The 144,179-nt window shown below is 48.4% G+C and overlaps 1 protein-coding gene and 1 non-coding gene across 2 annotated transcripts; both read right to left on the bottom strand.

Moving 5' to 3' along the window:
* Window positions 1-25,895: 25,895 nt before the first annotated feature.
* Window positions 25,896-136,254, bottom strand: ZBTB7C (zinc finger and BTB domain containing 7C). The gene is made up of 3 exons (XM_004389974.1): window positions 135,906-136,254; window positions 38,476-39,681; window positions 25,896-26,547 (listed from the first exon to the last, which is right to left on the bottom strand). The coding sequence occupies exons 2-3, from the start codon at window positions 39,663-39,665 to the stop codon at window positions 25,896-25,898; spliced, it is 1,842 nt and encodes a 613-aa protein (XP_004390031.1). The 5' UTR covers window positions 39,666-39,681; window positions 135,906-136,254.
* Window positions 98,679-98,749, bottom strand: TRNASTOP-UCA (transfer RNA opal suppressor (anticodon UCA)). The gene has a single exon. It is a non-coding gene; the product is annotated as a tRNA-Sec (tRNA).
* Window positions 136,255-144,179: the final 7,925 nt, after the last annotated feature.

The raw sequence follows: 144,179 nt of genomic DNA, 5'->3' as shown, positions 1-144,179 counted from the left end.
GGGTACCTCTGGAGCAGCTGTTCCACTAACTTACTCACTCGTCTCCCCAGCTTTGAGCTCTCTCCATCTCCCAGCTCCAGTACTAGGGCTTGCAGCCTCCTGGGTGTGGTCCTCAGCTCACCTGCTGGCTTCCCCTCCTCTTCTGGGCTGCTTCACTTCCTCCGGCCCTGCCTGGTGTCCCGGCCTGTGGCCTGGCTTGGACAAGGGCTTGTGAATGGCAGTGGCATTCCAGCAGGGGTGAGATCACTGCCCATCACCCTCGAGAACAGGCTGCACAGGGCACTTGGTCTGCGTCACTTGAGGCCATGTTGGCAGCTCATAAAAGCTGGAAATGCCCGATGAGGTCATTGCACCCAGGCCCTGGGAGCTGGACCTCGTGGGCCCCCTCAGAGGCTGACACATCCTGCCACCTCCCTGTGGAGAGGCAGAATAAGCAGGCCAGGGTGGGAAGGCTGCTCTTCTTGACCTAACCTTTTCCTTTGCTTCACTATGGGGCCCACCCTAGTTCCCTGAGAGGAGAGGATAGAAACTATCTTCTGGCTGGGAAGTCCCAGCTCCCCAAGGCTCTTCCCCAAGACCCTGCCCTGTTGGGCCTTACCTCTAGGAGGGTCCCAGCAGCTGTTCCATGGGGTGGGGAAGAGCAGGGAGGGGGAAGCAATAAATAATATAATTAATGTTGATGGAAGAAGCTGCCTGCTGTGGTGGAAAGGGCTGGGTCAGGAGAGGCCCAGAGTCAAGAACTGGTGCTACTCCCCAGAAGGGCTCCTCTCCCTTCTCTGGGTCTCGGTCTGCTTGTCTGTAAAACGAGTGTGTTGGCCTAGAACAGAGGATCTGAATCTGCTGGAGGAGCACGAGCCGTCTGAAGTTAGAGGCAGAACTGAGAACATGAGTCCAGAGTAGAAGGTTGACGCCTTTCCTCAGATGCATCCTGAGTGGGTCCCCAGAGAGGTTGGGTCTTTAAAGGCTGGAGCCACCTAACAACCTCTGTGTGTTTGAAGGTCACCAGGAAATGACACAGAGGCCCCCGGCATACTGCCAAAATGCCCACATGGCCTAAACCCTACAGCTCGGAGGTCCCAGCCCCAGGGAAAGGGTGGGGACCAGCGTGCTCCTGAGAAGAGCTGGTGCTGAGGGAGCCCCTTGAAGTGCCTGACACGGTCCTAGGCAAGAGGAGGTCCAGTGTCTGCTCTCTGTTTGCAGCCTCATAGTGCAGTAAGATGGAGGAGCACAGATGCTCAAGTCAGGTAAGAGATGGTCCAGGGCCTGAGGTTGTCCACATCACAAGGCATCTTGCTCTGCTCACTATTACTGTGGCTCTGGAAAGAATGTCTGTCCTGCAGCTGCAGCCAGCCCAAGTGGAGCTAAAAGGGTGAATATGGAAGTAATAGAGCAATTAAAGAGCCTCAAAACATCGTCAGCTAGCTGACCAATGTTTAAAGAATTCAAGAAACGGGCAATAATATGCTGAGGCCTGGGCTTCTGTGGGAACTTACCAGGCCAAGCATAGGCCTCCATGTCAGTCACAAAAAAGGTCAAGTGGACGCATTGCCCTCCCCCTTCCCCAGACTGTTTAGCCCGAAGGTGGTCCTCAGACTCCCAGTGGGTAATTTAGGTGTGTTCACTTTAGAGTTTACAAAAGTGCTCTGGAGGGTTTAACTCCCATGGCTAATTTCAGCCTACATGAGAGGCCTCTAAGAGTGAGTGTCTAGAAGGATATCCCTCATCCACTACACCCATCATCACCCCTATTTTTAGGTGAGGAAACTGAGACCCAAGGGTCGCCCAGTTGTGAACCACAGACCTGGCCCAGATATAGGCCAAGTTGAGGTCTTTCTCATCCACCTTACTTGCTTGCCTAAGCCATGATGCCAAAATATTTTATAAAATATTGTAAACTATAAAAATTTAAAAATATTTTATAACATAAAATATATTATAGGTCTAAAACAGCGGCCAGCAGTCTACAGCCTGAGATCAAGTCCAATTTGCTGCTTATTTTTGTAAATAAAGTTTTATTGGAACATAGCCATTCATACACATATTTTGATGGCTGCTTTCACTACAGTGACAGAGTTGAGTGCTTGCAACAGATACCATATGGCCCGAGTCTTAGTCAGGTTTCTCTAGAGAAGTAGAAACAATGATATATATCTATATTTATATATGTAATTTGGGATAAATAGCCAACAACCCCCACAGAGGAAGACTTATTTTAAGGAGTTACCTCATGTGATTGTGAGGGCTGGCAAGTTCAAAATCTGTAGGTCAGGTGACAGGCTGGAGATTCCTGCAGGCTTGTGCCCCAAAATCCATCGGTCACTCTACGGGAAGAGTAAAAAATAAGAGAATTCTGTCAAAATAGCTATTTACAGCGTGGAGGCAGAGTATACCCTAGGGAAACTCCCCTTTTGCTCTTAAGGCCTTCATCTGATTGATTGAGGCCAACCCACAATATGGAAAGCAATCTGCTTTACTTGAGACCAACTGATTTAATGACATGTAACTATTCATAACAACAACTAGACTAGTGTTTGGCCAAACAATCGGACACCATAGCCTAGCCAAGCTGACATACATAATTAACCATCACAGCCTGTTAAGGCTAAAATACTTACTCTCTGGCCCTTTACAGAAGAAGTTTTCCCTGGTCTAGGATATATTCGTCAAGATGGATTTCCCCAAGAAGCAGGTCATCAGAGAGATTACTTCTTAACCAGAGGCCTGATGTCCAAGAAGAGTACACAGAAATGATGACTATGGTCCCAAGCACCTGCATTTAATCAACTGTTAAGGACACCCTGTATGTAGCTCAGCAAAAGCTTTCCAGTTACCCACAGCCCTCAGGAAGGCCTATCCTGAGGTGTCTGTGGTAATTTTCAGGAAACAATCCCCAGAGGAAGAGAGTTGTGTTTGAGGCTAGAAGCTGGAGAGTAGGGGTGGGGTCTGAGGGGGAACTGCCCCAGGCTCAGAGTGAGAACAGAGACCTTCTTTCCAGCACATGAGGGAAACCAACAGGCTGATGGTGGCAAGTCCTCTGCAGCATCTTGCACACAGTAGGTGCTCCATCAACATCCTAAATGGAAACATGGGTCACAGAGTGCCCTGTAAATAATATCATGGGCAGAGCAGGCAGGGCTGGTGAAGAGGGGATCACCATGGCCAAGGGGTGGGTGGAAGGAATGACATCAAGTCCCTTCTGACAGCACTGGGACCTGGCCATGCGTGTGTGTGTGTGTGTGTGTGTATGTGTGCACATGCATGTGTGTCTCTGTGTGTGAATGTATCTGTGTATACGTACCTGTGTGTATGAGTACAGTATGTATGTTTGAGTGTCTGCATATGTGTCTCTGTGTGTGTGTGTGTGCGTCTCTGTGTGTGAGTGTGTGTGTGCGTCTCTGTGTGTGTCTCTGTGTATGTGTGTGTGTGTGTATCTGTGCATGTGTCTGTGTGTGTGTCTCTGTGTGTGTCTGTGTCCTGGGCTGAAGTGACTGTCCTGCTGGGGTCTACAAGCCCACCCTGCAGGGATATCAGTTTCTAGGAAAAAGGTGGGTGCTCCCAAGAGGCTCCCTGTCTCCCCTGTGGATTGGATTTAAGAGTTGGACGGAGTTCACTGTGGCCCCCACAGGGAAGTGAGCCAAGGAGCAAAGATGAACCAGTCAAGGAGTCGACTGGAAAGGCTGTGTCTCTGAACGCCGAGGGTCTAGATTAAGAAAGGTCTGCATCTGTTTCCCTTCCATCATCCTTGACCCAAGGAAGGCCTCAGTGCTCCAGCCTGGTCTCAGCCAAGCATGAGGGTTGAGGAGGGGTCCTTTGCCCAGGGCACTGAAGGAAGCACGGCAGCTCCCTCTGGCCTGTCCTCACTAGGGACTTCTTACCTTGCCAACTTTGGCAGCTCTGGGTTTTATTTTATTGAGCAAAGTGGCATTTCCTCCTTCTGCCCATTAAGGAGGTAACGCTGAACAAGGGTAGCCTTGAAGGGCAGGAGATGGCAAGGAGCAAGGGACACAGACCAGTGTGAGGGGGTGGTGAAGGGTCCTGGACAGGGGAGACCTCCCTTGCTCTGGAGATGGTGATGGTGGGAAGGGGTCCCCTGGCTGATTGGATGCATGTGAGCCTCGGGTGATGGGCCCCCTCCCATATGCTTCCCTCCATCTCTGCTAACTTCAGTCAACATCTGAGGCCAAGAATGGGGTGTTTGGGGCATCACCTTCTCCATTCTACCCAAGTGGGGCTCTGCTGGACCTTGCCACCTCCTGGGCCTTACTCTTCCCATCCATCTCTCCTTCTAACTTGCCCAGCAGTAACAAGCCAGGGCACGGAGCTGAAGCTGGCTTTTGTATTTATTGAATGAATTGATGAACTTCATCTTTCCTGGGTTTTAATGCTTACTCCCATGGGGAAAAGTGCACACATTCTCAATCAGGTTGCTCTAAGAGCGAAGTGGTTTTTTTTTGTACTTTAGATGAACGTTTACAGAACAAACTAGTTTCTCATTAAACAATTAATACAGATACTGTTCTGTGACATTGGTTGCCAACCCCATGACATGTCAACACTCTCCCCTTCTCAACCTTGGGTTCCCCATTACCAGCTTTCCAGTCCCCTCCTGCCTTCTAGTCCTTGCCCCTGGGCTGGTGTGCCCCTTTAGTCTCGTTTAGTTTTATGGGCCTGTCTAATCTTTGGCTGAAGGGTGAACCTCAGGAGCGACTTCATTATGGAGCTAAAAGGGTATCCTGTCTCGCAGCCATACTCTCGGGGTTTCTCCAGTCTGTCAGACCAGTAAGTCTGGTCTTTTTTTTTTTTGGAGTTAGAATTTTGTTCTACGTTTTTCTCCTGCACTGTCCAGGACCCTCTATTGTGATCCCTGTCAGAGCAGTAGGTGGGAGTAGCCGGGCACCATCTAGTTGTGCTGGACTCAGTCTGGTGGAGGCTGTGGTAGTTGTGGTCCATTAGTCCTTTGGACTAATTTATCCCATGTGTCTTTGGTTTTCTTCATTCTCCCTTGTAAGAGCAAAGTCTTTGAATGCTTGCTTTTCTGTGGGGCAGTGGAGTGGTCTGAAATGTCCTTCCTTTAAAATAAACCCATATGTTATGTCCAAGTATATTGTGAATGGCACTCCTACGGCTACAAATCCAAACTGATGCCTCGAATAACCTCAGCATCTTTCAATTTGTCCAGCAAATATCTGACAGCCTGCAGCACACCAGTCCTGGGAGGGCTTCCTGCAGGGGGAAGGTTTAGAGGAATTTTGCAGACTAAAAATATTAACAATCATGATAGCAGGCTAACATTTATGGAGCTACTACCCCCACAGGCAGCAGAGGAACAGGGGAGAAAGGCTGCACTGAGGGGCTGGGGTGGGGAGGGTGGCCCACAGTCAGTAACAATGAGCAGGTCCTGGGCTGGGGTGCTGACTGCGGGGGAGGAAGGGAGAGCTGGGGGAAGACCGGTGCTGAGAGCCAGGAGCCCTGAGAGGGCAGAGGCTTCCCAGCACCATCACCAGTCCCCACTCTCAGTGCCTGTGAAAATGGACAGGGCAGAGGTCTCTGGGTTCAAATCCCTCCCTGCCACGCGGAGCTGCCTGAGTCTAGGCAAGTTACCGAACCTCCCGGCGCCTCAGCTTCCCATCTGTAATATGGGATAGAGTCCATTAGCTGCAGAACTGCCCTCAACGTAGTCTAAGTGTTCTGAAACTCCTGTTATATAGCAGTGTGCCCTTACTTCTCTCCCCCCTCAAATTCCGTCCAGGGTGTATCTCTGCCAGCTCAGCGCTCGATCAGGGTTTCTGGTGTAAGGTAGAGGCCTAACTGGGGGCCAGGGTGGGCAGGTAGGGTGCCACGCCCTGGGTGTGCCTGTGTGCTCTCTGCTCCACTTGAGGTAGGGCTCCAATAAGCAGTTTCTGTTGGCCACCACAGTTTCCATCGCCCACTGTGAGAGATCATTTAGCAATTTATCAGTAATTACTCTAGGCGCTAGGAGCCCTGGTGGCACAATGGTTAAAGGTTGGCGGTTCAAGTCCACCAGAAAGATGTGGCAGTCTGCGTCCATAAAGATTTACAGCCTTGGAAATCCTATGGGGCAGGTCTACTCTATCTTATAGGGTATGAGTCAGAATCTACTGGGTGGCAGCGGGTTTTGTTTTGGCCCTAGGCGCTATTTTCCCCAGTTAGGCCTCTAGCGTGAGGAGATGTCCTTTCTCAGTGGGTGGGGTGTCACAGAACAACCCCCACCCCGCCCTTGCCCCCGCAGACATGTCTAGAATCGCAGTTCCCTTCATGTGGGGCGTCGGTTCTCTGGGTGGTCTCTCGCCCACCCACAGGGGCCCCAGAGCCCTAGCCCTAGCGAGGTGCGCAGTCCCCCCGCCCTGGCTCTCGCAGGACCCCAGCCGCCGAGCCCGCCCCGCCCCCGCCGCCGGCTTTGTTTCCCGCGCGGCGCAGCTGCACGCGGCGGCCACGCGGGGGCGCGGCGAGGCTGGCAGCGGCCGACCGGGAGCTAGGGATGGGCTCCTACCTTTCCTTTGCCTTCTTCTACTCCCGCTCAGGCCTCCGCCCATCCCATCTGAGCTATGAACGCGCCGGGGCTGCCCCGGGAGGAGGCCCGGGAGACTAGTGGCTTTATTTCCTCTTCGGAGCCTCCGACGTTTGACGGAGGAGCCTCATCCCCAGGACCACGCCTGCAACGTCAGCCTGCCCGCTGGGCTCCCTGGCTCCTACCTTCGCTCCGCGGACCCCCTCCTCGTCGCTGGCGCCGCGTCTTCACCCGCGCGCGGCCCCGCAGCGCCGCTGTCTGTCCTAGTCCCGTGGCCCTCCTGACCTCTCAGTCGCTGTGACAAACGCTGTTGTTTTTCTTCTCCTGGGAGAGATTTCTCGCCGCTTTCTGGGCTTCCAAGTCCCATTCTACGCATGAGAAGAAATAGTTACCTTACTCATACTGGTTATTTTTAATCGAAATGTTGGCAGTTCACACTCACCCAGCGGCTCTGCGAGAGAAAAGACCTGGCGATCTACTGTAAAGATTACAGCCTAGGAAACCCTATGGGGCAGTTCTGTTCTGTCGCATGGGGTCGCTATCAGTGGCATCACTAGGGGGGTAGGGATTATGGACCGCACACCCCCCGGCACTGTCAGAAGGGGTGACACCAAAATGACCCCAGGGTCCCCGGTGGCTGTGGCTGTGGTGGGTAGGAAGAGGGGCCGCCAAGGCAGTGGCGTCACTAGGGTTGGTGTCACCTGTCACCCAGTGTGGTAACTCATCACCTCTCCCGTCACTCTCCAGTCAGGGTGTGGGGTAGCTGGGCCTGGCGCCCACCATTGGGTGAAGAGGAGGGTCTCTTCCTTGGCCAGTGGGAGGGGAGGAGCTGCAGGGAGCCGCTCAGCTCACCAAGGGGGCAGTTTTCCGTAGGGATCGGGAGGGGTGACACCAAGAATTACTGTACTGGGTGACACCACCCCTAGTGATGCCACTGGTTGCTATGAGTTGAAAAGCAACTGGAGGGCCCCTAACAACAACAACATGTATATTTACAGAGATATGATAGGTGCTGGATAAATAAAATATCTGTTGAATGACTAAGTGAAATATGTTAGGCACCTGTACATCCATTATCATACCTAATTTTCACAACCAGTCAAGAGGTGGAAACTCTTCCTGTTTTACTCTTGAAGAAACAGAGGCTCAGGGAGGTTATGTATGCCTAGGCCAGGTCTGCAGACAGTCAGTCTATGTCACTGCCTCCTGACCCTCAATCGCTAAATTCCGATCAGTCACCCAGACTCTGTGTGCCTCTCTGGTCTGGGATACACTCCTGAACAACAATGCCGTGACATTGTTGTGACAGAAGAGCTGAGAAAGCCCATGAGCCCTAGTGCTGCTTCACCCTGGCCAGCAAACAGGGCAGAACGGGTGCCCAGTACCTTCCCAGAGGACCCCACCCAGGGGACTCCACCATCCTACCTGGATGCTTTTGCAGGTGGGAAGTGGAGAAGGTGTGACAGGTGCTGACAGCAATGATCTGCTTCTGGAAGGAGATGCATGTGCTACAGGCAGGCCTGCCCCTAACATTAGTGGTCCTCAGCAGGAGTACAAATGGAGGCCCCTGGCCTGTGGCCTCTCCTTCTATTCCCCAATTGGTCTCCTACCTCCCAGTGAGGAATTTCTAGAGCATGTATGGACACACGCAGTCCAAGCTCCATCCACACCCCAGAGCCAGTTGCTCCATGCTCTCATGGACACTTGTGTTTTGTTTTTAATTTTAATTTTAGCAATTCTGGTGGATGTGTAGTGGTATTTCATTGTGGTTTTAATTTGTGTTATTCTGATGACTAATCAAGTTGAGCACCTTTTCACATATTTATTGGCCATTTTGATATCCTCTTTTGTGAGGTGCTTGATCAAGTCTCTTGTCTATTTTTTCTAATGAGTAGTCTGTCCTTTATTCTGGATATGAACCATTTGTCTCTTACATGTGTAGCAAATACGTTCTGCTTTGTGGCTTCTCTTTTCACTCTTTTAATGTTGTCTTTTGATGATTAGGAGTTCCTTATTTTATTGTAGTCTCAATTTTAATGTAGTCTCAATTCAATGTTGTCTTTTCCTTTACGGTTAATGCATTTTGTGGAATGTTACAAAAAATTTTTTCTCCATTCCAAAGTCATGAAGATACTCTCCTATGTTCGTCTTCTAGAAGCTTTATTGTTTTGCCTTTCACATTTAGATCTACAAGTCACCTGGAATTCATTTTTATGTATGGTGTGAGGTAGGGTCAAGTTTCTTTCTTTCTTTTTTTTTTTCGTGTGGATGTGCAGTTCACCCAACTCCATATATTGAAAAAATCGTGCTTTCTCCACTCCCCTGAAGTGCACCTTTGTTATAAATCAAGTATGTATATATGTCTGTTTCTGAAATTTCTATTCTTTTCCATTGGTCTATTTGTCTATGTTGGCACCAATAACACACTGACTTAATTGCTGAAACTTTGTAAGCCTTGATATCTGCTAGCGAAAATCCTCCTAAATTTGCCCATAGTATACTATCACAGAAACCCTAGTAGTGTAGTGGTTAAGAGCTATGGCTGCTAACCAAAAGGTTGGTAGTTCAAATCCACCAGCTACTCCTTAGAAACCCTATGGGACAGTTCTAGTCTGTGCTATAGAGTCACTATGACTCAATGGCAACGGGTTTATACTTATTGCATTGTAATGCAATTCCCTGTGTACTGGTGTGGCAGAGGGCAGTCAACATTTACAGGCCAAGACTCCAGTGTGCAAAAATCTTAACTTTAAACATTTTCTATTACTGGCCTTATTTTGCTTTAAGGCCCCCCATTCCTAATGAAAGTCTGTTTCTGTCTTTTAGATTAGTTGTTTTTTATGATTTCATTTCCTCTTCTAGTAACTTGTTATTTATACACTATTTGATTATTTTTGTTGGTTTCTTAGGAGATAAAAACAAGCATCCAAAAGTCTAGTATAAATTGGTGTTTTTAACCATCCTTGGGCAAAGGAATGGTATTAGAACACTTTAATTCCATTTACTCCCTTCTTGCCTTTTACATTCTTTTTGTAATAGTTTTATTTTAATTCCCACTAAAATTATTATTACTGTTGTTTTATATAGCCAATATTTATTTAGATTTCCTTACATATTTAACCTTTCTAGTCCTCTTTATTTTTCTTGCATTTCTGTGATTTCATCTGGAACCGTTTTCTTCTCTCTGGCTAACTCCATTTAGTATTTCCTTTAGTATGGTTTTGCTAGTGACAAATTCTCTCTGATTTTTTTGGTGTCTGAAAATGAATTTATCTCAGCTTCATTTTTGAAGGATATTTTCACTGAATACAGAATTCTAAATTCGTTGTTATGTTCTTTCAGCATTATAAAGATACCATTCCTTTGACATCTACCTTCTTTATTTCCATTGAGAAGTTAATTTCGTATATTATTGTTTCTTTTAAGATAATGTCTTTTTTTCTCTGTGTGTTTTTAAGATTTTATGCTGATGTACCTAGGTGTGTGTATGTGTGTTTATCCTTGTTGGGAATATACAGACCTTCTTGATTCTGTGGCTTGGTGTCTATAATCAATTTTGGACATTTATCAGTGATTATCTTTTCAAATTTGCTTCTGAACCATTCTCTTTCTACATTCCTACAAGGATATCAATTACACAGATGTTAGATTTGTTCATCATATTCCATTTGTCTCCTCTGCTCTTTTCTGTATTTTCCATCATTTTGATTTTACCCTTCAGTTGGACATTTTCTTCTGATCTGTCTTCTAGTTCACTAATCTTCTTTTCAGCTGCATCTAAACTGCTGTTAAACCCATCCATTAATGTCTTAATTTCATTTATTGTAGTTTTTATACATTTAACATTTAGTTCTCTTTAAAAATAGTTTTCAGTTTCTGTCAAAATTCTCTATCTCTGTATTTAATGAACATATGACTCATAGTTATTTCAAAGTCCTTTTCTAATAATTCCCAAATGTGGATAGTCTTTAAGTGTATTTTTATTGTCTGTTATTTCTCTTGTTTTTTTTTAATCCAACCTTGTCTTCTTGAAAGCTTTTTTGTTTTTGCTGCTGCTATATGAAAAATAGTAGAAACAATTTCAGGTTCTTGACAATGTTGTCTTCCTTCTGAAAGGATTTACTTTTACTTTTTTTAGGTGGTTAGGCTAAGAGCAATTCACCTTAATCTCTTCAGGGATTGAGTATTACTTTAGTCATTATGAGTACTGGTTTATTTCCTGTTCACTTATACTCCTAGGGGGTAGTCCTTTGAGATTTCAACCAAAATCCTGGAGATTTTACCAAACCACTTCCTCATAAGTGGTCTCTGAATCCCAATTTTATTCCCCCAGCCCCTTGAGACTGTGGGAAGTTCTGCTCAGCTTCTCAGTCTCTTGGCAAATTGCTAACAGGGGGAAAAGTGGTTCCAAATTCCTGGTTCACCTTTCTTGAATTACTTCCTTTTCTGGCTCTTGCCCTGTGAATTCTCACTGCCTTGATTTCTTTTTGATGACTTCAAACAATTTTAGTTTTAAAAAATATTTTGCCACATTTTCTAAATGCTCTCAACACAAGAGTTGGTCCAAGATGCACTAGCCAGCCATTGGTGGAAGTGGAATCTTCATCCCTGTTACATTTTAGTGACTCCAAACAGGTCAAAGGCAAAATTTCTATGGAATTCTACATAAATAACTTTTAGGCATGACGGTTACTAAAAAACTGACTCCATCATGAATCCTGCTTTCTTAGTTGTTGAAGTATACATACACACTCAGTAAGTTGACTGGTTGCTTTTGTTTCCCTTAACTTGGGAGTGACTGGATTAGTTTGCCATTCTTTATCTCTGTTCCTTGCTTCTGTCACCACAACCACACTTTTTACTTGATCATTCCCTTCTGCTCCCAACTCTCTGGTGCTCTGGAGGGGCAAAAGCCTGTAGCTGGAGATGCAGTATCTTCCACCCTCCAGCTGCTATAAGGATTGGACTGAGAGCATGATGAAGAGTCTCATAGAACTGTGGCCTGAGATTGATTTAAAAATACTTGTAATAGAGGCTTTCTGGTTACTAATGTGTTAAAGGTCTTTGTATTTTATATAGAGTAATATGTGACCACCATTTTGAGCACGCTGTTTGGTCACTAAGAATTCTGTTTAGAAAACTGACGGGAGAGTGGTCCTGAGAAGAGATACTGGGGTCACCACTAAATTTCAGGCATCCCAGAATCCATTGCCCTCTCATGGCCCCTGCTGCGCTTCTCTGCAGGACTGTCTCCACTGTGTTCTTCGGTTTCTTGGGGGTTGGTTTCCCTTCATAAATCAAGATACAACGTTGGCTCTGGTCATGGAAATGAATTTATTTTCATACTAAACTTGGAACCAGATGCATATATCTACTTAAGCCCCCTCAAGTGTTCACGTCAAAGACACTTTTCAACAGAATCTACTTCCATCCCCATTCCCCTTCTTTTCCACCACTCCAGAGCAGGAAGTTGGGGCTGGAGAGAGAGGGATGATCACCCCAGAGAAAACCTATCATCTGGTATCTGGACATTCCTGGTCATATCCTATTTAGTATAGAAACATCAATTCGGCATGCCTACGGAGAGCTAACCTACCCACCATAGAGAACAAAGTGAAAAGTGAATTGTAAACAGAGAGAAAACCCAAGAACTTGTTCTGGGTCTGCAATTAAGGCAAAACCCATGACAAGAAAAGCTTTTTTACAGAGATAACCACATATACAACTCTAAGCCATGGTAATGACAAGGATGTGTGTGTGTGTAAGCATATTCGTACATTTGTATGAAAAAAGAATATTTAGCAAGCTCCCCATGCAGGAAAGACAAAAGTGGAAACAAATCTGTATGTTGTTTGGTAATTGGCTTCAATGGCATCATGGCATTTCCAGTCGGCAATTTTGTTTCTGGAGTGAAGTCATCCTCAATGTTTACTTCGGACAACTTTGGATTATGCACATCCTGCCCATCAGGCAACCTCAATCCTGGAAAGAGATGAGGGTAGCCTTTGATTGGGAAGTTTAGGTCTCTTTCAAGTGTTCCTTGGAATAGAAGCATGAAATTTTGCAGTGTGAGGGCAGAAAGGAATCTTGTCCACCTCCTCATTTTCCAGATGATAAAGCACAGGCTTAGAGAGTTGAGATAACTTTCTCAAGGTTGCACAGAGGAAGGCCTGGAAGCCAGACTGTTAATTCCTGGTAACCCTATCAGGCTATCTTTAGCAGTGGTGAAAATGGAATGAAAATAATAAATGAGTAAGGAAACGTTCAAAATCCCCGATCATAAATAAATGGCTTTAAAATACATTACACTACTCTAAACCAATGGTTGGACAGGGTTATCGGCATCAGACCCCTTATAATGATGTTTCTCATATGAACAGAGGAGAGTAACGGAATGTGACCATTGTTCTCAGGGAAAGCACACTGACTACAGTCGACCTCTGTCATTTTTGGTTATCCTGCATTCAGTCACTGTTCTACTTGGGGAGATACCTCCATTAAGTATTAGTGTGAGATGAAGCTAAACAGGCCAAACCAAAACCAAGCCCATTGCTGTCAAGTCGACTCCAACTCATAGTGACTGTTACGGATTGAATTGTGTCCCCCCAAAACGTGTGTCAACTTGGCTAGGCCATGATTCCCAGTATTGTGTGATTGTCCACCATTTTGTCATCTGATGTGCTTTTCCTGTGTGTTGTAAATCCTGCCTCTATGATGTTAATGAGGCAGGATTAGCGGCAGTTATATTAATGAGGCAGGATTCAACCTACAAGATTAGGTTGTGTCTTGAGCCAATTTCTTTTGAGATATGAAAAAGAGGAGCGAGTAGAGAGACATGGGAACCTCATACCACCAAGAAGCAATAGCTAGGAGAGTAGTGCATCCTTTGGACCCGGGGTCCCTGCACTGAGAAGCTCCTCTACCGGGGAAGATTGATGACAAGGACCTTTCCCCAGAGCAGACAGAGAAAGAAAGCCTTCCCCTGGAGCTGACACCCTGATTTTGGACTTCTAGCCTCCTAGACTATGAGGAAATAAATTTCTCTTTGTTAAAGCCATCCGCTTGTGGTATTTCTGTTACAGTAGCACTAGATAACTAAGACAGCAACCCTACAGGACAGAGTAGAACTGCCCCATAGAGTTTCCAAGGAGCAGCTGGTGGATTCTAACTGCCGATCTTTTGGTTAGCAGCTGTAGCTCTTAACCCCTGCACCACCAGGGCTCCCAAGGAGGCCAGGAAATTCCTTTTGCAGTCTTTTGGCAGCTAGAGTTGAGGGGCCTGTGATGTAGCCTTGGCCATTTTGGTGCTCCTTCATGTGAATGATGCACAGGTGAACCATTACTCATGGAGTGGAAGCTTCTAGTAGTGCTGGTGGTGGTCCCAGGGGCAGCCCCCTAGTGAGAGCCTTCCTAGGGCATGGACTTGGCCAGTTTTGCTGATGCACAACCTCTTTCAGTCCCTGCGTGTTTCTAAGGCTAGTTGTCCAGCTTTCTGTCTGTCCTCCAAGCTACAATATCCTTTAAATAAATCACTTTTCTGATTAAGGGTTGGTCCACCATCACTTGTATATAAGAACCTTGACTGATTGTATCTGAAGGAGAATGAATAGTCTATACAAGTCTCTGGATGTAATGCTTTTGTTGGGCTTTCTTTGTTATGGTTGTCTCGCTGTAAAGATTAGAGAGGCCTTGTCTTTGATATCCAAATAAAATAAAGTTGGAGACGATAATTAAATTTAACCAAGGCCTACAGCCTTGCCTCTGGGAAAAGAATTTTAAAGGTCAGAACATCTCAAAGTCCAGCTGGTCACCCAGTGGAGGCTGCAGAAACTTGTCTGTAAGACACTGGTACCCTTCTATCATCTGCCCCCATTCATGGAATGACCAACACTGGGGCCCAGGACTACTCTGACAGTGGAAGAGACACACCTTCAGGCAATGGGCAGAAAACTGTGTGGGAAAGATGTTGTACAGCTCCAAGTGGCGTAAGGGGGGTGGGAGGGCTTAAGCCATCCGCCCCTCTGTAATTACCATCAGAACTCAGGCTGGTTTGTGGAGGTGCCATAGGGGCAGACAGCGCAGGGTGGAAGGTTCCAATGGGTAGAGAACAAGAGAGCAATTGGATATTTGCCACTCAGAGAGCACTGCCTACCTGCACTCAGAGGTCTGCCCTGGGCTGTCTCCTGCATCCCTGCTCTCTGCAGGCCCCAGAGGAGCCAGAAACAGTGCTACTGGGTGTACGAGAACGTGGTTGTTGTTATTAGTTGCCCTCAAGTCGATTCTGACTCCTGGCTACCGCATATGTGCAGAGCAGAACTGTTCCATAGGGTTTTCAAACCTGTGACCTATCAGAAGCAGATTGCCAGGCCTATCTTCTAAGGTGCCTTTGGGTGAGTTTGAACAGCCAACACTTAGACCCTGCTCCTTTCCTGCCACAGGCTCCTGAGCTGCTTCCAGCCTGAGCTGGGGGAAGGGGCAGGGAGGAGAGAACACTGGGATGGATGAGTCTGAAGCTTGGATACAGTGAAAACTGTGAGAGCCGGAACTCGACGGGACTGCCTCGTTTTTTCAGGTCTCTCAAGGTTTCTGCCTTTGACAAGGTGCAGTCTTACCACTTTTGTATTTCTTGTTTTAGTGGAAAATATTTGCATTTTCTTTCTCTGATAGGCATCCGCCTTACACAGATTCCTGCTTTTGCAGGTTTTACTGTAGTAGATTTGGGCTGGGCTTTTAAAAATAACTAACCTGAGACTTCTGTAATACCTGAAAGTGACCAGAAAAGGCATGGGATCTTCTCGAAATGTGGAGGTGGAGAAGGGAGACCCAGCAGAGCAGGGAGAAGGGAAGTGGTAGGGAAAATAAATGAAGCACTTCTTGCTTGCACCCTGCCAAGGCTACTCCTTCAAGAAAGTTCCAGCAACTTGTTGTGAAGTCAAAATGCAAATGCAGCTTCAGGCCCAGCCCACTGCCAGTCAGACTTCTACATCCTGGGACCTTCCTTTACGGAACTTAAGACCAGCTATGGCTTAGGTGCCAGTCTCAGTTCCTTCTCTATGGTTTGCAGGGCCTGGGCAAGAAAACAAAGAGAGGTCCACAAGCCAGAGGCCTAAATACCAAAATGTATAAATCAAGGTGACACACTTAGATAAAATGTGTTCTATCCTCCTACCTCGGTAACAACCGGAAAACCAAGTCCCAGCTAAACGCCTCAGAATTCTATGCAGGAGTGAGATGCGGTGGGGACAGCAAGTTGATGGCCCTTGCTTGCAGTCACCCCCTTCTTTTCCCACCCCATGTCCATCCCACACAGCGAGAGGCCTTGTGTGTGACACCCCAGCCCACAAGTCCAAGCTCTGTCCATCCTCAGCTTAGGGGCGAGTGCCCTAGCAGCAGCCTGTCCTGGGGAGGAAGGGCCTGGGGAAGAGGCCCACACAGGTGCTGCAGCGGGCTTGAGGCCATGTGGGCAGGGAGTTGAGGGATCCCAGGTGTCCAAGCCAGCTCGATCTAAGGGGCCCAGGCTCCTGGAGAGCACATCCATTTGGCTCCTTGGAACCCTGCCCCTGGGGGCGTGATGCGGTTGGCAGGTCAGGAGCCCCTGAAAAAGCATGAGGCCCAGGGCAGGGCCATGATGGTCAGGTCAAAAGGCAATGTTGACAAGTCTTCAGGAGCTGAGCGTGGCTGGGGCCACCAAGCAGCATTCACGGAGAGGGCGCCTGCTGAGTCCATCACAGTCCTGCAGTTGACTGGGGGCTCCCAGGTGTCTTTTTTTTTCATTATTGTACTTTAGACGAAGGTTTACAGAACAAACTTGTTTCTCATTAAACAATTAGTACACATACTGTTTTGTGATATTGGTTACCAATCCCATGACAAGTCCACACTCTCCCTTTTCGACCTTGGGTTCCCTATTACTAGCTTTCCTGTCCCCTCCTGCCTTCTAGTCCTTGCCCCTGGGCTGTGTGCCTGTTTAGTTCCTTTCATTTTATGGGCCTGTCTAATCTTTGGCTGAAGGGTGAACCTCAGGAGTGACTGAGGGTGTCCGAGGGCTATACTCTCAGGTTTCTCCAGTCTCTGTCAGACCAGTAAGTCTCGTCTTTTTTTGTGAGTTAGAATTTTGTTCTACATTTTTCTCCAGCTCTGTCCGGGACCCTCTATTGTGATTGCTCCTGGGTGTCTTCAAGGAGCCTTACGTGCCAGGCAAACCCCAAGAAATGACCAACTCCCCATTCTGATTGGAAAAGAGAATGTCCTCACTCCCTTCTCCCAGCTTTCCCCCTGGAATTGGCTGCTGATTGGCCATCACCATCAGATTATCCAAAACAGCAGCTCAGATAATCCTGGGAAGTCACGTGTCCAGATCCCCTCCTTCCATCCCTTCTTCCGTCTCTCTCACCATCCCCTTCTCTCTCTCCTTCCTTCTTTTTCCATTGTAAGAATAAAAGAAAAGGAAAAATAAGCAAATAAATAAAGGTAAGGAAACTCAAGCAAGCACAATTATTTTAAATGCTATCGATGGATCACAGAAGAAGCAAGAAAATCAGCATCGATGCAACATCTACTAAGTAGCAGGCCCTGGGCTGGGCTTCCACGTGCCTTCTCCAGACCCCCCAGAGCCCTCCAGGTGGGTGCTGTCACCTCCTTCTCATGAAGACAAACATGAGGCTGAGCCAGGATGCTGGTAACGCAGGGCCTTGTGCTTACAGGGCACTGGGTCCGTCTGCCAGCACCTCCCGGGTGGATGCTGGGCCTGAATGCAGTCTGGGAGGGGGCCTCCTGAACACTTTCCAGCCACCAGAGGCTCATGGGGTCAGAGGAGGAAGCTGAGTAGCGACCCTGTGCCTCCCTTGGGTGTCCATCTTGGCCACATCTTGCTTGGTTCTGTTGTGCTATGCTGTCCCTTCTCCCCCCAACATCACTCACTATACCCTCCCTGTCATATATAGGTTCACCTACCTGGACATCTCAGCTATTACCTCTTCCCACTGAGTTGATTCTGACTCTTAGAGACCCTGTATGACAGAGTAGAACTGCCCCGTAGGGTTTCCAAGGCTGTAATCTTCACGGAAGCAGACTGCCGCATCCTTCTGCGGAGAGGCTGGTGGGTTAGAACTGCCGACCTTTTGGTTAGCAGCCAAGTGCTTAACCACTGTGCCACCAGGGCTCCTTTCTCAGCCACTAGGAAATGAAAATGCACTTTTGCATTTCAGAGATTCCGGCTCCTATAGGAGTGATGTTGAAATGGTAAAATAAAAGACCATTTTAATTAAAGTGCACGTTCAGACTCCGCTGAGTCGATTAGGAAAACCCATTTGGATGGGGGAGGTTTGTCTTGGAGCTGACTTCTCAGCAAGTGGTAAGAAGTGTCGGTTAAAGGAATTCTGGGTCATTGGATGTGACAAGAAAGCCGTGGTGGCCACATCTGCCACTGAAGGAGAGAGAGAGACATGCAGATGATTCCGGCTGACAGAAGCTGATTGTCTTGGAAGGCAGATTTTAATGTTTCATAGCATTGGGGTAGGGGAAGCTATGAATGAACATTTGCCGAGAGCTGTAGAAGTCTGAAACGTGGGGAAGAGAAGTGCCATTATGAGCTTTGTCTAGAGGCTGTATTCATCAAAGGGAAACACTGATAGTAAACTTCTGCTCCCAGTAGTCCTTGTCACATTCTGGCCCTCCATTCCCAAGCAGTCAGTGTGGGGCAGTGGCTCACCGTGTGGCCTTGCCCTCACCGTTTTTTGCCACTTTGAGCTTCAGGTACCTCAAGCTGCAAAATACTGCCTGGATGGGTGACATGTCTTGAGGCCACCCAGCATTATTGGAACTCTTCTTATGTTTGGAGAATTTACAACATCACAAAGCCTCCCTTCTCAAGGTAGAAGTAGAAGCTTGCTTTCTCAGCCTGCCTGGCAATTAGGCTGAGACCTGGAACTTGCGCTTTCCAACCAGATGCACCAGCACTAGACTTCACTTTGCAGAGAGCAACGTGACGAAGGACGGAATGCGTGGCGTTCGTGATCTGGGGAGAATGATGGCAGAGAGTGGATGACAGGAGCAGAGGCCCAGTGTTCAGGACTCGGTGTTAGTGGTGTGAGTTGGGATCTGTGCCTCGCAGTAACCAAACCTTCATAGAGCAATCTGACCCAGTGTGGTTTGGAGGTTGTTCCTGGCTTCCAGGCCACGGGCTGCCCCTAGTCCATATGATGACTTTGTGCAAATTAGAGAAGAGCATCCCATCAAGACACTGCCATCTGCTGGGAAATTGTTATAATATACAAATCTACTGTATATTAGGAATCCCTGGTGGTGTAGTGGTTAGGTACTATGGCTGCTAACCAAAAGGTTGGCAGTTTGAATCCACCAGGCGCTCCTTGGAAACTCTATGGGGCAGTTCTCCTCTGTCCTATAGTGTCGCTATGAGTTGGAATCGACTCGATGGCAATGGGTAATGGGGTAACTGTATATTAGGTAGGTCCCTGGGTGGCACAAATGGTTTGCTCTCGGCTGCTAACCGAAGGTTGATGTTTTGAGCCCACCCAGTGGCACCATGGAAGAAAGGCTTGGCGATCTGCTTCTGTAAAGATTACAGCCAAGAAAACCCTATGGAGCTCAGTTCTACTCAGTAGCATGTGGAGTCTCCATGAGTCAGAAGTGACTCAATGGCAGCAGGTTTTTGGTTTTTTTTGGTACTGTACATGTATAAATCTGTCTAGGATATGAATGGCGCCCCCTTAAGTGTGGTGCTATTGTGCAGTATGCAACCTGCACAACTGTTCTTGGTGGCCCTGAAAGTGTGACTCTCTAGCTCTTGTAGAAATTCTGTGAGAGACTTAGTTTTCTTTATTAAATGCTTTTTCTACTTAAGCAACCTAGAGTGGATTCTAGTGTTTGATGAAGAAACCCACTGATATATGTAGGATTATGATACGCGTCTTATAGGGTTAAGAAGCAGATGATGCAATGGATGTACAAGTCTTCTGAGAAGGCATTAAAGCATCCATGTTACTCAGAGAGCTTGGGTTTAGTTTATTAATTTTTAGAGGAACCAAAGAAAGGGGTCTGACTCACTCTATTATTCCTTATTCCACTTCCTTCCTTATTCCAGAAACCTATTTGTTTTTTCTTTTGCTTATATTGTCAGGGTCAAAGTTTATGGTTAAAGGGAGGAACACACAATGAAAATGAGGGTATGTGTTATAGAGATTCCAGTAGGGAGACTTGGGAGAATGACTGTGCTGGGTCTTGTCCAAACACTGCTTGCTGTGCCTTCTATTGTTACAGAAGAAATGACATCAGTCGGCGCATCGTTTGTCTGATGTCCATTTGTGTGTGTGTGTGTCTGTGTGTCTGTGTGTGCGTGACTGTGTGTGTGTGTGTCTGTGTGTGTGTGTCTCTGTGTGTGTGTGTCTCTGTGTGTGTGTGTGTCTCTGTGTGTGTGTCTCTGTGTGTGTGTCTGTGTGTGTCTGTGTGTGTGTCTGTGTGTGTGTCTGTGTGTGTCTGTGTGTGTGTCTGTGTGTCTGTGTGTGTGTGTGTGTGTGTGTGTGTGCGCGCGCGCGCACGCGCACACGTGCACACGCACACTTCTGGCTGTAAATAGAGATCAGTTCCCAGGTTTTCTAGGACAGTCTTTTGCTTCCCGCATTCCCATGCCCTCCTGTGCCCCGAAGCAGGATGGAGGCTGGGAGGCCTGGGTGAGCTGATCACAGCCCACTGGTATGATTTCAAGGCCCCTCTGTGCAAACCAGCCTCCTTGTTTGCTGCCTGAGGCCTGACGTAGCTCTGCCAGGGGGTGCCTTTCTTTCTGTCTTGACCGAGGACTGGGGGCTGTGGAGGCCAGGAGAGGGCGCCCGTGGGTCACGCTCCCACTTAGTGCCTGACTCCTGTCAGGCAGGGCCTTTACTGAGAGTAGGTTTGGATAGAGATGGGGGGACGGGGGGGGGGCAGAGTAGGGCACCCACATCCTGCAGGGCGGTTGGGGTAGGAGGGCACAGGAGAAAGGAAAAGGGGGTTGTTGGGGGCATTGGGAGACACTGAAGACAATCCTCCTTGATTCCAGAATTTGTCCCGGAATGTCCCAGGTCCCTGGGGGCCCCTGACCTCTGCTGTTATCTCCCTCCCCAGGCTCTCCTAACTCGCTGATCCTGGCTGAGTGGTCAGCTTTTCAGATGAAGGGGCCTGTGGCTAATGATGGCGTCCTTGCCCCACTCTTGCATCCCCTTATAGAGCCCTAACCCCACATGGAAGGCCAAGGTTGCCCCTCAGCTTTCCAAAGGGAACGTCCATGCAGAACCTGGCTGCCATTTTCTGGAGATGCCCCCTTGTGTGCCCGGCTGCCACTCTGCAGTGAGTTCAGAGGACCCTCAGGGAGGGAGAGCTGGCAGGGTCCCAGACAGGACGCATGGGGGGTGTGAGGAGGCGTGTGACACTCTGTGGCCCTGACAGGGGAGGCCTCTGCTCTCTTCTGTAAGGGGGTAACAAAGTTCTCAGTTGAGAGACAGTCTTATTCCTGTTGGTTTGCTACTGTTCCTGTTACACATCCGGGGTCTCAGAATAAGAGTCAGGACCTTTTCTACCCAGAGTCCTGCTTCTCTAGCCTCAGGTTGCTGTAGGCCAAGTTGGGGCAGGGGGAGGACGTGGGGAGGACAAGCCTTAGTCATCATGTTGTTCTGTGAACTTGTCCTATTCTTCTTTTTCACTTGTCACCTACTCTGCCTGGCATACTCCTCCCACGGTCATATGGGGCTATATAGTCACCCTTTCTCAAATCAAATGGAAGGGACCCAAGGGACAGCATGGTAAGTCCTCTCTTTCACACAGTAATCTCCTCTACAGCATTCTTGAAAGGTGGTTGTTGAGCTTTCCAATGACCGAGATCTCACTTCCTTACATGAGACCTCATTCCTCTTTAGGACGACTCTAGATATTAGGAAGTTATCTTTTCCTTACTTGGGGTGCCCAGCTGCCTCCTGGAATCTCTCTCCCATTGGTTTGAGTTCATCAAGCTTTTCGTAAAATCCTTCCTCTGCCCAACAGACCTCTACCAGCCCCAAGGCCTGTTATAATATCCCTTAAGCCTTCTTCTCTAGGTTAAGATGCACATGTTTCTTTGGTTTGTCCTCAAGGACCTCATTCTCATATTTTCACTCTCCTTCCCTCCACTGTTCCTTTGTTGTCAGTATCCCAGCTCTCTTAGCCTCTTGGGCTGAAGGGAACAAGCCATGCCTGGTAGGGCTCCATGGAATACCAGCCGGTGAGGACTAGAAGATTTTACTCATATGAGGGGTTGTTCTGAAGCACTCAGGAGGCAGGGCCCATTCGGGCCAGTTCCCTATGGCCATCTCCACCTATGGCCCTCAGTGGACACTGGCCCCCAGAATGAGGAAGAATGATCCTAGAAGTCCTGAACTGAATTAAATCTTAATGAGTTTCTGGCCTTGTGTTTCTTGCAATGGGATATGCTTGCCCCTAAGCCTTTAGCCGTGAGCTGGGCCCCCAAAGCTGTAGGATAGCCAAAGAACACTCTGACTTCACTAGAAGATTCTGGGGAAAAGGCAAAGTAATTTAACTGGCAAGTAGTTCAAGGCAATATTTTTATATTAAGACAAATTATATATATTATGTATGTAGAAGCATGAATTTCAAAGCCAAAACGTGACTTCAAAGGAGTTTTACCCTACAGGAAGTTTGCTTCAGGTTATTTCCTAGAGCTTAGCCCCATGACCCCACTGGCTGGTCCCCTCTGCTGAAGGGAGCTTGGGTAAAGAACTTGGAGAAGCTCTAATGTACTCATTTCCCTCTATTATTAGACACGAGGATAGTGAGGATCAGAGTGAAGAAGTGATTAGCCTCAGAACACACAGCTCAGAGGAGTTTGGATTTGAAACTCAGATCTGTTCTCTTCCCTGTACTGAGAAATGCTGCATTAGGTTTCTAAGAGTGCTCACCATGGCAAGAAAGGGGATTGAGAAGAGAAGAGGCTCTGGGTTAAGCCTCAGTTATTCAGAAAACTTGGCTGAAAGAACAATATTACTCAGAGCCTGTGCTCTGGGTTCTGAGTAGAGGTGACTCCATTCAACGACAGAAGTATATTTCCTTACCTCTTTCAGGATCTAGTGTTCTCTGGTTGGGAAAGGGGTCTAGGTGACAAGAAGGAGAAAAAGCCCAACTCTAGCTCTACAGGAGGAGAGGAAGGAGACCAAGATGGTGGCAAGGCCAGAGAAGGCAGCTCCGGGAGCCAGGACAGGGAACTGGTAGGACCGGCTGTATTCAAAGTCAGCAAGCTCGCGGCTTTCCTTGCTCTCACACCACATACTGTACCCGCACATGCTTGTACACACACACACACACACCTTGCACTCAGGCTCACAGATGCCCAAAGGTTTATGATTAAAGAGTGCCTCACAAAACTCAAATTTAAGAGTCTAATCCAGTCCAACTGCCAGCGAGTTGATTCCGCCTCATGGCGACACCGTGTCAGAGTAGAACTGTTTCATAAGGTTTCCAATGGCTGATTTTTCAGAAGTAGCTCTCCAGGCCATCTTCTGAGGTACCTCTGGGTGGACCTGAACCTCCAACCTTTCAGTTAGCGGTGCATTAGCCACCTGTACTACCCAGGGACGAAATGTAAGAGACTATCGAAGAAATGAGTTCTGGCCTCCCCACCACATGACCACCCATTGATAACTGAAATGAGAATTGAAGGGGAAAATCAACCTTAAGTAGGAAATTAAGCAAGCATAGCTTTCTTTTAATTAAAATACTATCCTTCAAATTATTAAATCAAAACCCATTGCTGTAGTCGATTCAGACTCACAGCAACCCTATAAATAAAGGTCAAATGTAAGTTTTTTTTAAAAGGGTGTCTCTGACATTATTGTAAGTTCATGACACCCAGTGGTCAAAACCTTGAGCAAGAAACGTCTACAGATTGGCTTGTTGCTGTCCTGTGACCTTCCAGAAGTCACATCTGACAGAAGTGCGACTCTCAATATAATTCAATCAAGTCAATTAATACTGTTTAATAAATAGGCCAGGAAATTAGCTGAGAGTTTGTCTCGGCAGGATGTGGCGTGCAACCAAAGTTGTGGAAGATTGTCCCTTGAATCACTAAGGCAAACTTTGTTGAGCGTCATTTTACATAGAGCAATCACATAAAAAAAAGTTATAAATAGAAAAAATTCCAAAGTTCTCCCACAGACAGGGAAATCGAAACATCAAAAAATTTTTTTAAACACAACAACCCTTCCCCCCACAACCCATTCGCTTCAAGTTATTGATCATACAGTACTTAGCATCTTTGGATATTTTACAATGTACAACTCCAAATTGTAGCCAAGGAAAAAAAAAGAACTAACCAGTCATCTGAAAAATTGAGTTTATAATAAGTCATAACCTTTACAAAAGAAAACAAAAGCCCCAACACCACTGGATTCCAATTTTTTTTTTTTTTCCTTTAAAGTTTGGGGGTGGGGGGAGAAATGGGCATGGTGGCTGGTGGGTCCCATAAGCAAGTATCTGAAATGGAATTTGAGAGGCGGCTGCCCAGGCAGACGACTTCTGAAAACAGACGTGTCAAGAAGCAATTTCTTTTGGCTGGAATGGCATCGGGTGGCACACAGAGTCGGGGGTCTGTTCTGGGGAGCTGTGAGAGGAACAGAGTCTCTGGTCTTCTCAGGCCTTTTTGTTTGTTTTTAGGAAAAAGCCAAGGCAACAGGAAGAGCTGAAGTCTCTCGCACCCACAGCTCTGGGATGGGGACACCCATGTGGATGAACTCTCCTGCTTCCATGGAGCACTGTCACGGGGCTACTGGCTACTAAAGGCCTAACTCAGCAAGAGGGGAGAGGGGAGGGAAAAGAGAAGGGCAGCAAGGCACCAGGCCAGCAGAACTCTCTTCTTTCTCAGGACCTACTGCAAACTCAAGAAGCAGTAGAGTATGCACAGTCCTAACTCCCCAAGCTGTTCCCACCACGAATATGAGCCCAAAGCTTCGCCATCCTGCACGGACCCCTTTGCCAAGAATGGAGCTAAATGCCCTGGATGCATCCCAAGGGATGAGGCAAGTGGGTGAGGGTGTTCAAACACAGCAAAGGGGCAACAGCCAGCAATGCCAAGGCCCTGAGAAACCTACAACTTGAAAAGCAAACAGAGAAATCCTGAGTAGCCAGGCATTTGGTCTGTTTTTCAGGAATCAGGGTGGAGGGAAGCAGTGCCAGGTGTTCAGTAAAGTGGTGGTCCTCCTTCCTTTGATGCTGGCCCCAGGAATCCCAAGAGACTCCATCAGGATTGGGCGGGGGGCGGGGAGTGTGGAGATGGGGTAGATGCTAAAAAGTGTTCCCCAGGGTTCTAGACACTAACAGTCGCCTGCTGGAAAAGAGGGTAGTTTGGATTTGCCAAAGCTGCCGGCAGGCTGAGGATGAGCAATGAAGCCCCACCTATGTCTCTCTGTTATCCCTGTAAAGTTTGGCCACATTTCTTACCTGTGCTAATGCAGAGGTGCATGTGATAAAAATGTAATTCAATAAGATAAACTGTGTTACCAGGGACTTTTGGAGTGCCAAGCTCCTACCCTCCCAAGGACTCTCCTTGGAGGAATAGGGTGTGTGTGTGTGTGTGTGTGACCTAGATTACCCTGTGTATGTACATGATCTAGATTACCCCGTGTGTGTGTGTGTGTATGGGGTGTGTGTGTGTGTGTGTGTGTGTATGTGTGTGTGTGACCTAGATTACCCCTTTCCCAGCAAGATGAAGCCAAGGCACAGAGGGCTGAGTTGGCCAAGGTCGAAACAGGTCACAGGATAGGGCAAGGGAGAAACAGGCCGGGACTCCAAGAGCCTTGCTCCTGACTCCAAGAGGCCTCCCTGCCAAGAGGGCATTTCTTTCCATGTGGCAGATGGGCATTTCCCAAAAGGATCCAGGAACCACTGACTGGAGACTGTAAGACGACCAGAGCAGTGAGGTGACTCCCCACAGGGCCATGGGGCTCCACCAGGATGGCCCCAGGCCCCTGCCCTCATCCCTGTGTGCTCTGCTGCCTCCCAGCCAAGCACCGCCCCTCCATCAAAACCCGGATATCTCCAAAGTGCTCCTGGGCACCCAGTGTGTGGCCTCTCCTCTGCAGAACGGGCTCTTAGGAGTTTCTGCACGAGAACCAGAGGCACAGCCAGAGAGTGGTGAGACCTGGGTTCCAGACCCCTTGGGAGGAGGTGCCGTGCCTCAGACACCAGCAAGAAGGGGGTCGCTGACTTAGGAGGCCTAGAAAATACCACTGCTGCTAATATCTTCTCCATTTTGTTTTTAAAATAGGAAGTTCAGACCCAGCCGGTGGGGCAGGGTGGGCCTGGTGGGGGAGTAGGGGTGGACAAGGACCAGCCTAGTTGTTAGCTTCAGACATGGAGGCCACGTGGTTGAGGCCGGCGAGCCCGGGGAGGCCAGCCAGGCCCGCGGCCCACGGGTCGGGCAGCGGGAAGTAGGGCCGCGCCGCAGCCACGTTCTCCGCCAGCGCGAAGGCCAAGAGGCCCCCCGCGTTCCTCTCGGCCTCCAGCTGGGCGCGTCCGAACAGCTTCATTTGTGTCTCCTCGAACTGCCGCTCGAGCTCGTGCAGGCTCAGGGCGCCCTTGGGCGCCGCCAGGAAGTGCTTGGCAGGGCTGGGGCCCGGCAGGCACACGGCGGCGCCACCCAGGTGGCCGCCCACCTCCCCTAGCGCAGGCGGCATCATGAAGGCAGCCTTGTCGGGGGCCGGGCCGCTGGGCGCGAAGAGCAGGCTGGCGGCCCTCCAGCCTGCGGGCTTGCGGCCGCGCCGGGGCCGCGCCATGCGGCAGCTCTGGCGCTTGATGTGGCGGTGCAGGTGGTCGGAGCGCGTGAAGCTCTTATAGCAGAACTCGCACTGGTAGGGCCGCACGCCCGTGTGGATGCGCATGTGGTTCTTGAGGTCGTAATTGTGCACGAACTTGGCGTTGCAGTGGATGCACAGGTAGGGCCGCTCCCCGGTGTGCTTCCGCATGTGGATCTTCAGCTTGTCCTGCCTGCAATGCAGAGTCCGGAGTTAGTCCTGCATGGAACACTTGGAGCCACTCCTACTCCTCTGCTCCCCCTCCCTCTAGAACCTGCTGGGGCTCCATGCTACCATGGGGTCAAACCCCAGGAATGAGGCCCATGTTAGGATCTACCTTCCACTGCTGCCCTGGCCCAAACAGGTGTGGCCACTCACCTGGGTAAAGGGATGGAGATGGAGGGAAGTCAAGAAGGAGCAGTGTCCTGAAAGGCCTCCTCCACCCCAGAACTCCTTTTACATACAGCTGAGCATAATCAAACGGCTCCTTTTTATCAGGGGCCCTCTCACATACTTGAAAACAGACTGGCTGGGGGCACACCCCCAAGTCAGCGGTCTCCCCTTTGTCCTCTGACAGCACAGAGCTCTCCTGATACTGGACTGCAGGTTAACCTCCCGCCCACACTCTCCTGAGCTACCCTGTGCTTCTGCCCAAAGCAGAAGCATCCTATCCCAGTCCCTGGGGTGCTGAGCCCTGTCTGTCCTCAGCACTAATCTGGGTGACTAGAGAGGCCCGGCTGCACCTTGCTCGAGTCTCCCGCAGTGTGGTTTCTTATCCTAAGTCCTGGGCTCTCCTCTTTGTCTGCAGACAATCTGAGGGTTTACAAAAGATCCAGGTGCAGCAAGAATGCAGCCTAATCTAGGGTAAAGCTTTTCAGAGTGTAAGCAGCATTATTCAGAGGCAAGGTATGGTGTAGGGGTGGGGCCCCAGTGGGGTCTGGGAGCCCCTGCTCCAGCTGCAGACCCACCACTAACTTGCTGGGTGTCCTTAGGCAAGTTACTTAACCTGTCTGTGCAGAGCTGAACCTAGGGCCAGACATCAATTTTCATTGTCCAGGACTGATGGAGAGAATCCAGGTTTGTGTGAATCAGATTCCACACACCTCCCGGGGGGCTTGAAAGGAAAACTGGCGTGATAGGGTTTTCTAGACTGAGAAGTGGGTAGACCAGCTTAAGGAGCCTTTGAGCCCAGCTGACACGAAGGTGAGCTGGCAGCAAGAATTCCAGGCTGTTCTCTAACAGTCATTCTGCAGCTTTCCCCAACCCACCTCACAGGCCGAGCAGCTCTTTTGTCCAGGCCACATCTCCTCCCTGAAGGTGGGGCTTGGGGGGGAGCGTCCAGCCTGTAATTTTAGGTTCAGATTTGAGGTCGGAGCAGGCGTGGTGTCCGGGCGTCCTCCCTAAAATGTCTGGCCAGATTTACAATTTGTTCAACATAAAGCCCAGGACGGCAGGGTCTCAGGCGCCTGGTGTCCCCTGGCCACTAGACGTCTCACTGGCTCTCATTTTCGGGAATGGTTCCTTAAGGGCGGGGCAGGGGAGAAAAGGATGTTATGTGGACGCTGGCAGGGGCCGGGGAGAGGACCAGAGAGGACAGATTAGCCCCTTAACCCCTCCTGCCTGTACTCACAGGCAGGCTTGGGGGGCCCCCTGGGTGGGGGGTGGGATGGGCAAGGAGGATCGGGGGTGGGGCGTGCTGCACCCTGAAGCCGGGTGGTGTTTTCCACATACCAGATGCTCCTCTCTTCTACACCCCCTGTCCCTGCCCTTCCCACCACCCGCCCCCAGGCTGCAGCATAGAACCCTGCTGTGACATTCCCCCTCAGCCCCACCCCGGCTTGTATCTGTAACCCAGCTTCCATCCAGATGATTGAGCTTTTCAGCAGGAAGGGCCTTAGACAGCATTAGGCCAGTGTTTCTCCCTGGAGCATGCATCAGAACCATTCTCAGGACTTGACAGGACACAGATTGCTGGGCCCCACTCCCAGAGGTTCTGCCTCAGAAGGTCTGGGGTGGGGCCTGATAATTTGCATGTCTAATATGTTGCCAGATGCTGCTGGTCTGTGGATCACGCATTGAGAACCACTGTTGTTCTGGTGGCCAGCAAGTCCGTTCCGACTCATAGTGACCCCGTGTGTGCAGAGGAGAACTGCTCTATAGGGTTTTCAAGGCTGTGACCTTTCGGAAGCAGATCGCCAGACCTGTCTTTGGTGGTTCCTCTGGGTAGGTTCAAACTGGCAACCGTTTGGCTAGTCACTGAGTGTGCAGCCATTTGTGCCACACTGGCCTAGCCTAATCCCTCACTCTGCAGGTGGCAAACTGAGGCTCAGTGAGGGGAACTTGCCAAGATCACACAGAGGACAGAGGCAGAGCTGGGACTTGAACTCAGGCCTGCTGGCTCCCAGCCCAGGCCTTTTTCCTCACCATTGCACTGCCCCCTGTGTAAAAATGTCAGGGGTGGCGTGCATGGGGCCATTTGTACCCCAATAACAATGCTGCTTCACAGTCCTGAGGGACATGTCTTGGGACAATTCACCCAGGCTCTGATGGAAACACTGATGCTCGTGGCCTTCTAGCCGTATTCACTGGCTGCGTGACTTGTTCCCTCACCAAAGCCTGGCAGAGTCCTCAGTGGAACTTTGAATATATCATTTCATCTAACCCTCCCCACAACCTTATGAGGTAGGTAGATTTTTAAAAATCACTATTACACATAATTAGCATTATTGACTTTCAGGGTCACTCTCAAATAATGGACAATGCAAATATTAAATCTTCATTGTCAAAAAAAAAACCCCAAACCAGCTGACACTGAGTCAATTCCAACCCATGGTGACCCCAAGTGTTTCAGAGTAGAACTGTGCTCTATAGGGTCTTCAATGGCTGTAATGTTATGCTCGTTGATCACCAGGTCTTTCTTCCTTGGTGCCACTGGGTGGATTTGAACTGCCAACCTTTCTGTTAGTAGTTGAGTGCAAACCATGCCACCCAGGGACTTTCTTCAATGCCAAGGGCCTACTATAAATATCCACAACTTTCTTCTCATTTTTCATTCCAGAATCTAAACTAAATTACATTCAAGTGGTGATCAGCTCAGGTGTAGAAATAAGTGCAAGAAAATGACAGTAACTTCCTTTTCCTGAACGCCTACTGTGGGCTAGTGAATACACTGTTTCAACCACCCTGAAAGGTCTTCTCTTTGACAGTTAGAGAGATGGAGACTCAAAGAAGTGAGACAGCTTTCTCAAAGGATCCAGCCAGTGAGGGGCAAAGGGACTTGAGGGTTATCTGGGGCATGGTTTGTTTGCTGTTCAGGGCAGCCGATAGGGTGGATTTGTACACTGGGGACTCCCAGCTTGTGGCCTATAAGGGCTACCTCAGAAAGTACAGACCAGAACAGTCACAACAGGGCTTCCATAACCAGCATTCCATCTCTGGGGCTGGAGGCTGGGGCCTGCCTGTGGAGGAGCTCAGCCCTGTTGGTGGGAGCTGGGGCAGCAGCCCAGTGATTAAAGCTCATGATATGTTAGTCTTGAAAGAACTTTAGAGATCATCTAGCTTTCCAGGAGCACATTAGCACATTTCTGATTCATCTTTTGAGTCACTGGGGCCCAGGAATCTGCATCATCAGCAGAAAGCATCCCAGGGCCTTGAAACTACTGATCTAATCCAGTTCCTTCACTTTAAAGAAAAGGAAACCAAGGAGCAGGGAGGGAGTGGCTTTCTCAGGTCACACAGTCTCCTCGTTTATGGGATGACCTTTTCATGTGTATTTAATGCCCATGTGCATTGGCTGAGCTGGGCACAGTGCCAGGCACACTCCAAGAACTGGATCTAATCCCTTAACTGGCCTGGGCCTTAGTTTCCTAACCTGTGAAGCGGGGGCTGGGCTGAACAATTTTGACCTCAGAAGTTCTGTGAGAGTTTGCATATGGGTCATGAGTTTATACTGAATCAGCCCACTCTGGCTGGTGGTTATTGTTGTAAGTTGCCATTGAGTTGGCTCTGACTCTGGCCAAGAGGAGAGAGGACAGATGCCTTCTTGTCTTCCCTAGGCCATATGTGCTCTGCTCAAGGCTGGTCCTCTGAAGAACCCTCCAGTCTTTACCTCTGGTCCCTGGCTCCCTGACTCTCTGGGAATAGAAGGCCAGGGACCCTGATGAAGAAGGCCTGGGGTAATCTTGGTTCCAGTTCCCCCCGCACTATGTCCAAGAGCTGTCTCTCTCTCAGGGAGAGTCGATGGGGCCAGTTTGGGCAGGAGCTGCTTTCTGTAGCCAGCACAGGCCCCACCCTTTCTCAGGAAGAAACTGTGACTGTGGACCAGGCTGGGAGAGCACAACAGAACGAAACGTTGCCCGGTCCTGTGCCGTGCTCACAACGGTTGGTATGTTTCAGCCCCTTGTTGCAGCTATTGTGCCACTCCATCTCATTGAGGGTTTCCTTTTTTTCCCGCGGACCCTCTCCTTTACCAAATATGATGTCCTTTTCCAGTGACTGGTCTTTTGGCTTCCTATAGTATAGCTTTCCTAATCTTGCTCCTTCACCAATCTGATCTGCTTGTTGTGGAGGCAGAGTGAGTTTGGTTGGAATATTTTCCAGTCTGAATCCCAGGAGCTGAGCTCTAAATTATGTCTCTTGAGGAATGGAGGTCTGGGGATCCTACTTGAAATCTCCCGAGGCTTCCTCTGTCCCACGGCGTATGTGCTCACTTACATCTTAGCTTGGTGTTCAAGGCTCTTTATAAGCTCAGCCCCATCGACTCTGCCAGCCTCACCCGCAGTACTGCGCCCACACACCACATGGATGCTGCTGCTCCCCCACCAGGCCTCTGGCCGACTTTACATCTTTGACCACTGGCCAGCGTGAGCTGGACTGCCAGCCCCCCGAGGGCAGAGCCACCACATTATAAGACAGATGTTGGCAAGCCCTGGCTCCCTCTCCTTTGTGCATGGCTGATGTTCGGGCACCGATTCTCCATCCTTAGGACCATACCAGAAGCCCAACCCTGATGCCAGGTGGGGACTCATCCCTTCCCAGCTGAGAGCCCTCCTCCTCCTGCATGTAACTCTTCAAGGTCAGACTCAAGGGCAGTTCTCCACCAACCCTTCCTTGTCTACCAGGTCTCATCCTCTGCCCTGACCTTGCAGACTACCTGTGACCTGAACACTGTACCTCAAGGCAGGTCTCCCAAGTGTCAAGGACAGAGCCACAGAAGACGAGGTGCCAGCGGATGCACAGCAACTTCTCTTGCCCTCAATGGCCCCATAGGTGTCAGCAGGGACAGATTACCCAATAGGCAACGTATACACGTGTTTACTATCTATAGTGCACAATTTCACCTGTTTTTCAAGGATGTGGTGAAACCCACGTGAAATTATGCACTACAGATTAGTAAGTAAACACAAGTAAACCCATGAGTACCTTGCTTACTGGCCAATCCACCCCTGAGTACTGGCAGTGCCCTCCCAGTGGGCTGTGAACCCTGGGCAGCCACGATTCTATGTCTGCAGTGTTAGTGGCCCCTGCTGGGGTCGCACAGGTGCTCCTCTAAGACAGGAGCACTTGTTTTGAGGCTGCCTGTGAGAGCTGCTTTTATTTTCTGTGTGCAGGTGATTTCCAGGACAGGAACATCAGGTGTGTCACTTCCTTGGTTCGCTGTGGCCCCACAGAGGCACCGCCCGCCCCGGCTCTGCAGCCCTGTCTTGTCAGGTGTGTAGGCGGTGAGATGATGCAAGAGGCAGCAACCTCACAGGGAAGGAGGCAGTGATGACCAGTGGGTGCCAGAAAGGAACCTAGGTTCATGGACATTCTTCTCAAACTGATCTTTCCCATGGATCAGGTGCTTTTGGGGTGCCAGGCAGGCACTCTGCTGAGGCCTTTTACACCTCACCTCACTGAATCCTATGAAGCCGGCATTACTATTATTCTCATGGGGAAACGCAGGCAGAGAGAGGGGCAAGAATGCATTCACAGCTTACCTTATTGTGGGTTACGTAAGAATGGAGTCATAAAGCTGGGAGCAATTATGGACCACCTCCTCCAACCGTGTCATATCACACATGGGGAAACTGAGGCCCAGAGAGGGAAGGAGACTTGGCCAAGACCACACAGCTAGTTAGTGGCAGAACCAGGTGCTGAAATTAGGCCTCCTAATTACCACGTCAGTACTCTTTGCAGAGTGCCACTATCTGCTGAGAGATTTCATCCCTATATCCATTCATTCAGCAACATTTACTGAGTGCCAGGTGCTGCTTCCTCCAGCTGCATGTGGCATGTGGCCTGGCAAGACTGAGAAGCTCTCTAGCATAGAAGCTCCCCGCACTTTTGTATTCTGTCTGGTGCCCCACACTGCACACGGATGCTCATGGCATGTTTGTTGATTGACCCATGATCAATGGGGCAAATTCTCAGGATGTGCTGCCTCCAAACCCACTCCTCCTTTGTGGCCCTGGGCTCCCCGCCTGCCATGTCATTCTGAGACCAGCCAAGTCACAGGCACTCAGGCCTTGTCTGCATTTCCCCTTCCCACACAGAGATCGTATCTTCGGGAAAGCTGTGTGAGACCTCATGAACCTCATTCCTGAGTGACAGAAGAGGGCCCAGGGCCTCGGCCAGAGGTCCAAAAAAGCTCCTCATCAGAATAATGCTTCCCAGACTTCCACCCAGACTTCTTGGTGACCTGATGGTCTGAGACAAACTCTCTTCCTGCTGCTACTGCTAATGACGTTACATTACCATAATAAGGTTCCCAGAGTTGCCAGGAGTGGGAGGCCTTAAAAAAAAAAAGACAAAGGCTGGGCTCCTGGCCTTGCCTGGAGAGCAGACAACTGTCAAGATGGAGGGCGTGATTGGCATTTGGCTGGCACTGGAAGGAGGGCACTGGCCATTTTGGATGTTGGTGGGGGACTAGGCAGAAACTGGTGGAATCATGGCTGATCTGAGAGTGACTCTGTAGGGTGCAGAGGTTGTCCCCTCTTTCCCAGGAGGGCGTGTCCCCTGCTGACTGGGTGGGGGGCAGGCTGGTGTCTTCTCCAGTCTTGTGATTTCCAACCTTCACTACTCGTCCCAACTCTGGGGGCCAGAGCCCCTCGGTGAGTTGGGCTGTGGCTGGGACCCAGGGGCTCTGGACAGGAAGATGCACAGCCATGCTCTCTCGGAGCCTCCGAGGCCTGGGCCCAGGCTGCAGGGATGGCTGGGACTGGGGTGACAAGGAGCGAAGAGTGCCACCTGGGAAGTGAGTGGGCAAGTGGAGAGAGGACGGATGCCTTCTTGTCTTCCCTAGGCCATATGTGCTCTGCTCAAGGCTGGTCCTCTGAAGAACCCTCCAGTCCTTACCTGGGACTGGGAATAGAAGGCCAGGGACCCTGATGAAGAAGGCCTGGGGTAATCTTGGTTCCAATTCCCCCTGCCCTATGTCCAAGAGCTGTGTCTCTCTCTCTCAGGGCACAGTCGATGGGGCCAGTTTGGGCAGGAGCTGCTTTCTGTAGCCAGCACAGGCCCCACCCTTTCTCAGGAAGAAACTGTGACTGTGGACCAGGCTGGGAGAGCATAAGCACAGACTCAGCATGGGTGGAGGACTCTGAGCCCAAGTGATTAGAGGATGACCAGAGCTAGGAGAAGACAGTGTGGGGCCAAAGAAACAGTCTGGTAAAGCCTTTCAGGCCCAGCCTGGGGCTTTTGGGGTGTTTCACATCTGGACAGATCAGTGGTGGGACAACTGGTGGGACCGGTGGAAATCTGAGCAGACTCAGCAGTGAGTTTCTGACACCAAGCGAGTAGACAGCACCATTTTGGGGGAGGCCTCAGTCCCTGCTCTTGGAGACCCATGGAATGAAAGCAGCAGGCAGGGCCTTGGGGTGAAAGGGGCTCTGTTGGAAGAACCCCCGTGACCCTCCCTAGTGGTGTGGCTGCTGAATCTTCAGGAATGATGTTCCCAGGGGTGCAGACATTCTGGGAGTTGGCATCTGAGGCTGAAATCACTCGTCTGTTTGTGGACCTGAGGGCGGAGACCCCATGGGTTCTACATAGTCGAGTCCTAGTAACTCGGGGTCTGGGCCAAAGGGCCACCTTGGAGGGGAAGGGCAGGCCTCCAATGTCCCATGGGAGGGATAGGAGGTGGGGATCAGGCGACCAGAGCTCTTCCCAGCTCCAAGGAGGGAGGAAACGAGGCCTTGCTTGAGAGCAGATACTTAGCTGCGATTAAGGAAGGGCTCAGACTCCAGAAGGAAATTCATGCCAGAAAATAGTGCCCAAGGGGACTGAGGGTACCTCTCCCTGTCTGGGATCCCTCGCAGGCTTCCAGGGGGTGGGGTGGTGGGAGGGACACTGGGGGGCCCAACCTCAGGGAGTGAAGAAGTCTGGGAATTCCAAGTCCAAGAGGCAGCCCCTGCTGCTTTGAGCAGCTGCTGAAAAGCTTCCGGTGGGGAAGATGGGAGAATGGTGTGGATCCTGGTTGGGGGAGTGGGGGTTGGGGAAGTGGGGGTCGGGGGGGGGGCGATATTTAGCCACAAAGAAGGTGTCATAGCAAGGCCGCACAGGGCTTTGTGCAGAGAGAATTATAGGGAAATGTGGGCAGGCCAGGTCTGGGGCTCTTCGAGGACCCGAAAGATCCTTGCAGGCAGCTCCAGGGAGGGGGCAAGGACTCAGTGAACCTGCAGAATGTGATGAGGGTAAGGGGGCGGGGCTAGTGGTAGACTCAACATGGACACCCTGCAGGTCACAGTGAGAAATAAGGCCAAGAAAAGTCTCCCCTGGGAGCGCCTCTGCTACTGGGAAGGGGAGGGCTCAAGAGCTTTCCTGATCTTCTGGAGGGTCATGGCCCAGAGGGAACGGAGGGAAGGGGAGGTGCTGGTGGAGGCTGAGTGCAGCTGCTTCAGCTGGAGACAGGCCGGGCCCAGATGTCTGTCGTTCTGTCAGCAGCAGGAGTGAATTGGAGGGAGGGCAGGACAGATGGCTGGATGGACAAATACCCACAGCTGCCTGGAGGGAGTGGCAAGTGTGCAGACACAGAGGCCGCCCCAAGTGATCATCGGGATTGTACGGGGAGGGAAGATTCTGGAATGTAACTCTCCTATACAGCACAGCTTTGTCATTGTTAGTTACTGTTGAGTCAAACCCCATGTGACAGTATACAACTACCTCATAGGATTTTCTAGGCTGTAATCCTTATGGGAGCAGATCACCAGGTCTTTCTCCCTCAGAGCAGCTGGTAGGTTCAAACCACCAACCTTTTGGTTAGCAGCTGAATGCTTAACTGTTGGGCCACCAGGGTGCTCTCTCTCTCTCTCTCTATGTATCACAGCATTGCTGTCCAAACCAGGAGGCTTCCCCAGAGAATGTACTAGTGTCAGGGGGGCGAGCAGGGTATCTGCAGTGACTGACTAGGTTGAAAACCTTCCCTGAGGAAGGCAGGGCCCACAGACTGCCCAGACCTGTGTGGCCCTCACAGAGGGCACTGTATGGAAAGGGCATTGAGCCCTGCCCAGACAGGAGGGAAGGGAAGGGAGGGAGGGAGGGAGGAAGGGAGGGAGGTGGCTGCTGGGGGCTCACTGTGTGGTCCCCCTGAGGTGTGAATCCCCTTGAAGTAACAGACCTGGGGGTCTGCTACAGGGAGCGGTGTTCCCACTGTGTCACCTGTGGAGATGTAGGCCCAAGCAGGCCTGGGAAATGAGGGCGGAGGGCCCTGGGTGGGCAGGAGAGGGTGCCCTGGGCTGATTTGGCATCCTGCATTCCTGGATCAGGCCTGGGAAGAGCCTCCCGTCTTTGAAGCCATTCCCAGGGGGTGGGGAGTTGCCTGCTGCAGAGAAGCCCCAGGCTGAAGAAGAGTGACCTGAAGGTTAAGTACGGACTGTTTCCTTCCACACTGTGCACCTCCTCCTGGATTTCCATGCCTTTCTCAAGCCTTGTTTAGGAGTCTAGTCCAGCCCTGTGGGGCTAAGTGAATTCAGGAGAAGGCTGGGGGATTGCCTGATGCTGCGTCAGGGTGGCAGCACCATTAATTAGCAAGGGACACTGAGGGGAGGTGACTTGCGGACGTTGGGTCCAGCGGCTCTACGGAAGTAACGGGAGCAGAACATACTATGGTCAGCAGTGCCAGGCAGCAGGGCCACCGCAGGTCACCTCAAAGAGGAAGGGACCACACCTTGGGTAGGTGGGACTTTGCCTCCTCTGCCCCAGGATTCTCCCTCCATTGATACCTCAAAGGATCTGGACAGATTCTCCTGAGGGTTTCCCTAAGAGAAGCAGCTGTGAGGGGAGGCCCCAGGACCCCCTGTGAAAGCATCAGTGTTGCCCTTCAACGGCATCACCAGCAGACTCTTCAGAGCTATTTTAGCAATGCCACCATCACCTGAAGATACTGCAGAAACTCTTCTCTGGCAACTTCAAATAGAGTTTTCAAGTCACCCAAGAGAGCAGGTCTCGTTACTTTACAGAACTCATCTTGTTTTCTCCTGAAAGCATTGCCCCTGGTTTGGCACCTAACCTAATTCCAAAAATTTCTCTCTGTCCTCAAAGGCCAAAGCTTGGGGCCCATGGAGAAGAATCAGAAGAGCATGCCCCCAGCAATTCCCAAAGGGGAGTTTCCAAGAGGATGTGGTGCGCTGTAGCATCATAGAACACGTGGGGTCTCTCCAGGTAGGTCCCTGGATAGGGACAGTGACAGTGTGGGGAAGGCCCTAGTCTAGGAAGTCAGGGTCACGGGGCAGGTATCTGCCAGGCTCTGTCCACATGCACGCACTGAAATGACCGAACCTGATGCCAGACCACTCACCCAGAACTTTCCCCACTAAGGACATGAGTGGGAACGTCGGCCTCACGCTAGTGACCACCAATGCACCAGTGGACCATTATTTCCCATAAATGATGCCTAACAAAAGCTGGGAGTGGCCAAATCTGACCCCACATCATCTCACAAGTCAGTCTTGACTACAAAACTATGTGGAGATAGTACATAACACGTTTGCTGAAAGGGAGCGTTAGCGCTTGGCTGCTAACTGAAAGGTCAGTGGTTTGAATCCACTAGCTGCTCCACGGGAGAAAGATGTGGCAATCTGCTTCCATAAAGACTGCAACCTTGGAAACCTTATGGGGCAGTTCTACTCTGTCCTATAGGGTCGCTGTGAGTTGGAATCACTCAACTGCAGCGGGTTCTATGAAAGATGAAATGTTTGTAATGTATTGATTTCAATGCATTTTATAACAGCATAAAGTTAACTCTCTTCCTAACATGGAGCACCAAAGGGAGAACATAGAAGACGGTCCATTCTTTAGGTCTGACCCCCGAATGATTGAAAGGGCCTTCAGGGGTCTCTATAGTCCCCTGGTCACAGGTTTTGCTATCACACATGGACTGGGGTTCAAGTTCCAGCTCTGCCACTTACCAGCTGTACTTACTAATGGCCAAGTGGTCACTAGGAGACCCAGGTGGCTCATCTGTAAACAAAGATGATAATATGGCCCATCTTTCTAGGGCATGGCTGGGGTGAGAGTATGTGGAACACATTAGAACAGCCCCTGGGGTATACAACCTGCTTAATTAAGGGTATTAAGGAGCCTACTTCAAGTAGCCCTGGTTGCGCAGTGGTTAACGCAATTGGCTGCTAACTGAAAGATCAGTGATTTGAACCTACTAGTCCGGAAAGATGTGGCAGTCTGCTTCTGTAAAGAGCACAGCCTTAGAAATCACTATGGGGGTAGTTCTACTCTGACCTATACGGTTGCTATGAGTTGGAATAGACTTGACAGCAACAGGTTTGCCTTTGGTTGCTGCTACTCTGAATAAAATAAAGGGGCTGCACTCCACTGGGGATCTTCAAACTGGGTTCCACGGACCCCTGGATTTACAGTGGGTAAATGGGGAGAAGGCCCTTCACCTGTGTTTTACCAGAACAGCTTTGCTCTTCTTATGTGTTTTATATCTTGGGGTTCCACCTAATACTGTATTTGAGAAAATATTTTAGCTCCTAAAAAGAATGTGAAAATCACCATACCAGGTAGCACCTAGCAGCCCTCTAGCAATGAACTTGTGTGTCTAGGATCCAGGCAGGCCCCCCTGACTGGTCTCTCTCCCTGTCCCCGGCCTCCTTGCCCCTCTCCCAGTAACCCCCACCCCCATGCGCACCTGGTGAAGCGGACCTCGCAGATGTTGCACATGTATGGCTTCTCCCCGGTGTGGGTCCTCATATGCCGCGGCAGCTTCCCGGCCCCCATGATGACTTTGTGGCAGATGGGACACTGCTGAGAGGCCTTGGGCTTCAGCTTGCGCTCCTCCACCAGTGGCCAGGGGGGGAAGAGGCCTCCCAGGTGGGTGGCACTCAGGAAGTTGAGATAGGCACCATAGTCGTTCTCCGCCTTGATGGGGCCCAGCGGCCCCCCAGGGAGGTCTGGGAACATGTCCTTGAAGAAGTCGTTAGGGAAGGGCGGGGGTGGGGGCGGGGGCAGCTCTTCCTTCTCTTCCTCCTTGATCTTCCTGTTCTTGATGACTAGGTCCAGGGGCCCACTGTCCATAGGCTGCTCAGGCAGCTGGGCAAAGGCACCAAAGTCCCCCGGCCAGAGGTGTGGGAAGAAGTCCGGGGCGAATGGAGATAAGGAGGGCTTCCTGTCGGGGATGTTGGCTTTGGGGTACAGGTTCTCCCTCAGCAGGGATTCGATGGAGAAGTCCCGGATCACCCCCAGGTGGCCAGGGCTGCCGGCCTGGAAGGAATCAGGGAAGTCCCTGGGTGTGTCTGAATAGGCCTTCTCCGTGAGATGGTCTGTCTTGGAAGGGCTTTGGTGGCAGTTGATGTCCTGGGGGTCTGGCAAGTTCTCCTGGTCAGCGAAATCCTCTGTGTCCTCCTCCTCCTCCTCCTCTTCCTCCTCATCCTCCTCCTCGTCGTCTTCGTCCTCGTCGTCCTCCTTGTCGTCCTCTTCGCCCCCGTCCCCGCCAGGCTCCATGATCTCCAGGCACACGTTCACGATGCACTGGATCTCCAGCATCCTGGCAGCGTTGAGGATGTGCTTGACGTTGGACGCGGTGATGGTGAGCGTGGAGGTGTAGGCAAACTCAAGGATGGCAGCCAGCGCCTCGGGCTGCACGAAGTCGATCTCGTAGACATAGGGCTGGCTGGCTAGGGTGCCCGCCGTGAAGAGCTTCTTGAAGTACTTGCTGCAGGCCGCCAGGACAGCGCGGTGGGTGCGGTACTCCTGCTCCTGCACCACCAGGAGCACGTCGCAGAGCAGGCCATCCTGCCGTTGCTCGTTGAGGCTGCACAGGACCTCGCTGCTGTGGTTGGGGAAGGGAATGCCGATGAGCTCATCGATGCCATTGGCCATGATCTCAGCCAGAGCCCTGCCGGGATGAGAGGAAGAACGTAGTTAGAGGTGGACCAGACACACCCAGGGACTTCCCTGCTTCCTTCCAGGATGGCAGCCCTGGCCACCTGGGGTGATCAGGGATTTCTCCATCAAATCTCTCTTGAGGGAGAACCTGTACCCCAAAGCCAACATCCTCTACAGGAGGCCAGCTCTGGGATTCTAGACCACTGCAGCCAGACCACCCCTGCTTCTTCTTACCTCTGGGCCTTTGCTTATGGCTGGTCCCTCCTCTAGAAAGCCGGCCCTCCTCCTTTTCAGCTTTTCCAAATCTCACCCATGATTCAGAACCTGACTCAAAAGCAGGAGCTTTCCCCTTTAACACTGGGCTCTTTACTCTGGACCCCTGAGACCCTTGGAGTAATGCTTCTCTGGGCAGCTGGCAGCTGCTGGTTAGCAAAGGCTACAGACGCTTCTTGCAGGCTTAACGTCACTGAATTCCACTTTGCTACCATGCAGTCACGAAACCCTGGTGGTGTAGTGGTTAAGAGCTACGGCTGCTAACCAAAAGGTCGGCAGTTCAAGTCCACCAGGCACTCCTTGGAAACCCTGTGGGGCAGTTCTGCTCTGTCCTATAGGGTCGTTGAGTCGGAATCAACTGGACAGCAATGGGTTTGGTTTTTTGGGTACCGTGCAATTGCAAATGCCACGATGACCAGCCACGTGAAACTCAACTGCTCTGTATGCCACAGGACTGTGTCCACCATTTATGCGTACAACATCTGCCGACCAAGGGCCAAAGGGAGAACCTTCTCTCAGGGCTTGCTGCTCCTGCTGAGAAAATGGCTTATTTCACAAAGCCTCTGACTCTTCTAACAGACTAATGTTTTGCACTGGCTACTACCAGTTGCCAGCAAGTCGATTCCGACTTATGGCGACCCCATGTGTGCCAGAGTAGAACTGTGCTCCATGGGGTCCATGGCTGATTTTTCAGAAGTAGATCACCAGGCCTTCCTTCAGAGGTGCCTCTGGGTGGAGTTGAACCTCCAGCCTTTTGGTTAGCACAGAGTACATTACTATTTGTACCACCCAGGGACTTCACGTTGGCTTCAAGAAGCCTAAAACCAATATTGTGGCCCAGTTTTAACAAGTGAATGGGGACTTGGTGGTATATGTTTTGCTCCCTAACCTTACTCTTGGCTTTGTCTTTGTTTCCTTTCATTTGCAATTTTTGATTTATTTTTTTAAATCCTGATATCCGACTGTGAATTTCTGTGAGCCGTTTCACCTATAAGTAAAACTTTAAGTTCAATACTAAATGCAAGTGCATTGTTAGTTAATTTATCCTGTCTGTATTCTGTTACCCTCATGAAAATATAAACCTATGGGAAGAAGCTCTTTCTGAGACACCTTCTTATTATCAGAATTATATGTGAACTATGGTCAGTAACAGCCGTCGAGGAGAGGACCGGGCAGAGGACCATCAGGCACCCCTTCCCTTCAGGAAGCAGTAATAATTTACGTAAAATTGTTTCCTTAGGAAGAACTCACAGCCCAAGTTAGCATATTCAACCTGGACAAAAATCCACCTCCATTTTTATGCCAGAACACGTAGACCCCTTCTGCTTATGGCAAAGCTTGACCGTGGCATGGATGAATCCCAGCGAAGGTCTGGCCCTTAGCCTGGTGCAGTTACAGTGGGGGGAAATGAAAAGAAAAACAAAACCCGAAAGCACCACGCCCCAGAGGAAAGGGCGTTCTGGGGAGTCCCACACACCTATCTTTGGGATGTTTCCTTCTCGGGAAGGCAGGTGTGGGGTGGGAATGGGGGGTGGAGTTGAGAAGTGCCAGGTCCACAGTATGCCACCTGAATGGGGCCTGAAGGCACCAGGGTAGGGCTTGCATGCAGGGTTCTGGGGCTCTTCTTCCCCACCCCCACCTTTTCCTCTACCCTAGAGTAGCTGCAAGAATCCCACTGAGCATCCCCACCGGGTCAGGCCCTCAGGCAGTTTCCCACAGCTAAGGTGTTCCTGCTGTCTGGCCTTCTCCTCTTTAAAAGGTCCAGAGTCCCTGAAGGCCATGCATTTGGTCCCCAAATATTCATTGGGTTTCTCCCTCTGCCAGGCACTTAGAGCAAACCAAGAAGATCCCTGCTGTAACAGTGCTTAAACAGGGACATAAAAACTAGGATAAAAATATAGGAAGGTTCACCAAGGAGGATATACAGATGGCAAATAAACCTGTTGCCACTGAGTCGATTCTCACTCATAGTGAATCTATAGGACAGAGCAGAACTGCCCCCATAGGATTTCCAAGAAGTGGCTGGTAGATTTGAACTGCTGACCTTTTGGTTAGTAGCCTGAGCTCTTAACCACTGCACCACCAGGGCCCCACAGATAGTAAATAAGCCATCTTATTTGAAAAGATGTTCAACATCATTAGAGCCATCAGGGAAATGCAAATTAAAACCACAATGAGATATCACTACACACCTACCAGAATGACTAAAATAAAAAATAGTGATAACACCAAGTGCTGGTGAGGATGCAGAGAAACTGGATCACTCATACATTGCTCGTGGAAATGGAAAATGGTACAGCCACTCTGGAAAACAGTTTGGCAGTTTCTTAAAAACCTCAATTTGCAACTAGCACACACTGTTGAGCATTTAAATCAGAGAAATGAAAACTTATGACCACATATAACCTGTATATGAATGTTCACAGAAGCTTTATTCGTAACAGCCAAAAAACTGGAAACAACCAGATGTCCTTCAATAGGTGAATGGTTCAACACACAGTGCTACCGCTATACCATGGAATATCACTCAGCAATAAAGAGAGAGAGAGAAAAACAAACAAACAAACAAAAAAAACTATTGCCACTGGAAGCAACCTGGATGAACCAGAATGAAAAAAGCCAATGCCCATAGGTGACACAGTGTATGATTCCATTTACAGTAGCTTCCCCCATCTGCGATTTCACTTTCTTGGTTTTAGTTACCTGTGGTCAACTGCAGTCAAACATGTTAAATGGAAAATTCCAGAAATAATTCATAAATTTTAAATTGTGAGCCATTCTGAGCAGCATGATGAAATCTCATGCTGTCTTGCCCAGGGTGTGAATCATCTTTTTCCAGTGTATTCACGCTGTATATGATACCCGTCTGTTAGTCACGTAGCAGCCATCTTGGTTATCAGATCAACTGTCATGGGATCGCAGTCTTGTGTTCAAGTAACCCTTATTTTACTTAATAATGGCCCCAAAGCCCAAGAGTAGTGATGCTGGCAATTCAGATATGCCAAAGAGAAGCCGAAAAGTGCCTCCTTGAGGTTGCTAAGATCTACGGTAAGAACGAATCTTCTATCCGTGAAATGGTGAAGAAGGAAAAAGAAATTTGCGCTAGTTTTGCTGTCGCACCTCAAACTGTTACAGCCACAGTGCGTGATACGTGCTTAGTTCAGACGGAAAAGGCATTAAATTTGTGGGTGGGAGACATGAACAGAAAACGTGTTCCAACTGATGGCAATGTGTTACACCAGAAAGCATGGAACCTATATGATATTATCTCACATTATCACAAGAAGAAGGGTGAGTACAGTACCATATTTTGTGAGAGAGAGACCACATTCACTGGACTTTTATTATAGTATATTGTTAAAACTGTTCTATTTTATTATTAGTTGTTGTTAATCTTAGTGTGCCTAATTTACAAATTAAAATTTATCATAGCTATGTGTGTATAGGAAGAAACATTGTATATATAGGGTTTGCTACTATCTGCAGTTTCAGGCATCCACTAGGGCTCTTGGAATGTGTCCTCCGTGGATAAGGGAGGACTAGTGTATATAATATACCTTAGATGATGAAAGTATAGAAATGGAGAACAGTGGTTGCCAGGAGTTAAGGAGGGACAATAGTGAACTGGATGTGGGTGGAAAAGGGCAACACGAGGGATCTTTGTGATGATGGAAATGTTCTGTAGCTTGACTATATCAGTGCCAATACCCTGAATGTGATATTGTACTATAGTTTTGCAAAGTGTTATGGGGAAACCTGGGTAAAATGTTCAAGGGGTATCTATTATTTCTTACAACTGCATGCAAATCTACAGTTAACTCAAAATAAAAAGTTAAAAAAGGAAACAACCTAAATGTAATAGATGCATGTGTGTATCATCTATCAACAGATCAGTCCATCCATCCATCCATCCATCCATCCATCCATCCATCCATCCATCCATCCATCCATCCATCCATCCATCCATCCATCCATCTCCTCATCCTCATCTATTATAGCAGGGTCACTGGGAGACCTCAAGCCTGTGTAACCAATAGGACATTATAGAAATGATGTGCGACTTCTGAGGCTGGGTCAGAAAAGACATCATTGTTCTAGCCTTACTCTCTCTCAAATCCCTCATTCTGGGGGAAGCTAGCTGCCATGTTGTGAGGACACTCAAGAAGCCTCATGAAGGGGTGTGCATGGTAAGGAACTGAGGCCTCCAGCTAACAGCCCTGAGAGTGAGCTACCTTGAGAGTGGACCCTCTAGCCCCAGACAAGCCTTTGGATGATAGCAGTTGCAGCTGACATCTTGGCTGTGACCTCATGAAAGACTCTGAACCAGAACCACTCACTTAAGCTGCTACCAAATTCCTGACCCACAAAAATTGTGAGATAGTAAATGTTTATGGTTGTTTTAAGCTGCTAAATTTTAGAGGCATTTGTTATGCAGAAATAGATTACTAATACAGGGGCACTATTCATTTCATAGACATGACAGATTTGTTATATTTATCATGACATTTTTCTAGCAGATGGCAGTTAAATGCCTCGGTCTAACAAAATCAGTATATTACAACAATTTTTTGATAGGAAGTAAAATATATTGAGGAAGTGACACTTTTTTCTAATGCTCACAAAGCCACCCTATGGGCAGCAAGGGTCCTGATCCTTAGAGGGGTCTTCTTGCTGAGAAGACTATAAATGAAATGACCCTGAGACCATTAAATAAAAAGCCAAAGGCAGTAAAACCCCAGGAAATTAGTTGTCTGAGGAGAGCCAAGTTTTCTTGCTTGCTAAGGGTGTATTCCTTTAAAGACAACTAGACCAGAAAACCCAAACCCATTCCTGTTGATTCTGACTCATGGCGACCCTATGTGTTACAGAGTAGAACTGCTCCATAGGGTTTTTTTTTTTTTAATTGTGCTTTAGGTGGAAGTTTACAGTTCAAGTTAGTTTCTCATTCAAAAATCTATACACATATTGTTTTGTGACATTGGTTGCAATCCCCGCAATGTGACAGCACTCTCCCCCTTTCCACCCCGGGATCCTTGTGTTCATTCATCCAGTTTTCCGGTCCCTTCAGCCAGTTTTCCTGCCTTGTCGTCTTGCTTTTTGCTCCGTAGGGTTTTCTTGGCTATAATCCTTAGGGAAGCAGATTGCCAGGCCTTTCTTCTGCAGTGCCGCTGGATGGATTCAAACTGCGAACCCTTAAGGTTATCAGGCAAGCACAAGCCATTTGCACCATCCAGGGACCTCAAAACTGTTTTAAAATGCTTTTTCAGGCAAAATCCCCACACATTTCTTAAGCTCTTCTCTTTTTTATTAAATAGAGGAGACAGAACCTATCAGACCATGTGTTGGGGTCAGTGTCTCACTGTGCAGCAATCACATTGCAGTGCACTAAGGAAAGAGAGCACTTGGCCCTACGATGAATGATGAACGTCCTGCCTCCTGAGGCTTTGGTGGAATGTCACCTTGGGAGTGGGAATCAGGGAACAACAGCTGTGTGACTCTGGGAGGCCCCTCCACCTCTCTGGGTTTCTGTTTCCTCATTATGAAAGGGGAGGTGATAACGACCATTTCATCAGCCGGTTATGAGACATCTGCTAACTCCCCGTCATGACCTTGAGGATCTGGAAGCACAAGATGGATCTGGCAATGCAAAGGTGGCCACAGGCTGGGTGACTCTGGACTCAAGACTTCTGGCTGCACCTTGGTTTGTAGCTTCTGTTCCATTCCCAGAGGAGCGGATGTAACCGCAGTAGCTCGGTAGCTTAGGGCTCAGGCTTGTTTTTCCAGGCAGGAGACTAACTTCAGGGATGAGTAGTGGTCAGAGGTGGGGGCTGTCACTTACTGTTTCATTGTCTCCTTGGGAAGAAGTGCCCCCACCTTGCACTCTGGGAGCATCCCTGGTGACCCTGAGATTCCCATGCCCTGGGGGCAGTGGACAGCACTGTCTCAAAAGGGATGCCGTGGCTCCTTCATCCCCACCCCTCCCATCGCCCAAGCTAGGGCAGTTCTGTCTCCAAGAATAACATGCTCAGGAAAAAAAAAATTAAACACACACACACAAATGAAAAACAAAACAAACAATTCTCAATGGCTAGTGGAGGTTTGATGCAAAAGATGAAACTCTGGTAGGAAGGGAACAGAAAAAATATATAGATCAAAAAAAGGGGGCAGAAGGGAAAGTGGGGAGAGGAGCTCCTGGCATATTTGGGTTCTCTGTAATTCTGATTTCCTCCAGAGATCACTTGCTCCAGGACAGGGTCTGTCTCTCCTGTCTGTCTCATTCCCAGTATGCTATAAAGCAGGAACATGGTCCCCATTAACCCACTGTCGTCGGGTCACTTCCGACTCATGGCGACCCCATGTGTTACCGAGTAGAACTGAGCTCCACAGGGTTTTCTTGGCTGTAATCTTTATGGAAGCAGATCACCAGGCCCTTTTTCCATGGCACTGCTGGGTAGGTTCGAACTGCCAACGTTTCGATTAGTAGCCATGTGCAAATAGTTCGCATTACCCAGGGATGATAGGAACATAATAGAGGCTCAAAAACATTTGCTGAATGAATGAGACAGGTTCAAGTAAACAATGAGGATAGCCTTGAATTCACCAAAGGCTGGTGGGACGAGCCCAATCCTCTGTGTTGGGGACACCTGACATTTATATGGAGCCTGCTATTCATAAGACACTTACACTGATTCATTTCATCCTTACTGCGGGTATGAACCCCATCTGACGGATGAGAAAACTGAGGATCAGAGAGGCTAAGCAACCTGCCCAAGCTACACAGCTGAAAAACAGCAGGGCAGGGCCTTGATTTCTGCTCCATGCCTCTTCTCTTTCCTGTTCTCTGTGGCTGCCTTGGTGGTGGGACTTTCGGGACAATTCTATCTGTCTAATTCACAGGTCCAGCACCTTCCTGAATCCCTGCTCAGCTCAGCACATCTGGGGCTCAGGGTGATGCTTCATTTGCCAAATCCCCGGGAAGGCTGCCCCAGCTGCAGACTCCCACAGCCTTGGAGCTGGCCCCACCCCCAGTCTCTAACTCCTCCCTGCCTGAGGCCTGTGCTTCAAAGCCACTAGGCGGGAATTTTCGAGGCTGGGGCAAGGGTGGGGGCGAGAGTAAGGGTGAGGGTGGGGCTGCGCCTGGCAGAGAAGGGATGTGGATTTTCTCTGCAGACGTGGGAATGAGGCTGGGCAGCAGCTAAATGCATCTTCTAAGCAGGTTCCTACACCCTGTGGTGGGTATAGGCGCTGAAACTCACAAGGGGTGGTGGGCCCGAGTAGGATGGACGGTTGGGAGGCTGGGCCCAAGCAGCTGGTCACCCCCGGATCTCTGCTGGGCACATCCTGCCCTGCCCTTGGCAGTTCCCCTGAGCAGGGCGGCCCCACCCCTTGGCCCCAGAATGCCCCTGGGGCATTGGGTGCCCCTGAGGCTGGGAGGCTGGGCCACTTCAACTTCCAGCCTGTGCCCTGCCTGGCGTGAGCACCCCAGGCAGAGCTCCAGCTCGGTAAAGCCAGCCTCACCTGCTCTGTCTTCCCACCAGGCTATGCCTGGAGCCCACAGACCCCAGCTCAGAGAGGCCTCACGCAACCCTTCAGGCCCACGGCTTGGAGCTGGCTGGTTTCGTGAAATGTGCCCTGAGCTTCCCTCCTCTGCCAAAGGCCACAGCCATCCAGATGTTCCCTTGAAGCAGAAAGGCAGGCCCTGCCCACCTCACAGCAATCTGGCATCCCCCTCTTCCTCTGCCCACAACTCCTCTGCTTTTCCCAGGACAAGAGTGGGAGGGCAGGGGCAGAGGCCAGGCCCCGTAGTCCGACACTCTTGGGTTCTAATCCCACCACTGAGAGATTTTCTCCATGTCCCTGAGCTTTCTCTCCCGTGGCCAGGGACACAAGTCCCTGCTTTGGTCATTCTCTGTTGTCGTCCCCAGGGCTAGGAATGCCACGTGCTCATTGAGCTTTGCATTAGGAAAAGCTTGTTCAAGTCCATTTTTAGCTAGGATGCCTGTGTGGAGAAAGAAGTGTTTGCTTATACTGGTGAACTGACCTGCCCAGGGTCACAGAACTAGCTAAGTGGCAGAGACCCCAGACCTCTTGTCTTGTAGCCCAGGCTCTGTCCCCTGTATCTCTCAGTCACCGCCCCATCCTTACCACCACCACGGCCACCCTCCCTCCATCTCCTCTCCCACTCCACATTTCCTTGCTTTTATCAGAACAAAGTCTAGGGCCACCCTTAAGGTTTGGAGTAGGGACAAAAACTAGGGTGAGCTTATTTCCCCCTAAATTCTTACCAGGGATGAAATACACATGGAGGGCAGAGTTAAGGGTACCTAAGAGGGCAGCCTGAGGGACAGTGAGGAAGAGCGAGGAGATGTCCCCTTCCTGGGTCCTGGTGAGGGGATGGGAGTGGGGGGTGTCTGAGTGTCTGAGTTGAATAACGCCCACCTAGAGGAGCCCCTTCTTACAGCAGCTGCCTGTCAGCCTCTGGGCAAACCCACACTGTCCCCTCCCCCCACCCAATTCAGGGCTGGGAGCCTTTTATTTTTCAAAGCACTTTCACCAACTTGGTCGCAGGCAAGGCCAGTTTATACACATTTTATAGATGAGGTCAGTAAAGAGAAGTGAGGTTGAGTGACTTGCTTAAGGTCACAAAACAATGGGGTGAAATGACTGTTATGGGGTGAAATGACTGTTGGAGAATGCATATCCCGCCCCACCCCACCCCGCCCCCCGCCAAGGCCATGTCTTTGTCTACTGTACCTTCAAGTAGACCTGCAGGAGTATAAGAAGTGAGTTCTCTAAGGAGCAAGCTGGAAGGAAGCTGGAGGGGCTGCCGGGTCCCTCTGCAGACAGCTGGAGCACCGGCCTGGTGCTTTATGCTGTTGTTCTTTAATTATTTATTCAACCTTTATTGGTAATGGGGGAGGTGAGGTCGGGGGTGAGGGGTAAGGTCAGGGGTGGGGGAGGAGACTTGTTTTCTATTCAGAAAAATTGCACACCTCTTTCCTTATGTTCAAAATAAAGAATTTACTACTTGTGTTTATTACAGGCGATTCCCGAGCCAGAAAACTCCTTGGGAGGCTTATTAAACCTTATTAAACCACTGAAAATTTAGATAATAAAATAAATCACTCGCCTCCCATAAACAACACGAGACCGTGCACTACTGAGTTTCGGAATTGCAGCTGCCTCTGGATGCCTTTTCAGGAGGGGGCCGTGGCTGGTCTGCTGTCGCTCCCTGCGGCCTGCACAGCATGTCACAAACTTAAGCGGGGTGGTGAGAGAGGATGATTGGGGTGCAACATATCTTGGCCCATGGAGGAGTGCTGTTCTTTTTAGCCTTTCTGCCCAGAGGGGCTGTCTCCTTCACAGGAGTGGGGATGGTTCAGATTTTGCTAGTAATTTTAAGAGGTTGCGTGTGGACATCTGGCACCCTATTTCCAACCCTTCCCAGGGATATTTTAGTGTCCCTTCTAGAAGGCACCAAGGCAACTGCACAGCTGGCCCACCACCTCTACACCATGCCAAGGGCTCCCAGTGCTGCAGACAGGACTTGGGAAGCTGAGCCCATTGCTGCTGAGCTGCAGGATTTTATGCTGCAGGAAAGTGGATGCCTGGTACAGGGGCCACAGCTGGGACAGACAAAGGTGAGTTCTTTGGGGTAGGGAAGAATGAGGAGTAAGGCTGACAAATGCCCAGGCATGCACTTAGCAGTTAGTTAGCTGCTGTGGGATTGGCCCTCCAAAACATGGCGACCCCTCGCCCTCTGTGGCAAGTGGCTTGGTGGGGGTATGTGTGTGTGTGTGGGATAGTGAGGTCTTGCAAGCTAGGGTGAGGCATCTGGATTGTATTTAAGAGGCCATGGGAAGGTTCTAGGCCAGAGAGGAATCTGCTGGGTGCTGCACTGAGGACGGCGTTGGCAGCAGGCAGTGCTGGAGAGGTGAGGGAAGGGCAGCTGGAAACCAGAGAGATTGCATCTCCTGACCCCATGAAGCCGCTCCCATCATTCATGGCCATCCCCCTGCCCTTCTCCCTGACCCAGACCTCCGGGTAGGATCCAGTAGGGGAGGGGCTCCAAGGGGTGGGAGGAAGAGGGACAGAGTCACGCAAGGCCTTGTTTCAGATGTCCTGGTTTTCCCTCGGCCCTCAGAAAACACTCCTGCCTTCCTGCTGCTATCTGCCTTGATTTGGAGACAATGTCCCAAGCAGGCTAGTGGATGGCCTCAAGGATCTCAACCCTGCCTGTGTTTTCCAAAGGAAGTGAAACCTCAGATTTGCCTCAGAACTTGCACTTTTCTTCTATGCAAACGCCATCCACCAAGAGACCCGCCTGGCATTTGGCTGGGGAAGAACCAACTGGAAGCTTGCAATTTCCAGGCGTAATTGCACAGCTACATATAATGTTATTATATAGAACTTTCATTGCACGGAGAGAGTCCAAGCATTTCCGTTTCCTACTTATACTCGAGCCCGGCCTCGTCTCTGCTATAATTTCCCCCTTGCCCACTGCAGAAGTGACAGCTGTTTGGTTCCAGGAGACCTTCCCAAAGACGAGGCAATTAGGGAGTGAGATGGGAGCCCATTTGTTATGAGCAGTTTGCTCACGGAATACAAGTTAACAAAATGTTATTGATCACCTGCCACATGCCTGACCTGGGCTTCTTGCTGTGTGGGATTCAAAGAAAGACCCCAAACCTGCTTTTGGGGAGCTTCCAGTTTCACTGAGCAGATAAGACTGACCCACAGCAAAATATCAGAGAAAAATGTGAGCCAATAAGGAGTCCAGTGTGGGTGGGTCCTGTGATTAGGGATCTGGGATCCAGTAGGTCACAGATGGGCAAGGTCAGGGCTGGACCACCACTAAGGTATCTGGGCAGGACCCCAGATGCCAGGCCACCAGTGATGGAGATGAGTGTGATGCCAACAGCAAGCGCCCCCTTCTGAGCATAGCTGAGAGTCCTGCCCTCCCCTCCATGATCAGTCCCTCCAGTGCAAATGTCAGGGGACAGGAGCCTTCCTTTCCAGCACCAAGGACTGGACTCTTTCAAAGCCTCCAGGGAGGGGGCCTCACCATTCAACACCTTGTAGAGTAACTACTCCCCAGCCATCAGCATTCATCCATTTGTTCTGAGATTTCTACTCTCCAGACTATCATAAAGTACAGTGAAAATGTTCTCAGGGCACAGGTAGGCCCCCACCCCCTACTCACTGCCACCAACAGAAGCCTAACTGAGCCATTGATGAGCTAGAACGGGCTCGGAAATTTCCTTATACCTAGGAAGCCTGGTTCCCCTCTGAAGTCTCAAGATGAAAAATGCTGAAGAAATACAAGGTTAAAGAGTTGGCAAAAAACATCATTATTTGTAGATGATATGATTGAACATATTCCTATACAAACAATGGGCAAGTTAAAAAGTATGTTACAAGAACCCATTTACTTGGCAACAAAAATAGATTCAATACTTAGGAATAAGCTAGTAAGAAATAAGTAAAATCCATAGAAAGAAAGTTTTAAAGTACTATTGAAATGCTTTTTAAGAAAACTTAACTAAATGGAAAGATACATCCTGTTCTTGGGTGGGGAGGCACAATATTATAAAGATGCCAATTCTCCTTAAATAATTCAATAAATGTAATATGATCCCAATAAAAATATCAACCAGAATTTCTATTGAAATTAGATAAGCTGATTTCTAAAGTTCATATAGAAAAATAAACATTTAATAGCCCAGAAATTTTTGAAAAAGGTAAGTAATGGGAGTGGTGGGACTATCTCTATGAAAACACATTATAAAGCCATAAAAATAAAATATTTGGCACTGTATCATGAACAGAAAAACCAATCAATAGAATGTCATGGACAGTTCAAAAAAGACTCACATAAATTCATATACATATGACTGAGGTATATAATAAAGGTGGAATTTCAATTTTTATCTTAAGATAGATTTTTCAGTAAATGGGATTGGGACAAGTGGCCAATGATGCGGGAAATAAAACAAAACAAAATGGTGAGTTCACTCCCTACACCAAAATGAATCCCAGGTACAACAAAGATTTAGAAGTCAAAAAAAAAAAAAAAAGAATAAAAGAATCGAGAAAAGAAAACATTAGAGATTTACTTTATAATCTCAAAGGGGAAATGCTTTTCTAAGTAAGACAGAAAACCCAGAAGCCACAAATATTGATAAATTTGAATAAATAATAGTTTAAAAGAATATGCAGTCAAAACTTCCATTACAAAATCAGAAGACAAATGAAATGGGAAAAATACTTGCAAAACATATGAGGAGGGGCTAATTACTGTTATAAAGAGAGAGCTTATATCAACAAATCAGGAAAAGATTTACAGTCTACTAGAAAAATCAGCAAAAACCACAGAAGAGGAATATCACAGAAAAAAAACTACAAACAGCTTAATTTTTTTTTTTTTTTTGCTGTTGTCAATTTGATCCCGTATAGATAATTCTTAAAAGATCATAATGCTCAAGGCAGACCTTTTTTTACTAGATAAGCTAAACTATTGTTCGATTTTAAGATGACTTGAGGGGATATTTTGGTTTAAAGATTATAGTTTAAAGATTATAGTTTCAGGGGTTTGCCCACCATCCATGGCTCCAGAAAGTCTAGAGTCCATGAGAATTTGAAATTCTGTTCTGCATTTTTCCCTCATTTTGATCAAAGATTCTTTCATAGAATCTTTGATCAAAATGTTCAGTAATGGTAGCTGGGCACCATCCAGTTCTGGTCTCGTGGCAAAGGAGGCAGTTATTCATGGAGGCAATTAGCCATACATTCCATATCCTCCTCCTATTTCTGACTTTCCTTCTTCCTCTGTTGCTCCAGGTGAATAGAGACCAATTGTGCCTTGGATGGCTGCTTGCAAGCTTTTAAGATCCCAGGCACTATGCAACCAATGAGCAGGTAGAACAGAAGCACCGAACACGTTATTAGGCCTATTAACTGGCATGTCCCATGAAACCATGACCCTAAACCTCCAAACCAAGGAACCAAATCCCATGAGGTGTTTGGTTGTACATAAGCAGCCTCAGCAGCTACTCTTTTTGTTGTTGTTGTTGTTGTTGTTGTAAATATATCTATCATACAACTTTTGCCAGTTCAGCTTTTTACAGGTGTACAACTTACTGACAGCAATTACGAAAATCAGCTGTGCAATCCTACCCTTAATCAATGCGATGTTTCATTACCGTTAACCACCTTTCCCCGCTCCCTCCTACCTCTGGTAACCACTAATAAACTTTGGGTCTCTATACATTTGCCTTTTCTTGTCTTTTTATATAAGTGAGATCATACAATATTCATCCTTTTGTGATTGGCTTATTTCACCCAGTATAATGTCTTGCAGCTCCATCCACACTGTAGCATGTATCAAAACTTCATTTCTCCTACTGGCTGAGTAGGATTCCATTGTATGGATGTACCACAGTTTATCCATTCATCAGTTGATGGGCATTTAGGTTGTTTCCGCCTTTTGGCTACTGTGAATAGTGCTGCAATGAACATTGGTGTACAAGTCTTTTTCTGAGCCTCCACTTTCAAGTCTTTTAGGTATATACCTACAAGAGGAATTGCTGGGTCATGTGGTAGTTCTATTTGTAGTTTTTGAGGAACGTCCACATTGTTTACCACAATGGCTGTATCATTTTGCATTCCCACCAGCAATGGATGAGGGTTCCACTTCTCTACATCCTAGCCAACATTTGTTACTTTGTTTTTTTTCTTAGCCATCCTAACTTTGTTTTTTTTCTTAGCCATCCTAACCAAAAACAAACCCACTGCCCGCGAGTCCATTCCAACTCACAGTGACCCTAATGGGACAGAGTATAACTGTCCTACAGAGCTTCCAAGGCTGTGAATCTTTACGGAAGCAGACTGCTGCATCTTTCTCCTGAGGAGTGGCTGGTGGGTTTGAACCACCGATCTTTTAGTTAGCAGCCAAGTGCTAACTTGGCTCCTTTAGCCATCCTAGTGGGAGTGAAATGGTATCTCATTGTGGTTTTGATTTGCATCTCTCTGATGGCTAATGACACTGAGCATCTTTTCATGTGTCTGGTGGCCATCTGAATGTCCTCACTGGTGAAATGTCTGTTCAAGTCCTTTGCCCATTTTATGACTGGGTTATTTGTCTTTTTGTTACTAAGTTGTCAAAGTTTTATATATAATTTGGTTATTAGATTCTTGTTGGCTATATGGTTTCCAAAGTTATTCTCCCAGTTGGTAGCTTGTTTCTTCACTTTCTTGGTAAAGTCTTTTTGATGAACAAAAGTTTTTAATTTTTATGAGGTTCCATTTATTAATTTTGTCTTTTGCTGTTTGTGCTTTGGTTATTATATTTGAAAATCCATTGTTGAAAGCTGGGCCTGACAGTTTTGCCCCTGCTTCTTGTTCTAAGAATTTTATGGTTTTAATTTGTACATTTAGGTCCTTAATCCATTTTGAATTTCTTTTTGTACATGGTGTGGAGGCATGGATCCTGTTTTATTTTTCTCCACTTGGAAATCCAATTTTCTCAGCACCATTTATTGAAGAGACTCTTCTTTCTCCATCAAATGGACTTAGCACCCTTCTCAAAAATCAGTTGACCATAGATGTGTGGGTTTATTTCTGGACTCAATTCTATTTCGTTGGTCTATGTGTCTATTGTTACACCAGTACCAGGCTGTTTTGATTACTGTAGCTGTATAGTATGCTTTAAAATCAGGAAGTGTGAGTCCTCCTACGATGTTCTTCTGTTTCAACATTGTTTTGTCCATTTGGCACCGCTTGCCATTCCAAATAACATTGAGGGTTGGTTTTTCTATTTCTCTAAAGAAGGCTTTTGGAATTTTGATAGAAACTGCATTGGATCTATGGATCCCTTTGAGTAGTACTGACATCTTAACAATATTAAGTATTCCAATCCATGAACATGGAACATATTTCCATTTATTAAGTCTTTTTTAATCTCTTTCGGCAGTGTTTTATAGTTTTTATTGTATAAGTCCTTCACTGTCCCGGTTAGATTTATTCCTAGGTATTTTATTCTCTTAGATGCTATTACAAATGGAATTGCTTCCCTAATTTCCCTTTTGGATTTCTCATTGCTGGTGTGTAAAAACCGAACTGATTTTTGTTTATTGACCTTGTATGCTGCAACTTTGCTAAATTGCTTAATTAGCTCTAGAAATTTTCTGGTGAACTCTTTGGGATTTTCTATATATAGGATCATATCATCTGCAAATAGAAATAATTTTACTTCTTCTTTTCCAATCTGGATACATTTTATTTCTTTTTCTTGTCTTACTGCTCTGGCTAGTACTTCTAATATAATATTGAATAGAAGTGGTGAGATCTGGCACCCTTGTCTTGTTCCCGATTTCAAGGGGAAAGCTCTCAGTCTTTATCCATTAAGCATAACGTTGGCTGTTGGCATTTTCATATATGCCCTGAATCACATTGAGGAATTCCCCTTCTCTTACAATCTTCTTTAGGGTTTTCATTAAGAAAAGGTGTTGGATTTTATCAAATGCTTTTTCTGCATCCATAGAGATGATCACATGGTTGTTTTCCTTCATTCTACTGATGTAATGTATCACGTTGATTGCTTTTCTAATGTTGAACCATCCCTGCATTCCTGGAATAAATTCCACTTGGTCATGATTTCACAGTGGTTAAGAGCTCGGCTGCTAACCAAAAGGTCGGCAGTTTGAATCCACTGGCCGCTCCTCGGAAACCCTATTGGGCAGTTCTACTCTGTCCTATAGGGTCGCTATGAGTCAGAATCGACTTGACAGCAATGGGTTTGGGTATTTTTTTGGTCGTGGTGTATGACTCTTTTAATATGCTGTTGGATTCTGTTCACTAGTTGTTTGTTGAGGATTTTTGCATTTACATTCATATAAGACTGTCATTTTCTTTTCTTGTAGTGTCTTTGTCTGGTTTGGGTATCAGGGTTATAATTGTTTCATAGAATGAATTAGGGAGTATTCCTTCCTTCTCTATCCTTTGGAAAATTTTAAGCAGTACTGGTGTCAGTTATTCTCTAAATGTTTGGTAAAAGTTCCCAGTGAAGCCATCTGGTCCAGGCTTTTTTTTTTGTTGGGAGGTTTTTGATCTCTTCACTTGGTATGGGTCTGGAGAGTGGTTCTATTTCCTCTTGAGTCAGTGTGGGTAGGTTGTATGCTTCTAAGAATTTGTCCATTTTATCTAGGTTATCCAGTTTGTTGCCATACAACTATTGATAATATTGTGTCATAATTCCTTTATTTCTTTCGAGTCAGTTGTAATGTCCCCTCTTTCATTTTTTATTTTGGTTATTTGCATCTTTTCTCTTTTCTTTGTCAACAAATAGCTTTTAAATATGTGAAAAATTCTCAACATCACTCAGCATCAAAGACATAAAAATTCAATAAATAGATTTTAATTTTCATCTATTAGATAGGCAAAAGTAAAAAATTCTGATGGCCCAGAAATTTCCCTTTTAGATATTTATCTTACAATTTCACCACCACATGTACTCAACTTGTGTACAAGGATAGCCCCTGCAGTACTGATTCTATAGTCAAAGACTGGAAGCAAACAGCATGTGTATCAATGCATGCTAGCTAGATATATCACGACATACTATGCAACCATTAAAAAGAATGAAGCACTACCGAAGTCATCTTTAAACAAAAAAAAAGTTTGGCTCAAAAAGTAAAGAATGTCATCCTTAAGTATTATGCTTAAAAAAAAAAATCTATATGAGATCAAATGGACAACAGTAACTCTAAAGCATAGATGTGAAGTTTGGGGGGGCAGTGAGCCTAAATTAATGGGGGTAAAACCACTAGAGCAGAAATAAGGAGCATTTTGACACCACGTGAAGAATGCTACCAATGTCACTGAACAATCTGTGCAGAAATTATTAAAGGGGAGCATGTTTTGATATGTATATTTTCACCAAAAATAAAAATTAAATAAAAAGGATGAGGCATATCTGTAGATGGATTTACAGAGAACTATCTTTAAGATTTATTGCTTAAAAAAAACATGGTGCACAGTGTGTGGTTTGCTGTCATTTGTTTGGAAAGAAAAAAGCCATATGTATACATTTGTTTGTAAATACATGGGCTATCTTTGGACAAGTACACTATAAACTGTTACCTGCTGCCTCCAAGGAGGAGTTGGGGGCGTGGTACGAGGAGGATTTATTTTCCTATACATACTCTTTGGTGTTTTTGAATTTTTAAAGCCATTATTATTAAATATGTTGAATGATTTGGCTTCTCTGTCTTCTTTGACAAACTCCCCAATCTTCTTTGCAATTTCCTGTGATGTCGGATCACGCTTATTTTGTTCTGGGGCCATTTAGCTACTCTGTCTCAGTTTTGGTTTGTTTTCCTAATTTTACTATGGTAAAATACATGTAACAAAAGTTTGCCATTTTAACCATTCTTAAGTGTACAATTCGGTGACACAAATTATATCCACGTTATGTAATCATCACCACTATCCATTTCTAAAAGTTTTCCATTACCCTAAACAGAAATTCAGTACTGCTTCAGCAATAGCTCCCAATTCCTCCTCCCTGCAGCCCCAAGATCTGTTTTTCTGTCTGTAAAATGGAATTAACGACACTGGGCTGTCTATCTCATGAATGGTTGCAAGAATCAAATGAGAACGTGGAAGAGGAGAGGTCTGGGCTGGCATGAAGTACTGGAGGATACTGCAGGGCCAGCACCTGCCTATTACACAGTATAGTCCTGTGGCTAGAAAGGCGCCATGCACCAGAACACAGTTCTCTAACAGTGAAAGAGCACAAGAATTCCGCCTCAAGAGGCTGTTCGTGAGTTCAACACTTATACAGCAATGGAGAACACAGGCACTAGAAGGAGCCATCATGTTGTTTGACACCTTCTGAACTTTAAGAATCCCAGGAAGAAGCCCAGGCTGCAAATGATGATTGTCACGATAACCATAAGCAAATCTTACTGTTTCACAGTTAACAACCTATTTTACATATATTAACTCATCAATTGCCCCCATTTTACGGATGTGGCCACTGAGCTCTAAAGGTGTGAAGTGACCCATTCAAGGCATCCAGCCAGCAAGTGGCTGAGCCTTCCCATGTGGACCCTGTCACTTCTCTACTACAGACCTTTTGAAGATTTCTTTTACGGGATACCACTGTCTCAGCAAGGAGCTCTTGGGGCACAATGGTTAAGTGCTTGGCTGCTAACCAAAAGGTCGGCAGTTTGAACCCACCAGTAGCTCCACAGGAGAAAAGACCCGGCCATCTGCTCCAGTAAAGATTACAGCCTAGGATACCCTATGGGGCAGTTCTACTCTGTCCTATAAGGTTGCTATGAGTTGGAATTGACTCGATGGCATACAACAACAGCAATAACCGTCTCAGTTGGCCCTTCACGGTCCTCCAAAGTCTGGTCTCAGCCTTATTCCCAGTGCTGTCTGACCTGGACTCTCCTGCAGGCTAGTCTCTGCGCTGCCCTCCAAACACATTGTGTTCTTTTCAGCCTCTGTGCCTGCTCCTTTAACCTGCTCACACTTCCGGTCCCACCTCTCTGTCACTGAGTCCCTTCAAGACTCTGCTTAAGTCTCACTTCTTCCCAGACACCTTTTACTCAGTGGCAGGCAGGTGACTTTTACTCAGTGGTAGCCTGCCTCCAGGATGGCCCCCTGCAATCCTCCCCTCCTGGTAGTCACGTCCTCATGCAGTCCCCTCTCTCCCTGTATCAGGACTGGTCTGTTGACCAATAAAATATGAAGAGGTGATGGCGTGAGGATTCCAAAACTAGGTTACAAAAGACATCGCCACTTTCACCTTGCATTCTCTTGGAACTCTTGCTTTGGGAAAAACCAGTCCCCGTGTTGTGAAGACACTTAAGTAGCCTCTGCAGATATCAAAATGAGGAGGAACCGAGGCCTCCCATCACCCAACAGCACCAACTCTCCAGCTATGTGAGTGGTGCCATCTTGGAAGCAGATTCTTCAGGCTTCATCAAGCCATTAGAGGCTTGCAGCTCCAATCAACATCCTGACTGTAACCCCACGAGAAATCCCAGCCAGAACTCCCCAATCAAGCTGTTCCTGAATTCGTGACTCTTAAAAATTGAGGATAATAAACGTTTATGTTCTTTTAAGTTGCTGAAGTTTGGGGGCATTTTATTACCCAGCAAGAGATAACTAATACACACGCCTCTCAACTCCTCTAGGAGTAAGGATCCTACTCCTTGGCCCTCGTGCATGTAATGAGTATAATCTTGTCTCCCCAACATGACAGTGACAGTGTTTATGTCTTATAATTTACCTGTATCTCTCATCATGCCTAGTGCACGGCTGAGAACAGAGGGAAAAATCCACAACGATTTTGCTGGTTCACTATCTGCCGAGAAAAGGCAGGTGGGTAACTGAAAGGCTATAGCGCATGTAAATGCAGAATGTTTCTTGCTCAGTTAGTATGCAAACAACTCGCACACAGAATACCTGCAAACCTCCCACCTAAGACCTACAATTCACCTTCACACCAGAGCCATCTGTGTGTAAACGTTCCCAAATGTTCCACAGTGTATTAGACTCATAACCCATTTCCAGAGCGTCTCATAGAGGGAGGGTGGCGAAGAAGGGCCTGGAGAGGGCTGTTACCTCGTATTTACTCCACTGAATGCTACTCAGGACTTATTTTCTTGCTCCACATCCTTTCCAAAAATATTTCTTTCAAAGCCAGAGTGACAGCTCCCTCTTTCAGCTTTTCTGAAGCTCATTTCTGCATAGACAGCACACTTAGCCCCAAAGAACAATTTAGGAGCTTAAGGATCATAAAGAAAAATACCGCTGAGGGAGCGGCCACTGCCGCTCCTCTTAAACAGCCCCCACCCCCCCATTCTCTCCTGGAGCTGCCTGCTCTGTCCCCAGAGACACATCTCCAAAACCACCCAGGCTGTTTTTCCCCTAAGGCAGCGGGTGGGAGGACTCAACACTTCCTCGGCTTTCTCCCTCCTCCCATCTTTCCCAGGCCAGCGGCCTTGTTTTTCAAGACTAATCAGAAAAAGTTGAAGGGAGGAGGAGGAGGCAGAAGGGGGAGGAAGAGGAGAGAGGAGAAGAAGGAAGAAGAAGGAGGAGGGGAAGGAGGGGGAGGAGGAAGAGAAGAGAGGAGGGGGAAGGAGAAATCCTTTGCCAACGGTGTCTAAATGGAGGCAGCTCCACCATGTTTTTGGCCGGGTGGGTGGAGGTGACCAAAGACACAATTATAACATAGCCCATCCTCTCCCAGAAGACCCATTTTTACCAGTGTGTAATAAAGTCCCAGCTCAGCCACCCTCTGATTTGGGTCAAAGGAGATGAATTTTTAGCTTTTCTGGAGAGTTTGTGCTAGGAGAGGAAGAAGAGGGGAGAAGGAGGAGGGAAGGAACATACATATCTGCTATAGTTCCCTGGAAGAAAGGGACAGTAGGAGTGGACTGAGCAAGGAGTGGACGGAGCAAGGACTGGGAGGACCCTTTACTGCTTTCCATTTTGTCTTTGTTTCCAAATTAGCCATCCAGGTTCAACAAGTGGCTGTGACCATGGCTCTCCCTCTCTTCCTCCCTTGCTCCCAACATCAATTAACACAGTGGCTAAGACCTGCTGTCGCTGTTTCGGGCAACATCTTTCACACCTGTTCCAACCACCGCTTCCCAGAGCATATAACCATTGGGTTCCATCATGCAGCCCCTGCCTACCTTGTTCACCTGCCCCCTGCTGTTCTACCTTGACCTTCCAACAAATGGACACTGTGACCATTATCCCCAACTCCCACCACCCTGGCCTTGCTCATTCGTGCTCCCTTCCTAACCTCCTCATGTCACCCTGCCTTTATTAGCTAACTCTTGTTCATCCTTTAAGACTTGGTCCAGGTGTCACCTCCTCCAGGAAGTCTTCCTGAATTAGGTGTCTGTTCCCATCCTTCCCTCTCTCCTAGCCCTTACCATGTGGAGATGGAATCAGATGGTGAGCTCTTGAGGCAGGGGCTATGCTTTATTCATCTCATATCTTTAGTGTCTTTAGTGCCTGGCACATATGAAGTGTTGAGTGAAAGAATAAATGCACACATATTAAGTAGGAGATCTTGATGTACAAGGGAAGCAGCAGGACACAAACTTGTGGTCTTAGTTATTCTTAAATGTATGTACTTCTCTATCTATCCTGTCTTTCCAGCCAGGTTGGAAGGCAAAGGCTGTGTTCAGATGCAGTTACACATACATGCCCATTGCACTGTGGGTTGCAGGGTCATCCAAGGCCTCTCTGAGGATGGGAGGGGCGGGATCTTGAAGGGCAGGTGGACCGTGGCTCTGAGGAGAGAAGGGACTGCTCTTCAGATGGCAGAAAAGAACAACATTCTGAGACTTGCAGGTGGGGAGTACAGGGTGGACTGCGGAGAGGAACCCCACCCATCTAGAAGGGGAGAGTACTCCTATTCAACAACAGGGGCCGTGGGCTTGGGAGGCAGGTCCTTGAAGAATTTTAGCTCTTAGCACTCAGATGACTGACACTGGTTGAGCCCTAACTCTACTTCAATCACCCTGCTCAACACTTTACGAGAATTATCTTAACTCCATCTTTACAACAATCTTATTAGCCTCATTTTACCAATAAGGACACTGGGGCTTAAGGGGTTAAGAAACATTTCCAAAGTCAGAGATGGAGTGAGTGGCCTGAGATTGAACCCCTCTCCTCCTTCCCTCCCTGCAGGACAGCCCTGGAGCCTGACTCCTCACCACCGCAGTGTCTCCGGAAGAGGCTGGTTTCCAAGTGGGAAACTGAGGTGAGGACAGTGATGCTGTGGCTGAGGCCTGCCTGGCGGCCCTCCTTAGAATACCAGGTGCTCGCTCATCTCAGCTTGCACACTGCACACACTTGCAGGGCTTCTACTCAGGTAAACTGTAGACCCTGCAAACGACACAGGTGTGTGAGGTCACTTCCTCATATGACATTTAAAGGGTCTGGACAGGGTCCTGCCCACATGACATCTCCCATTGTCCCTGGGATTGCTTGGTTCCATTTTTAACATTGCCTAAAGAGTCACCAATATTTGGATTAATGAACGGTCCCCTTCATCATGCAGATGCCTCTGAGAAGCCTGAGAAACCACGAGGCTTTCCGGTTGTAATAGAACATTTGACACAAAGACATGCAAAAATCGTATAAGGAGGGTACAGCCAGGCGGGAGTTCATGAAATGTTCTGAACTTCCAAAAGGATCCTCATCTTGAAAAGGATGGAGCCCTTGGGATGGGAATGTAAGTTCCTTGATACTACGAACAGTTTGCTTCTCCGTACCCTCTACTGGACAGAGATGGAGCTTCACATCAGAAAGCACTGGTAGATGTTTGAGCTACTAACTGAGCAGCTTGGACCTCATTACCTCCAGGTGGTCAGTATCACCTCTCCTTTCACAAGGAGGATGTGACCGGGGCACATCAGTAATTAAAGACGGCAAAACCCTCGGTAAATATCAAGCATATGTACAACGTTCTGCCCTTCTAATAACATGGGGCTGGCCATACACCCCACATCTGTCTCCATGTTCTTCCATGCAGCCAAGGAGGGCAAAACGTTAACCCAGAAAATTTACATGAGTTAAATCTCCCAAGGAAAAAAACTGGAGAGACTTACTTCTTCTGATCAAACAATTTATAAATCGGGATAAAAAGGATTTCTTCGGAAAACCTTCAGCCCAATAGTGCTTCACAATTGCTACCACCTCAAAACATAACAACTACAGCCACAGTGGGACATTCAGTTGTATTCCTTGGGATTCATCCATTTGAGAGGCAAGGGAGCTTCGGGCTGGTGCCTCTGAAGGGGCTGGTTCTGGAGGAGGGGAGAGGGGAGCAGTTCCCATCATCCCTTTCCAACAGATGAGCCGGCAGCACCAATCACACTTGATTCTCACACTCTTGGTCCACTCTCTCATGTCTGTGTCTGTGGTCAGTAAAACTTCCTGTTCATGGCCGAAGACCCACAGAATACCCACTGCTTCAGAACACATCTGGGGCAGTTTTCATTTCAGGTAGCACTTCCTGAGTACCTATACTATGTGGCAGGCTCCTTTATGTGTGTTACCTCATTTAATTCTCACAAGAACCCCGTGAGATGGTTAATTTTTACCCCATTTTCCTCTTGAGGAGACTGAGGCCAAGAGTGGTAAAGGAACATGTCGCCCACAGGACACGCAGCGAGTCAGCGGCCTATTCAGCTCCAGGAGCTCCACTCAAGAGCATCCAAAGGCGGATGACTGGGAGAGTGGTTGAAAGCACCAGGAATGCTGCCTGCAGATATCAGAAGGAGGCCCTTAGAATGTGGCCTTTGGTCAGACCTTTTATAGCTGAGATGCTGAGGCCCAGTGAGGGGGAGAGGCCTGTCCTCCTAGTTACGGCACAAACACAGCTTGCACTTTGTCTTTGGGATGGGCTGTTGCCTCCCTGTCCCTCCCCCTCCACTGTAGGGTGAAGGCCCAGGCAGCAGCCTGTGGGAGAAGGTGGTGACTCTACTGGCCTGTGCGCTGCAAAGGGTTATAAATACACCACTCTCACCCCTCAGATTGCCCTCTCTCCTTCCCCCACCTCCCGAAGCCAAGAGGTCAAGCCATCTTAGGGTGACCAGCTCATCTCGGTTCGCCCAGAACTTTCCTGGTTTAATCACTGAAAGTCCTTTGTGCCAGGAATCCTCTCAGGACCGAGCAGATGGATGACCAGTCACCCTAGACTGTCTCCACCTTCTCGCCTCTATCACCTGGCTCAGCTGCCTGTGATGATCCCGTAACCGCTTCACTAGACAAACAGTGCAGGGCTTTTTGCCCTAGCCCACACCCTTGAAGTTCTGCCCTGCCCTGCCCCATTCAATGCCAGAGAACAGAATTCCTGTTGTCACTGCTATTGCTTAAACTTGGCACCTTTCTGCTTTACCTGTGAGGGGGCAGCCCTCTGCCTCTGGGCTCCCAGAAGGCTACAGGGCAGGGAGGGGCAGAGGTGGGGGAGAGAGAACATGATGGAAACAAAAAGAAGGGAGGGAGCAGAAGTTAATGAAATTCAAGTAGAAGAGGGAGAGAAAGAAGGTGAGGTGGTAATATGGTTTGTATGAATAAGGGAATGGAGCCCCTGGCTGGTGTAAACAGTTAATGTGCTTGGCTACTCACTGAAAGGTTGGAGGTTCGAGTCCACCCGAGGGCACCTCAGAAAAAAGGCCTGGTAATCTAATTCTGAAAAATAAACCACTGAACACCCTATGGAGCACGTATCTATTTTTACACACATGGGTCGCCGTGAGTCGGAACTGACTTAATGGCAACTGGTTTTTAAATAAGGGAACGGCCAATTGCCATGGCCAGCCACGCTCCAAGCTCCCAACAAATGTTCACCGGGCAGAGATGGATTTTAGAGTTAGATATGGCTGTGTGGACTACCTAGTTTAACCACCCCTCCCAATCTGCAGAAAACTGAAATCTACACGGCTAGAAGGTAATAGCCTCATAGGAGAAATCATGTCAAACTCTCTTTTGCACCCAACCCAGAACTTTCATGATATCTTGTGCACGGCGAGTTCCTAAATGTTTATTAACAAGGATGGTGACAATAACGATATTGATATCTGGCAATCCAATCCTCTGAGGCAGGTCTTTCCGACTCAGTGTCAACGCAAGACTGGATAATTATCTTGGAAATTTGAGCAATATGGTCATGAAGAGTGAGAAGGTGTTCCCAATCCACTGGGAAACAGAAGCAGGGTTGGCTCTATGTGTGGGCGGCTGCTGGATGGGGTAATTGGAGGATGCCTCACTAAGCTCTTCCCACCCCAATGTACATCTCTTCTACAGCCTGATATGGTGCCACCCAGCCTGCCATTCTCACCACTGGGAATTCCCACTGAGGAAATTTAACAACAAACTCTACTGGTGGAAACCACCAAAGCCGTTTTACCCCACACCCAAGTTATTCAAAGATTTCTGGACTTGCCCCAGAGTGGTATGTGTGAGCTCATCAGATCAACTGCTTGTCTCCTGGAAGACCCAGGGGATCTGCCCCATGGACCCTGGGCCCACCATCTACGTCACTCGCCATGTGAGGTAAGGGAAGGGGAAGAACGGTGATAGGAACAGGGGGAAGAAGGTGGACAGAGGCAGGGAGGCTTCTCTGGGAGGAAGAAATGAAAGGGAGTCCCTGGGTGGTACAACGGGTTAATGTACTTGGCTGCTAACCGAAAGGTTGGAGGTTTGAGTCCCCCCAAAGGCACCTTGGAAGAAAGGCCTGGCAATCTATTTCCAAAAAATCAGCCACTGAAAACCCTACGAAGCATGGTTCTACCCTGACACACATGGGGTCGCCATGAGTTGGAATCAACTTGACAGCAACTGGTTAAGATGAACACTAAAGGGGAACCTGGCAGTTCTGCTCTAGAAGACAATGGCAGCAGACACCTGGTATAGAGCTGCAAAACCCATGGTGGGCTTCTCCTAACACCAGCTCTTTGGGGTGTCATTAAGCATCCCCATCCCCTGCCCAAGAAAAAGACTCTGCGGTCAAAAGTTTTGGCTGCCAAGCACCTGACCTGCCTTCTTGGTTTGGGAGAGGCCCCAGTGTGAAAGCCTTGGTGGGAAGCAGGACTCCACCTCCCACTGGGGAAGAAGGAGCTCCTTCTACTCCCCACCCCTGGCAGGTAGATTGTGAGCACACCCTCCAGGCCAGCCAGGTGGACACTGCTGCCAGGACTTGACTCTGAACTGAGTGACGGCTCGCAGCAACAGTTCACGTCTCTTATTTGCAATTTTATGAACTTTGAATCACACAAACATGTTTGGGATACACGAATGCCACAGCCCTGCTGGAGAGTCACAATGGATAGTCCACACATACACACATGCACATGTGCACACATACACACCTCTAAGGACACCTGTTTAACTCTGCATTTCCCAAACGTGTTCACTCTTTTTGTTTTGCCTAGCACCTTTTAATATCCTGCAGAACTGGTATGCCAAGGACACCTGCAGGGAACGCTGGTATGGAGCTGTGCTCTCCCAACTTTTCCAGACATGGAATTCATAAAGAAACGCTAATATTTTCATGGTACACAGGTGTAGGAGGGTGCTGCGGCTCAGGAAATTGCTGGTCTGCTCACCTCAGCTGACAGGAGGGCTGAGGGGGTCAGTATGTGGGCACCAAGCCGCTGGTTGAGAAGCTCTGGAATATAGGCCAGAGCCCTCTAGGATGGGAGCCTGGGCGCCTGACCTCCTGCCCTGGCTGCAGCTTGAGCCAGCCTCCCTGAGGCCACACAGTAGATACGGCTGAGCCCAGGTCTTCCAGCTCCCCACCTGGAGTCTCTTCTACCACACCGCAGAGCTGCCCATTCAGGGCTCATGGAGACGTGATCTCATACGAGGATACCTGTTCTCTGTCAGTGAGGACGGCAGGAAGAGGCAGTCCATCCTCCAATCTTTCCTCCACCCTGAAGTGAGCTCAGGGTCAGGATTCTCCAGTTCCACACTGTGCCCCTGTCCTCTCCCAACCAGCCCCTGGGTCCAGCCCCAGCAGGCAGTGTGTGGAGGCGTCCTGTGTGGGGTGACCCTGCCTTTTGGGGTCTCCTGTCTCCAGTGTGTGGTGTGTGCTCTCTCCTCCACCTGCCAGCCAGGTATCACCTCCTGGCTGGAACTAACCTTTGGCTTCTTTGCCACACACAGCCCGAGACCACACAATCCTTGTGGGGCGTCTCAGGGGCCTGGTCCAGTGTCCACCTTCCTTCTGCCAGGGCTGGTTTGTGGCCCTGTCTCTGGAGAACTCCACCTGTCCACGGCCTGCCTCACCCAGACAGGACCACCAACATCACAGGCATATTTCAGAGGGTCCGCTGTATACCCCACTGGTGTAGGTGCTGCTGAGCCCTCAGGGAGGGGATAGGAGTAAAGTGCTACTAATAAGATCAATCATTTTAACTGGGCTTTGATTTAAAGCAAAATCTATTTCACAGGTCACAGTGAATGCTGAGCACAAGGCGAGTGTGCAGATACCATATCTGTAGGTGATGGCATTAAGTGTGCAAACCCAAGCATGCACGAAGCAGCCACAAAATTATAGACACCAGTGCGAAGGGGGCCTGGAAAGAAACCCAGGGAGTCTGCACCCACTGGGCAGCCTCCCAACTCTCTCCTCTACTTAGAGGCAGAGTCATTTATAGATCTTACAAAGCGAGTCTGCAGGCTAGTGAGGAACGCAGGCAGGGCCCCATATTCACATTAAGGTTCTCCTCGTTGGGCCCCTGCTAGGGGGTGCAGTTTGGAGTGGAGGAAGGAGGAAGGAGCAGCCCCTGAACATTAGGAGTCTTGGGTTTAAGACCCAGCTCTGTTTCCCACCAAAATGCACAACCTTGGAAAGGCTGGTTAGCCTCCTTGAGCCACAGCTCTCCTCTGTAGATGAAGGAGCTGGACCTTACCACTCAAGTCCCTTCATGATTTCATCACCTCCGAGTCTCCGACAAGTAAAGCAGCAACGGAAGAATGAGCTGCCAGCTCAGTCCTATTCTTCGTAAAACAAGCTAGCTAGACTAACTGGTGTTCAAACTTTAGCCCCGTGATTCTTAACCCAGCTGCACGTTAGAATCACCTCAGGAGCTTTTAGAAAATACCAGTGCCTGGAAACAACCTAAATACCCATCAACAGACAAATGGATAAACAAAATTTGGTCTATCCGTACAATGGAATATTACTCAGCCATAAAGAGACACAAAGTACTGAGACATGTTACAACATGGGTGAACCTTGAAAACATTAGGCTGCATGAAATAAGTCAGACATAAAAGAACAACTATTGCATGATCTCACGCCTATGAAATATCTAGAATAGGCAAATGTATAGAGCTCAGAGTTTAATAGTGGTTACCAAGGGCAGGAGGGCGGGGGAAAGGGGAAAATCATTGCTTAGGAAGCTCTGAGTTTCTGTTTATGGTGCTCAAAAATTTGGCAACAGATACTGGTTGCATAACTTGATTAATATAATTGATGTCACTAAATTGTACATGTGAAAAATGTTAAATTGGCAAAAGTTGTGTTATATATATTTTTACAACCATTAAAAAATAAAAACAGTGCCTACATCCCAACCCTAGACCAACTGAATGAAACTCTGGGGGGATGGGTCCTGGGCATGAGTGTTTTTCAAACTTTCCCTTCTTAGGTGCATCCAAAGCCGAGAACCACTGCTGAGTGCACATCAGAGTCATTTTAGAGCTTATTAGAAATGCATATTCCCCAGGTCCCACCCAGACTCATGAATCAGCACCTCTGGGGTGGGCTCCTGGCTCCCTAGGGCTTTTGTCAGCTGCTCGCCCAAGTTTGAAAGCTACTGACATGGATCATCTCCCGTGACCCTCTTAGCTTTGACAATCTATGGTTCTGTGGTCTGAGTTTTGGGTGGGAACAAACTGCCTCATCCCAGGTAGAGGCCCAGGACATCACAGTGGGAGAAGCCAGGCAGGGTGCCATCCTTTGAGGAGGCGACAAGCTCACCTCACGGCAGGGACTCTGCAGTCTCCCCACCTGCACGAAGGGCTAGCTCCACTGAGCAAGGCAGGTCCCTCCACTCCTGGAGGGCACACACAGTGTCCCACCCCCAGTGCAGGACAGGGCTCACAGTGGGTGATCATATGTTTGTGTTGCCTGACTGACTGTCCCATCATCATCCAGGTGCATCCCTGGCCAGGTGTTTGTGGAGGTGGCACGCCTCCCTCCTTTCTCCTCTGTCACAATCTGGAGATGCCTTTCCCACTGCTAGGCAAATAAATAGCAGGGAACAAAAGTCTCCGCTGCAAGGAGTTTACAGCCTAATGACTGAGGCATGAAATAGTTCTAGTCCACGACACAGTTTCCAGGGGTCCTTATGTTATGCTGGAAGGTAACAAGGCTGTTCCTGCTTGCCTAGGTCTAGAGTTACTCCCACTGAGGGCTCACACTCTGTCCCCGCCCCATACTGGTACCTGGCCTCCAGATGTGAAAGCCATTAAGACGCTACTGTCAGATGGTGCTAATTTGCCTTATCCGGAGGCAGCAGGAGAAAGAGGGGGACAACTGTCCCCCATTCCAGCAAAACCAGAAAGAACTTGCCCCATCTCAATGTGGGGGCCATGCCTGCTTCCACACAGTGTTCTCCCGGAGAAGGGAAATCCCCCACCCTGAAACAGCCCTAAGGAGGTCAGAGGCTCCCCCTGAGTCATACTGTGCATCCACATACCCCACTACTCCCTTGAAAGCCTTTACTGGGCTAGAAGCCTAGAGCAGCCACGAAGGGGGACAGGCATCTGTATATATGGGAGAAAACCCAAAAGACCAAACCGGTTGCTGGCGAGTTGATTCTGACTCATGGCAACCCCATGTGTGTCAGAGTGGAACTGTGCTCCATATGGCTTTCGATGGCTGATTATTCAGAAGTAGATAACCAGGTCTTTCTTCTCAGGTGCCTCTGGGTGGACTTGAACCACCAACTTTTCCATTAGTGCTTAACTGTTTGTGCCGTATGGGGGGAGGGGTGCAAATATGACATTATGGTAGCTTCTAGACAAGAAGAGGTCTAGCGATCCAGTGATACCCCACCCCATTCCTGCTGTTCTTGTGCTGATCCTTTCCTTAACTTCCTTCTGAGCCTGTGTTCTCCCCCCCCGCAATGACCAGCCCTTGGGATCTCAGCCCATCTCAGAGCCCAGCCCAGGGCAGCAAAAATTCCCATCGGATTACACACTGAGATTTTTGGTTCAGAACATGTGCCACTTGTCATTTTATGTTGTAACTACTTTTTTCCAGGAGAGTCTAAGGTTCCTAAGTGCAGGGACCATATGGTATTCCTTTGTATGCCTGCAGCACAGTGCCTGGTACACAGCAGGTACTTAATACATGCACGATGAATGTATGAAAACATCACAATATGACGGGTTTTCAGAGATTTCAAATGCAGTAAGACACACTTTAGACAAAAGGACTACAGACACTTGTCTGGACAATCCAGAGGGCCCGTACCCAGGGGTCCTCTTGAGGAATGTACGGGATGACTTTAGATTCCTATGTGTAGTTTGGAATAAAGAAGCTTGGATGCCCCTTTGGGGCAGCATAGTATAAGAGGAATCAGCCAGCCATAATTTCTAGTCCCAGTTGTGGGAGACTGGGTGACACTTTGCCTCCCTGAACATCAAGTCTCTTATATGTAGAATCCTCAAACAGGGATAACAAAACCTCCACTACAAAAGGGATCCAAGGACTCAGTGAGATGACATGGATGAAGCCTGACCTCTCACCCTTTCTCCCTTCTCCCCTCAACTCCCCAAAAAAAAAGAAAGAAAAAAAAAACAAAAAAACAAATCCATTGTCTTGAGTCAATTCTGACTCATACTGACCCTACAGGATAGGGTAGAACTGCCCCATAGGGTTTCCAAGGCTGCCATATCATCCTAGGCTGCCACAGAAGCTGACTGTCACATCTTCCTCCTCTGAAGCAGCTGGTGGGTTCGAACTGCCGTATCTTTCAGGAGCAGCCAAGCTCTTAACCACGGTGCCACCAGGGTTCTTTCATTTTCCCCCCAGTTCCTCACAACTGTATCAGTTGGCCACGTCTGCCATTGGGGCCCAGCTCCAGGTACCTTTCACAGGCTACTCTGCAGCCTCTCGACGTTCAGTTCCAGAAGGGCCCAGCTGCCAGCTTCCTGCAACTCAACAGACTTGTGGGTGAGCAGGCAAAGCCTTCATAGTACCTCCCCAGGGTGCTTGCAAGAAGCAAACAAGCAAAGAATTTCACTCTCTGTAGGAAGTTTGCGGCAGAGATATTTTTAGGATGAGAGAAGGAGGGATGTATTTTTAGGATGGGGCACTCTTCCTATTACTCCTCTAATCCCACCTCACAGGTAACCGCCTTCCCTGAGGGGAAGGGTGGAAAGGCGGCACCCAGGGATGAGGCAGCTGCCACCCTCTGCAGAGGAGGAAGTTGCTCTATGCTTTGTCCTTGGGCTGGGACTCCAGGTGTGTGACCCTGGCCAGACCCCTGCTGCTCTCCCTGCTCTGGGAAGTGAGCCTGGAGTTCCTTCCCCCTACCTGCCACATCCCCACTCTCCCTTCATGATGACCTGAAAGGGACGTTTATAAGAGGAAAAGGAATGAAAAGGATCCTATTTAACAGCACATACTGGGCGGGGGAGCTTCCTGCCAGGAAACGCTGTGGAAAACGGGCCTAGTTTGGCAATGGAAAACTGGTTTGGCTCAGAACTGGCCAGAGTGGACAGGAGACCTCGGGCAGCTGCACATCGCAATTAGACTGGCCTTGTCCGAGTTCACTTTCTTTCTTGTCCCCTCTAACCAAGCAGACACTATAATAATCTGTGCACCACAGGGGGAGAAAGGTACCATTTTTTTCAATCCGAGGGAAAAAAAAAAACCCATCCTAATTTGGGTCTCAGTGACATAAAGGGCTACTGGTTCAGCCTGGCAAATGAGGAGCAGATGTAGGCAGCTGAACGGAGCCAGGCTGAGCCACCGAGGGACCCGCCTGAGTCACTGGGCAACAGGGCGGAGAGTGGGCAGGGGGTGGTTATCTTTATTCTTGGGCTTGGGTGTGGGGTGCAGGAGACAATAAGAGAAGAGTCCTTGTGGCTGGGACAGGCCAGGGCTGCGGGCAGGTACAGACAGGCTGCTCTTCTGGGCCAAAGAACTACAACAGGCCCAGAATTCGAGCACAGAGCAGGCCTCTCCTCCTCCCTCTGCTTCTTCTTCTCCTTCCCCTGCCCCCTTCTTCTCCCCACCCACAGTTCCTTTTTGTCAGGGCTAAGTCTGGCTGTGGCTGGGCAGCTGGTCTCCACCCCTGCTTCCCTACTCCCTTTCTTGAAGAGCCAGGCCATCCTTGATGCTTGGCCCGGCTAGGAACAGGAGTGCTGGTTTGGGTGTCTCAGGCCTGCTGTGCCCCATCCCTTCTCCCCACTTCTCCCTCTTCTCTCTTCCCTCTAATTTGTTTCCTTTCATCCCCAACAGAAACATAAGCTCCTTGAGGTGAAGGTCTGGGCCTGCCCCTCAGGCCCCTAGCTGGTCCTGCAGCGGGTACCTGGCAGACACTCGTGCTCAGTCCTTTTCTAAGATCACCCTCCAACTGGCTGTCATTCTCAGACATCACTTCTTTCCCCATGTGCCACTGCCCTTCAACGGGAGCTCTCTCGGGACCTCCCCTGTCTTGGCTGCCCTCCAGGTCAGCCATGTCTGCCCTATGAATGGATGAGGACTACTGAGCAATCCCAGCATCGCTGGTGGAAAACCACTCACTGAGACTGGGTTAGTGGCATCCTTCTTGCATAATAAGACCAGTACCAGTTGCTGTAGAGTCGACTCCAACTCATGGCAACCCCATGTGTGTCAGAAAAGAACTGTGCTACATAGGGTTTTCAATGGCTGATTTTTCAGAAGTAGATCAGGCCTTTCTTCCTAGGTGCCTTTGGGTGGACTTGAACTTCCAACCTATAGGTGAGCAGCTGAGCGTGTTAACCGTTTGTACCACTCAAGGACTCTATATAACAAGAAGGAGGGGTTTAATGATACCCTCAGGTCAATTAAAGATAGAACCTGGTCAAGGACAGAGTGACCCAGTTTTTCCAGCCCTCACATACTTCCAATAGCTAGAATGCAGGGAAGAATAAGGACCTACTTTCAAAGATACTCTTTGTGGCCAAACATAGACAACAGAATCAAAGTAGTTTTTAGCTAGAAGGTCTCTCAGAGCCCTGCAGCCTGAGAAATACAGAGGAAAACTGGCATGATGGAGGACACTGGGCTTGTCCAAGGAACTGGAATCCAGGACTCTGTTCTGAGTCCCAAGTCTGTTCCATTTCCTGATGTTTTTGTGATGGCTCAGATAGTTATTAACATAACCCACTGCCAGCGGGACAATTCCCACTCCTAGCAACCCTACAGGACAGAGTAGAACTGCCCCATAGGGTTAACAAGGCCGTAATCTTCATGGAAGCAGACTACCACATCTACCTTCTGTGGAGGAGCTAGTGGGTTCAAACGATCAACCTTTCAGTTAGCAGCTGAGCGTTTAACCACTGTGCCACCCGGGCTCCCTCCTTACTCACATAGTGGCACTTTTTTTTTAATTCTTCAATTATCCTTGGCCCTTTGACTCCTCGAGTCAATTAAATTCACATCTTTACCAGCATCAAAATAGAAGGTCACCTCTCAAAGTGAACAGAGAAAAGGGAGGTGGTATAAGAAGAGAAAAAAGATGTTTTACAATGTACCATAGAGATGTGACTCTATTTTCTCAAGCCGGAGTCCCTGGGTCGTTCAAATGGTTAACATGCTTGGCTGCTAACTGAAAGGTTGCCGGTTCGAGTCCACCCAAAAGCACCTTAGAAGAAAGGCCTGGTGATCTAGTTCTGAAAAATCAGTCATTGAAAATCCTATGGAGCACAGTTCTACTCTGACACACATGGGTCGCCATGAGTTGGAGTTGACTCAAAGGCAACTGGTGGTGGAAGTGGGTTATTTTCTCAAGCACTGCCTGCCCCCCCATCATCTCAAGTATCATCACTAAGCACATCACCATGTATGTTGCCATAGATTGCACTGTCAAGCATTCTACTAAATAGACTCGTGGTTTCTACCCAGTCATCCTTTCCCCTCCCAAATGCTCATCTTGTTCTGTGGGAGGCAAAAGGAACAAGGGGGTCCCTCAGTTTTGGCTGCAGCTCCTCACGTTCTTGACTGAGCGTTAGCGATCTGACCATGGGCTTCTTGCAGTGCCTGGAGACAGGTGAGAAGGAAGACAGGAGTGTTCGGAGCCATCCGTCAAGGCAGCAGCCAGCCCTGAGGAAGCTCCTGTTAGAACCTCCAGGAAGCTCCAGAGTGGCCGTCCTCCCCCGCTGCAGGCTGGGCTGAGATCACCAGCTCAACACTTACACAGTTCAGGGTTGCTTTATTCCACCTGCCACCTCTCCAACCCCATGATGGGATCCCGGGGCTTAACCTCCAGCTTCAGGGAGAACAACAACCCCAGGGCCTGCTTAAGGGTGGGGAAGGGAGTGCAGAAATCCTTCCTGCTTTTTCCCAGTTTTCCCCTCACTGCAACTGAATGGGGGAGTATTCAGGGGAAACAGAGGTGTCTTGAGCAGCCCCACCTGCTCTGCCTGCTAATCCTCCAGCACCTGCAGAAATCGGACACACCGCTGAAGACGCCCTGGACTCCCAGTGCCCACTCTTCCAGGAGACCCCGCCTCTCTCTCTAGACTGAACAATAATCCACCTACAGGCACCCACCAGAGTGCCTGGCACGAGCACTAGGTTCTAAAGGAATGTTTACTTCCTTGTCCAGCCCTCCCTTAACTCCTTCCTCCTCAGGCCCCGGCTCAATCAACTGCACCAAATGCTTACTGAGCCCCTTCTGTGGCACAGACCCCGGGCTAGGTGCTGGAAGAATGGATCACAGACACAATTCTTAACCTCATGGGGCGGGGCGGGGGGGCGAGAACCTAGGGTGGGAACCCACTTAATGGGCTGCTCCTATGTCCTGGCTACTTTGTGTGGGGCTTTTCTCCCGTGACCTATTTTAATTTTCACAGTAGTCCAGTAAGGTAGCTAATTAGTCTCCTAATTTTATTTATGAAGAGACTGAGGCTCCAAGAGTGAGTGAAATAATTTACAATCTAGGAACTGCAACAGGTTTTTTAAAAAATAAATAATCATAATGTACAATGTGGTAAGGACATGAGAAAGAAAAACAGAAAGCACTGGGGTGCCCAGAGCGGGGTGGAGGGCAGGATGAACTTCATTGAGGGACAGGCCACCTTGGCTGTATCCAGGACACTGACCCCCAATACTCCCTGTCTTCCAGACACCTAGCCAGCTAACAGTGTGGTTGACGCTCAGGAAATACTGGTTCCTAAGCAGAGCAGACACAAGAACCCCATGGGCAGGAAGCGCAGTGTGGGCCTGGGGCTGGGGAGGAGCCTATTTCAAATTACTGACAGACTTGAGTCCTTGCTGACCCACTGAGCCCTTGGGCAGCTACCACAATGACTCCACAGAAAACCTGGACATGCAGGTCAGAGCCAGGGTCCCAAATCACAGTGCTCCCGCTGAGAACTCCCACCCAGAGCCCTGAATGTGCTCACTTTTTCAATTAATATAATTAAATGAAGGAGGAAGCTTCAACCAAGTACTAAACTGGCTTTCACACCTCTCAGTAACACCCTAGGTGTGTCTGTCTCATAATCTCTAACCAAGAGTTCAGCTAAGCCTTTCTAGCAAAGGCAATGGGAACAAAACGGGGAAAAGTTTATGACATATTAAGTGGGAGAAAAAGCATTTCCTCTTCTACTGTTTTTTTTCTTACATAAAGGCAATACAGACTCATTCTCAACAAATCAGAAAATACAGAAAAGGTAGAAAATAAAAACGCCTGTCCATCCCAGCCATTAGTGACAGCCCTGTTTATACCTTACAAACCCACTGCTGTCAAGTTGATTCTGACTCATAGCGACCTTACAGAACAGAGTAGAACTGCCCCATAGGGTTTCCAAGGAGCAGGCAGATTCGAACTGCTGACCTTTTGGGTAGCAGCCAAATTGCTTTGTAACCTGATTTTTTTTTTTCCCACTTAACAATATTCACAAACTTCTTTCCAGAGTGTTCCCATTGCCTTTACTAGAAGGGAATTCAGCTGCTCTCTTGATTAGAGGCTGTCGCATCCACCTAGGGTGTTAAGAAGAGGTGTTAAAACTGGGTTAGTCCTTAGTTGAAGCCTCCTTGTTGGTCTAATTTGAATAATTAAAAAAAAATTAGAAAGAAAAAGAGCATACGAAAGCACATTGGCAGCCATCTCGAAAGAATTTGTGTCAAGAACAAATATTTGAAGAATTCGCCAACGTCTGGGTTTCCAGCCCCTATCTCCTCTGAATGGGAAGCATCTCTTGGTTTGATGAACACTCCCAGAAGGCAACAATGAATGTGTGGATAGGGGGGAGCCCTGTTCCCCTAGGAGTCCCTGAGATTTCTGCCCTGGTCACCAGGGACCAATTGTCAAAGGCTGTACTCCCGAAACAGAGTTAAAGCAGAAACTGATAGTTCTTCAGTCAGCTGGGACAAAGGAGATGGTCATAATTCAGATCCACCTGAGAGTAAATGTGTTAGTGTGATGGAATTAGCTAGGTAACCATCAGGCCTGCCCACCATAGAACAAAAGAGGGTCTAATTCTCCCACAGCTGGGCATGTGTGAACAAATCAAGTACTTTGGAAGTCCCAGAGACCTCTTGGGCACGTGCCCATGAACATTTCAATATAGGAGATCTGTTCCCAATTCCCTTCTGTGAATAGGGGTGACAGGAGGGTGAGGTGGGGGTCTTACATGATATGGCCACCCCCACCCCCCAAATATGTGCACATCCCAAAACCCCATACCTCTCACTGAGAATCCCTGAGATAAACGCACAAACCTGAGGAAGGAGGATGGATGTGTGGGGCATACCTGCTGGGCCCAGCGAACCTGTGTCTAGTATAGGGCCTGGCATGGAACAGCTGCTTAAGGCAAGTTCACTGAATGAATGAGTCAACACAGAAGTGGTGGTGAGAAAGTATAGTCAGGGTATGCCTAAAGGAGAACAAAGAGTTTAGCAGCCTTCAGCGCACCGTGTGTGGAAGTGGTGGGAGACAAACCCCTAAAGGTTGAACAGCTAACTGTGACGGCGACAACAGCAGCAGTAACAACAACAGTTAATGAGCACTACATACGTGCCCAAGGAGTCCTGGTGGCACAATGGTTAAGCACTTGGCTGCTAACCAGAATGTTGGTGGTTTGAACCTACCCAGTGGCTCCTCAGGAGAAAGACCTGGCGATCTGCTCCTGTAAAGATTACAGCCCAGAAAACCCTATGGAGCAGTTCTACTCTGTCACATGGGGTCACTATGAGTCGAAATCAACTCAACGTCACACAACAACACATACATGCCCAGGCACTGTGTTAGCTGCTGTATATACCCTGCATCACCATTTGAGTTGAGTTTTATCATCACCACCTCTCTGCAGGATTCAGGCCCTGCAGGACGCCCTGCAGCCTCCCTGGCTACCAGGGTAAGATGTCCGGGAGGACCCACTGCAAGGCTCTTTAAATTGCTGAGCCTTCTCCAGATTCCATGGGAGGATTCCAGCTCAAACTTAAACAGCATCGACCCAGGATTAGAGCGTGCTAGGGCACATCTTGGAGGACCTGGGAGCCAGCTGCCACATATCTGTTGTACGAAGGAGCAAGCTGCCCACCGAAGGGACTCTTCCTATGGTCAGTGGAGTTGAAGCCCACAAGCTGGTCCCTCAGACAGTTCCCTCCCAGAGTATGTCAGGATAAGTGGTGAGACTAGAAGCCAATGTGTCAGTGGCTTTTCTTGGTTCAACCCCACTTGAGTCATGGCTTGTCCTTATGGTGGGTACCAGGGAGCCCAGCACAGGATCTTGCACATGACACTTGTACTGCATAGATATATGCTGAGTGAATGAAAGAGAGAAAGCATTTACACTCAGCCTTTTAAGTATAACCCATTCACAAAAGGGAGGTGCCCATTATCCCATCTGAGGAGTTCAAAGCCTCTTGCAGAACCATTCAACAAGAGTCAGAGTAAATGGGCCCAGAGTCCACATCCCTTGGTGAAGATGAACTCAGTCAGAGTGGGCTCCGGGCGGTACTCCATTTCCTGACCTATTCCTTCCTAGCCACCTCCTTTCACCAGTGAGGCTGGCTGGGGCTTAGTGAGCCACCGTGGGTCAAGGAGGAGGCAGCTGCCCAGCCCTTGGTCAGGGCCCCCAGGAACCCACACTTGCAGCCCTCACGCTAGGCTCGGGGGATAGTAGGCTCAAGCTTACTTGATACGCCAGCTGTCCCACTGGGCTCTCATGGTGCCAAGTGGTTCCATGTTGTGGGGGATGATGTGCCCTCTAGGACCTCCTGCCTGTGAGGCTACAGGGGTCTCTGGGGATGGAGGCTGTGGCTCTACCTCCAGGGAATGAAGGAATGGCACCTCAGCTGGCAGGAAAGCCTACCCGTGGACCACTGGATGAGTTGACACACCTGCTCCTCCAGGAATGGGGAAGAGATGCCATCACATACTAGTGAGCCCCAGTGACATGATAATGGCTGCTTTGGAACTACCCCTATTGAAGTGACATCTCCGTGTCTCCATAAGCTGCAGGGTGATCTCCCTGGGTTAGATCAGCCCTGCATGGAACACAAGGATTTCTGGGCTAGCATGCTGTCCACCTAAGCACTTCAGGCACCTCCACTGACAATATCCTGACTCCTGTACCCAACAGCTCTGGTACCGGGACACACACACACGTGCAATCCTCAGATGTCGGGTGACGACAGCTCTCTGCTGTATGAAAGCTGCCTGTGAATGACAGTGCATCTTGGTGTTTGCATGCACCCTTCTATTTCACATCTTTTTATATTTGTCAGTGGGTCCCCAGCCCAAATCAATATACTTCAGGTACCGACCATCTTACAAATAGGACTGTAGTTATTACAAGTGAAAGGAAGAGCAAGAGCCTAGAGTGTACAATTCTAGGGATTGTTCTATTCCCCATCTACCCCTACCTCTCTGGGCCTTGGCGTTAGCATTTGGAAAAGAAGGAATGTTGCTAGCTGCCACTGAGTTGCACCCTGACTCATGGAGACCCCACACGCAATGAAACAAAACACTGCTCAGTCCTGCACCATTACCATGACGGACTGTGGATTGGACTGTTGTGTTCCATAGCGTTTCCACTGGCTGATTTTCAGAAGGAGATTGCCAGGATTTTCCTTCTAGTCCAGCTTGGTCTGGAAGCTCTGCTGAAAACTGTTTAGCAGCAAAGCAACACACAAGCCTCCACTGACAGATGGTGGCTGCGCACAAGCACTGTTTGGGAATCGAACCTGGAATCCTGCATGGAAGGTGAAAATTCTACCACTGAACCACCATTACAGACTAAGGATGCCAAGAAGAAGAAAACTGGTCTTCACCCTTCAAGCGTCACAATGCACCCCCAGGGCATTCTGAGTGAGTTAAATTTAAAACAGTCCCCATAAAGCATTTGTTTTCCACATAATTATGCAGCATCTCCATACACCACCTGGTTGGAGAAGATTCTAGCACATCAAGCCTTATAACAGGGAACAGAGGTGGAGAGCATTCGGGGCATGAAGTGAGATCTGATCCATCAATCTTCTCCGCAGGTGAGACCACAGGTAAAATTCTTCAATAATGGTTTCCAGACGGGATCAAATTGTGAGTCACGTTGGGATTTTCTCAACCCCCCACATCACTAGTGACCACATCCCTTATCTGCAAGGACCCAAGATGGAACAGAACTGTCACTCAGGCTCTCATCAGAGAACCAGCAAGCTCAAAGGAGGGCCCGGAATCTAGCTGAGAAACAAGGAGATGCTGTACAAACAATCTCACCTCCTGCCCTTTCTTCCCGGATGTTTGCTTGTGGAGCGGTTATTAGGAAGTTTTATTACGTGACTGGACATTTGGAAAGGAAAAGAAAGTAAAGGCAAACATGCGCGGGGCACAAGTTTTACGTAACACCACCTAGCCGCACAATAATCCTGCTGGGTGGGTACTGGTCCATTTTATAGACAAGGAAACTGAGGCTCAGAGGATTAAAGTGACCTGCCCAAGGCCAAGTGTAAGTTGCTCTGGCCATGAAGCCACACATATGCTTCTGACTACAGCCACCTCCCCCTCCCCATTCCCCCCAGAAGGGATCTGATGCAGGAAACTCTGCTGGGGGAATGAGGCCTGGCCTGGAAATCGGACTACGTGTCCTGAATTCAAATTTTATGAGCTGGGTGACCTTGGGCAAGTGGCTTTCCCTTCCTGAATTTCTTAAAACGAAAATACAGGTACAGTCATGCATCACTTAATGTCCATGACTATGTTCTGTGAAATAGGACATTATGTGATTTGGACGTTATGTGAACACCACATTAGATATATGTAATCTGGACTTACCACATTTGGAGCTTGCAGGGCTAATATGGTATTGAGTGAGTCTGGAGGCTATTGCTTTGTATACAAGAGATATGAGATACATGTGTTGCGTGTGGGAAGCTGTTGCCTTCACTATATCTGATTACATCCAATCGAGATTTCTGAAGTCTAATAAACCTTATGGGACCACGGACGTATATATATGGTTGGACGTTGCCAGAATGGATGTTCTGCAGCGCATGACTGTATTGGTGGGCAGGACCAGTGTTTTTCAAACTTTTTCAACTATAACATTTTACTTCATGGACAGGATATAAATCTTTGTATGTGTAAAACAGAAATTGAAGTTTTATTGTACAATACTTACCCTAACTATATATGGTGCATGTTGATATTTTCTATTCTATTCTTTTTTTTTTTTTTTTTTTTAAAGCTGGTGGTTGTGACCACAGATTGATTAAATGACTCATTAACAGGATGCCACTGCAGCTTGAAAAACACTGCCCTAAATAATTGTTTTCCAAGTCTTTCTCCAGAAACTTACTGAGGGTCTGTTAAAACTAATTCTGACTCATGGCAACCCCATGTGTGTCAGAGTAGAACTGTGCTCCATAGGGTTTTCAATGGCTGATTTTTTCAGAAGTAGATCACCGGGCCTTTCTTCCAAAGCACCTCCGGGTAGACTTGAACCTCCAACCTTTGGGTTAGCAGCTGAGTGCGTTAACTGTTTGCACCACCCAGGGACTCCTGAGGATCTGTTACTTGATGCCAACCAAAAATCTGTAAGCACCTCAGCCTCAGATAAGCTTTCTTCCCTTCTCAGTATTCTTTTCTCCTCTCTCTGTAATTCCTATTCATCTGCCCCTGGCGCTCCACCTATCCTAGTGAACCTAATACATTTCTCTCCACTGAAGGGCACACTGGACTCAGAGAAGGACTGGAGGATCCTGTTGTACAAGCTTTGCCTAGGACCACGTCGACAGATCTCCATTTCCATGCGCTGTTTACAGGGACAGGGAAATCTCTCTATGATAACCGAATAGCTTCTCTATAATGAAATTCATTGTAACATGGCTTTACCTCGAGTCCCAACCTAGCAGCAAAACACATTTAGGGCCTGAAAAAGGTGACACTGAAGAAGTTACCCTGACTTTAAACGGCACCGTCTACGGAAATCCCTTTGTCCCTTCTGATTACGAGGTTATAAAGAGCCTTATTTTAGAAGACCTTTTTAGGACTTGGTTTGCCCTCCTTGTCTTTTCTCTGGGGAAAAGCAAGCCAGAATGGGAGCACACAGTGAGCTGTGGGCTGTTCTGGCTGAAGCAGACACCCTGGAATACGGCCGGGGACAGCCCTCAGGGTGGAGCAGGGACAATCTCCCGGCCCTGCCCAACGGGTGCCTGGGGACGTTCCCCACACCGAGCATCCTGGGGGACTGCTGTGGGCATGAGGCCTTGCTCCAATGCATCTGGTCCCTTTGTCCATGCCTCCTGGGTGGACTTCTCACTGTGCTGAAGTGTGGCGTTGGAGACACAAGCTGGGTCACGTCCCCCAGCCCCAGTGCAGCTAACAGGGGAGGCAAACGCATCAGGGGAAGGCCTTTAGAGGGCCCCACTCTGGGGCAGAGGAAGGAAACGGGCACCAGGAGCAGAGCTGCAAAGGACAAGCAATGAATGGGGTCCTGCCAAATGCTGAGCTGTCCCCTTCCCATGCCTGCGCTTCACTTCATACTTTCTATCGTTTCACTTGCCACACTGGGAGCTGTTCCTTCTCTAGCTTTGGGCAAGCTCCTAGGGTGGCACCAATGGCTCTCAGGGTCCTGGCCAGCCTTCCCTCACTGCTCCTGGGGAGGACTCCACTAGGACACATCTGCGCTTCACTGTGGCATTCAACACACACCACTGATACCAGGGGAGCACAGCGTGCCCATGAGCCATGGATGAGTAAATTACTCAGGCCCCACAAACACTGTCACCCCAGCCGCAGGTCTCACAGCTTGTGCTCAGTCAGATTCACACACAACCAGTCTCTCAGCCAGTGGTAGCCCTTTCACACACACTCCTTGGCTTCCTCAGAGCCTTTCCAGTTGCTGCTGAGTCTATTCTGACTCATGGCAACCCCATGTGTGTCAGTAGAACTGTGCTCCACAGGGATTTCCAGTGACTGTGACCTTTTTGGAAGTCGACTGCCAGAACTTTCTTCCAAGGTGCCTCTGAGTGGATTCGAACACCAATCTTTTGGTTAGTACTTAACCATTTGAGCCACCCAAGGACTCTCCTCAGAGTCTAGTATGGGTCTTACATGCAATGGGTGCCTGAAAAATTTGTTGAGTTTGAAGTACCTGGTAAGGCACAGGCAGAAACGGGGGCTGCTTGTACAGAGTTTGGTATCTGGGAGCCAGGAAGGGCCTCTGTCACCCTAACCCCTATCCGACTATCCCCCAAGCCCCCCCAGTTGTCCGATGCCTGTACTTCCACAATCAAACCTTCATTCCTTTTGGTTAAGCCAAACCTGGACTTTAGCCCATATTAAAACACCAAACCCCTGGGAGTGGTGTCATTAAAATCTTATCAGTCACTGACATCTGAGAATGGATGAGTACATTCAAATCAACTCAGCTGAACTCAAGGGCCTATTTTCTGTCAAGTGTGTCAGGTCCTCTGCTGGCTTGCTGGGGGTGAAAGGCAGAAGACTTAGCTCGTGCCTTCAAGGAGCTATAGTCTAGGCCTCAGGCTCTTTCCTGAGAGCAGGCTTTTGGGTAGAGGCAGGAGTGTGCTGGACAGCTGAGGTGACGGATGAGGAGGGAAAGGATCCACCCCCATCTGAGCATGTTTAGCCTTGTGATGTTTAGCCCAAGGGTTCATCACCTCTCTCCCAACAGAATTTTCCTCACCAAGGGAGTTTGTCACAGGCTTCATATCAAACACGACTTTGCATTGCCTGAGCAAACATAAACTGACAAGGAGTAGAGGATGGGAAAACACGGTCCCTAGACCAGGGTTTGGGTTCCAGCTCTGCTATGGATTAGCTGTGTGACTCTGAGTAAACAACTTAACCTTTCTGCGCCTCTGTTTTCTCATCTGTCAAATGGGGATAATAGTAATAATACCTACCTCCTGGGGGTATTGTGAAGATTAAACGAGTTAATAATGTGAGTACTTAGAACAGTGCCTGGCTGGTACAAAGTGCCCAGTAAACATTAAACCCATTGCCATCGAGTTGATTCCAACTCACAGTGACTATAGGACAGGGTAGAATTGCCCCATAGGGTTTCCAAGGCTGCAGTCTTTACAGAAGCAGACTGCCACATCTTTCTCCCATGAAGCGGCTGGTGGGTTTGAACCATCAACCTTTCAGTTACCAACCAAGCACTTCAACCACTGTGCCACCAGGGCTCCTCAGTAAACATCAGCTATTATTACTTCTAATAACAAATATCTTTGGGGTAAGTGAACACTGACCATGTAGAACTGGGTCTTCAGCTCACTGTAAGCAATGGTGGTCATAGGCAGACTCTGCGATGCTTTATGAATACCTGGGCTCTTCAGAGACCCGTCCCTTCCCTGGCCAGGGGCCCTGCGATTCTGGCCCTGGTGGGAGGTGTCTGGCCCCCACTCCTTCTCCAGGACCTTCTCCAGAACTCCTGCTGCTGCCCTGACCGTGCCTGGGCCATCGCAGCCAGAGGTCATTGGTGGCCAGGCCACTGAAGGGTTAGTGTTTGTCCCAGGGAACCCCTGGCTATCTCACGGGCAGGGCAGGCAGTGGGGCACCTCTCCTTTCCCCACACGGTCCACTCTGAACACTTCTGGCAGATTCATCTTCTCAGCGCACAACTTGGGTCACATCACTGTCTTGCTCAATCACCTTTGACAGGTCCCCACTTGTGGCATGAAGGGCAATTCCTGACCTGGCATTCATTTTGTCCCAACTGCTTCCTGGGCTTTTCTTTTTCTCACTGTTGCTCCCCTATAATAACCAACAGAACACTTGCTGAGCTCTCAGACTCTAGTGCCACACATTGCTCTAAAAGCTCTACATGAACCATCTCGTTCAGCCCTCACAATGACCCCGTGAGATAGACACATTATTACCCCATTTTATAGATGAAGACATTGAGGCACAGAGAGGTCAAAAACAAACTCAAGGTCACAAGCTAGGAGATGGAAGGGCGGGACTGAATCCCGGAAGCCAGGCTCCAGAGCCCATGTTCAAATCTACAGCTCCAGGAGGCCACATCCAGTATTGTATCAACCTGGGTCACCTTCTGCTCTCCTAGCTCTGTGTGTGTGCCCCACTGTTCACACTGGTTTTCCCGACGCCTGGGATGCCCTCCCACTCACCATCTCCAGTATCCCGTCTCATCCCCCACGGTGGAGCTCATGCTTCAGGGGTCACACACAACCTGTGCAGGGTGCCTCACTGCTCAGTTAGAAGTGATCTTTCCCTCTTTGTTGCCTTGGAGATGCACATGAATATTATTTTCTCTTCCTTACTGGATGCTGAGGGCCTCATCTTGTCCACCTTTGATCTTCCTGCAGCAGCCTGCACAGGAACATGCGACATGTTCTAAAATTTGCAAACACTAATACCTGTGGGAGATGGTCCTGTTATTTCCGTTTTGCAAATAACAGTAATAATAAAAGTAGTTAACACGTGCTGGGTGTCTACTTTGTTAGGCACTGTGCTAATGGGCAATTTTTTTTCCCAGTAACTCCTCCCAACTCTTCTGAGGAGTATCTATAATTATCCCCATTTTCCAGATAAGAAAACTAAGGCAGAAATGCTATGTGACCTGCCCCCCAAAAAAACCAAACCCGTCAAGTCGAACACAGGGTTTCCAAGGAATGACCAGTAGATTTGAACTGCTGACGTTATGGTTAGCAGCCAAGCTCTTACCCACTGCACCACCAGGGCTCTAGTGACCCAGGATTGTGCAAATAGCTAGTGGTAGAGTTTGAAGCCAAGCCTGAATCTCCCAGCCCTGGCTCCTTGGCCTCTACTCTTTGCTACAGAGCATCTACTGTGCTCCCAGGCCCAAAGGAAAGGAGGATTTCCAAATTCTGTGGACAAAGGCAAGAGGTGGAAACACTCTGATGTGTTCAGGAGACAAGGACACTAGGTTTCCCATGAGAAGGCAAACCTTCCAAGCCAAAAAGTTGCATACAGTCCTACCTTAAAATGCAATGCCTGTTGGCTAAGTGTGCAATGTACAGACCCTTCTAAGAGGTGTCTGCATTCCAAAGAGGCCATATTCTAGTTACTCTCAGATCTGGTTAGAAAATGTTCAGAGCTGGGACCCCCTCTACAAGCTAGGCTCAGGGACGCCACCCCTCTGGCTCTGGGGAGCTGTGCAGTGACTGCTGCCTGACGCCTGTCCACACTGGACCTGGCACCAGTGACTGACAGGGTCCAATGGGGCCATTTTCCCAGATGGTTTTTATTTCTCCCTGAACTTTATTTGCTGTTTTTCCTGATTCTACTTCATTCTTTCCTGTCTATTCTCAAAAACTATCCTTTACTTTTTAAAGAGGCTAAAAGCAGCAGGTTAACAGAAATATGTGTGATCAGCATCAGTGTTAACATCATCATCATCAAGGTTTTATTCTGAATACCCAACTTCAATCAAATACTTACTAAACATCTGACGTTCCTGGTGAGTGTTAAGCAGGGTTAGGGAAGTGAAAACAGTTACAATAAAAGCACAAAGGCTTGGTTTGGGCCTTCGTTTAGTCTCATAGTCTAGCAGAGGAGAAAGAACACCCGCCGAGAAAGCTAAGCAAATACTCCATACACTCCAGTTACTCTGAGCTCCACCAAGTGAACGACAGAGTCTTAAGTTCATCCTGTAAGAGCTCCGAGGAGGGAGTTCAGGATGTCAGAGAAATGGGCCCTCAAAGGATGGACAGCATTTAGGGATGGGCAGCATTTAGAGATGGGCAGCATTTTGGAATGGAGAGCATTTAGGCAAAGCAGGGGCTGGGCAGATGCTCTATCAATAAAACTGCATAAACAAGGGAACAAAGACATGAATACAGAGGGTGTGCTCAGCGTATAAAGTGGTTGATGACATTGATTGATAGAAGGAAATGGTGGATATGAACTTGGTAGTGGGCAGGGGATCAAATTATGGAGCTTCTCGAGCGGCAGGCTGAGGAATATGACCTGAATTTTGTGGGCAATGGGGAGCCACTGAAGAGTTTGGAATGAAAGAGTGATGAACTGAAAATACAAGTCACCTGGTGGTGGTGTGGATGCAACTTCGCAGGGCCCAGGTTTACTAATTATAGAGGGAAGAAAGGTACTAGGGAAGACTATAGTTCTAAATGCATTACTCCAATTACTCAGGATCCCCTGCATTGCTATTAAGTGTGGATTCAGGCCCCACCCCAGACTTAGAGAGGCTCTAAGTTTTTAGTTCCACCAGCTTCCCAGGTGATTCTGATGTACACTAGGGCAGCGTTTCTCACGCTGTCCTGTGCACACCATCACCTGGGGATCTCATTAAATGTGGATTCGGATTTGAGAGGTCCAGGCTGGGGCCTGAGACTCTGCATTTCTATTCAGCTTCCAGGTGATGCTGCTGTTGCTGCTGGTTCAAGGGTCACATGTTAAGTAGTAGCAAGGTGATAAGTTTTGTCCGAAACCTAAATTGTTGTTCTCCACGTGGGGAAGCTTTAAAACAAAACCAAAACCTTACACCTGGGCCCTAAAAGCAGTTGCTGCTAAGCTGATTCCAACTCATGGCGGCCTCATGTGTGCCAGAGTAGAATTGTGCTCCATAGGGTTTTCAATGACTGAATTTTTGAAGTAGGTCACCAGGACTTTATTCTGAGGCGCCTCTGGGTGGGCTCGAAACTCCAACCTTTAGATAGCAGCTGAGCGTGTTAATCATTTGCACCACCCAGAGACTACATCAGGACCCTGCACCAGCCTAATTCAATCAGTCTCTGGGGGTGGGCCGAGCCTGGTAGATCGTAAAAGCTCTCTAGGTGAGTCTACTGAGCAGGCAGGGTTGAGGGTCTCTATCCCATAACTCTGTAGGATAAGCACTCCTCTCTCCCCAAGACCATCAAGGATAGTCCCCTGATTCAGAAATGGGTGCTGGCTGTGGCAGCGTAGCAGTGAGCAAAGTGCGAGGTGGGCAGCCCTCAGCTCTTCCCACCCTGGGCCAACGGCCGGCACTTAGGAAGGTTCCCATGGGTGGGACCCAAGCATAGAAAGTGACGGAAAACGCCCACATCCAGAGACACCATGCACTTTTTCCTACGAGCCCCCGGATTTTCTCAGGTCTTAAAAGGGGAAGTTGAGAAATCACTTACATAGGAACCCCGAGTGCCCAGGACAGGGGAGAGGAGATGTATGCTCTGCACCAGGAGTCCCCCTAGCAGGCTGGCTGGAAACCAGGGCCCTTGTTCCCTTTGGTGTTTGGCTACCCTGCCTAATCCTGGGGTTTGCCTCTCTCAAGGGGAAGTCTTGCGCAGGGAATTAAAAGTTGTTTGCAATGACCCCTCCAGCACTCCAAGTGCAATTCTGCACTTTCCTGAACAATCACTGTTCCCAGGTGAGTAATGTGAGCTGGCTGTGTAGACAAGCAAGACAGGAAGAAGGAGGCAAGTCCTCTTTAGGTGACTTCTGTATGTTGAAGGCCGCTCACTAGGCTGGGCATGATCAGGGTGGGTAGCTAGGAAGAAAGGAGTAGAGGATGGCAGATGAGTGTGGCGGTGAGAGGGAGGGGTGGAGAGGTTGAGAATGTGAATGCTCAGTATGACCTAGGCCTGTCTTTCCAGTGTTGGTTCCCCATGGTCCCCTCCCAAAGCCTTCACTTCCAGAAAGGTTGACCAACCAGGCCACCGGGCTGCAGGGTGGGTGTCCCCATTCCCTTTCAATGCTCGCAGTCTCCCCAGGCCCTACACATGCTCCCTGGCCTCTCTGTTCATCTGAAGCAGGCCCACCACCCCACCAAGCCCCCGCTGGGTGACCCAGCACACAGTGGTCTTCCCCCTTAGAACTCCTGCAGTCGGGGCTGCCTGAGAGTCACTTACCTCCGCATGCATCTTGGCAACAGTGCTGTCCCGGAGAAATACACTGTGAGCCACACACACAATTTTAAATGTCTAGTAGTCACAAGTAAAAGGTAAAAATTAACATACTAATTTTAACATAAAGGAGCCCTGGTGGTGCAGTGCTTAAGTGCTTGGCTGCGAACCGAAAGGTTGGTGGTTTGAACCTACCAGCTGCCCCACGGGAGAAAGATGAGGCAGTCTGCTCCCGTAAAGATTACAGCCTCGGAAACCCTATGGGGCAGTTCTACTCTGTCCTACAGAGTCGCTATGAGGCAGAATCGACTTGATGGTAATCGGTTTTTTTTGGGGGGGGGGGGCGTTTAATTTTAACATAAATGAATTTTAACATAATTTAACCCAATATCTCCAAAATATTATCATTTCAACATGTAATCAATGAGATGAGTAACATTATTTTTTTCATACTAAACCTGCAAAATCTGGTGTCTATTTTACACTCACAGCACATCTCAAATTGGACCAGCCACATTTCAAGTGTTCAACAGCCACAGGCAGCTGGTGGCAATCACATGGACAGCTTAGACTGTAAGTAGCCCAAGGGCAGGATCATTTATTAGAGCTCACAGGCACACTGGTGGATACAGGAGCTGCGGGAAATCTTAGGGCCGCCTAGTCTAACTCATTCACTCTGCAGGTGGGGAAACAGCCTCAGCCAGTGAGGAGGGCGACTTACTCTACATCACACGGTGGGTGACTAGATAGTCTAGCCAGGCCACAGTGCTAATCTTCCCTGCAAGACCCCAATGAGCTTCCTGTGTTCTGTGTTTCTCCGCCTGTGCAGTCTCCCCAGCCCAGTATGGATCCTTGAGAAAGGTGTTGATTGATCAGCACCCAGTGATACCTTCAGGGGCCGCTCAGTGGCCTCCGTTGACCTCTCTTGACAGTTCAGGGCTCGAGTGCTCACACTCAGGCCAGTGCCTCCCTCCAACCCGAACTCCTCCAGTCCTGGGTCGAGCCGTGGAAAGAGGACGGGGCCCTAGCAACAAGCAGGGTGTGGATGTGGCTTGCTAATTACCAATCAAGCAATTCTTGGCAACAGAGGTCACTCCAGGAATTGTGAATGCACTGATATTGCAATAATGAGGGAATCTTCCATCCAGTCAGCCCCAGCTGTTTTCTCCATAGTGGGTCCACACCTCCACCATGGAGCCCTGGCAAAATTACAGAACGAGTGCCCCCTCCACTACTTGGCTTGCTGGGACCATCAACACTCATCGTCCTTGCTGAAAACCTACTGAAGTGTCCACCACCCTCTCCACACTGGAGGCTGTCGGTTCTGATACATGTCTGCACCCATCAGGTGAGCTGTGTGCCTAGTAAGGAGCAGTTGTGCTGTGCCCGAACCTGCTTATGCCTGTTGTACTTGTTATTTCACAATATAACTAAATATAATGTAAACTGATGGAACAGAAGTACAAAAAGAAAGAAAGCTAAACTTTTCCTGAAAACTAAATTGATACACCCAGTAAGGTGGATCACTAAAAAACTGCTGCTGAATTAGGTGTGGATGAGACAGCAGAAAATACTAGAAGACAGACTAGAAATCTGGAAGGATTTTGCACTCAAGCTTTCAGGTGTCTTTAAGTTCTTATAACACTTTAATCATCTCATTCTAGAAATGCTAAAAGACGCCTTATGAGGATGGTTTGTGCAAGAAGAATAGGGAACCCCAATCACTAGACCCATAGACAAATAAAAGGGCTTGAGCCATTCAAAAGATTGGTGAAGACATGTACATTTATATGTTCTAAGATGGTGGCGTAGTGGTTAAAGCGCTCAGCTGCCGACCAAAAGGTCGGCAGTTTGAACCCACCAGCTGCTCCACAGTAGAAAGATGTGGCTGTCTGCTTCCATAAAGATTTCCATAAAGATTTACAGCCTTGGAAACCCTATGGGGCAGTTCTACTGTGTCCTATAGCATCGCTATGAGTCAGAATTGACTTGACAGCTGTAGGTTTGTTTTTTTTTTTTTTGGTTTTGGGTGGCACAAATGGTTACGTGCTAGACTACTAGCCGAAACGTTGGCGGTTCAAACCCATCCAGAGGCACCTTGGAAGACGGGCCTGGTGATCTGCTCCTAAAAGGTCACAGCCTTGAAAACCCTATGACTCACGAGGTCGTCATGAGTCAGAATCAACTTGACAGCAACTAACAACAACAAGGTAAAATAAGATGGAAAAAGGTATTCATGTACCTTTGGTTTCTGCTCCCTGCTTTAACTCACTTTTGGAATTAACTGATCAACTGTGGGTTCTGATCAGGCAGGCAGAGGCTGAAAGGGTCAACTTCTCGTTGGGCCTTGCTCACTGGGGAAACACAGTTAGTCTCCACTGAACGCCAAGGCTAAGGCTACACGTGAACAGGGATTTTGTCTTTTAACAGGATCTTTCACTGTTCTGGGTCCAGTTGGGGCCAGTTATTCAACGGAGAATTTAATGTAGGAAACTCATATGAGAGAACTTGTGATTAACAACAGCAGGAAGCTGCTGTTACTCCAAGGCTGGAGGACACTGGGAGGAGATGGTGTTAGCAGAGCCCTGAAGCTGGGCCTTCCTGCCAGTGCCAAAAGCATGGTGGGGGCGCCTGAGGGGAGCCGTACCACAGAGAAAACACAGGGGTGGGGGAGACGCCACCTGATTTAGAGGGCAGGTGGGAGAAATAATGGTTTCTTCATTCCTCCTGCCCCCTGCCTCCTGCCTGTGCCTCCCATTGGCCAAACTTTTCAAGAAGTCTGTTGGTAAGGAAGCCTGGGCAATGTAGGTGGCAGGGCTCAGCCCCTAGGATGCAGAACAGACCAGGGGAGACAAGTCTGAGAGCAAATAGATCCAGGCCTACCCCATGTTCTGAAGTCCAAACAGTTCCCACTAAATGACTCAGAGTGGAATTAATGACATTTTTAAGGCTAATCAAGGAAAGGGGAATATTTGGGGGCTGAGCAGGGTGAGGTGGTCCTTCTGGTGCTCTACAGTCGTGCCACATAAGTGACCGCCTATTCTCAGGCTGGCCTGAAGGGCAGCTATGCGGGAAAAATGGACAGAGTTTCATCTAGATGTAAACACGGAGTTCACAGAGGTGACAAACATCCCAGGGGAGTCAGAAAAGTCTTTTCTAGGATGCGGTGTGGGCTGCACTGCAGAGGGGAATAGGCTTCTGTTTATTCTAGCAGAAATCCACAGGATGGCTAATTTAAATGGCTATTGCATTCTATTTTGGCCACTGTCCAACTGCTGTCCTGAAGTCAGACAGATGCTCCAGATTCGGGGGGCAGTGTGGTCATGGCTGCCTGGTTACTGATGGCATCAGCTGGACGGGTCCCCTCATTTTTCCCCCTCATATTTTCATTTCCTGGGCAGCCATTTTGGTGACTGCCAAGACAAGACAGCTAATGTTGTGGGTGGTGGCATGGCATCGCATTTGACCAGCTTTTAAGGGAGCTTGATTCTGCCTTGTTGTTAGTTGCTGTTGAGTTGATTCCGACTCACGGTGACCCCATGTGTTGCGGAGCAGAACTGCTCCATAGGGTTTTCAAGGCTGCAACCTTTCAGAAGCAGATCGCCAGGCCTTTGTTCTGAGGTGGGTTCAAACTACTTCCGGCTAGCAGTTGAGCACTTAACCGCTTGTGCCACCCGGGGACCCCTTGATTCTGCCTACCACCATTCAAATGTCTTAGGGCAAGTCATTCCACCTCTGTGGGCCTCGGGATCCTCACTGTAAAATGAGAGAATTGAACTGACATTATACATTTCAGGATCACCCTCTGAACATTAGTTTTCATCATACTGGCTTTTACGTCGAGGTAAAAAGGAAAAGGAGATTAGGTAGTCCAGGCAAACCCTGGAAGTTTTTAAAAACCGTTTAAAAAAAAAAAATCCCTGAGATGAGATTTTGCCCCCTTATCATATACTTTTCCCCCTAAAAGTAGGATTTTGAGAAATAAATCCTAGTTAATTGAGAGTTCTGGTTACTTGGGGTGCATTTAATCAAGGTTTTACGGCATCTTCAATTGCAGTGAGTTACACAGTGGTTTGCATATGCAGTTACTTCTTAAGTGACTTCTGTTCCCTGACCTCATATCTGTTTCATTAAAATTGAACACTTTGAGACAAAAAAGGGCACATGGAGCAGAATGGTTCCACCTGGATACAGCTCTAGGGAAACAGCAGTCAAAGTGATGAAAAGCAGCATCCAACTATGCCCATACATTAGCTGCCCTGCCTCAGAGGCAGTAATTGTATTTTCATCCACACTTCACAGTGCTTTTCAACCTGGTGAGGCATTGCTAGGTTATTCTTCTCACTCTGGGGCAGGTGAATTTGGTGGAAAAATCACCCTCAATTCCCTCCTACTAGCGACAATAATTTAACTTTGGCTGGCTGAGCAATGTAACGCCATCTCAATACTCCCCAAATGCTGTGCATCAGAACTCAGGCACGTTCTTGGGTCTGAAGAAAAATGAGGAGTCCTTGTAACCCCATGGCCACTCTGAGGCAGTTCTGTAGGAAGCAGTGGTATTGCCATTTTATACTGAGGTGGAGAGGAGGTGTGCAAAAGCAAAGGCACTTATAGACCTGCGCTCTCGTTAGAAGCTAGGGGGCTGGTGGTTAAAACAAAAGGGCAATGCTGCCTGTGCTCCATGCTATGAACCCTGAAGCAGGGTCAGCTGGGGGATGCTCAGTGAATGATTATTGGAAAAATAAATGAATGACTGGGTCTCACAAGGTTTCCTCCGCCGCCCACAGCTGAGGGACAGATGGCTGTCTCCTGCCCTTGCTTCCCATGAGTAGCCAGATGGGGAAAAGCCAATGGATTGCAAGCTGACAAACAGCTGGTAACCTCTTAAGTGGAACCTGGCAACTTATGGAAAGTCATATTTCAATCAGGCAGAGCAGGCTGCAATCAAGGCAGCTTAGAGCAATCACCAAAGCTGCCCTTCCTTCTAGAAACCTCTGTCACTGTCCTACAGCACCTGTAGCTCTGCCTTTATTGGCGGCATGGCTCCCTGGATCTGTGAGTGCCCTCCCACCTCTTTTATGGATGGTTTCTTTAATTGAGGCAGGTAAACAGAGTTACATTCTTCTAGCAGGAAAGAGAAAAAGGAGCAAGAGCCGACTATGAACATTGGATTGGAAAACAAAAATACAGGACACATTTTGGTTTCTTAGGGGAGTGTGTGAGAGCAAGCAAGAGAGACAGGAAGCTGAATCACCGGCCTGATCCCTCGAAGAGTCGCAAGCTGAGCTGTGATTTTTTTATGAAAGCTCTGACATGCTAAGGGCACCATTCTCTGACGGCAAGTGTGCTTTCTGGGCAGGGTACTTAAAGAGGAAATGAGGCTCCTGATGATATCGGGCAGCCACAGATTGCTTCCTCTACCCCAGCAAGACTTTATCCTTTTCTTTAAAAATAATTATCAGGATGTGTCAGCATTGACAGGGTGATGACAAAGAAGGAGGCAGGGGCTGGACAGCTGGGGAGTGGGTTGAACCAGGGGGCTGCCTGCTTCACTCACTGGGGACAGGTCAGTGGCGACTGGATAATTAACAAGATGCTTTCACTTTAGGTCAAAAGTCTGACCCTCAACATGATCATGAAGCTTATGAATAAACGTTGTTCCATCTCGTGCGGGGTTTGAGAGGAACGGGTGAGAAAAGGGCAAGGAGCTGTGGTGAACCAATTTGACTCAGTGATCACATGCCCATGATCTGTTCAGCAGACATCAAAGTCTGTCTTGGGTCTTTTTCCCCTATTAGACTGTGAGTCCCTGGAGGGAAGTGTGAATTGTATTTATTTCTATACCTTTGATGCCCCCACCATCATCATTACTGTTACCAGCATTACCAAGATGGCCACCACCACTACCACCAAGACATGGTCAGCAAATACACAGAACAAAAAGAAAAGAGCTTCCTTTTGGAGTGTTTTTCAGCCCTTGATGACCCTCTTTCTCTGAAAACTGGTTTCTGTCTCCCCACATGGTAGCCCTGGTTATTAAGGAACCTTTACCTCTGACCATAGTTGAGTGAATCAAAGATGGATAGCTGACTTAAACTAGGCTAGCCCAGACTTTTCTATACGTGGCTAGATCTAATGGCCATATAAATACGCATATTGTATGATCATCTTCCATCACGTGCATGGGAAATTAGAATGAGCAGGTCTGCAGAGAGGAAAAGACTAATTATAGTTGTGTAGAGAGACGCCAAGATGAGATAGCATGCGGCCCCAGAAAGATAGACAAACGCTGAGGGAATAATTGCTTTGGTGCTATGTGGCTTTCCTGGTTCTAGTCTTGCATGGCGTCCAGCTGTAATGTATTTCCTGCTTTTAAGATACATGATATACCGCTGCATCCTTATAATAAATGGTATATTCAGCTTAAGCTAGCCTGAGTTTGTTTTCTTTACTTGCAACCTAGTGTCTTAACTAATTCAATACACGTGCCTCCACCCTGCCTCTCAGCAGGCATCACTAATCAACCACAGCAGTCTTCCTGCTAAACCTTAGAATTCTCCTGACAGTCACTACCAATTGAGCTAAGTTAGTAGACAAGATAAAAAAATCTCCCAGCCAAAACAAAAAAAGGAGCCCTGGTGGCTCAGTGGTTAAGAGATCAGCTGCTAACCAAAAGTCGGCAGTCTGAATCTAACAGCTACTCCTTGTAAACCCTATGGGGGCAGTTCTACTCTGTCCTATAAGGTCGCTATGAGTCGGAATCAACTCGATGGCAATAGGTTTTTTGGTTTGGGCCAAAACAAAGTAACTGGCCAGCTCAAAGCACCAAAACCAAAGTACTACTGGCTAGACTACAAAAAAGAGTACATTAGGAGAAGATGGAGGGAGTGATTCATTCTGACCAGGCCTTCTGAGCATGAACTTCAACAATGGGTGGGATTTCACCGGGCAGAGATGGATCGGATGTACTTCAGGTGTGAGGGATGACAGGGTGAAGTCACTGTACGGTGGACGGACCCAATAATCACCTTGATGTTTTCCTGATCACATCTTACCAGACTGACTCTGGATCTCAGGAAACCTTTCTTTTTTTTTTGGTTAATGTTGTTGTTTTGGATGCTCTAGAAAGATCTACTTAGAAAAGCTAGATACTAAACACAGACAGAAATTGGCCTTGGCCAAAGCTGGGATGCTTGTTCTTCTACTGCTTCCAGCTCCAGTGGGGCTTGGGGAAGAGCCAAATGACCCAGATGGTCTTCGTTTCCAGGCCAGCCTTTGTCACCAGTGCACCCACTCTAATGAATGTTGTTGCATTTTGGTGTCCCAGAATCCATTCCACCTTTTCAAGCTATAGCTTCTGGTTTCTTTCTGTGGATCCTCAGATCCTACCCTGGTCCCTGTGGTGAGGGAAGGATTCCATATCCGGTTCCAGGGGTAAAGCATGTGACTAGGCCTAATCTAATCAATGAATTCCATTCTTTCGCTATTGGGATTGGTTCAGGGATGGACGTGTGACTTAAGATAGCCAACGGGGCTCTGTTAGTGCTAATTCTAGGGTTTTGTCTTAAGGAACCAGCAAGAGGTGTTATCTTTTTCCTACTGGACTTGCACTCCAGAGGCTGTGAGGCTGTCCTTGTGACTGTCATCTTGCCACCTTGCAGCCCTGGGAATGAAGTCAATTTATGTGGAAAGCAGAGTCAGAAGACAGAAAACTGAGTTCACTGAGCCTGGATATAGTAGTATATGAATCTGTCCTTACTCCTGGATCATTGCATTACATAAGCCAACGCATGTTATGTTTTGCTTAAGCCAGGCTGAGTTGAATTTTCTCTCACTTGTATCCAAAAAGTCCTAACTATTACATTCTGCCTCAGTTACCTCATCAATAAAATGGGGTTAACAACAGTTATCTTTGCATAGGATTGTTGTCAGGAATAACTGAGTGCCTATAAAATGCTCTGATAATTACCAAGTATTCCCTGGTGGCAAATGGTAACACCACTCTGATATGTGGTTTTAGGAAGGGGTTCTTCAAAGAAAAGTAAATGTGAAGGATATTGTCTTATCTTTCACCCAACTTATCCTAGCACAACGCCTGGCACGGAGCAGATGCTTAATAAATAATGGGCACGTATTTACAGTTATTAGAATAACACACATCCAGTGCTTACCACTGACCCTGCTAGCTTTCCCCAATCTCTCCATATTGGGTGAAACCCGCCCAAGGAGGACTTCTATTTTCACTTTGGCTTTAGATTAAAATTTGCAATCACCCTGCACTCCCCCCCCCACCTCCGCCTCTTCCCCACCCCAATACACATATGCACACCTTCCAAAAACCCCAGGCCCAGCTGCTCTACAGGGACAGTGCTGGTTCAGTGGTAGAATTCTCACCTTTCATGCAGGAGACCCAGGTTCAATTCCTGGCCAATGCACCTCATGTGCAGCCACCACCCATCTGTCGGTGGAGGCTTGCGTGTTGCTATGATGCTGGAGCATCAACCTCGACTAGGTTCCAGATGGACTAGTAAGAAAGGCCCGGCAATCTACTTCTGAAAATCAGCCAAGGAAAACCGTATGGATCACAACAGTCTGATCTCTGATTGGCAATCAATCATGGGGATGGAGCAGGACCGGGAAGTATTTCATTCTGTTGTGCGTGGGGTCACCATGAGTCAGGGCCAACTCAGGGCAGCTAACAACATCTACTTCACCAGGGGGTTGGGAGAGGCTGCAGGCTAACAGATTCACCTGAGGGACTGGGCAAGCTCTCGGTAATCGCGATTCCTAAACTAGCAGTGTGTGGCCCCTACTAACCCTTCCTGTTGGCTGGGGTAGGGTAGGGGATCAGGCAGGCAGCCCCTCCTAGTTCACAGTCACCCCTCTGATAAGGAGTGCTGGTTATCACCCATCCATCCCCAGGCAGCCAGCAGCCTTTCCCCTCCACCAGAATGATGGTTTTGCCTCAGTTGTCCAAATATCATTCATCACTTAAGACAAACCCAAGAAAAGGCTGAAAGTGCCCCTCACCCGTGCATTTCTGAACATAATTCACTTTCAAATTGTGTCTCACAGAGCCACTGCACTGGTGGGGTCCAGAGCCACTTCACCCCAAGTCTTTGTCAACAGCAAACTCTTCACGTGAGCTTCCCCCCTCTCTTCCTGACACTTGGGTTGGGGGAGTTGCATGCATTCTCCAGGTTTTTCTCATCAAGCTGCTCCCTCTCTTACTTTTCCTCTAACGTCAGCAGATTAGAAATGGAAATAATTTACGTGGAAGTAGGTGATTCTACAGTTCAGCCTGCATGCTTGACAATTAACTAAATAAACTGCTCAGGGTCACTTGCAGTAACAATTCACAGACTTCAGTGACAGGTGAAAGTTCAACCCCTCCGCAGGCTGGCAGGCGGGCGTGGGCGCGCAGGACCTCCCCACCGGCTGAGGAGGAGGCTGGTCTGCAGGAGGAAAATTCTAGGCATCTTATTATTCACTGCTCCCCTTTCAGTTCTGACCTTAAGAGTACTCTTAACCTTCCTCCTCCAGCTTGCTAATGGGGAAATAAATCTTGGGAGAGTATCTTAAATTCTTTTTTATCACAGACTGTATCACCGAGATAATAAGACCAGCCTTCAGAGTAACCATTAAGCCACAGAAGGTGTGGTCATCATTTATGATTTTTTTTTAGCCTTAATTGCTAGACAGACACTTTAAGTGGGAAGTCTGTCTAATGAGCCCAGTCATTAAAACATCAAAAACTGTTATCTGGGGTTTCTATTTTAGTTAGACATTACATTATTTTAATAAGGGGGGCCTCATTTCTTGTCGCAGGGTTTGGTAAGGGAGGCTGAAGCAACCCCCTGGGGGACGGGGGAGGGGGAGGCAAGCATGCCTTAGGAAAACAAGGTCACAAATCAAGCCTGAGCCCTGGAAGGTGGATGCAGATGAGTGAGTCTGGGAGCCTGAGAGGGAGGCGGGTCCTTCTGTGGAGACTGAAATTGCTGTCCCAGCCCTGGACAAGGGGGGTGGGTTGCAGGGCATTCTGGCCTGTATTTCTGATCTCATGCCCCCTTTTGTGTACCCTGTTCTTGGCCCAGGAGGCCCTCCCCTATAAGCTCCTCCTTGCTGTCTGGGGAGGGAGCCAGACCTCAGGCCCAGCCCAGATCCTGGCCTCCTGGAAGCCTCCCCTCACCATCTCTGTTGTTGCTGCTAGCGCTCTCTAGTCGGCCCCTGACTCATGGCAACCCCATGCACAATGGAATAACGTGCTGCCTGGTCTTGCGCCATTCCCAGGATTGGTTGTGAATCCAATTGTTGTGATCCATAGGGTTTTCATTGGTTGATTTTCAGAAGCAGATCACCAGGCCTTTTTTTTCTAGTCAGTCTTAGTCTGGAAGCTCTACTGAAACCTGCTTAGCATCATGTTGTTGCTGTTAGTTGCTGTCGAGTCAATTCCAACTCATGGCAACCCTACGTATGCAGGGTAAAACTGCTTCATAGGGGTTTCAAGGCCGTGAGCTTTCTGAAGCAGATCGCCAGGTCTATCTTCCCAGGTGTCTCTGGGTGGGTTCATACCGTCAATCTTTCAGCTAGTAGTTGAGTGTTTAACTGTTTGCACCACCCAGAGACTGCTCAGCATCACAGCTACACATAAGCCTCCACTGATAGATGATGGGTGGTGGCGGCACATGAGGTACACTGGCCAGGAATCCAACCTGGGTCTCCTGCACTGAAGGCAAGAATTCTACCACTGAACCACCACCGGCCTCATTTCACCATCTTAAACCAGCTCTATCTCTCCTTCCTCTGGTCTCCCACAACAGGCCTTTTCAGAGCAGCATCTGATTCTACACTTGATATTCTCAGATTTAATGCTCAAGATTTTAACAATCATTGTTTGTTACTTTTTACCGGTCGAGGTAAATACTGCCCACTAGAAATTTAATATGAGCCACAAATGTGAGTCACATGTGGTTTTAAAGTTTCTAGTAGGCACATTAAAAAATGTAAAAAGGGAAATTTAACAATATATTTTATGTAACCCAATATAGCCAAAATATTGTTTCAACATGTAATTAGTATTTTAAAAAATGATTAATGAGATTTTTACAATTTTTTTCATATTAAGTTCTTACACTTATCAAAAAAAAAACAAAAAACAAAACAAAACTCATTGCCATCAAGTCGATTCCGACTCATAGCAACATTTACAGCACACCTCCAATCAGACCAGCCACATTTCAAGTACTCAATAGCAGATGTGGCTCATGGCTACCACATTGGACAGTGCAGATTTAGGCTTTGATTTTCCAAGTAACCAACCCCTTATTGCACACTTACTTTGTGCCAGGCACTGCTCTAAGCAGTTTACATGTATTAATTCATTTAATACTCACAACAACCCTGTAAAGTAGCTACTAATATTATCCTCATAGTACAGATGAGGAAACCACGGCAGAGAGCAGTTAAGTAATTTGTTCAAGGTCACAGGGTGTGTAAGTGCCTACCACCCAGAGTGGGGCACATTGTAGACATGGGCTCAGCACATATTTGATGTATATAACCAACCAACCTCTCACTCCTAATTCAGCTGAGCACTACATGACCTGGCAAATGTACTCACAAATCCCCTACTAAACCAGGTTATCTGGGAGTAGCTGCCTCCACCCCCCCACCAGCTCCCCTGTGGACCCACTTCTGTGGCCATGGAAGTTCCTGGTAACCACCAGCCGCCTGCCTGTCTGGGATGTGTCTAATACCAAAAGATCCTCCTCAAATAGGAAACTTGTCAATATGTAGCCTTTATTTTGAAAAAAGAAGACAATTAAGAGGTTAACCTTTAAAAGACAACTTCTGACACTGAAGAAGATCATCCCCAAATCAATTTTCAAACAGTAGGAGAGCAAAAGGCAACCACAGGAAACTGGAATCACAGTTGTCACCTCATCATCAAAATGATATGCATTAATTAGTAAAGGCAGAAAAGGTGCTCCAGCCTGGGAGATGCTCAATAAACACTGGCTGGAAGAACGAGCTAATCTTTCTCTTTTGGAGAAAGAAGATACAACCCAGAATGGTTACCAAAAGCAGGGAAAAATATTGTATGATTCCACTTATATGAAGTATTTAGAATAGGCTAGTGTATACAAACCTAAGTTCATTAGTGGTTCCCAGGGGCAGCCGGGAGGGAGAAGGAAAGGGGAATCATTGCTTAGGGAGACACTGAGCTTCTGTTAAGGGTGATGGAAAAATCTGGAAATGGTTAACGGTGATGGTTGCACAACATGATGAACACAATGTTGCTGAATTGTACATGTAAAGAATGGTGAAATGCAAATATTTTGTTACATATATATTTACCATACACACACACACAAAGAGACCAAAAAAAAAGAAAAAAACCCACAGGAAAATAGCATGTGAGGATGACCTAAGTAACAGGGTTTGCATCAAAGGAGAGCAATGTCTCAGGGTGGGGGATGAAGGCAGGAAGGGAGAAACAACTTGAGGGCCCAGGGCTGCACTGCTTTTATACCTCACACAGAACTGTCAACCAGTTTTGCAAAAAACACATAGATGGCTTATGGAGAAGGGATGGTGGCCTTTCTAAAATAATTCACAGCACTCTTGTTTGGTTTTAAATTTTACCAGAATCCAATCCAGAGGATTAAATTTATAAAGAGGAAAGGCAGGAAAAGGCACATATAAGACAGGGCAGACCTGGCTGTATGTAAATATAGTAGAAAGAAATGTTGGTGTCCTAGTGGGTCACAGACCAGAGAAGACTTACAAGGTCAGAAAAGCACACTTCCAGAAAGGGACATGAGTCCATTCTCTGCGCACGGTCACAATACCACCCAGATCTGGCCCCACCAGGAAGACAAAGATTCAGAGAAAAGCGACCTAGACAACATCAGCAACCAAGTCCTCTCACAGAGACGAAAGGATCATGAGTTACCGAGTTGAAAGAAGAGAAGGCTGCCAGAATTCAGAAGCTTCTGACCTAGAGTAGCAGGCATGTTGTAGGACAGGAGGGCATCACATGAACGAACATGGGTTTAAATCCAGCCTGAGCAACCCTCTTACTGAGTGGTCTTGAGCGATTTCTTTACTTCTTGTGTCCTTCATCTGTAAAATGGGGATAATGATAGCTACCTTGGCAAACTGGGCGACTGGTAAAAATATATACAAGGTAGAGTTACCATATGACCAGCAATTCCACTCCTACGTATACACTCAAGAGAAATGAAAACATACATCTCCATAAAAACCTGTACATGAATATTTATAGCAGCATTATTCATAAGACCCCAAAAATGTCTGTCAACTGATGAATGAATAAACAAAATGTGGCATATTCATACCAGAAAAAAAACAACAACAACAAAAAAAAACTTGTTGCCGTTGAGTCAATTCCGACTCATAGCGACCCTATACGACAAAGTAGAACTGCCCCATGGAGTTTCCAAGGAGTGCCTGGTGGAATTCGAACTGCTGACCTTTTGGTTAGCAGCCATAACTCTTGACCACTATGCCACCAGGGTTTCCTGCATATTCATACAATGGAATATTATTCAGCAATAAAAAGGAATGAAGTACTGACATACACTACAACATGGATGAACATTGAAAACACGCTAAGTGAAAGAAGCTAGTCACAAAGGGCCACATATTGTATGATTCAATTCATATGAAATGTCCCGAATAGGAAAATCCAGAGAGACAGAAAGTAGATTAGTAGTTGCCAGGGAATGGGCGAAGTTGAGAGGAAATGAGGAGTGACTCTTAATAGGTATGGGGTTTCTTTCTGGGGTGATGAAAATAATCCAAAATTGATTGTGGTGATGACTATACAACACTATAAATATCCTAAAAACCACTGCATGCTTTAAATGGGTGAATTGTATGGTATGTGAATTATATCTCAAAAGAGCTGATACATATATAATATTGAGTCCCTGGGTGGTGCAAATGGTTAACACACTTGGCTGCTAACCAAAAGTTTGGAGGTACAAGGTCATTCAGAGGTGCCTCAGAAAAAAGGCCTGGTGATCTACTTCTGAAAAACTAGCCATTAAAAACCCTATGGAGCACAGTTCTACTCTGACACACATGAGGACACCATGAGTGGGAAACCATTTGATGGTACTGATTTAATATAAATATATATATATATATGTATGTATTATACATACATATAAAACATATATACATATACGTATATATAAACTTATTGCTGTCGAGTCGATTCCAACTCATAGGGACCCTATAGGACAGAGTAGAACTGGTCTATAGAGTTTCCAAGGAGTGGCTGGTGGATTCAAATGGCTGACTTTTTGGTTAGCAGCTGAGCTCTTAACCACTTTGCCACCAGGGCTCCATATATGTATATGGGTGTGTATACATATATATTTATGTATAAAGTCCCAGCAGTGCTTGGCATGTGGAAGGTATTTGGTAATTGTTAGTTGTAATAGAAGATTCTGTTGTTGTTCTTATTGTTATTTTCTTTGAGGACGCAAGAGAAGCAAACAACATAGAGACCTAAAAGCTCTTCTCAGTCAGTCTTCCAATGGCAGCCAGCTTCAGGCTTCCCTGGGTGGTCCATTCCCCAGGTGGGACATGAAGGGGTACAAAGAATGGGAGTCGGCCCAGCAGGGCGTGGGTGCTTGAGCAATGCCAGGGCACACCTGCAGTGCCTCCCAGGGTTTAGGCAGGCAAGCCCTTGAGTGCAAGGCAGCTGGCTGGGTGTGGGCCTTATATAAGAAGAGCCCACACCCATCAGGATAATTCAGCACTGACCTTTCCTAAAGCCAAACTCCCAGAGTGCTTACCGTGGCAAGAACCCATTGATAAATGTCTCTGCGGCTTGGTAGGAGCTGTGTTTCAACAGAACAGTTCCCTCCCACAGGGCTAAACTGTGTCCAGAGTAGTTTGCAGAGGCTGTGCGTTCCCACCCTCTTCACTTCTGTCCTCTCCTCAGAAGACAAGCCCTCCCTTTTAGCCCCTGATTCTGCTGACATGGGAAGCCTCAGGAATGGAATTTAGGATACAGGCCACGTTGGCTCGGGTACCCACTGCAGACCTCTGAAAGCCAAGTGATTTCAGGCCCGCTGGAAGGCAGAGCCTAGTGTCATTCATCTTCTTTGTAACCTCACACGTGGTGCCTGATATGCTTTGACTGAACCTCATTTATAAAGCCAGGAGCTTGGCCAAGGATCTCAGTGTTGCTCCACAGAGGCACTACTGCATCTCCAGTGGGACAATTTTTGGGCATCTGGGACTGTGCTGGACATTGCAGAACATTTAGTATCCAGGCCCCTGGTCCACTTAACACCAGCAGTACACCCTCACCCCCAGTGGTGTAACAACTCCAAACATGTCCCCTGCACATACTTTCCAAATGCCCTGAGGAGGAATTGTTCTAGGGAGGGGGGTAGCAGTGGTGCTATTGCCCATGCGGGGGTTGGTTTTCGAAGGTTTCTTCTAGCCCTAATCAGTGGTGTGCTGGTAAAAGTTTAACAACTGGCTCTCCAGAAAAAGAAAAAAAAAAAAAAGCTAGTGTGTAGAACATGCTGATTGCCATGGTGTAAATACTCGCAGCACAGCTGATTTCAACGATGGCTGTGTTGAACATCTAGTTTGCAAAATTTCTAAAATTTAACAACCTGCTCTCATGTTCACAAGCTCATACGAGCCAGCACCAGCATACCACTGCCTGCCATCTTGTGTTTTCCTCCACAACTCTAAACCTTAATTAAAGAATTAAGAATTCAATCGGAATATGCTTTCTATGGTCTCCTATTTTAGAACTAAATACTACTATACTACTCCTATTGTTGTTAGTCAGTTCTGAGTCATGGCAACCCCATGTGTGCAGAGCAGAATTGTTCCATAGGGTTTTCAAGGCTGTGACCTTTCAGAAGCAGATCGCCAGTCCTGTCTTCTGAGGTCCGTCCGGGTAAGTTCGAAGCACCAACGTTTTGGCTAATAGTCCAGCCCTTAATTGTTTGCACCACCCAGGGATGACTCCTCTTCCTACTACTACTGAAAATCCTGATAACATTCTGTGGCCTGAACCAGGCTATGGAAAAACGAGGACTCTTTCACATTTGAATGGCAATGCTGATGCACGCAAGCCAGGTGGACGCAGGGCAGGGACTGAGGCGGCAGGACGCTGCCTGCTCCTGGCATCCACCCTGGCACTGGTGGCAGTCCCCACACCACACCGTGTGGGCTGAATGATTCTGGCTCCAGCTCTTCTAGCCTTTCCCAGGCTTCAGTGTCTCCCCTCCAGTCCCTTCAGAAAGCACCTGAAAAGCTCCTTCACCCCTAGGGAGCTTGCATTCTGAAAAGTGGCAAAAAAAAAAGATGAGGTCAATATTGAATGCAAAGAACGCCAGACAGATCTGTAGGTGGCAGGCAGCCGTGCAAGGCGAGTAAGGCCAAGAGTGGCAGCTGTAATGAGAAACAAAGGTCCTAAACCCTGTTACAAGGAGCTCTGGAGGCACAACAGTTAAGGGCTTGACTTCTAACTGAAAGGTTGGTGGCTCGAACCTATCCAGTGGCTCCTAGGGAGAAAAGACCTGATGATCTGTTTCTGTAAAGATTACAGCCTAGAAAACCCTATGAGGCAGTTCTACTCTGTCATATGGGGTTGCTATGAGTCGGAATTGACTCCATGGCACCCAACAACAGCAACAACAAACCCTGTTACAGTGAGAGAGGATTAGTGAAGGGAAGAGAAGATGGGATTAGCAAGGAACTAAAAACCTTAAATGGGAAATGCATTTAAAAATATTCCCCCCATGGAGAGAGGTATGAGGACGGTGGGACTACAAAGGGGCATGAGGTAAATTTAGGGCATGATGGATACGTTCACTATCTTGACTGTGATGATTTCATGGGTGTATACCTTTGTCAAAACCTATCAAACTGCACACTTTAAACACAGGCAGTTCATTATATGTCAGTATACCTCAATAAAGCTGCTAAAAAATATCCCCTAGGCAAACTGCAGAGATGGGTATTCTGGCTCCTTCACCAAGAGACCGACCAGTTTGGAACCAAACCACCCTGGCATTAGGAGAACCAGGGAAGGGGTGGGAGGGAAAAGGGGGATCTGGAGCAGGAGTGGGGTGGGAACTTTCTGGCTTCCCACAGCCAAACTGTAGGGATGTGGGGGGTGCCCAGGGAGGGGCACAGGGAGGAGGAGAGGAAACGGTTATATAAAGCGGGCCCAGTGAGCGTCAGACTGCCTGAAATTGTCTGTTTGCCAGGATGAAGGTGATATAATTGGCATCAGAGCCTCAGCTGAACCAGGAAACGGTGCAGATTTAAATATCAGGATGCAACGTTTACCAAAGGGATGAGGATGGGGGGCAGGGGCGGGAGGGGACCTTGGAGAGAATAAGGGTGGAGGAGGAGTCAGAAGGGGAGGCTGGGAGGGAGGACAGCTCAGGAGGAGGGGAGGAGAATAGAAGGGGAGGGAGCCAAGGAAGAGGGGACTAGGGAGAGGAGGGGTAGGAGAGGGGACAAAGGGGACGGGGTGGGGGCGAGAAGGAAGGGAGGAGAGAGGAGAGGTAGGAGGGGGGCCGAGGTGAGGAAGGGAGAGAAAAATCAGTGTATATGTGTGTGGGGGCGGGGGGGTGGTGTGCAGCAGGGAGGCGCTGATACAGCAAGGCCAGGAGAAGTTCGCACAGCAGGCTCTGGGAGAAGATTCCTGGGGGTGGCCAACACCTCTCCGTGGCCAGGAAGGATAGGGGAGCTGGGAGATGTTTCTGGAAATAAGTGCAGTTGGGCGGAGCCCAGAGGCGAGAGGCGGTGCCTCAGTCCCAGAGAACCTGCCGCTTGAGCAGGGAGCACTGGGCAGTGGACAGGACTGGCCAAGCTGTGGCCACTGGAGCGCTCCCAGGCGGCGAGTCACGTACCCGACGTGGGAGGATCTGCCTGGACAATGCCTCCTCACCCATTGTTGTTGTTAGGTGCCGTTGAGTTGACTCAGCGACCCCATGCGACAGAGTAGAAAAGCCCCATAGGGTTTTCTTGGCTGTAACCTTTACGGAAGCAGATCGCCAGGTCTTTCTCTGGCAGAGCCACTAGGTGGGTTTGAACTGCCAACCTTTTGGTTGGCTGTAACTGTTGTGCCACTAGGGCTTCTCCCCACCTCGCCCCGGGAGGTCCTTTTCAAATAAGGACAGAGTCTGTGATTATCACTAGATCTCAGGCATAAATTTGGCTCAGGTGCTGATATGAAACTTTTGGAACCACAGGTGTCCAGGGAAATAAAGGGCAAATTACAAAACAGAACCAGTGCTACCTGCAATGGTAGAGCTGATTCCCTTAGCCTGGCCCTTTTTCGCTCTTAAAAGGAAGTCAGAGGTTCCTTAGGATTTTATGCCCAGCGAAATGACAACTCTTCCTTCTCCCTTCATCAAGACAAACCCCTCCCCACACAAATATTTGCCAGAGCACCAAAATTCCACCATTAGAGAGTCATTCCTTTGAGTGGTTATCTGAGGTCGGTAAAGTAAAGTTACTTGCTTACAGTCACAAGTGTCTGACTCCAGAGCCCATGTGCCTTCCAACTGGGGGAGGGGGCAGCTGGGTGTCCTTAGGGGTGAAGTGTCCAGGAACAGCAGCATCCTATTATGGAGGGATTACAGAACTCCAGGGTCTAGAGTTGTCTCATGGAGGGGAAGCCTAGTGTAGGAAGTGGGAAATATGAAACAGTCGGGGGAAACCTTGCAGAGCAGAGATAGGAGACCTACAAGGAGGCTAGCTGGTGAGGCAGAAATGTTGAGTTGGAGGGAACAGAACACACATAAGAGGAATGATTCCACAGCCTGAGAACTGGGAGAGGGAGATTCAGAGAAAGTCAGAGCTGGATGGACCTCAAGGCTCATCTAATGCCCCACCTTATAGTTGGGGAAACTGAGGCTCAGAAAGGGGACAGGACTTGCACACACTGAGTCAGTGACAGTTGGCCAAACCTCAGGTTTCCAGACTCTCTGCCGCGTGCTCTCTCTTCTCTCTACCAGGGTCAACCACTCGTAAATGTCAGTAAGTTAAAAGACCCTTGGGTATGAATAGCAAGATGAGCAGGTAGGTCAGCAGGTGCAAAGTGCAGTCAGCTTTCCTCAAGAGATGCTCAAAATGAACTCCCAGACTGACTGATGCACTGGGGGAAATGCAGGCATTTTGTTTTCTAAGCTATATTTACGGAGCCCTGACTGAACGGTGCAAATGGTTAACATGCTTGGCTGCTAATCAAAAAGTTGGAGGGTCAAGTTCACCCAGAGGCACCTTGGAAGAAATGCCTGGTGATCTACTTCTGAAAAATCAGCCACTGAAAACCCTGTGGAGCACAGCTCTACCCTGACACACATGGGGCCACCATGAGTCAGGACTGACTTGGTGGCAACTGGTTTGGTTACTGGTTATTGTGTGGTCTAAATGGCAAAGTGTCCTGGTTGAGACTGAGCTCTGTGGCTAGGGTTTTCAGGGCCTTCCTTCCACTGTCCTTTGTCCTGCTCCATGCCTTGTCCCACCTTTCTGCTCTCAGTGATTGTGAACTTGCTCCGTGAGGTGGGATCAGTGAATTGTTAAAGCTGCTGAATGTCCCTGAGACGCTATATAAAAAAGTGTGGGGGAGGGCCAGCGAGCGATATAGACAAAGCCCTGGCAGGAGACATTTTTCAGAGGGTTCTGGAGTAGGGAGGCTTCCTGGCGAAGAAGAGCTTGGAGAGGGAAGAGGAAAGAGAGAAAGACCACGTAGTTCTGACTGTGGAGGAGTAGTGGTCCCCATCAACGGCCTAATGGAGACCCAGGGAGAAGAGGTAAAGGACAAGGGAACACCAAGCACTGAGCCCAGAGTAGAGGGACCCCATCCAGCACAGCCCTGCCTCCGCCCTCGGTTTTCCCAGTTTTAACACTTGGAGCTTGTGTCCTCCTAGCATCGCTTTCCTTTCTAGGTTTGGAAGGATCCAGGTGACTTCCGCCATCAAAAACGATGCTTATGAAAAGCTTATAACTTGAAAATGCTTATGAAGCTAAGTGAAAAAGCAGGATGAAAAACTATAAACAGTACAGTCATCAACGTGTAGCTACAAACAAACACACAAAACCATACATAGAAAGATGAGTGGGAGGAAATACAGCACATGATAAACGAGGTTGTTGGCAGGGGCCTGGGGATGAAGGATGGGAGAGGAGGCGCTGGACAAGGGCTGTGGGTGTATGTTTTCTAAATGGTCTATAATGAGTATGTATTACTGTTAGAAATGGACACAAATAAACATTATTTATTAAAAGGAAAAAAAATACTATATTTTTAAAAAGAAAAAAGAAGCGCCTTCTTTTGCTGATGTATTAACGAGTGACTCACCCACCAGCAGCCACCTTCTCCACTTCTCGACCTTACCCCCAGACTCAGGGAGCCTGGTTTCCACTCATTCCTGGGGTTCCATGCACCCAACAAGCAGGAGACATGGTCCTCAGAGAAACCTGAGGTGCGGAAGGGGCACAGACATGCAAAGACCACTCCGCCAAGTGAAACTGCAGCCTGGAAAGATGGCCCCATTTTACAGACGAGGAAACTGAGGCACAGAACAATGAAGTTACTTGACCACAGGTCTATGGGAAGGTAGTTAGTGGTAGAGACCATGAATCCTTAACTTTAGCCTGGTGATCTTTTCTATTTTATATACCGCTTTATTGAATTCACTATCATCATCACCCATGGGTATTAGTGTTGTCTTCTCACAGGGACAGAGCCCTGGTGGCGCAGCAGTTAAGAGCTTGGCTGCTAACCAAAAGGTCAGTAGTTCGAATCCACTAGCAGCTCGTTAGAAGCCCTATGTGGCAGTTCTACCCTGTCCTATAGGGTCACTATAAGTCGGAATTGACTCGACGGCAACGGGTTTGGTTTTTGGTTTCTCACAGGGATGGAAGCAACCACTTTTTGCGAGTATTTTACATGGCTTTGGGTTTTCCTTGGGGCTCATCACAGTCCTATGCCACACGGATCAGAGGGTGGCACATTCTCATTAAGGACCCCTGTGGCTTCCTTGACCACAGTTGTATTTGCTGTCTGCCCTGACCCTGCCCTGTCCCACACCTGCTTTGAAAAGCAGCACTCTAAAAGTCTCTCCTTTGTTGGCACCTCTTATCCCGCCTGCTCCGCGTTTTTAAGAGGCACAATCTTTAGGGAGCTAATTACCTAATTAGTACATCTACAGGAAGGCTTAAGTTACGAGGCTTATAATAAGGCAGAATCCATGAAACAATCACACAAGGCGGCTCCTCGTTGTCAGGCTCATTGTCGGCGTCAAATTATTAATTACAATTCTTAAGCACTCTTTTTCTGTCAGTACCCCTGAGATTTACTTCGCTTCATCATTTTGCCTTCCTGGAGTACACCATTCTGAATGTCTTTCTCCTCCAGGGCAGTGCGGAGAATTGCTACATCAAGCCAAGCAGCCATTCTTTCTGTGTGCTGCCCACCTGCCTGGCCACTGATGCTGTACTCTACCCCTGCTGGCCGACCCTGTTCTGGGGAGGGCTTGTTTGAAAAGGAGAGCCCAAGAAGGGGGTCCAGGATGGGTGACCAGGACCACATCCTGGGAGGATGGTGGATGGCAAACCTGGAGGAGGGCATGGAGGAGTAGCTGTTTTTAGGCATCCGACGGGACTGTCACGTAGGAGAGACATTTAGGCCTATTCCATGGCTCCAGTGGACAGAAGTGCGATCAATGAGTGTGTGGTGTGGAGGTTCTATTTGGGTTTGTGACAATGACTTTCTAACAATTAGACATGTGCCAAGGGCAGCATGCACTGCCTTTGGAGCAAACCAGCCTACTGCTGGATGCGTTCTGACAGGTGCTGGATCACTGATCATCAGAGGCGCGAGAAAACACTCCCTCTTCTGTGCCCCCTTTCCTCCCTAAACTGAGTGTGGGTTTCAGTGTCTGTCTCCCGCACCCCCGGTTGACCAATACTTCTGGCCAACCCTGTGCCGTATTCATATCTTATCCTCAGTGCCTCTCATGGACCCTAGCACATTTCACGTGCTCAATAAAAAACAAACCAAATCCAACAAATTATGTAAGTTCTGTATTTATACAAAATGTAATATTGGGGTTGTGGAGTAGGGTGACTATTTCTTAAGGAATCCTTGAAGGTGTCCTTCTTACTGTCCAATGACTGGGCATTTTATCACGGACAGGAAAATGGCACAGGAGACTTGTCTGTGACACCAACTAACCACAGTAATCCCCTGTGAGCCTCAGTTTTCTTATCTGGTGTATGGGGATACTACTCCCTGATCTGCCTCAATTCTTACGGCTACGCATGTACACAAAACAGCAAAACTCCCATAGACACAAGGCAGAACCATCACACTTAGTTATTGGAAAAGCCAAACAGGAGGCAAAGAAGATAAGCTCAAAAAAGGGACAAGAGGAGCTAAATTTGTTTCTGAACCACCTTGGGCTGAAGCCCCTCCCCTGTAACTCCTCCATCAGGGCTGGCAGGAAAGGGGCAGGAGAGGCCCCTCCTGGCCCAGACCACTCATCCTCATCCGAGGCTGCCTTCTGGCCTAGGGTGTCCCGATTTTCATTGGGTCAAAGTCAAGGGGAAAGCCCTGCAAACCCACACCTCTAGTATTTCTTGCAGGGTCTCAGGAACAGCACATGTGCAAACAGTGAACTCATCCTGAGCTCAAAACCGGCCCTTGACACAGATTTGGTCTCAAGGCACTTTTTGGCTTGTGGTGGATTAACATTGGTCCCAGCTACATCCGTAATCCAGACTTGCTAGCTGTAGAAGGTGTGCTCTTGACCCACCATCAGCAAGGCACCACTAGGAAGCAGGCTGCACACTAACCCATGGTGGTTGGTGCAAACACACAGGAGCAGGGACCTGGACCCTTCACTCTGGGTCTCCATCTGCTTGTCTGTAAAATGAGAGTTGAACTGTACCATGAAAGGCTCTTTCAAACGCTTTTGAAATCTGGGGTCACTTGGCAATCCTAGAGGCAGTAGTTCTGTCCATAACAGCAATAATCATAAAACTGGGATTGATCTCATATAGGTGGCCTGTTGTTGTTAGTTGCCAATGAGTCAGCGCCAACTCATAGTGACCTTATGTACAACACAACAAAATTTTGCCTGGTCCTGCGCCACCCTCACAATCCTTGGTATGTTTGAGCCCATTGTTTGTTATCCATAAGGTTTACACTAGCTAGTTTTCAGAAGGAGATCACCAGGCCCTTTTTCCTAGTCTGTCTTAGTCTGGAAGCTCCACTGAAACCTGCTAGTATTTGAAATACCAGTGGCATATCTTCCAGCATCACAGCGACCTGTATACAAGCCACCACAGTATGATAAACTTATAGGTGGGCATGGATATAAACTTACAAGTGGTAGGAAATAGAGGGCAGAAAGGAAGCTCAAGGAAATATCCAACACTACTGGTGAAGTTGTAAGGCAATTGGGGACTGAGAGAAGGCTTGGAGAGTGAAAACTGGGACAACCACTTTGGAAAACAAGTTGGCATTATTTTATGAAGCTGAACATGCACATACCCTCTGACCTGGCAATCCCACTCCTAGATGTAGAGCACAGATAAACTCCTGGACATGTGCTCTGGAAGACATGTAACGACTGTCCATGGAGGCATGGTTTCTAATAGCAAAAACCGTAAAAGCAACTATAACATCACTGACCAAAAAACAGATCAATAGCTTGTGGTCTATTCACAGTTCTGGTGCTACAGTGGTTAAGAGCTTGGCTGCTAATCAAAAGGTCTGCAGTTTGAATCCACCAGCTGCTCCCTGGAAGCCCTGTGGGGTAGCTCTCTATCCTGTACTGTGGCTATGAGTCGGAATCGACTCTATGGTGATGGGTTTTTTAATGAGTACTCAGCTAGTTGCATCAACATGGATGAATTATAGAAACACATTATTTAGTGAGAAAAGCAAGTTGCAGAAGAATAAAAATAGCTTGAGTTCATTTATGTAAAGTTCAAATACTGGCAAAACTACCAATAAATTTTTAGAGTCCTATATAAGTGGGTAGCTATGAGTTGGAGTTAACACAATGGCAATGGTTTTTCTCTAATATAAGTGGTAAAGAAGCCCTGGTAGCGCAGTGGTTAAGCACTTGGCTGCTAACCAAAGGGTTGGTGGTTCACCAGCCGCTCCGTGGGAGAAAGATGTGGCAGTCTGCCTCCGTAAAGGTTAGAGCCTTGGAAACCCTATGGGGGCAGTTCTACTCTGTCCAATATGGTCGCTATGAGTTGGAATCAACTCGAGGGCAATGGGTTTTTAACGGGTATATAAGTGATAAGGAGCCCTGGTGGCACAACGGTTAAGCGCTTGGCTACTAACCAAATGGTTGATGGTTCAAACTTATCCAGCAGCTCTGTGGGAGAAAGACCTGGGAATTTGTTCCTGTAAAGATCACAGCCTAGAAACCTCTATGGGGCAGCACCTAACAACAACATGTAAGTGGTAAGACTATAAGGAAAAACAAGAGGATGATACACATAAAATTCAGGATAATGACTATTTCTGGGAGAATGGGAGGAGGATGACATGGAGGGAGACAAAGGAGCTTTAATACTTTTGGTCACGTTCTATTTCTTAAACTAGGAAATGGGTTCACAGGAGTTTATTTGATCATTATTCTTCAAAACCTACATATATATTGCAGATTTTTTTTGCACATATCAAATGTACATTAAATATAAAAATGTAAAAAAACCCAAAAAACCAGTCAACCCAATCCCCTACACCCAGATACAACACAGCACAAATGCTACTCCCTAGTGTCTTATCTCCAGGGTGGGGGTGGGGGAGACTCAGCTCAAGCGCAGAAGCTCTGTTTCAGCTTCCCTCATGCTACCTCTCCTGTGGACTGTGAGCTTCTGGAGGGCTGAACTGAGTTTAATTTACCTTGGGATGCCAATGACTAGCACCCAGGTGAGGTGAGAAAGAGGAGGATAACGAAGAAGGAAGAATGAATGCTGAGCTAATAGACAACAGAAGATCTTCCATTCTTGGATGGCTCAGGCAGGTCATTTAACCTCTGTCCCTCAGTTTCCACAGCATCAAGAGACATCCTGTCATAGAGGTTAAGAGCATTGGTGTTAGAGATAGACTCCAAGGGTTCAAATCCTAGCTCAGCCACTTCCCAGCTATGACTCTAGCAAGTTATTTAACATCTCTGGGCCTCACTTTTTTATCTAGAAAATGAAAACAAATTGCCCCTCCCTCACTGGATGGTTGTGAAGGCTCAATGAGTTAATACACATGAAGCACTCAGAACAGTACCTGGGCCATTGGGGTTAGCTCTTCTTACTATACAACAGAGACAAAAACACTAGCTCATTCCACCTCACAAAATATTAATCTGTGGATGAAGACATTAAGACATATAATGAAATATCCAAGTAGAAGGAATCTTTTGTAAAATACACCAAACTGCTCTCCAGAAAGGTGGCATCAATTTACATTCCTTCCAGAAGTGATGGGTGGGAATATTCATTTCACAGCACCTTTGCTTGCCAGCAAGGAGCCTTGGTTGCACAGTGGTTAAGTACTCAGTTGCTAACTGAAAGGTGAGTGGTTTGAACCCACCAGCTCCTCTAAGTAAGAAAGATGTGGCAGTCTGCTCTATAAAGATTTACAGCCTTGGCGTCTGGGGTCTTAAAAGCTTGCAAGTAGCCATCTAAGATGCATCAGTTGGTCCCAACCCCCTGGAGTAAAGGAGAATGAAGAACACCAAAGACACAAGGAAAGTATTAGCCCAAGAGACAGAAGGGGCCACATAAACCAGAGACTCCATCAGCCTGAGACCACAAGAACTAGATGGTGCCTGACTACCACCAATGACCGCCCTGACAGGGAATACAACAGAGTCCCTGATGGAGCAGGAGAAAGGTGGGGTGCAGAAGTCAAATTCTAGTAAGAAGACCAGACTTTAATGGTCTGACTGAGACTGGAGGAACCCTGGAAAGCATGGCCCCTGGATTCTCTATCAGCCCAGGACTAAAACAATTTCCAAGGCCAACTCTTCAGACAGAGATTGGACTGGACTGTGGGACATAAAGTGATACTTGTGAGGAGTGTGCCTCTTGGCTCAAATAGATACAAGAAACTAAACAGGCAGCTTCTGTCTGGAGGTGAGATGGGAAGGCAGAGAGGGTTAGGAGCTGGTTGAATGGACATGGGAATCAGGGGGAAAAGGAGGAGTGTGTTGTCACAGTATGGGGAGAGCAATTAGAGTCACATAACAATGTATGTATACATTTTTGTATGGGAAAAAAAAAAAAAAGATTTACAGCCTTGGAAATCCTGTGAGGCAGTTCTACTCCATCCTATAGGGTTGCTATGAGTCAGCATCGATTTGATGGCAATGAGTTTGGGTTTGGGTTTTTGCTTGCCAGCACGGGCTAGTCTAACTTTTACAAAGCTTTGTGAAATTGATAAGCAAAAAAATTGTATCTTGGAGCTTTAACTTGCATTTTTTGATTAGTAATGAGGTTCATCATTTTCTAATATGTGGTTTGGTCATTTACCCTATGTAATTCCACTTTTGTGAACTTCAGTTCCTTCTTTCCCTTTTATGCTATCAAGATGTATGCCTATGTCTTAAGGTTTACAGTTGTTCTTTTTATAGGGGTAAATTAAAATATTAACTTTTTTGATCATACATGTTACAAATACACACACTTTTTTAAAACCTTTTTTAAAGAAGTTAAAAAAGAAGTAAAGAAGTTCATCAAGAGACCTAAAACATTTAGTCTTTGACTAGTTCTTCTAGCATTTTATTCTAAGAAAATAATGTTCATTCTGGTATTATATTAGGAAAAACTGGATAGCTCTCAAAGTACATTAAAATGAGATTTTCTATGAATGGTTAGGAAATGCTCCTATTTCCTATTCTGGCCCTTCCCACCAGCATAATGTCTAACAGAATCCCAATTTTGTAAATAAATGAAGAAAATAACCACTGAATGTCCCGAAGACAGCAGACAATATCAAAACTTATACAAAAACAGGACAAGATGGTTCCAGTAGGCATCCAAAATAAAATACCAGATGACTTTCCAGTAGAAGAAAAGGCACTAGAACTACCTGATAGGGAATTCAAATCTCTAATATTCAGAGTTGTCCAAGAGTTGAAGCAAAAAGCAGGCAAAAATGAGGAAAGAATAGACAAATTCATGGAAAATACAGACAAAAAAATGGAAGAATTCAGGAAAATAATACTGGAACAAAATGCTAAAATAAATTCACAACTAGAAATCATACCAAAAAAAAAAAAAAATTAGAAATCCGAAAGATACACAGCAAGATTTCAGAAACGGACAGTGTCACAGAAGGGCTGAGGAATAGGTTTGAAATGATGGAAGACAGGATCAGCGAAATTGAAAACAAACACTTGGCTACAACTTTGAGGAAAAATCAGAAAAAAGAACAAAGAAAAATGAAGAAATCCTGAGAATTATGTGGGATACAATCAAAAGCAAAAATTTGCAAGTGATCGGAGTTCCAGAACAGGGGGGAGAAAACGGAAAACACAGAGAGGATCACTGAAGAATTGCTGACAGAAAACTTCCCCAATATCATGAAAGATGAAAAGCTGACCATCCAAGAAGCTCAACGAACTCCATTTAGGATAGACCCCAAAAGAAAATCACCAAGGCATATCATAATCACACTCACTAAAACCGAGGACAAAGAAAGAATCCTGAGGGCAGCTCGAGAAAAACAAAAAGTCACATACAGAGAGGAAACAATAAGACTAAGCTCTGATTACTCGGCAGAAACCATGCAGGCAATAAGGCTATGGGATGACATATATAAAACCTTGAAAGAAAAAAATTATCAACCAAGAATAACATATCCTGCAAAACTCTTGTTCAAATAGAAATTAGGACACTTCCAGATAAACAGAAATTAAGAGAATATGTAAAAACCAAACCAAACTTACAAGAATAATTAAAGGGAATTTTTCACTTTGAGAACAAACAACATCAGGTAACAGCCTGAATTCTAGGACACAAGATCGCACCAGTCAGATACTGACCTAGGAAATGAACTCTCAACAACTATTCAAAACCAAAGATTTATAACAGGGAACCAGAGAGGTTAGTCTGCAAATGACAACAACATCAGAACAATAAAAGGGAACAAACGGTGTAGGTTTAGAACTTTCTAATGGAGGGGAAGGCAAGGTGATACCAAGTAACAATAGACTGGTTCAAACCTAGGAAGATAAGGGTAAATTCAAGGTAACCACAAAGAAAGTTAACAAATGTACTCATCAAAATGAAGAAGAAAAACAGAAAGTCTCAGTAAAAACAAAATCTACAAAAACAAAAGAAATAAAAAAAAAAAAATCCACAAACAAAAGGAACTCAGCACAGGAGAGTAAGAGGAACAAAGAAATCGTCAGCACCACAAAAACAGGCACTACAAAATGACAACAATTAATTACACTGAACATAAACAGCCTAAATGCACCCATAAAGAGACAGTGATAGAATGGATTAAAAAAAAAACAGGATCCATCAATATGCTGTCTACAAGAGACACACCTTAAAAACAAAGACATAAATTTATTAAAAATCAAAGGATGGAAAAAAAATACCAATTTTGTAAAGTTAAAAAAAATTAATTTATCATGCTTAGAAAAAGGTTGCAAGAAGATACACTAGAATATCAATAGCATTAATTGGGGCTATTTCGGAGCAGTGAGGTTACTGATGACTTAATCTCCTTTGCACTTTTTTGATTTTCCAAATTTTCTATAATGCATGTATTATTTTATAACTTAAAGCAGTGTTTTGATTTTTGTCATGTCAGCCTCTCACTCGAGCATGCACCGTAATCCCCTGGAGGTCTTGTTAAACCACAGATTGCTGGGCCCCTCCCCAGAGTCTCAGATTCAGTAGTTCTGGGATGGGGTCCAATTATTCGCATGCCTCATACTTTTCCGGGTGATGCTGATGCCGCTGGCCAAGGGAGCACCCTTTGTGAGCCACTGCTCTAGACGAAAGGGTATTCTCCATCCATTGCCTTGTTTCCCTCCAGGTGGAGATGAAGAACGCTGCCACCTGATTTTAATCTGCAAAGATTGATTAATTTCCTCCACTAGGTGTGAAAAGAGCCGGAACATCACCACAAGCCCCACCCGGGCCAACATCCTCATTATCACTGCCAGCCGACATTCTTGGAAAACCTACGTTCCAGGCATTCCTTCCATGAAACCACCAAACATCCCTTTCCTTCTCATCTTCCAACCAAGAGAACTTCAGGGAATGGAGGTATTTCTCACAGTACGGTATTTAGCTCCTACCTTCTGAATTTTTACAGGTGACAGGTGGGTCTTCGCAGCCAAACCATAACTTGTGGTGGGCCCAGGCACCTAGCACAGGCCCATCATAGATGCCCGGTAAATGTGTGTTGCTTTGACTGGGTCCCTCCAGGGACTATTATAGGCTCTGAGGATGGGTGGTGAGCAGGATTACCAGGGCCTGCCCTCATGAAGCTTATATTTTAGGGGGAAGACATACAATAAACACATAAACCATAGATGATGGTCTCAGATGGTGGTGAGCTCGCTAGAGAAAATAAAACAGAAAAATGGAATGGCATGTGACTTAGGGAGGCTACTTTAGTCGGGGCCTCAGAGACAGCCTTCTGAGTCTGCAGTGTGGCCTCATTTTGGTCCTAAAGGAAGCCAAAGGGAAGAGGTAGGGTAGATCTCAGAGGGTCCCTCAGGCTAGCTTCCCAAACTTTCACGTGCAGACAGCTGAAGGATTTTGATTCAGTAGGTCTGGGGTGGGGCCTGAGACTGGGTACTTCCAATAAGCCCTCAGGGGGGTCCAAGATGCTGGTCCATGGACCACATTCTGAATAGCAAGCCTTAGGTCACAGTAAGGAGGTTTGGAATTCAAACTAATTACAATGGGGAACCATTGATAAGTTTGAAGCAGGGGGATGACAGAGCCTATTTTGTTTCAAAAGAGGGTTCTGGGGAAGGAATGTGTGGGAGGCAGAGTTTAGGAATAGCTGGAGGAGGCTTGCCCACTGGAGGTGGCAGTGGAGGTGGGGAGAAGTGGTCAGGTCCAGGATGCGTGTTAGAACTAGGGTTGTCAGGACAGGCTGCAGGACTAGATGCTGCAGAGGAGGGAAAGCGGGAAGCAGAAAAGACTCAAACTCACCCTATGCTGGAGCCCCAACCTCCTCCTCAATTCATCCAATGATTAATCTGGAGACTGAACTCAGTGACCTGCATTGTGCACAAACAATCTGAGTCCTGGGCCTTTCCTGTCTCACCTGCAGAGGACACTGGGGTGGAACACAGTGAATTTTCATACTTCCGCTCTGGAGCACCAGCTCCATAAAGGAAGGAGCATGGCTGCAGGCGGCAGGTGGGACCCTCCCATTGCTGTTCTTAGGAGAAGGCAGCCACTTCCTTACCCGACCCTACACTTCCTGTGAGGCCATGCCCATGAGGACTGGTCCTCCCATCTTCTACCTCAGTTAAATGAAAGTTGTCCCTCAAAGACAGAGATCCAGGCAGGAATGGTGGATGGGGGAGAAAGAGGAAGTGGACCACCCATCTGATGGCGTTATAATGAAATAAGCAACTCGAAGGCATCATGTGTTTATGTCTTCACAGTCAGCTTACACCCCTCCTCTGTCAACAAGAGTGGAGGCACCACCTCCCCCTACTCAGCATACACAGCTGCTCTTGCTGTGTATCTTAAACCTTCTACAACCCTCTTTCCCTTTTTAAAGCCAGCTTAATGTTCCTTTAAAAATATATATATATTTATTGTATCACAATATTAAAGGGTAAATTTTTAAAAATGCACACTCATCACACTTAGTACTTGTATTTCCCTTTCTGAGTTCCCTTGGCGCCTGCACCCCAATGCACCCCATTATATGTGCTTGCAACAAAGATGCTGCTAGTAGGAGTCCCCCTAGCATAAATGAAATTCTGGATTTAGCTGTGTGTGGAACTGTTAGGCATTAATTCGCATGGAAGCTTCTGGACTGAATGAAAGAGAGCTTGTGGTGCAGGCCGGGGATAGGCGGGAGAAAGACAGCAAGACTTATGGCATGAGCCCCACCTGGTCTGGGAAGCAGGTGTGAGTCTGAAATAAGGGCTCAGAAGAGAGGCTGAGCACTGTGGGACAGCCAGGCCCAGATGACAAAGCAGAGTGTAGGAAGAGCGATAGGGCTCTGCTGGGCACAGTGTAGCTTTGGTGTCCTGAGGGCTCACGGTGGCCTGGGGGAGGCAGCAGCAGACACACAGATGGGGGGCAGGAGCATGACCTGTGCCTGACGTCCAGTGAGATGCTTTATTCCCGGCAGCTTCCAGCAATGACGGAAGGCTTTTTGCACGTGCCGGGGTAGAGGTGCCAGGGCCCTGCAGCCAGGCAAGCTGAGCTCGGATTTGGCCACTGGTGTTGTACCAGAGACCATGGAGACTAGAATCCACGCAGACCCCCGGCAAGGCTGGTATAGTGCCTGGAAGCACAGCGGGATGAGTGGCACAATTCTCATTCTGTCTTGTCTTCATTTAAACCGTGTCCATGTTGCTATACCACGCCTGCGTTTTTCTGGATATGGTATACAATATTTAATTGAGTGGAGGGTTGACAATTGTTACTGCCATTCTCCTATTTTGGGGCACACTGGTTGTTACTAATTTTTTGCTTCTATTTTTTCCCTTCTCTGGTTGTGAAGATGTAGTGGTTGTTGTTTTGTATTTATTTCATAGGCAGATGGATGCTGGAGCAGGGCGTGTGTGGGGTGGAGTGCGGGGGCTATATAACCCATCCTGCCCACATGGAAGTTCCCGTGTCTAAGCCAGCGGTGCCTTTAAGCCCACAGTGCCATGTGGTTACTGCTGATTCTAGAAGAAGGCCTAGAGCAGTCTGGGCCAGGAGGGCTGGGATAAGAGGGATTAGGCTGACTTACTACGTTACCAACACACTCTGGTGAAATATCTGAAATAGGCAGCAAAGTGCAAGGGGTGGAGTAGGGGGTGGACAATCCAAGTGTGGGGAAATTTTCACAGCCCAAGGTTCCTGTCCAGCTGCAAATGAAGTCCATCCCACAAGGGAGGCGAGCAGCTCACGCCCTTGTGTGTAGGTGCTCAATAAACGAATGAATGAATGAATGATGAACAGACAAGATGGAGGCAGCCTATGTAACTCAGAACCCTAACTCCCACTCCAATGAAGCTGGAATATTCTTTCCTGGACCTTGACTCCCTATAGTAGGAGGGGTACAGATCCATGGGGCTGGGGGTGGGTGGGCTCTGTTCAGAGGGTTGACACCCTGAGCTGTGTCATCTCCCTCCTGGCAGCTGTGGGGCCTGGGTCATCTGCCCTGAGGCACAGACACCTCCAGCCAGCTTGATGCCTGTGACTATCCCTCAATATGGACCACGCTCTGCTTTATAAGTACTGATGATGGAGTCCTTGGGTGGCACAAACAGTTAAGCACTCAGCTACCAACTGAAGGGTTGGCAGTTGGAACCCACCCAGAAGTGCCTCAAAAGAAAGTTCTGGTTATCTGTTTCCAAAAGGTCACAGTCATGAAAACCCAATGGAGTGCAGTTCTACTGTGATGTACATAGGTTAGCCATGAGTCTCCGACTTCATGGCAACTTTAAAAAAAATTTTTTTTTTTAATGATGTGATTAGGTGCATGCTAGGGGGGTGTGAGGGGGCAGGGAGAGGAGTATAGGCTATACTTCCTGTTCATGAGGTCTGCAAACCAATGAGAAGGATGGGCCATACGTACACTGCGGAGGGCAGAGAAATGCACTGTCAGCTCCCGCTCCAAGAAGGGCTGGTGGCTCCAGCTGCAAGGAGCATGGGCGGTGGTCAATTCTCAGCAGTCAGCCCCTTCAGGATCACCTGCCTGCAGACAGCCACCTTGCCTAGAGCCACCTACATGCAATGACTGAGCAAGGTGGAGGCTATATAAAGGCCTGGCCGTGATGGCCCAGCGTGGGACAGATCTGAGGGGCCACTTTAGCTCCAAAGGCCCCATGGGGTTGGCTGGAGCTGCTGGGCCTACAACATGGAAGTCTCTCTCTCTGCTGCTCCTGCCCCCTCCCCTCCCTTGTGCAGGCGTGGACCTTGAGGGCACTCCCTCACAAACACCCTGCACTCAAACTCTGTCTCCTTGTTGGCTTCCCAGAAAACTCGACTTTGAGAAATGGAGAATAAAATACCAAACATGACTCACCTGACAAAATTCAGGGTTGATTCTGCAGTTAGGCTCTAAGAATGATGGGTATAGATATAAGTGCTGCAAGGATGCATCCCTAGAGAAGCAGACTTCCAGGCCTTTCTTCTGTGGCACTGCCAAGTAGATTCAAACCTCCAACCTTTTGGCTAGTAACTGAGAGCAAACCCTTTGCACCACCCCAGGACCTACGGCTCTCCTTAAGCATTATTCTATATGTTTTTATTAATTAATGTGTAAAACACAACACATATATATCATACTCTGTTTATTAAAATGAAGGGTTGTTTTCCTTGTATTTTGTGTCTGACGCCCAGCTCTGGGGTCCCTGAAGGACAGGAGGTGATGTACCCTGGGAACAGTTTGATGGCTTCTTTCCTGCAGGGCTTAGGCAGCCAGGAAAAATGCCAATTAAGGCCAAGCTGCCTGTGATCATTACCCCCCAGCCTGGGGATCACAGGCTGGACCCTGTCTGCCTGACTCTCCAGGCACATTGGGTCCTTTAATTGGTATCAGTGACTCTGGGGCGTGGTGACCTTTATGTTGTCATGTTGAGTTCTGCAGGGCTGATGAAAGCTGAGCAAAGCCTGCAGACTGTCATCCTGTCTGAGACCCTCGGGCAAGCCTAGGATGGGAAGAGGTGGGGAGGGGTGCCCCATGTGAATGTGTTAGGAGCCACTGGGCAATATAGACCTTCAACAGAAGCCAAAGCACGTGCTGGAAGATAATCTGCACCACAGCCCCCGAGCCAAGGAAAATGCAACCAACCACCTTGGAGAACCATGGTGGTCTGTTGTTAATTAACTTTCTCATCTGTTTTTATTAGATTATTGTTTGTCATATTATTGGCCAAATTAATCATTATGGAGATGAGCCAGTGGGGGGCAGGGGTGGGGTTTAATCTGCATGCCCGCTGCAGTCCTGGCCAACCAAGACCAGCTACCAGGGGTCCTAACCATGTGAGGGCCACAGGATCCTCGTGGCACAGTGACGGAGGGGTCTTGGGGATGGTAGCTAGATGGTCCCAAGACCTCGGGATGAAGGCTTCTGACAAGGGCAGGATCAAAGGCTAAAGGCCAGGAAGCTCACCCTCAGCTGGCCGGGAGTTGAGTGACTTGGGAGTTCCTGTGGAATACCGGGTGGCATTTCTATCTGGTGTGTCTGTCACATGCTCTCTGAGCCAGCCCTAGAGGGGCTGCAGTTCCTCAAAGATCAGATTTGGGTGAGAAAACAGAAAAGCAAAAGTTTGGGGAACTGAACACAAGAGTTTTAACATTCGTTGGGGAGAAAGCCCCTTGCTGTCACCACCTCTCCAGCTCCTGGGCTCCAGTAAGAGCAACAGAGGCCACTATGGAGACAGCCAGGAGGAAGTCCAGAGCCAAGTCAGGGCAGGAGCAGGCCTGCTGATCAGGTGGTGACAGGAGAAATGCCATGGTCACAGCAGGACACTGGAGCCCTGGGGAAGGGGGAGGGTCCCGGGGCTGGGGCCGAGGGATTTCCTGTACAGGAGCTCTGAGTCAAAGCCTGTTTTCAAAATCATGACTACTATGTGCTAGATATAGTGCATAATTTATCTGTTTAATCCTCTCTGCGGCTCTGAAGGCAAGTATTATTCTCCCGTTGAACAGACAAATAACCTGAGGCTCAGAGGTTCTAAGAAGTCCACAAGGACCCAGTTGGAAAGTGGATGAGTTTGGACTGGAACTCAGGTCTGTGTGGATTCTTATCCAGTAACAGCCTTCTGCAGTGGAAGCCAAGGAATCCTAATGGCACAATGGTTAAGCGCTGTGCTGCTGACTGAAAGGTCGGCAGTTGCAACCCACCAGTCGCTCTGTGGGAGAAACACCTGGGGATATGCTCCTGTAAATATTTTATCGGTTCTATTCTGTCCTGTAGGGTGGTTATGAGTCGGAATTGGAACAACAGTGGAAGCCATGGAAGGGATCTCACTCCTGATTTAGACTCTGGACTAGATGTGTCCCCAGGAACAAGGTTCCCCCAGCCCTGAGAGGTGCAGCTCCTCCTCCCTGCCCACTGTTTTTGCACTTTTGAGGCACTGGCTGCCGGCACCTTGCTAGGGAGCCCACTCAACACAGGGTGCACGCACAGCCCTCTGTACCTGGCAAACCACCACACCAAGGCAACTTGTGTTCCATTCTTCTAACCACTTCCCCAGAGCACAGCAGGCTGGGGGAGGAGTGTGATGGTTCTAACAATGCAATGGCTGCAACAGGCAGTCAAACTGCAGATCAAACTCTGGCTCTGCTGCCTACAGAGGAAGAACTTTGGGACCAAGAGGCCCTGACATTGTCTGCCTTGCCCCTCATTAGGTCAGCCCCAATGGACTGGGTGATCCAGGACAGCCTGGGGAGGCCTGTCCAGCAGATGTCTCTCTGGGTGTGGCGTGGCCGCACTGTGGTAGCCAGCTGTGTGCATTCTAAGAATGCATGCCGTCACGTGACTCTTTCCCTAGTGTGCTTCGGGCAAGTGATCCTAGAAGGGCCCTGCCAAGAGAAAGGGAGCTGGTCACAGCGGGGGCAGGACCTCTGCAAAGAGAACACGCACACTGGGAAGTCATACTTCCAGGAAGCTTTGCAAAATTGGCCAGGACTATTCTTTGATGATACATCATTTTTATCTCTTCAAACTACTGCCCGTCTGTCAGTTTGTTGTACTGTGGTGGCTTGCATGTTGCTGTGATGCTGGGAGCTATGCTCTGGTATTTCAAACACCAGCAGGGTTACCCATGGTGGAGAGGTTTTAGTGGAGCTTCCAGACTAAGACAGACTAGGAAGAAAGGCCTGGTTGATGTACTTCTGAAAATTAAGTCAATGAAATCCTATAGATCACAACAGAATATTGTTAGATACAGTGCTGGAAAATGAGCCCCCTATGTTGGAAGGCACTTAAAATACACAGTGGCCACACAATGGACTCAAGCATACCAACGATTCTGAAGATGGAGAAGAACCAAGCAATGTTTTGTTCTGTTGTACCAGGGGTTGCCATGAGTTGAAGCCTACTCAGTGGCAACTAACAAAAACAACCTCTTCAAAAGACATCATTTAAAAAGCTTACATGTTGATGTTTTCTATTTCCTTTATTACCTCTCATGCTGATTTCCTCTTCTATTATTACTTGACCTGCTCTGATTTGGTACCTGGTAATAATTACTTTAGAAAGCCCATTATAAGATATTCCTTCACTATCATTGGTAGAACAACTTAGTCTAAGAGGAGGCTGGAGTGTGGTCAGAGGGAGGCCTAAGAAGTTTCTTATTCAACACACCAGAATGACTGTCTCTTTAAGATACCCCTCTGACATCTCGGACTTGAAGACAGCCCTGCGTGCCACTACCCGCTGTCCACATCCGAGCAGAGCTCAGAGCCCAGCTCTGGACAGTGTGACCACCATTGTCTCTCGAATCCAATCACCTGGAATGGATTGTGGATTTAAGCCCCCACTGCTTTCCACAGTGAGCGGCTCAGCTTTATTTCCAAAATTTCAGGCAGCTCAAGCCCCCAGGGCAGATCTTGGCCAAGTGGAAGCCGCTGTCCAGCTTCGTGTTATCTGGGAAACCCCTGCTTGGAAGGGGCCATGGTGACATGTCACGGTTTGTCGTATCCGTTGCACATGACGTCTGCATTGCTTCGGATTCTTCGGAGGAGTGATGGGTGATGGGAAAAAGGAAGGAAGACCAGGGCTCTATCCCATACTGTGTTTGCAGAGTTACTCAGTCTGCTAGGAGCCCGCCTCCTGGGGTTCCTCCTGGGGCTGAGCACTTGTGAGGAGAGTCTAAAATCTCACTGGCCCTGGGAAACAGAGAAGGTGACTTTTACCTCCTTCATGGGCACAGGCTAGAGTGGCTACCTACCTTAAGGCAGGGAAGAAGTGGGGGAGAAAAAAAGAAAGAGATAGGGGAGAGAGGAGGAGGAACGGGGCAACGGGGAGGGAGAACCTTCAAAGTTCAAGGGCAAAAGCAGTGAAGGAAGGTGTGCGTGGCCAATTAAGGGTCCTGCCCAGATGGTGAAGGCCACTCTGTATAGAACGCTTGCTACAGGCCAGGCACTGATGTTCTCTCATCCAATCGTCACATCAACCCTATGAGGTTTCATTCCCATTTTATGGATGGAGAAATTGCAGCACAGAGAGGTTAAGTAACTAGCCCAAGACCACACAGCCTGTAAAGGATAGAGACGGGACTTGAACTGGCCTCTGGTTCCACAATCTACCTACTTAGAGGACGGGCCATGCTGTCTCACCTTCAGTCCCAGCTCAGAGCCCCTCCACAAGGCCTCCTCAGAGCCCTCCACACACACCCATCCCCCTTCTGTGGACTCGAGCATCATGGCCTTTCTATGCCATTCAGATGAGTGTAATACTTGATTCTTTAGGATCTTGCTTCATTTTCAAGTTCTGATCTTCACTGGCTAAATGGATGACAGTCTTCTGGAAAACTGGGAACAGACATCTCCATCTGTGTCCTTGGTGGGATCCGTCAGCACAGGGCTGGCACACAGTAGGTGCTGCTCCTGCCCTTGCTGACGAAGCATTATCTATGGGGAAAAAGCCACAGAGTTTGCGCTTCCCTTCGATGGCCCCGCTGGTTGCTGGGAAGGCCTCGTGGGCCAGGTTTTCTCCTCCCAGGGTTCCCCCAAATACGGCTCCCTCGGCCTTTCATCCCAGCATGGGCTCTGGGTTGGCTGACGCTCAGCCCCTCTCCCCTGCCTCACATCCACGAAGAGTTCACCACCATGTTATTGGAAAGGCTGCCAAGAGGTGGAGGCCAGGTTCACTCAGAGGGTGCACCATGGGTGGGTGGAGTGGAGGAGGGAACGTGTAGGAAGTCACCCACTCAGCAGGGAGCACTGTGAGGGGTAGGGAGGGAGAAGGAGGCCATGGATTTGAGAACCCCACTGCCGTAGGCCCACAAGGGCTTGCCAGAGGCCACCCAGTAGAGGGGTCCCCCCTTTACAAGCCTGGAGTCCTCCCAAGTCCCCCTTAAGCCCCATCTCTGCACCCCCTCCATTTGTTCCCCAACCTTCCCAGGGTGACACCTGTGTTACACCCCAAAGAAACCCACTGGCCCACAGGGTGGGCACTCATTCCTGCCTCCCCAAACCTCAACCTCCACTCTGGTTTAGTTAAGCTTGTCCTTTCAGAGAAGCCGGTTCTCTTTCCAGTGCATGCCAGTGACTGTCCTCCCCAAGGTGCCCATCACCTCAAAAATGCTCATGTTGGTCATTCGCCTCCTCTCAACTCAGCCATCCCCCTGGGTAGACCCTGCCCACAGGCCTCATGCACAGCCAGTGATGGGTGGGACGGAGGTTCTAGGAGGCACCACATAAACAACTGGCCTGCCCACTTCCCAGAGTTACTAACTTTGATTTGTCCTCATGCCTGAAGTCCTGACATTAGCAACGTGTGCCCATGGGTTTCCTCTTATAAACACAGGCCCTAGTGAAGGGGGGTAATGTGGTAGCTACTATCTTCTACACTTTAATGTGAATTAGTGTAAGGAATCAGCTCTCTCCTACTAACTAGGTTTCATTATTGAGCCGAGGGGACAAAGCGAAAGATTTGAAGGGGTGCTGCAAGCTGGGGTGGGGTGACAGATGGTTCCTGAATGGGCAGACCCCAGTGGGGCAGAAGAATCTGGGCAACGAAAGAACAGCAAGGAAAAAAAAAAATGTTTACTGTAGATGCTTGTTTCACTGCCCTGAACAAAAATTGCCAAAAGGGAGTGATGAAAAAAACTAGGGGTTAAAGACACACTCAGGGTGGCTTCATAATGTCCCAGTGTTGCTGTTAGCTGGTTGGAACCCAACGCTTAGGAAGCCAATATCCATAGGTGGACGTTCACTGAGGGGACACACACACACACACAAACACACACACACACACACACACACACACACACACAGACACACACACCCTTGTACCCACAGAAAGTCCAAAGGAAAATACAGTAATGCCCAGAAACTACCCCAAACACGTTGCTTTCAAAGCTGCCAACTGAGGAGGCCTCCCCCATCAGTTGGAGGCAGATCAAGCCCGTTTTCTTTTATTACAACTTGTACCCTTCTAGAATTTCTCCTTCTCTGCAGGTCCAGGCCACAGAGACATTAATTCCTATTCAAATGAACCTTCAAGGTTCTTCCTTCCTTAAAGAAAAAACTCCTTCACAACCCCCATGCCCAGCTCTAATGTAAGGAGAGTGTGCACTGAGCAGGAAGGGGCGAGGGCTGGGTTCACGGAGCCCTGCCTCAGGTTTCCTCACCTGGCCTCTCTCTTGTTGGAAGGCAGAAACGCGACCCCTCCTGCCCTCCTCTGCCTGCTCAGCCCTCCCTCCCACGGCTTTCATAAACAGCGATTATTTCAGTCCTCAGAGCACAGCTGTCCTGTGAATTGTCCAGTCAGGGTTATGGGGCGGGAGCCAAAGGATGGAGCAAGAGCTCAGATCTCCGAAAAAGCCGGCCCTCTGTCCCCTCCTCCGCCTGCTTGTTCCCTGGCAGGTGGGAGTTGAGGAGGAAGACATGTCTCTTGGCTGAGACCAGGGTTCACAGAAGCATTTGCTGAGTGGCCTGCTAAGGGCAGAGGCCCAGTGGGAGGGTAGGGAGCAGAGCTTGCAGACAAGGTTGCTAATGGAGTCGCCTACCTTCATGCCATGAATTTAGGCCTCTCCAAAACCCTCCATCCTCCATATTAAAACCAGTTCCCGTTGGGTGTTGGGTCGATTCCAACTCATGGCGACCTGATATGCATCAGAATACAACTGTGCTCCGTAGGCATTTCAATGGCTGATTGTTCAGAAGTAGATCACCAGGCCTTTCCTCTGAGGTGGGCTTCTTCTGGGTGGACTCAAACGTCCAGCCTTTCCGTTGGCAACTGAGTCCATTAACTGTCTGCACCACCCAGACACACCCATTGCTGTCGAGTCGATTCTGACTCACAGCAACTATAGGACAGAGTAGAACTGCCCTATTGGGTTTCCAAGGCTGTAATCTTTACGGAAGCAGACTGCCACATCTTTTTACCACAGAGCGGCTGGTGGGTTCAAACCACTGAACTTTCGGTTAGCAGCCAAGTGCTTAACCACTGTGCTACCAGGGCTCCTCTATGCACCACCCAAGGACTCCTGAAATCATATCTCCAGAGATTAGCCTCAGTCTGCTTCTCTGATTAAAATGCGCCAGTACATTTTTGATGACAGAAATGGAGTTTTAGTCAATTTGTGTCACCTCTAGGAGGTGTTTGGGAAACAGATGAAAGAATGAATGAATGAATGACACTTTGGGCCACTATTAGAAATGGTAGTACAAGAAAGGGAAGAAAGCTCTGGATGCTTCAAGGGAAGTGGGCAGGGATGTCACTGAGGGGGAGGGAGAAGCAAGGGGTGCCAAGTCAAATTCTACCCCATCACTGTGTGCACACGACCAGCCAGGGCAGCTGACCTGGTCCCTCCCCTCAAAGAGCGCGACTCCATTACCATGTCACTGTCATTTGTATGATTCCCACTAAATTCTCCTCCAAGGACACTTAGAACTCTCAAAGCTGAACTTTAGAGACCTCCTAACTCAGGGCTCTCTGAAGTGTTTCCAGCAGCAGAAGCCCCCTTTTCAGATGAAATTTTATGCACAAACAAGCACACCCAGAGCTACTCTTCTTGAATCAGTTCTGTGACACTGTTTGGAAAATATCAGTCTAACCTAACTCCTCCTCCAACTTCTCATTTCAAATAAGGAAACTGGGGCCCAGAGACGTTAACCTGTGTTCTCAGACTTCATCACGATTGCCTGCAGGTGCTAGGTCCCCACCCTTGAGATCCTACATCAGTAATTCTTGGGCAGGGCCCCGGCAGCTGTATTCTTTTAAAAGGCGTCACAGGTGATCGCAACATATAGGCAGGTTTAGGAGCTGCTGGATGAGGCACGAGTTTGAGGGTTAAGAGTAAATTAGTAGCAGAGCCAGGGCCAGGCTGCTCTTGGGGGTCATACAGGCCAAATTCTATTACAATGGCTCCCAAGAGACTAGTGGAATTAATTTCTGGTACTGAGGTCTGCCTATGTTGAACATGACTCCACAGAAGGCCACAGACCAGGGTTTTAGCACATTCTGGTGAAAGGGTACTTTTTTTGTAATCTTTGGTAGTTTTCAAGGCAGGCAAGTTTCCCCATACCACTGGGCCAGCAGCTCAAGGCCCCAACAAGAAAGAGATGAGGCACCTACAATTGCTCAGCTCCCATGCAGTCGAGATGGCAAGGTTCTCCAACAGCTTTCTTTGTGGACATACAGGGGCATTTCACAAAATCAAAAAGTCAGGATCTTAGTGAGGTCTCCATTCAAAGCCCCACACACTGAACAGCTGTCCAATATTGTCACATTCATTTCCCTTTAGGTCAACTTCTTCCCTTCCCAGGGCCTGGCTTTCAGCTGGCTGCTGCACTGGCTAGATAGAGTGGGGCTGATGGCACGGGCCCTACTGCTGGCTCTGAGGGATTTGGATATTCCTCAGGAAACCAGAATGGGAGCACCAACCCTGTGCCATACTACAGGACCCCACATGGCCCTACAGACACATGGGAAGCCTGGTGTAGAACTCTAGGACATGCAGACGCAACACCAGGTTATGTGGGAAGCTTGGCAAGCCAAAATGGCTCTCGCTATAGGCATGGCAAGTGTATGTGACTAGATTGCTTACAAATGCCTACTGGGTGCTGCTTCCTTGGGCATAAAAACCCTTAGAAAGTAGGATGGCTACAATAAAAATGACAGATAATGATAAGCATTGGTGAGGATGGGGAGAAACTGGAACCCTGGCACATTGCTGGCAGCAATGTCAAATGGTGTAGCCACTACAGAACATAGTCCTCCAGTTTCTCAAAAAGTAAAACATACAGTTACCACTGCTGTTGTGCCATCGTTGGTTCCAACTCATAGTGACCCTACCAGACAGAGCAGAACTGCCCCATAGGGTTTCTAAGGAATGGCTGGTGGATTCAAACTGCTGACCTTTTGATTAGCAGCCAAGTTCTTAACCACTGTGCCACCAGGGCTCCAGGGTTACCATATGTCCCAGCAATGTCACTCCTAGGTTTATATCCAAGAGAAATGAAAATATATGTCCACATAAAAACTTGTACATGGATGTTTATAGCAACATTATTATAACAGCCAAAAAGTAGAAACAATCCAAATGTCTCTCAACTGACAAATGGATAAATAAAATGGGACATCCTTGCTATGGAATAAGACTTGGCAACAAAAAAGAATGAAGTACTGATACATGCTGTAGCATGGATGAACCTTGAAAACATCATGGTGAGTAAAAGCAGCCAGTGACGAAAGAGCACATACTGTATGCTTCCATTTATGCGAAATGTCCAGAATAGGCAAATTCGTAGGGACAAAATGTAGATTAGTGGTTGCCTAGGGTTAGGGAGTATCAGGAAATCTGGGGGGAGGTGACAACTAAGAGGAGAGGGCATTCTTTTTGGGATGATGAAAATGTTCTAAGATTGATTTCAGTGAGAAACGTGTAACTCTGACTATACTAAAAACTACTGAATTGTACACTTAGAAGGGTGATTGTATGCTATGAATTAGATATTAATAAAACTGCTATTAAAAAAAAAAACCTTGCCAGAGAAAAGTTCCTGTTAGTTGGGTTCTGCTTTACAGAACCGGCTCTGCTAGACTTCCCTAGGGCTTTGGGAAGGCAGGTCTCAACAGGAGCTGGGGTCACTGCCACCTCTCCAGGGGCCTCCACCAGCAGCTTCACAAAGACCAAAGGGCCAGCCTGTTATCTCCAGAAACAACTTAACAGAATCATCAGCCAGAATCCATAGCCAAAAATGCAAGAGGCTTGTGTGTATATGTTCATACATGTGTATATGCAAGTCAGAATTTTCCTGCAGGCCAAGTCCAGTTATATCATTTGGGTGGGTCATGTGTACATTTGTATCTGGTTTGTATCTAACTAGAAAGTGTCAACATAGATCGTACCATATTATTAGGCAATTTTTCAAGTTAGGAGTCTCACTGTTGCTGCACTTTATCTGTTCAATGGGTGGACTCACTTGTTGACTGATGAACATCATGCCCCAAGGGTTCCTGCCCTAGGAGAGGGCAGGCTTTGATTAGACAAGCTTTCCTGTTCTGTGCTCCTTGAGGACACAAGCCAAGTTGCCATTGGGGAGCAGCTCATACCCTGAGTGGGAAGCTCACGCCTCACTAGCTGGCCTCCTACATGAAGGGAGGTGGGGAGTGGATGGTGAGGATGAGATGGAAGGAGGCCCACTCTGGCTGCTTCCCTTCCCAAGCAAGGCCCAGAGTGAATGGGAGCTTCTAAAGGAACAAAAGGGAGCTCCACAGAAGAAAGCCAAGTGCTCTTCTTTTTCTAAACACAGGACCTAGATGTACAGAGGGAAAGTTAAAATTATGCTGCGATTTTGAAAGTCATCCACAGAAGATAAACTCTCTCTTCAAAGGAATTACTCATCCTGCTTCGTCGTGGTTCCTTGGGGTCTATCAGTATTCAAATTTATTAAGCAATGACATACAGAATGTATGGTAGAAAGGCTGGTTTCATCACCCCATCTCCTGAACTATTTTCTTTTTCTTTTGCTAAGTCATGAGAAGTCCAGCAAGTTAAAAATCAAAACAAAAACTAACAGGCACACACCAAAAAGTATGGAAAAAAAAAAAATCCTTCGTGGAAGTTACTATGAGGCGGGTGGCTTCAGAAAGGAAAAACAATCTCTGACTAATATGAAGGAGACTCCAAATTGCTCTTGGCAGAAATCTCTCAACCCCAGATCCCCCTCCCTCTATTCATCTCCACAGTTCCCAGCCAAAGGAAAATAAACTGAACAGCTCTCTCCCTGGCCCAACCTGTAGGGCTGCGCAGCAGAGCAAGGGCTGAGCAAACAAACAACCTCACGCAATTATACACCTGTCTCATTGCTGTAAATACTGGGGAGGCCAGCCTGGTGCTCACTGCCCTTATCGAGCTGATAATCTCAATATCAGGAGAAAAATGTTTTATTCTGGCACCACTAAATCAAAATGGAATGCAATACAATCTTGTGACCTCAAACCCAGAAGATTTAAAAAAAATAAGGAGGAAAAAAGAAAGACTAACTGTCCCCCTTTCAGGAGTTGATGTCAGTTCTGGAGAAGGAAGGTCCCAGAGCATCACTCAGATGGACACTAGCTTCCAGGCAAGATTTATCACTTCACCGTCCTCACAGAAATGATAGCTAATTTTAGAGGTAGCTATCTTACACCTATTATACCATTCCAAATGTCCTGGAGTATTTATGGCTGCTCTGTCTCAAAGATCTATCTGACATCATTTTATTAGGACAGATATGTCAGGTCAGCTAAAATGGGGATGGACAGGAGCATCAGGAAATGATGCTGGAAGTGGAGATGTGTGCAGACGGGCACTGTCTTTTCAGCTGCGCCCTGAAACTGTCCTGACAGGCCAGTGTGAGCTAGGAAGATGAAGAACATGAGTTCCAGTCCTGGCTTTGCTACCAACTAGTCCTGAGACCGGGGACAGACTTCCTCAACAGTAAAATGACGGGCTTGGAGCTGCAGCTCGAGCCCTGCGAGTGCAGGAAATGCCATCATGACCACTGAGAAACGTAGCAGGTGCATCATGGGTGTGCTGCACTGGGGCAGTTCTCCTTCCAGGAGTGGCCAGTCTTCTTGGAGGCTGCACAGGGCTCCTCTTGTCATCTCCAGCTGGGATATGCCCAAACTCAAGACGCATCTCCAAACCATAATCATAAACTGATCATCTGAACAGGAGAGACTCAAAGGGCCTCAGAGACACTCAAGGCAGAGTTGGGTGTGCTGGGTGTACTCCACAGCATTCTCTCGAGCCAGGGCTGAGTCTTTGCAGCTGCAGCACAGGGACAGCTCATTATTCCAACTTCCCTGCAGAATGCCTCTCAAACTCCTCTCCACCTAGCCAAACGCCAGCCTTCCTGTTCCTCCTCCTTAACAGCAATGCTTCTGTAGCACTTTCCCATGTCTTGTCTCATTTCATCCACTCAAATACCCATTGAGGAATGTACTGTTACTATTACTATTGCTATTACTGTTCCCATTCACAGAGGCCAGGGACCAGGTCTTATTTCATTTATTGATGTATGCCTTGCCCTTAGCGACAGAGCCTAGAAACATACAGAAGACCATACAATAGTTGTTGACTAAATGATTGATCGAATGAATGGCAAGAAATTAAGATTCAGAAAAGTGAATATTCTGTGTAATGCTTACATACTATTTTGTATTGTATATAATCTTACCAACTAAAGCGTAAGCTTCTGGAAGATGTGTGTCTAATGGGTAGTTTGAATCCTGGTTCTGGCACTAATTAGCTAGCTGGACAGCTTACTTAACCCTGCCTCAGTTTCCGCATCTGCAAAGTGGAACCAATGATTCACATCTCAAGGGCTTATGTGGGTGGCACAGAGCACATGGTCTCTAAATGTTCTGTCCCTTTCCTGCTCGCCCTTCCCCTCTCTTGCTTACCTCCCAGCACTGACACAGAGCAGGACAAGCCTCAGGTTCTGTGGCCTCCAGGCTTTTGCCCTTTTGTCCAACCTCCGTCAACACCCTGCCCCAATGCCACCTCTTTTTTGGCTAAGCCTTCCTTGACCTTTCCTGCCCCCAAAGAGCCTCTTCCAAAGTCTCAAAGCAGCTCTTTCAGCAGTCTGTGGAGGATTTCCCATTTGCTACCTTAGTTTTGTTTACTGCTGTGTGTCTCATCGACCTGACTTTGCTGGGTGCCCCTTGGTGGTGGTGGCAGGCCTGAGTCCTGTCTGTACCTCCCTGCAGCACTCAGAAGGTGCCCAGTGGGATCCAAATCTACCAGTTTCATTAAGCTCTGAAATCCAGGTTGTTGACCACAGGGCCCATGTGGCACTGGTGCCCGTGGACCTGTGTCAGGAGCCCTGGACTCTGCTATTGGCTATTGTGTTACCTTGGGGGGCTCACCTTGCCCCCCCGCCTCAGTCCCTCACCTGTAAAATGGGAATGATGATGGTGGTGGGCACTGACCTGAACACTGTGTAGTTAGACTCAAGTGTGGTAGTTTGGGAGAGCTGAGGAAACAGTCCCATGCACCCACACCCAGAGAGAGGCGCACAGGCAGACCCGGGTCTTTTTTGGAAAAGTGGATTTCTTTTCCTGGTCAGCCCAGTGTGGGCCATAAGGGGAGAGGGTGGCACCTGGCTACTTTCCGGTCCTGGGGACCCAGCCAGAAAACGTTCCTGAGCCCCTAAGCCTCAAGAGGACTCAGCTAGTGAAGGTAGCCGGAGAGAGGAGTGGAGCTGAAGCTGGAACCTGGCACGGCCTCCAGCCTCACCCCCCCGCCCCTTCCACAGAGTCTTCTATCTGATCTGGAGAAAAACTGCCTGATTATTTCTACCACTTCCTTGACATTGTCAACATTCTTCAGTTAGGGGGGTTGAAAGAGGGTATACCTCTTGACCGGAAACGTGGCTGCCTCCGGTGCAGAGTCCCTACCAGGTGCTAAAAAAGAGGGCAGCGCCCCCTGCCAATCCCACTGGCGCAGCCCGAGCGGGGACCACAGACGCCTCAGAAGCCCTCACCAGTCCCGGCACAAAGAAAACCGCACGGGCACTCGACGCTCCACGCGGGTGAGGGCTGGGGGAGGGGCTCTTTCCAGAGTCCTCCTCAGGTAAGCTCGACGGCCACTCTGCCCTCATGTAGGGAACCCGGGGCTCCAGAGGGTGACGCCAGCCCTGGGCGGGTCCCTGTCCCAGCCCCCACTGGGCCGCCTCAAGAGGTCCCTGAGACCCCGGCTTGACCCGACAGCCCGGAAGGGAGTTTTCGCTGCCCCACCCACCCCTAAATGGGAGCTCAGCTGTGACCACGATCCGAGCCCAGGGACCCCGACGGGACCCCATAAGGCTCGCGAACGATTTCTGCCAGTCCCCTCGCCCTAGCTCCGGACCTCGGCTTTCTGCAAGGAGTTGCTATGGCTTCTGTACCCCCACGCACCCACCCCCGCCCCGGCTCCAAGTTTTGCATCTGGCCCTCAGGAGCACCAAGTCTTTTTGCCGAGAAGCAATTTAAACTAACAAGGCACAGCCGCAACTACCTTTCCGAGTCCTCTTTACTCTTTTCGCTTCCCCCGCCCCCACCGCGACACACACACAAAAATCCTGCCCGCGCAGGCAGACGGCAAGGAGAATGCGACAGGAGGTGCTTTCTTCAGAGTTTAAGACGCTTCTTGTCCTTTCGTTGGGAGGTCGCGGATACGCGCCCATGCGTTCACTCAGGGACTCCCAGCCTTGATTCTAAAGCACGCTGAGCGCTGAGAGCGGAGGCGGGTTTGAAACTACAGACACACCAACGCACACGCACGCCGGGTGAGCGCTGTCCGGAGTCGCCCCGAGGTCCCCGAAGCACCATCCGGAGCCCGAGGGTCCCCACTGAGCAAAGCCTAAGTGCCCGCTCCGTTCGGGGTGGGGGACGTTGCCACCGGGCGCCCCCCTAGCTCTCCCGGACGCCCGGAAGGGCTGTCTCCCAGCCCCATCGCGCTCTGCGAATAGGTTCAAAGCCTGGTTCCCGGCCGAGCCCGCCGCAGACCCACCTGGCTCCCCCGGGGACGCCGCGCTCTTGCCGGGCCGTGTCCTGCGCGCCTCCAGGGTCCCGGGACGGGAGTCCACGCGGCCGCGCTACTCGAAGGAGCCTGCCGCAGCCGGCGGGCGGGCGTCATTGATTCGCGCTCGGCGAGTTAAGCCATTCCAGGAGTGGTTTCGCCTACACTCCCACCCCTCCCTCCAACCAGAAGTATTTGGCAGGCAGCCCCTGGCGTCCACCTGTACTGTGAAGCGCCGGACAAGGACCAATCTCACCAGCCGCGCTTTATGCTTCACTTTATAACACGCAAATTAAGCTCTTTTGAAAAGGAAAAGCAGAAATGAAAGCAATGGTGGTGGTAGATTTTTTTTTTCTTCCTCTTTTCTCCTGGGTCTCTCTTTTTTTTTTTTTTCCTTCTTCTAATATTTCATAAAATGCTTTATACCACTTATCTCAAATCAGGGGTGGCTTTTTTATTATTATTGTTTTATTCAATTCTGCGTGTCTGTCTTTTATTTTTAGAGGTAATTTTATTTCCATTTGCCTGAAACCTGAGCCCAATAAAATTACTAGAATTATATGTTTTCTCCTTAAAGAGTCGTGAGTGTAACTTAACCAAATCAAACACTGCACAGCAATCATTCACGTGGCAAATAAAAAGAGGGATGTGCAGGAAGTGAGCCCAGAACTGCCTGTGGCTTCCTCCACTGGACTGCCCAGCGGGCCTGGCCCAGGTAGGGTGTTGAGGCCTGAGGTTGGGGTTTGGAGTTCTCAGGGGCACCCACTGCCAAACCCACCCCAACACAGACACACATCACACAGGCGCTCCTTTGCTTTGTCTCCACTTTAAGACTGACTCAGAAATGCCAACCAGAGATTCCAACAGTCCACATTTGGGGTGAGCCAACCACCAGTCACAGAGGGGTGCAGCGAGAGCACCCCTTCCCAAGCTGTTCCATACAGCCACACTCCACACCCTTGTGAACACTGTCAACCAAGAGGTTCCTGCCGCTGTCAGCCCTCTTTCCCCTGGAATTGTCCAGTAACCTGGGGAAAACAGTATTAACTCCTTGGTACCTCCGTGGACTGGTCCAAACACTGAGGGAAGAGCCAGGGAGAGTGGTGCTTCCCTGCTGACCAGCTGCCCCATGTGCCACTGAGAATCAGCGCAAAGCAAATGAGACCAGTGAGGTGCCCAGGAATCTACAGCCTCTGTCACTGTCCTGGGAGCAGGCCATGAGCCATTTGCTTCTCCTCAGCCTTAAAGCACCCTGAAGCCTATGGTAAAAACCCAAGGTCCATCAGTCCACAGAGAGCCAAGGACGGGGCTGTGATTTGCAGAGGTCCTGGAAGCTCCTTCAGACTAAAAATGTCTCCTTCTGAATGCAGGTGCCCCCTGCCTGAGGTCCTGTGTTAGTGATTCACTCCTCTGTGAGGCATGCCCTGCTGACAGCATGTCCCATGCAGGCAGGCAAAGAGCTTCAGGAAGGGAAGAAGGGTCTCTCTAAAATGGTGAATGCCCATGGGAGGGGAGCAGGAGTTTCCATAAGCAACTGGAATGAGTGTGTCAGCCCCTTGATGCTGTGCTGGGAGGGCCGAGGATGGCAGCATGAGGGGGAAGAGGTGATGGGACAGGTTGGGGTGGGGAGGAGTGCTAAACCAGGGAGCCAGGGGTTGACAGGAAGGAGGAGAGGTGCTTAATCAGGGTAGGCGGACAGTTTTCCAAGGTTTGATGACTCCAGGGATTTTATCAAAAACCACGTACCCACGGAACACCCAAGCCAAAGAATGAAAAATCCAATCCCTTTGTCCACAAAGTCACTAATTAAACATCCAGTCTAGTGTAACTCCACACTCCACTCCCAAATTGGGGTGGGTGAAGGTGCCAACCTGTGACCTGGATGGAGTATCAATCCAAGGGTGTTTGTTGTGCACCCATAAGGGGTTTGCCCAATGGCCTGGGTGGAGGTCAGGTGCAGTGGGGTGACGTGGGGTGCCACCCTCGGAGCGTCACGTCTTGTGCGGGAGATAAGGCACAGGTGGACTGGACAGTGTGGGACAAGGTGTATACAGCATGGCTCAGGGTCCATTAAGGAACAGGTGGCTAATTCTGCAGAGCAGACAAGGAACTTATTACCAAGAGCAGTTAGTAAGATGGGGCTTGTCTGGAGAGGGCTCAGGAGGAGGCTGGCCAGGTAGGCTGGGAAGTTTGTAATGCTGTGAGCAGAAGGATGGGTCAGGTGGGGGGCACGGCAGGTGAAGGCAGAGGTGGGGGTGCAGCCACTGGGGAGGGGGCAGCCTGCCTGGTTCAGAGGGTCCTCCCAGTGGGCAAAATATCAGGTGGGATCTTTGTGGTGGAGCCAGTTTATGGATGCAGCTTCTGGTGAAAGGAGAGGGTGCAGGGCAGGGCCTGCTTTGGAGGGGAGGGAGGACTAGAGTACCTCTTCCAAACTCAGCTGGATGCAGGCAGAGAGGGTGGAGGGGAGGGGAGCTGAGAGGGGGTGCGGTGCCCAGTCCAGTCTGCCCCCAGATGGCCCCTCCTGCAGGACTCCAGCCCCTGGACTTGAAGGAGGGTCTGAGCCTGCCAGTGGGTGGTGCCAGGGCCAATAATATTGCAGCCAAAAGCCTGGGGGAAGCTGGTCACCGTCCAGCCCACTCCTGGATCCTGCAGTGGACAGTGAATGTCACTCCTTCCTCCCCCTTAATCACTGTGTGTGTGCTCTGTTGGGGCATGCCCTCTGGAAATGGTTCAGAGCAGAAAGTGGGGAGTCCTGCCCCCATGTCCCCTCCAGATTTGCCTCCCTGTTCTCAATCCTCAGAGCCAGCTGCCTCCAGAAAACAGAAATATAAAGTAGCCTCAGAGCAGTGGGGTGGGGTGGAGTGGGTAAAGGGGATGGGGAAGTCTCCCAAAGCCACTCACAGATGGGACTCTGGGCAGACCAGACTCCAGGTCTGTTATTGTGCATTTCCTTTTGGGCTGTGGTTCCTTCCTAGGCTCACTTTGGCCCCCTCCCTCTTACTCACCCTCCTGCTTCCCAACACCCTCACCCCCGCTCCACCTTCCCAGGTCAGCTCAGTGAGAGCACATGGAAACAGGCTGGCTATACAGGCGCCTAGCCTTTCACATCTAGCTCCAAATCCAGCAATTCACTCATGTTTTGAGGATAAAGGCTTCTGCTCTGGCCATCAAGCATGGCTCAGAAGGCTAGACAGAGCCCAATGAGCAAATCTGCTACTGTCTTAACTCGAAACCTTATTCGCGCCTGGTCATCAGCTGTGATGTAGGCATACAATGGCTTTTGCACACATGTGTCCACACATAGAATGTCCACATGTATATGAATGCAGAGGTAGGTACATATGGGAACTATGTAGTCTAGAAGCAATAATAACTCATATCTAATGAAGGTCTACTAGATATTAATCCTCCTTTAATCCTCCCAACACCACTGTGAGGTAGGGCCTATCATTTCCCCCATTTTACTGATAAGGAAACTGGGGTTGAGAGAGGTCTTACAGCTTGTTGTGTAAGCTCACACTGCTTATTAAATGGTAAGACTGGACATCACCTAGGTCTCTATGTAGCTGGTGACCAAGGCTGCCCTTGGAATTCAAGTTCTGGTTCTTTGTCAAGCTCATACAATTGGTTCCCTTAGGGGCAATTTGCTTGTGACTCAGTTTCTCCACCTGCTAAACAGGCAAGGCAATGACTCTTACTGAACCTGAAAGGGTATTTTTATCCAGTAGGAGGCTGGGATGGAGGTTGGACTTTGGTAAAGCACTGGAGCAGGTCTCCTCTAGACAGTGCATGCAGCACTGTGGAACAAGAATTACTCAATCCGGAAACTCCGAGTCACCCTTGCTTCCTCCCTCTCCTTCCCACCCTCCAACCCCAGCCCCCAGCCAATCTATCCATCAACAAGCCTATCTCCAAAACAGATCTGAAGCAGCCCTCTTCTTGCCACATCCTCCACCACCACCCTAGGCTGTGTCACCGTCACCTCTCACCTTGACTTCAGAATGGGACTCCCAGCTCCCACTCCTTCCACCCAGTGCCACGCTGCTGTCCAAGCAATCTTCTTAAAACATGCATCCGGTCATACTGTAAGGCACTTAAAATGCAATGCAAAGTGTTCACCATGGCCCATGAGGCACTGCAAAACCCTGCTTCTCTCTCCAAACTCATCCCTTCACTCGCTATGCTCCAGTCACATGCAGACACACCATGTTCCTCTTCCTCTCCTTTATAAGACCTGAAATGCTCTTCTCCGAACTCAGGCATCACAGAAATGTCACCTCCTCAAAGAGGCCTTCTTGACCACCAGATAAATTAGGACTCCTTTTCCCCTCCATTACCGATTTCAGACCCCTGATCAAGGCACTCACTGCAACTTTCATTCTTTTATTTAACTGCTTGCTTACGTGACTTATTTTCTCTCTTGGCTGTCTCCCACTAGAATGCAGGCTCCTTGAGGACAGGGACTCTGGGTGTCTTTTTCACTGCTTGGGGCCTGGTACATGGTAGGCACCTTGTAAATATTTGTAGAACAAATGTTTGTTGAGAGAACCCTAGGCAACAGGAGGACTGGGTGCTTGTCTTGGCTGTGTGCCATTGGGGATGTCCCTTCACCTCCCAGTTCCTCAGCTTCCTCCTCTGTACATGAGGATGACGCAAGAGGTGGAGACGGAGAGCCCTGCCAGCTCCAATGCTCCACAATCAGGTTTGCCTTCATTTTCCGAGAACTTGAAGATGCCAATAAACACAGAAGGGAATTCTGACCATAATGCACTTTCTATGGCTTTTAGAAGGCTCTGCTTTTGCTTGTCAGCCTAGCTGACTTTTTAGACAAACTATCTTGTGAAGACCAAGGCATTCACCCAACCATAGCCGGAAGGGTTGGCAAGGCTCGATGGCCTTGCGCTACCACAGCCCCCAAGCTGCCACACAGTGTGGAAACTTAGGCTCCCCCAGGGAAGGCAGTTAACATCTCAGAGAGAACCAGCACAAGACCAAGTCAGGAGCTGATTTCATTTGGCGATTTCCACCCTAACAGTCATCTCCCCTCCAATGCACCAGTTCTCCAAGGCCCTGACCTGTCTGAATGATGATGACAACTTCTATGGGCATAGTGCTTTTCCAGTGAGATTCTAAACCCATTTTCTTACCTAGCCTTCACAACACCATATAGAGTAGACTAATAAGGGATTATTATTCCCACTTTGCAGATGAGGAAACTGAGACCCAGATTAAAAAGTGAGTGAGCTCAGGCTCATGCTCGGAGGCGGCAGCCGGCATGGTGCCTGTCCCCATGGCCAAGATGCCCTGATGGCCCAAGGCTGCAGGGGACACTGTTGGCAACGCAGGGGGAGGGAGGGCCAGCTCTCCTCATCTCTCAAATAAAGCTGCTTGTCTAACTGGGGCGGCGGGGGGGTGAGTGAGTAGCAGAATGGAGACCTTTGAAATTAATGATGAAAAACTCATTCTCTTTAAAATGTATACATGGAATTCTTCCACATTAGAGAAAACGTGTGAAACAGATGGGGCCTCAAGTGACATCCAACCTTGCGCTTCTGAGGTGCTCAAACCCACAGCCAACGAGTCGATTTCGACTCATACCGACCCTAAAGGATTATGGGGGAAAGTCACCCATAATCTCGCCACACTAAAAAAAAACAAACCTGTTGCCATGGAGTAGATTTCGACTCATGGTGACTCCATGTGTCACAGAGTAGAACTGCTCTGTAGGGTTGTTTTGGTTATAATCTTTACAGAGGCAGACTGGCAGGCCTTTTTCTGTGGTGCTGCTGGGTGGATTCGAACTGCTAACCTTTAGGTTAGTAGCCAGGCACAAACCATTTATTTTACCCAGGAACACACCACACTAGATAGGTTAATATTTGTAGCATCATGGCAGCGTAGGGACTCTCCCTCTCTCTCTCTGTGGAGTGAACGGAACAGTCCACACTGCATTTAACACAGGCCTCAACTGACATGCAATCTTGTGCTTCTTAGGAGCTCAAACGTTTTGCTGTCGAGTCGATTCCGACTCAGCGACCCTATAGGACAAAGCAGAGCTGCCCCATAGGGTTTCCAAGGCTGTAATCTTTACGGAAGCAGACTGCCACATCTTTCTCCCACAGAGTGGCTGGTGGGTTTGAACTGCTGACCTGTCGGTTAATAGCTGAGTGCTTAACCACTGTGCCACCAGGGCTACTCCCTTAGGTGCTCAACAAATGTTTAATTAAATTGTCAAGAAAACTGAGAAGACTCAACCAGCTGGGGCAAAAGGAAGATGGTGGGGCTTCCAACAGAGGTTCCCCAAGGGAGGGGACATGCCAGCCTCTTCCTTCCTGTCTGATGACAGACCAAGACCTCATTATTCTGAAGTCCATTGTTCATACTATTCCCGCCAGTGGACTTTAGGCAATCACATGTCTTTTTCACTTTGGTCCACAGATCAGATTTCACTGAAATGCATTCAAGTGCCAATCTGAAATAACAGTTCATTGCTGTTTTGCATAAAGATCAGAGGAGCCACAAACTGAATCTAAGCTAAACTTTAACAGCCTTTCATATGGTTACAAAATTTATCCAAATCCATTAGATGCCAATGCTACACAAATTTCTGCCACAGTTTTAGGGGGGCAGACCCAGTCGTTCTGTCATAGTATAGACAGATAGATAGCTAGACAGCTAGATAGCTAGCTAGAGTCCACTTAAATATCCTGCACATGATATTGTCATTGTTAGCTGCTGTTGAATCTGCCCCCAACTCATGGTGATCCCATGCACAACAGAACAAAATGCTACCCAGTCCTGCACCATCACCACGATCGGTTAAAGACTGGACTGTTGTGATCCATAGGGGTTTCACTGGCTGATTTTTAGAAGCAGATTGCCAGGCCTTTCTTCCATGTCCATCTTATTCTGGAAGCTCTGCTGAAACCTGTTCAGCATCATAGCAATGCACAAGCCTCCAATGACAGGTAGGTGGTGGCTGTGCACCAGGTGCATTGGCTGGAAGCTGAACTTGTGTCTCCCACATGGAAGGCAAGAATTCTACCACCGAGTCACCAATGCCCCATGACCCAGTCGTTCTTAACCTATTGGTAGTTTGCCAAAATCAATCACATTCATCCACTTCTTCAAACACACACCAGTGATTTGGAGAAACCAAGTTCTCTGGCCGACTGGCTTTTGGCTGCCCATCCTGTGGGAGCCGGAGGGAGAAGTGTTGTGGCCCCAGAGGGGGCAGGCTGGATACCCAGGAGATGCCTCCCACTCTGCAGATGCTTGTCTGGGGCCTGGGAAGCCTCGAAGGGGAGGTGCTGGCTGAGCACCGGTGCTTGAATTGTTCTCTCCTGGGGAAAGCAATGGGGAGAATACCCCGCCTGGTTGAGCAGAGGGAAGGGCTCCATGCCTGCTGGCTGCATGGCAGGCAGGGCAGAGCAGGATCTCAGCCTCTGCTCGCAGCCTAAAGGGCCCAGGGCTGATGGTGCCTCGCCCTTCTCCAGATTGCATTGGTGACGGTGACGCAGTCAGCCCCACGGCAAGAGGAGGTGAGGGTGCCAGGAGCCTAGTAAAGTCTAGCTGGGGCTCTGGGCATATCACGGGGGGACTGGGGCTGTCACCATCAGAGCAGGCACCCTTGGGACCCCACAGAGGAGTAGGGCTTGGTTAGAGCCCCCCACAAGGTGGGGAAGTGGTGGGAAAGGAGGTGACTCTATGAGCCAAGAGAGGCAGATATCCATGCATCCAACCATCCATCCATCCTTCTTCCTCCTTACCTTCCCCCTTTTACCCCCATTTTCCTTCCTTCCTTCTTCCCTGTCCCTCCCTTCCTTGCCCCTTTTCTCCTTCTCCTCTTCCTCTCTCCCTCCTCCCCTCCCCTTTTCTCTCCCTCCCTCCCTGCCTCTCTTTCACAGTTATGCACCGGCTGCCTATTCTGTGCCCAGTACTACTATAGGCTTTGGATATAAATTGGTGAACAAAGCAACATGGTCTCAGGGCTCTTGGAGCTGACTTTCTAGGAGAGAACAGACAACAATAAACAGATAAACATGCAGTCAGGCAGGTGAGGCCACACCACCAGCGCTCAGCTCCACCCTATGGAAAGCACTCCAGACTTCCCCAGCACCCAGAGGGACACAGCAGACATTCTAGCTCCCACTGACAGTGAGGAAATGGGCTGAGGGTGGGAGGTGACTGCCCAAGGTCACAGTGGGAGTGGCAGTGAAATGTCTGTCTCCTGACTCCCTGCCCAGTGCTCCTTTAGGGTCCCAA

Source organism: Trichechus manatus, unplaced genomic scaffold (assembly GCF_000243295.1).
Source record: "Trichechus manatus latirostris isolate Lorelei unplaced genomic scaffold, TriManLat1.0 scaffold00272, whole genome shotgun sequence".
In the NCBI taxonomy this organism is placed as follows: Eukaryota; Metazoa; Chordata; class Mammalia; order Sirenia; family Trichechidae; genus Trichechus; species Trichechus manatus.
Note: the sequence above shows the minus strand (reverse complement) of the source record. Positions and strands in the feature narration are given on the sequence as shown.

Bases quoted from the DNA above. Each gene is read 5' to 3' on its own strand.
- ZBTB7C (XM_004389974.1), bottom strand. From the start codon at position 39,665: ATGGCCAATGGCATCGATGAGCTCATCGGCATTCCCTTCCCCAACCAC. The intron at 26,548-38,475 runs GTGCGCATGGGG...TCTGCATTGCAG, and splicing joins TGCGAGGTCCGCTTCACCAG to GCAGGACAAGCTGAAGATCC.